This window comes from Hyperoodon ampullatus (genome assembly GCF_949752795.1).
Source record: "Hyperoodon ampullatus genome assembly, chromosome: 10".
NCBI lineage: Eukaryota > Metazoa > Chordata > Mammalia > Artiodactyla > Ziphiidae > Hyperoodon > Hyperoodon ampullatus.
The window spans coordinates 1,649,513-1,791,290 of record NC_136923.1 but is presented as its reverse complement, the minus strand read 5'-3'; the positions used below and the strand labels follow the sequence as shown (position 1 = coordinate 1,791,290).

The 141,778-nt window shown below is 52.2% G+C and overlaps 1 protein-coding gene across 1 annotated transcript; it reads left to right on the top strand.

Moving 5' to 3' along the window:
- Positions 1-35,580: 35,580 nt before the first annotated feature.
- MGLL (monoglyceride lipase) lies at positions 35,581-134,340 on the top strand. Its single transcript, XM_079713175.1, has 8 exons — positions 35,581-35,699; positions 36,886-37,030; positions 71,850-71,956; positions 111,923-112,059; positions 113,271-113,381; positions 120,615-120,704; positions 131,266-131,481; positions 133,568-134,340. Exons 2-8 carry the CDS (start codon positions 36,906-36,908, stop codon positions 133,691-133,693), a joined length of 912 nt encoding a protein of 303 aa, XP_079569301.1. The 5' UTR covers positions 35,581-35,699; positions 36,886-36,905; the 3' UTR covers positions 133,694-134,340.
- Positions 134,341-141,778: the final 7,438 nt, after the last annotated feature.

Genomic DNA, 141,778 nt, shown 5'->3' with positions numbered 1-141,778 from the left:
CACATGCCAACTATGGGACAGGGGTGGGGGCCTTTTCAGTATCTCTGGGAGCTCTGGTCTGGGCAGGAGTTGCCCCACCTGTGATTATAAAATGGTATGATCTCACCTTCCCACCTGGGCATCCTGTTTGCTTTTCTTGAGAACCCAGGTTCACCAAGAACATCTCTGAGTTTTTCTGTTTCCCAAGCAGCCTTCTCTGCTGGAAAGAAAACTTGGCAACCCACTGACATGAATCCTGCAGTGTACTTGGCACTTATATTTAGTTTTTTAAAAAAGAGTGCTGATTTTTTTTCAATTATAAAAATGATACATGCTTATAATAGAAAATTGGGAAGTATTAAAAAACTAGAAAGGAGGAAATAATTATCTGTGATTTCACTGCCTGGAACACCCACTGTTAGCATCTTAGTGGGTTTCCTTCCAGTCGTTTTCCATGAATATTTATGTAGCTGGATTCATTTTCTGGGTACACTCTTTTATATTGCACTTTTAACTTAAGTTGCAACACGAGTATTTGTCTTCTATGGATAACTATTCTAACTGTTTACTACCTAGGTCTTTACTTAAAGTCTTCATAAACATCAGTACAATTAAACGTATATGTATTTTTCTGTTAACCATAGCCATAGCTCCTGGTAAGAGAACAACCAGAGGTGACAAGAATGTGTAATTTGGAGAGAGAAAGCTCCATAGTTATAATCACGTCAGTTATAATCACCATCGTTGGCTGAGTTTTTCGGTGCCTGTGTTAACACTTGTTTATTTATACACACATACAGTTTTAAGATTTTTATTGCTTAATCAGAACACTGTGAAGTAATCAGAGGGTGGTGAGGATGCAGAATAAAATGCCCAGCCTCAGCCCCTTCCCCAGAGGTGATAACAGCTAGGACTTGGTGTTCCTCCAGCTCTTTCCCTGGGTGTCCTATGCGTGTGCTTGCGCGACAGGGCAGAGCTGAGTCCAGGTGACAGAGGCGGTGTGACTCCCAAAGCCCTGTGACCTTCCCTGTCTGGTGTTACCCACGACTGTGTTACTTCGCTTGGCATAGGGGCTTTGCAGATGTGATTAAGGTTGCTAATCAGTGGACCTTAAAACAAGGAAGTTCTCCTGGATCATCTGGGTGGGTCCTTAAAAGCAGAAGAGGGAGCTAGAGAGGTTGGAAGTGCATGAGACCTTGAGGATGGAGGGGCCATGTGGCAGGAATGGGGCCCTCGGTCCTATGAGCACCAGGACTTGGAAGCTGCCAGCACTGGCTGAGCTGGGGCAGCTCCTTCCCCAGAGACTCCAGGTAAGGGGAGCCTGCCAGCACCTTGATTTCAGGCATGTGAGCTGCGAGCAGAGAATCCAGCCACGCTGTGCCATGTTCTGACCTACAGAGCTGAGGGTTAATAAATGGTGTTGAGTCACCACATTTGTGACTGTTTGTGATGCAGCATAGAGAATGAATCTGTTGTAGATTTTACTGTCTGGCTCTTTGCAGAAAAGGTTTGCTGACCCTTACTAGACAGTCCCATTTCTCTTTCTCATCCACATTTCCCTTCGCCTTTACCTCTTCTGGACGATTGTTTTGGCTTGTGCTTACGGGCCCCTAAATAACATTCTCATATTGCTCCTTCTGGCTTTTTCAGTTCTTCTCCATATCTACTGATCCCCACTCAGACTTGCTTCCCAGCCCTGCTTCCCACTCTGGGCCACCCTCACCCTCCCATGGTTGCTTTACCTTGGTTTCGGTTGAACAGATGATCGATATTCACATTTTCATGGCTATGGAAATACTATTTGCAGCTATGAAACTGCCCAAAGTGGTAATGTATGATTAACTTTTCTTTTCCTGCACAGCTTTTGTTTTCCTTGGAGTAAATAGCTGTCTTTTATTTTCATATGCTTGGTTTTCCATGAACTTATTGTTAATTCTGTCCCAGACTGTTTACGCATTATCTGTATTTTCTCACAGTAAGGTCCCATGCATCAGATATACTCTCAGTTCATCTTCCCAAGGGAGTGTCTCCGGACTCTTCTAAACCGCTCAAGTCTGGACGGCCCACAGCTGTCCTTCTGCACTGTGTCTTCAGTACCATTTTGCTGATACCCTTTCCTTCCTCCCTGTATCTACTCTTTCCTGTAACCCCAGTGCCTTCTCTTTCTTAGTTGAGTCATTTGTCTGAGAACATCCTCCAGGAGTTTCTCGAGAGAGGATGTGTGGGACGTAAGTGTTTTGAGAATTTACTCTGGAAAATGTCTTTATTTTCCTCTCCCACTTGATTGATAGTTTGGCGGAGGAGAAGAAGCTTCCAGGCAGGAAGTGATTTCATGCAGAATGGAGAGGGGTGCTGAACTGCCAGCTGTGTTCCAGGGCTGCTCTTTAGAAGTCCAGTGCTGGGGTGGGGGGCACACTAATGCCCCCAACCCAAAGATGCACAGCTGTAACCCTGGAGCCTGTGAACATGGTGCTTCACATGACAGAAGGGACTCTGCAGGTGTGACTGCATTAAGGATGTTGAACGAGGGGAACTGTCCTCGTGGGTCAAATGGAATCACAGGGTCCTTATCAGAGGGAGGTGGAAGGGTCAGAATCCAAGGAGGAGATGTGAGAGTGGAAGCAGAGTTGGGGGTGGCTGGCAAGGGGAAGGAGGATAGAGAGAGAGGCTTGAGAATGCTGTGATGCCGGCTTTGACGATAGGGGGGCCACCAGCCAAAGAACACAGGTGACCCCTAGAAGCCAGAAAAGGCAGAGAATCGGACTCTCCCTCAGAGCCTCCATAAAGAGACAGCTGACCCTACATCCTGACTTCAGCCCAGTAAGATCCATGTGGGATTTCTGATCTCTATTTAGTATCAGATACTAAATGTGTGTTGTTATTAGCTATTAAATTTGTGGTTATTATTTATAGTAGCAATGGGAAACTAATACAATGCCAGCTTATCCAACCGATTCTTTTTTTTTTTTTTTTTTTTAATATTTACGTATTTATTTGGCTGCATCGGGTCTTAGTTGCAGCATGTGGGATCTAGTTCCCTGACCAGGGATCGGACCAGGGGCCCCTGGCTTTGGGAGCGTAGAGTCTTAGTCACTGGACTGCCAGGGAAGTCCCTATCCAGCTGATTTTTGAAAAAAATTATTTATTTATTTATTTTTGGCTGTGTTGGGTCTTCGTTGCTGCGCACAGGCTCTCCAGTTGCAGCGAGCGGGGGCTACTCTTTGTTGCCGTGCGCCCGCTTCTCATTGCAGTGGCTTCTCTTGTTGCGGAGCACGGGGTCTAAGCACGCGGACTTCAGTAGTTGTGGCACACGGGCTCTAGAGTGCAGGCTCAGTAGTTGTGGCGCACGGGCTTAGTTGCTCCGCGGCATGTGGGATCTTCCTGGACCGGGGCTCGAACCCGTGTCCCCTGCATTGGCAGGTGGATTCTTAACCAGTGAGCCACCAGGGAAACCCTCTGTCTGATTCTTGATCTTTCCTTCTCAGTCTTTTGCTGGAAGCTTGTGCGTCTTTTCTGTCTGCAGCGTCCTGAGGTTTCAGGACCATGTGCCTCAGTGGGCACTTGGTGGGTCTTTGCAATGTGGCAACGCATCTTCTGGGGAGGTTTTTAGACCCTTCCCCCATCTGTCCCCACCCACCCTCTATTTGATTCTCTTTTTTCTGAAACCGCGATTCTTTGAATCCTGAGCTTCTCAGGCCAGTCGTTAAATTTTCTCAACTTTTCTCCTTTATTTTCCAACTTTGGTCTTGTTGTCTACTTTCTGAACTTACTTTCATCTTCTAAACCTTCTACGGAGCTTTCCATTTTGGCAATCATGATTTTAATTACCAAAATTCTTTTTTGTTCTCTGAATGTTAGTTTTTATTACATCCTGTCTGTTTCATGTTTGCAATATCTCGTTTTATCTTTTTGAGGATACTAATGATTTTTTTTTTTAAAGCTTTCTTCTCTTGCAAAAATCCCTGTTTTCTCCAAATTGCTGTTCTTTTTTTCCATCTTGGTCCACCTCCATCTGCATTTTGGCCCCCATCTTTCAGGTTAGGGCCTTTCCTCTGATGTCTGATGACCTTTGCAGGTCTCCTCATATTCGGAAATGGGACACTAAATGCCGACTGGGAACCGAGGGCATGGGTGGGGCCTGACAACTTTGAGCTTCGCTGCAGGGTGGTGCGGCCGGGTCGTTTAGTTGGGATGTCCCAGTGTCACTCATCAGATTCCATCTGGATTCCATCTAGAAAGGTCCTCCAGGCTCCTGCCTCAAGGGCAAGATTTCTGGAGACTGAGTCGGGGAGAGGGCTGGGGATTTCACCATCCAGAATACACATATCTTTTTGTTTTCTCGGTATCACAACACTCAGTTGTCCCTCGTGTCCCCCAGACTCACTTTTATATCCCCCCAAATAAATTTCTTGTCTTCTGCTAGGCTGGGGGCGGGGCAGTCACCAGTGATGCAGCGTGGGGAGGGGCCTGGGTGCTGCCTGCTCCTCGTCACCCTGCCTGCCACAGGTGCCTGGCGCCCCAGCCCGGTGCTCCGGGACTCTGCAGCCTGAATCTGGCCATGCTCCCGCCCCCGCCCCGCCTGCCTCCTCTGATCACAGTTGATGGCTTTAAAGCAACGCTGTGTTCATCTAAAAGGGAGTTCAGAGCAAAAGAGATGCCTGGGCTCAATCTGCTACCTCCACCGGGCACGCCTGCAAGAGAATACTTTGTTAAACATCTCTCCTCTCATACAACAAAATTTTTTTCGGTAATCATCATGAAGTAATAAGAATGAAGAAGAAGACTGTCTGGAGGAGAAATGCTGCAGGCTGAACATCTTTTATTGAACTTTGTACATATAATCATGTCAGTGCATACAAACATGCACATGCACACGTGTGTACAAAAAGGAAGAGGCAACATTAAAATTTTAATTACATTAATTTTCAAGCGGGGAATTGATACTGTATTCATACTCAATTTCACTGTTTTAAATTTTCACCGGAAGTAGAAACTCGAAGTCATCAGTAAAAGATGAAGAACTGAAGTAACTCACGTTCCCTTTCTTCCTCTGTGAAATCACTGTGCTATCATTTTTTGTGTTGAATCTCCTGTTTAAAAGCAGGAACATGAGGTGTGCATACCATTGATAGGTTGGAGATAGGAGCCCAAAGAGAGGGAAAATGATTGCAAACTTACAATGAATGTGTGTGGCTGGGTCCTCCCGTGTTGGGGGCCAGCTGTGTGAGCGGGGGTTCTCCACATTCACTGGGCAAACTGCTCCCCCCACACTTCCCTGAGGACATATGTCACATTCTGGAAGTTTCTTAAATGAATGAATGAATTAATTAATGATTTTGGCTGCACCAGGTCTTAGTTGCGGCTCGTGGGATCTTTAGTTGCGGCATGTGGGATCTTTTAGTTGCAGCATGCGGACTCTTAGTTGTGGCATCAGACTCTTAGTTGCAGCATGTGAACTCTAGTTGCGGCATGCAGACTCTTAGTTGTGGCATGTGGGCTTCTTAGCTGCGGCACACAGGCAGTATCTAGGTCCCTGACCAGGGATCGAACCTGGGCCCCCTGCATTGGGAGCATGGAGTCTTACCCACTGGACCACCAGGGAAGTCCCCCTTAAATTATTTTTAATGTAAAATTTGTTGCCTACCTACTGCACTCCAGGAACTGCTAGGAGCTTTCACATGTGTTCTCCTGATTCTTAGTTGAGTCCTCTTCTGTGTCCTCTTGGCAGCATTCCCTGCTGCAGAGCCAGGCAATTCCCTGTCAGCTGAGCCATAGTTAATCACTGAAATGGAAAGTCCTCCTCTAATGAAATTGAGTTTCGTGTTACTCCACCATCCAGCTGCACGAGAGTAAACCACTTCTACACACGCACAGGAAAAAGAGGGAGGGATTTCAAATCCCCACACAGGCCTTTGCATTCCTTGGTTCTACCAATTGCCCCAGCAGCCAGAATTCCCAACTTTTGACAAGCCTCTGTCCTCAGGCTTAATCTGTCAGCGGCTGCTTGATGCTTTTTGATCTCATGTGGAAATTCACGTTTGTGTGAATATATTTTACAAGACAGTCACCCCTTTCCTGCCTCAGCTTGTGACATTATCTTACGTGTTGTTATCAGTGGCAAACCTGATGAGGTCCCAGAGGGAGGGGTGGAGCTGACGGCCATCTTGTCCATCCAGGTTCATCCACTGTGCACCGACAGTGCTGGGCCCACTGTGAGCCAGGGACCCCTGTGTTATGGACTGAACGTGTCCATAGTTGTGATAGTTGTGTCTCCCCAGAGCCATGTGTTGAAACCTAACCCTCAGTGTGACAGTACTAGGAGGTGGGGCCTTTGGGAGGTGATGAGCTGATGAGGGTGGAGCCTCGTGGGTGGGATTAGTGCCTTGGTAAGAGACCACAGAGGGCTAGCTCATGCTCTTGCCACACCGGTGAGGACACAAGAGGTCAGCTGTCTGCAACCCAGAAAAGGGCCCTCCCCAGGACCCGACCGTGGCAGCATCCTGACCTCAGACTTCCAGCCTCCAGACCTGTGAGCAGTAAATTTCTGTTGCTTATAAACCACCCAGCCTGTGGTACTTTGTTGTTTGTTGTAGCTTGAATGGACTAAGACATCTTGCTTTTTTCCTTTTTTAAAAAAATGTAAACATTTTATTATTTTTTACATTGTCACTGGTAGAAGCAGTAATAGGTCAGTAGAATCAGAATTTCTCTTGAACACATTGCCTCAGTTTAACCCTATTTTTTTAAATACATTTTATTTATTTATTTATGTCTGTGTCGGGTCTTCGTTGCGGCGAGCGGGGGCTACTCTTCATTGCGGTGTGCAGGCTTCTCACTGCGGTGGCTTCTCTCGTTGTGGAGTACGGGCTATAGACATGTGGGCTCAGTAGTTTTGGCACACGGGCTCAGTAGTTGTGGCTCACTGTCTCTAGAGCACAGGCTCAGTAGTTGTGGTGCACGGGCTTAGTTGTTCTGCAGCATGTGGGATCTTCCCGGACCAGGGCTTGAACCCGTGTCCCTTGCATTGGCAGGCGGATTCTTAACCACTGTGCCACCAGGGAAGTCCCTAACCCTCTTTTATATAACTCAAGTTCTTTCCCTTCAAAGCATCTTATTTTTCTTCTCCAACTTTTATTTGAAAAATTTCAAATCCACCCCCAAAGTTAAAAGAATAATACAGTGAAAAATTATACACCGTGTCCCAACTCACTGATTGTTAACATTTTGCCACATTTTATTTTACAGTCTCTTTCTTCACATATACTTACATACACACATTCACATTTAAAAAATCATTTGAAAGTAAATTTCAGTTATCATGATATTGCACCTCTAGATACATCAGCATGTATTTCCTAAGAGAAAGGGCATGAGTCTACTTAACCATCACGAGATTCTCTGTCAACGAATTTAACATTGACACACACTATTATTTAATGTGTAGTTTATATTCAATTTTTCCCAGTTGTTACAACAGTGTCTTTTACAGCTTTTCCTGATGGAAGATTTCAAATGTTTGTGTTCATTAGTTACACTTCTTCACATCCTTTAAGCAAGAATAGTTCCCTCTCCTTTGTGTGCACATGTGCATGTGTGCATGTGTGTGTTCCATGACATTGATATTTTTGAGTCCAGGCCAGTTGTTTTCTAAAATGTCCCTTGATATGAGTTTGTCTGCATTTCTTCATGATTAAATTCAGATCACGCATTTTTGGAAGGAACATCATAGAGGTGATGATTCTCTGTCCCCAGTGCAATGCAGTAGGTGGACATGATGTCACTTTGTCCCTTTATCACACCTGTTAGGATTGATCACCTGGCTAATGCATCATTAGAAACATGCCCATGTCTCTTTACAAGAAACTAGGTGTTTTTTTTTTGCGGTACGCAGGCCTCTCACTGTTGTGGCCTCTCCCGTTGCGGAGCACAGGCTCCGGACGCGCAGGCTCAGCGGCCATGGCTCACGGGCCCAGCCGCTCTGCGGCATGTGGGGTCTTCCTGGACCGGGGCGCGAACCCGTGTCCCCTGCATCGGCAGGCGGACTCTCAACCGCTGCGCCACCAGGGAAGCCCAGAAACTAGGTTTTTAAATCCTTTCTTGGGGTGTAGTTTCTATCTAAGTGTTCTGCACATAGTAACTGACAGCCGGTGTCCTCAGTTCGAAGGAAAGCAGACGTTTGTTGAGCTTCCTCTGTGGGTCAGTTCTAGTACCTCATTTAATTTGGCCACGGGGAGTCATTATTATCCCCATTCTACAGGTGATGTAGTTGAAGCCAAGCAAGGTGAGTCATTTGTCCCAAGTAGCACACTAAGTGATACACTGGGATTCCAACCCAAGACAGTGAAAGTTGACATCAGCGTCATTGCCCACCGCCACCCCCCCAGGTCTGTTCCTGTCTCCTTAGCCTGGGGACACGAGCTCCTGACTTCCTACTATAAACTTGGGCAGTGGATACACGCCAGAGGTTCAAAAGGGTCCTTTGAAACAGTGTCCGAATTTGTGCTTAGAAAGCACGTGAGTGGGTCAGCACTCATTCATTACTCACTGACATTGAATAACCGCTCACATCCTGAAAATTCTAGTTTTGAGGAATCGAAAAATCACTGTCGAGCCAGCATGTCAGAATAAGTCAAGCAGAAAATGCAAGGCTGTTGCATCAGTTTCTCCCCCAGAGCATTGCAGAGCTCCCTGGTACAGCGAGCACAGCAGCTGACGGCCCCTGCAGGCTCCACCCTCCCCTTCCTGCTCCTGGAAACAGGACCTCCACATTTAACTTGGCCCCCGGTTGCCTATACAGCCGCCCAGAGCAAGAACTACATTTCCCAGGCTTCCTCGCATCTGGGTTCTCCCTGCGAGCAATATGTGCAGTTTCCAGGTGCTCCCAGAGAGGGAAGTCCTTTGTCCTCCTCTTCCCCCTTCCAGCCAGAATGTAGAATGTGAGTATATAAAAGTGGTAGGGGTGAATTTAGGATGTGCTGTGAATATCGAAGTGGCAGGGGTGGATAGGGAGTGCCTGGAGGGTGTGCTGTCACTTCAGCCATGGAGAGGATAGAGTGCAGGAGTGGAGGGGGCGGGTACAGGGTGCAGGGGCTGAGCCTTGTTGGACCATGTGGACAAGGACCAGGTCTGGCGTGTGGAAGGAGCCTGGGTCTCTGACACAGAGAAGACTTGCCGCCAGCCCTGGACCTCTCATGCTCATATTATTTTATGAGAGAGAAAGTTTGTTTGTTTGATTGATTTTATTCAGTTTTTCATTTTAGAAAGTTTTAGATTTACAGGAAATTTGGGAAGATAGTTCAAAGAGTTCCCATATACTCCGCATCCTGTTTGCCCTCTTGCTAACATCTCACGTTAGAATAGTACGTTTGTTACGATGAATGAATGTTGATACACTTCTATTAGCTAAAGTGCATACTTTACTCAGATTGTCTTAGTGTTTCCCCAGTGTCCTTTTTCGGTCCTAGAGCCACGTCCACGACACCACATTACATTCAATCAAGTCTCCTTAGGTTCCTTGTGGCTGTGACAGTTTCTCAGACTTTCTTTTAAAACATTTTTATTTTTTTATTTTTTTTTGAGGTACGCGGGCCTCTCACTGTTGTGGCCTCTCCCGTTGCGGCGCACAGGCTCTGGACGTGCAGGCTCAGCGGCCACGGCTCACGGGCCCAGCCGCTCCGCGGCATGTGGGATCTTCCTGGACCTGGGCATGAACCCATGTCCCCTGCGTTGGCAGGCGGACTCTCAACCACTGCGCCACCAGGGAAGCCCCAAACATTTTTATTTTTAAAGCCATTTTTATCTGGGGACATATTTTTGAAGACAGGCTGAACCCACGTCCAACAGACTAACACCGAGGCCGCCGTCAACTTCATCTCCCCCCACTTTCCGTCCTCCTTTCGCCCTGCAGGTCTCTAAGGACGCACAAACTTCCCCACACATGCTTCTGCTTGTGTGTTTTGTACGTGGTCTTCCTCGGCTCTCATCTGCCTGGTAAACTCCTACTCACTCTACGGTACCCCACTCAGACATCCTCTCCTCCAGAAGCCTGCTTGTACCCCCATCTCTCGCCAGCCAGGCGTCATTATATCCCTTCTTTGAGCCCATAGTAAAGTGTCCAAACCTCTGTTATACTTAACCTCGTGGCACCATAATTATTTTCTCACATGTGGATCTCTAGAACTAGACTGTGGTTTTCTGGAAGTCAGGGACCATATTTTATTCATTTTTTGTGTCCCTAAAAACAAATTTGTAAGAGGCACATAAAGATCTTTGGTGAATGGATGAATGAGCTCAGATGATGTAATTACATGTATGCCCATAAATCCTCATCTTAAAATTGTTTCCTTTTTTAAAAAATTTATTTTTTTATACAGCAGGTTCTTATTAGTTATCTGTTTTATACATATTAGTGTATGCATGTCAATTCCAATCTCCCAATTCATCCCACCACCACCATGACCACCTTCCCCGCCGCTTTCCCCCCTTGGTGTCCATACATTTTTCTCTACATCTGTGTCTCTATTTCTGCCCTGCAGACTGGTTCATCTGTACCATTTTTCTAGGTTCCACATACATGCGTTAATATACGATATTTGTTTTTCTCTTTCTGACTTACTTCACTCTGTATGACAGTCTCTGTGTCCATCCATGTCTCTACAAGTGACCCAGTCTCATTCCTTTTTATGGCTGAGTAATAGTCCATTGTATATATGTACCACACCTCCTTTATCCATTTGTCTGTCGATGGACATTTAGGTTGCTTCCATGACCTGGCTATTGTAAATAGTGCTGCAATGAACATTGGGGTGCATGTGTCTTTTTCATTTATGGTTTTCTCTGGGTATATGCCCAGTAGTGGAATTGCTGGGTCATATGGTAATTCTGTTTTTAGTTTTTTAAGGAACCTCCATACGGTTCTGCATGGTGGCTGTATAAATTTAAATTCCCACCAACAGTGCAAGAGGGTTCCCTTTTCTCCACACCCTCTCTGGCATTTGTTGTTTGTAGATTTTCTGATCATGCCCATTCTAACTGGTGTGAGGTGATACTTCATGGTAGTTTTGGTTTGCCTTTCTCTAATAGTGACGTTGAGCAGCTTTGCATGTGCCTCTTGCCCATCTCTATGTCTTCTTTGGAGAAATGCCTATTTAGGTCTTCTGCCCTTTTTTTTTTTTTATTGGGTTGTTTGTTTTTTTTTAATATTGAGCTGGGCTTCCCTGGTGGCGCAGTGGTTAAGAATCCGCCTGCCAGTGCAGGGGCCACGGGTTCGAGCCCTGGTCCGGGAAGATCCCACATGCCACAGAGCCACTAAGCCCGTGTGCCACAACTACTGAGCCTGTGATCTAGAGCCCGCAAGCTACAGCTACTGAGCCCATGTGCCACAACTGCTGAAGCCCACGCACCTAGAGCCCGTGCTCTGCAGCAAGAGAAGCCACCGCAATGAGAAGCCCGCGCACTGCAACGAAGAATAGCCCCCACACGCCACAACTAGAGAAAGCCCACGCACAGAAACAAAGACTCAGTGCAGCCAAAAATAAATTAATTAATTAAAAATACATATTGAGCTATATGAGCTGTTTGTGTATTTTGGAGGTTAATCCTTTGTCCATTGATTCATTTGCAAATATTTTCTCCCATTCTGAGGGTTGTCTTTTTGTCTTGTTCATGGTTTCCTTTGCTGTGCAAAAGCTTTTAAGTTTCGTAAGGTCCCATTTGTTTATTTTTGTTTTCATTTCCATTACTCTATGAGGTGGATCAAAAAAGATCTTGCTGTGATTTATGTCAGAGTGTTCAACCTACGTTTTCCTCTAAGAATTTTATAATGTCCTGTCTTACATTTAGGTCTTTAATCCATTTTGAGTTTATTTTTGTGTATGGTGTTAGGGAGTGTTCTAATTTCATTCTTTTACGTGTAGCTGTCCAGTTTTCCCAGCACCACTTATTGAAGAGGCTGTCTTTTCTCCATTGTATATCCTTGCCTCCTTTGTCATAGATTAGTTGACCATAGGTGTCTGGGTTTATCTTTGGGCTTTCTATCCTGTTCCATTGATCTATATTTCTGTTTTTGTGCCAGTAACATATTGTCTTGATTACTGTAGCTTTGTAGTATAGTCTTAAGTCAGAGAGCCTGATTCCTCCAGTTCCGTTTTTTCCCCTCACGATTGCTTTGGCTATTCGGGGTCTTTTGTGTCTCCATACATATTTTAAGATTTTTTTGTTCTAGTTCTGTAAAAAATGCCATTGGTAATTTGATAGGGATTGCATTGAATCTGTAGATTGCTTTGGGTAGTATAGTCATTTTCACAGTATTAATTCTTCCAATCCAAGAATATGGTATATCTGTCCATCTGTTTGTGTCATCTTTGATTTCTTTCATCAGTGTCTTATAGTTTTCTGAGTACAGGTCTTTTACCTCTGTAGTAGGTTTATTCCTAGGTATTTTCTTCTTTTGTTCAGTGGTGAATGGGGTTGTTTCCTTAATTTCTCTTTCTGATCTTTCATTCTTAGTGTATAGGAATGCAAGAGATTTCTGTGCATTAATTTTGTATCCTGTGACTATACCAAATTCATTGATTAGTTCTAGCAGTTTTCTGGTGGCATTTTTAGGATTATCTATATATAGCCTCATGTCATCTGCAAACAGTGACTTTTTTATTTCTTCTTTTCCAATTTGTATTCCTTTTATTTCTTTTTTTTCTCTGATTGCCGTGGCTAGGACTTCCAAAACTATGTTGAATAATAGTGGTGAGAGTGGACATCCTTGTCTTGTTCCTGATCTTAGAGGAAATGCTTTCAGTTTTTCACCATTGAGGACGATGTTGGCTGTGGGTTTGTCATATATGGCCTTTATTATGTTGAGGTAGGTTCCCTCTATGCCCACTTTCTGGAGGGTTTTTATCATAAATGGGTGTTGAATTTTGTCAATAGCTTTTTCTGCATCTATTGAGATGATCATTTGATTTTTATCCTTCAGTTTGTTAATATGGTGTGTCACATTGATTGATTTGCCTATATTGAAGAATCCTTGCATCCCTGGGATAAATCCCACTTGATCATGGTGAATGATGCTTTTAATGTATTGTTGGATTTTGTTTGCTAGTATTTTGTTGAGGATTTTTGCATCTATATTCATCAGTGATATTGGTCTGTAATTTTCTTTTTTTGTAGTATCTTTTTCTGGTTTCTGGTTTTGGTATGAGTGTGATGGTGGCCTTGTAGAATGAGTTTGGGAGTGTTCCTTTCTCTGCAGTTTTTTGGAAGAGTTTGAGAAGGATGGGTGCTAGTTCTTCTCTAAATGTTTGATAGAATTCACCTGTGAAGCCATCTGGTCCTAGACTTTTGTTTGTTGGAAGATTTTTAATCACAGTTTCAATTTCATTACTTGTGATTGGTCTGTTCATATTTTCTATTCCTGGTTCAGTCTTGGAGCATTATATCTAAGAATTTGTCCACTTCTTCCAGGTTGTCCATTTTATTGGCATAGAGTTGCTTGTAGTAGTCTCTTACGATGCTTTGTGTTTCTGCAGTGTCCGTTGTAACTTCCTCCTTTTTCATTTCTAATTTTATTTTTATCTATTTATTTTTTATTTTATTTTTTATTTTTTGCGGCACGTGGGCTTCTCTCTGTTGTGGCCTCTCCCGTTTTTTGGAGCACAGGCTCCGGACGCGCAGGCTCAGTGGCCATAGCTCATGGGCCCAGCCGCTCCGCGGCATGTGGGATCTTCCCGGACCGGGGCACGAACCCGCATCCCCTGCATCGGCAGGCGGACTCTCAACCACTGCGCCACCAGGGAAGCCCTATCTATTTATTTTTAAAATAATTTTTTTTTATTTTTGGCTGCGTGGGGTCTTTCTTGCTGTGTGCGGGCTTTCTCTAGTTGTGGCGAGCGGGGGCTACTCTTCGTTGCAGCGCGCGGGCTTCTCATCATGGTGGCTTCTCTTGTTGCGGAGCACGGACTCTAGGTGCGCAGGCTTCAGTTGTTGTGGCAGGCGGGCTCAGTAGTTGTGGCTCGCAGACTCTACAGCGCCTGCTCAGTAGTTGCGTTGCACGGGCTTAGCTGCTCCATGGCATGTGGGATCTTCCCAGACCAGGGCTCGAACCTCTGTCCCCTGCATTGGCAGGCAGATTCTTAACCTCTGCACCACCAGGGAAACCTGTCTAATTTTATTGATTTGAGTCCTCTCCCTCTTTTTGTTGATGAGACTGGTTAAAGGTTTATCAATTATGTTTATCTTCTCAAAGAACCAGCTTTTAGTTTTATTGATCTTTGCTGTTGTTTTCTTTGTTTCTATTTCATTTATTTCTGCTCTGATCTTTATGATTCCTTTCCTTCTAGTAACTTTGGGTTTTGTTTGTTCTTCTTTCTCTAGTTCCTTTAGGTATACAGTTAGATTGCTTATTTCAGATTTTTCTTGTTTCTTGAGGTAGGATTGTATTGCTGTAAACTTCTGTCTTAGAAATGGTTTTGCTGAATCCCACAGATTTTGGATTTTCGTGTTTTCGTTGTCATTTGTCTTTAGGTATTTTTTTTTTTTTTTTTGGTGGTACGTGGGCCTCTCACTGCTGTGGCCTCTCCCGTTGCGGAGCACAGACTCCGGACGCGCAGGCCCAGCAGCCATGGCTCACGGGCCCAGCCGCTCCGCGGCACGTGGGATCCTCCCGGACCGGGGCACGAACCCGTGTCCCCTGCATCGGCAGGCGGACTCCCAACCACTGCGCCACCAGGGAAGCCCCTTTAGGTATTTTTTGAATCCCGCTTTGATTTCTTCAGTGATATATGTTGGTTATTTAGTAAAATATTGTTTAGTTTCTATGTGTTTGTGTTTTTTATGTTTCTTTCCCTGTAATTTATTTCTAATCTCATAGTGTTGTGGTCAGCAAAGATGCTTGATATGATTTCAGTTTTCTTAAATTTACCAAGGCTTGATTTGTAGCCCAAGATGTGATCTGTCCTGAAGAATGTTCCGTGTGCACTTGAGAAGAAAGTGTAATCTGCTGATTTCGGATGGAGTGTCCTATAAATATCAATTAAATCTATCTGGTCTGTTGTGTCACTTAAAGGTTGTGTTTCCTTATAAATTTTCTGTCTGGATGATCTGTCCATTGGTGTAATTGAGGTGTTAAAGTGCTGCACTATTAGTGAGTTATGTCGATTTCCTTTTTTTTTTTAATTTTATTTATTTTTGGCTGCGTTTTTTTGGATCTTTGTTGCTGCGTGCAGGCTTTTTCTAGTTGTGGCTAACGGGGGCTACTCTTCCTTTGGGTGTGCAGGCTTTTCATTGCAGTGGCTTCTCTTGTTGCAGAGCACAGGCTGTAGGTGCGTGAGCATCAGTAGTTGTGGCACACAGGCCCAGTTGCTCTGCGGCATGTGGGATCTTCCCAGACCAGAGATCAAACCCATGTCCCCTGCATTGGAAGGAGGATTCTTAACCACTGTGCCACAAGGGAAGTCCATCGATTTTCTCTTTTATAGCTGTTAGCATTTGCCTTATGTATTGAGGTGCTCCTATGTTGGGTGCATATATATTTATAATTGTTATATCTTCTTGGATTGATCCCTTGATGATTATGTAGTGTCCTTCCTTGTCTCTTGTAACAGTCTTTATTTTAAAGTCTATTTTATATGATACGAGTATTGCTACTCCAGCTTTCTTTGGATTCCCATTTGCATGGAATACCTCTTTCCATCCCCTCACTTTCAGTCTGAATGTGTCTCTAGGTCTGAAGTTGGTGTCTCGTAGACAGCGTATATATGGGTCTTGTTTTTGTACCCATTCAGCGAGCCTGTGTCTTTTGGTTGGAGCATTTAATCCATTCACATTTAAGGTAATTATTGATAAGTATGTTCCTGTTACCATTTTCTTAATTGTTTTGAGTTTGTTTTTGTAGGCCATTTTCTTTATTGTGTTTCCCACTTAGAGAAGTTCTTTTAGTAGTTGTTGTAGAGCTGTTGTGGTGGTGCTTAATTCACTTAGCTTTTGCTTGTCTATAAAACTTTTGATTTCTCCAGCGAATCTGAATGAGATCCCTGCCAGGTAGAGTAATCTTGGTTGTAGGTTCTTCCCTTTCATCACTTTAATTATATCGTGCCACTCCCTTCTGGCTTGTAGAGTTTCTGCTGAGAAATCAGCTGTTAACCTTATGGGAGTTCCCTTGTATGTTATTTCTCATTTCTCCCTTGTTGCTTTTAATAATTTTTCTTTGCGTTTAATTTTTGTCAGTTTGATTACTGTGTGTCTTGGTGTGTTTCTCCTTGGGTTTATCCTGCTTGGGACTTTCTGCACTTCCTGGACTTGGGTGGCTATTTCTTTTCCCATGTTAGGGAAGTTTTCAACTATAATCTCTTCACATATTTTCTTGGATTCTTTCTCTGTCTCTTCTCCTTCTGGGACCTCTATAACGCGAATGTTAGTGCGTTTAATGTTGTCCCAGAGGTCTCTTAGGCTGTCTTCATTTCTTTTCATTCTTTATTATGTTGTGTTGGCAGTGAATTCCACCATTCTGTCTTCCAGGTCACTTATCCATTCTTCTGCCTCATTTATTCTGCTATTGATTCCTTCTAGTGTATTTTTCATTTCAGTTACTGTATTATTCATCTCTGCTTGTTTGTTCTTTAATTCTTCTAGATGTTTGTTCCTTAATTCTTCTAGGTCTTTGTTAAACATTTCTTGCATCTTCTCGATCTTTGCCTCCATTCTTTTTCCGAGGTCCTGGATCATCTTCCCTATCATTATTCTGAATTCTTTTTCTGGAAGGTTGCCTATCTCTACTTCACTTAGTTGTTTTTCTGGGGTTTTATCTTGTTCCTTCATCTGGTACATAGTTCTCTGCCTTTTCATTTTGTCTGTCTTTCTGTGAATGTGGTTTTCGTTCCACAGGCTGCAGAATTGTCATTCTTCTTGCCTTTGCTGTCTGCCCTCTGGTGGATGAGGCTATCTAAGAGGCTTGTTCAAGCTTCCTGATGGGAGGGACTGGTGGTGGGTAGAGCTGGGTGTTGCTCTGGTGGGCAGAGCTCAGTAAAACTTTAATCCACTTGTCTGCTTGTGGGTGGGGCTGAGTTCCCTCCCAGTTGGTTGTTTGGCCTGAGGCGACCCAGCACTGGAGCCTGCAGGCCCTTTGGTGGGGCTAATGGCGGACTCTGGGAGGGCTCCTGCCAAGGAGTACTTCCAAGAATTTCTGCTGCCAGTGTCCTTGTCCCTGCAGTGAGCCAGAGCCACCCCTCGCTTCTGCAGGAGACCCTCCAACACTAGCAGGTAGGTCTGGTTCAGTCTTCTGTGGGGGTCAGTGCTCCTTCCCCCTGGGTCCTGATGTGCACACTCCTTTGTGTGTGCCCTCCAAGAGTGGAGTCTGTTTCCCCCAGTCCTGTCAGAGTCCTGCAATCAAATCCTGCTAGCCTTCAAAGTCTGATTCTCTGGGAATTCCTCCTCCCATTGCTGGACCCTCAGGTTGGGAAGCCTGATGTGGGGCTCAGAACCTTCATTACAGTGGGTGGACTTCTGTGGTATAATCGTTCTCCAGTTTGTGAGTCACCTACCCAGTGATTATGGGATTTGATTTTATGGTGATTGCACCCTTCCTACCGTCTCATTGTGGCTTCTCCTTTGTCTTTGGATGTGGAGTATCTTTTCTGGTGAGTTCCAGTGTCTTCCTGTCGATGATTGTGCAGTACTTAGTTGTGATTCTGGTGCTCTTGCAAGAGGGAGTGAATGCACGTCCTTCTGCTCCGCCAGCTTGAACCAATCTCAGTGTTTCCTTTTATGCTAAGACACCACTTGTGAATAGCACACCCATCCGTCCTGCAGAAGTTCATTGAGCATCAATGTAGTAGTACATAATTCATAAGCCAGGGACCGATTACATATTGCCCGAAAGCCTGCATTACTGTTCGCCAGGCCTCCTTTGCTGAGCCACCCTGCACGTGGGCTCCCTGCCCTGGTGCTGCGGTGACTGCAGAATGTTAAATCAATGCCCTTGTTCCCAGAGATCTGGGCTGCAGTGCTAGCAGTTTCCAGAAGGTGCTGGGGCGGCTCAGAGCATTTTCCTGCCCTGGAACCCTGCAGAGTTCAGGGCTTTTCAGGCAAGCGAGTTCTGTTCCAGTGGGTGTCATGTTTTGCTTTTCTTTCATTCTGTGCCAAATATCATAGCAACACGAGCAGCTCTGCAGGTGTGCTTTGTACTAATTTTGTACTAATGCTAATACTGGTGTTAAAATGATTTTTTCTTCTCTAGAAATGTAATTTTAGCATTTTCTAGGTTTCGACATGCGATGTGTGTGACAAGTCTTGGAGCTGTCCCACATTAATGGCACTCAGCTGGGACTGAATGCTTCTTTACACAGTGGCCTCTGTGTTCTCAAATCTAGCCTGCATTTTATTTCTGCAGAGATTTATCTTAGATATCCTTAGCTTGTAAAAGTCCTAAAATTATACTCAAACAGTTCTACTGCCCAACTTTATCCACCAAGCTGTGGATTTTAAAATTTATTTGAGAACATGGATTCCATTCTCTGAGTGTGCAGTAATAAAGCATATAGAATACATATGTATTTATGTGCTTGTGTGCTCATTTTCCGTCTCCTTCAGACAGAATATAAGCTCCAGTAAGAGACCTGGTCTGTTTTATTCTGGCTGTGTCCCCAGCACTGGCATATAGGAAGTGCTCAGTAATTCTGCAGAATGACTTTGAGTGGGTGGCATCTCTCCTCACGTAGATGTCTTTGCTGCCTCAGCAGCTGCTCCGAGTGGGGTGTGCCTGCCTGGGGCTGGGACGCAGAGGCTGGTTCTCAGTGCTTGTTCCCTCCTGTCCTCACTGCTGATCCTTCCTTTCCTGCCCAGGCATCTGGCGCCTTTCTGACCCCCAGGCCTTTGCTCTCTCAGCTGCTACCCCACACAGCTCCCTGTGATGAGATTGTTTGTTTTTCTTTCCCTTTCTTCCACCTGTCCTTTCAGGGTAATTAGATTAATTTTTCCATAAAATGGGCTCTTCCAAATGCAGTAACTATTTTGGAAAAGAATTAAGGTTATTTCCAAACACATTTTAAGATCTAACCAAGAAGGGAGCAAATCAGGACAGGAGATTAGTTAAGCAGGCAAGGAAGGGTGTTGGCATCCTATGTCAGGGGGCAAGGAATTGCGAGAGAGTGAGGACAGAGGGAGAGGATGCAGTGAACACAGGGTCCCGCCAACGAGTGCCTGAAGCCTGAACTGTGCACCAGGCGCTCTCCTAGACGCCAAAGTCCGCATTCTCACAGGATGTTCATCCTAGATCACTGCTGTCCAGTGGAAACAGGACAAAAATCACAAATGCAAGCCCCATGTGGAAGTTAAACTTGTCTGGTGGGCACATTGACAGAGTCAAAAGACGTAAATGAAATTGATTTCAATATCAAATTGTGGGTAACCCAGTACATTGAGTTAATCCAAAATGTATTGTTTCAACATGTAATCAATATAAAAATTACTGGTGAGATCCTTTACCTTCTCTCTTTATGCTGAGTCTTCAAAATCCAGTGTGTGTTTTACACTTGTAGCACTCCTCAGTTCAGACCCGCCGAACCCCAAGTGTGGCTAGAGGTTACCATGCTGGACGGTGGTGTCCTAGACAGTAAACAAGTAAAGACAGAAAGATATACTAAGTATTAATGCATTTATAAATAATATAATTTTAGTATTGAGTAGTGAGGGTGTTGTGAAGGAAGCAGAAGGAGGTCGGGCGATAGAGGATCAGGGGCTACTTGGTTGGGGGGGGGGCGGGGGGGCCTGTCTGGAGCTGACACCCGAGCAGAGCCTGAGAGAGTGAGGGACAGTCCTGCTAATAAGGTTGGACAGCACAGGGCTTCCGGGGTGGAGGACCCACAGGAGCAAAGGCCCTGAGTCAGGACCAGTGGGTGCGTTCAAGGTGGCGGGTGTGGAAGGGGGCAACAGAAGGGTTAGATTGGGGGGGTGGTGCTCAGAGCCGTCGGGGTAGGGCCGGACCCGTGGAACCTTGCAGGCCAGACAAGGAGCTTGTTTCTGGAGGATATGAATCCGTGCTCCTGTTTCCTAGGTGCTCCCATCTCTTCCACGTCAAAGGATGCTGTCTTAGGCCTTAACCCTTAAATGCAGCCGTGTGTCTGTCTTCTGTCAGTTTCCCTGAGGGTTTCTTTGTACAGCAACTGCCATGAATCCTCTGTGATTGGACACGGGGACACCTTGTCTGGGGTTTGAGAGCGTCACATGCCCACGCACCTGCTTAAAGGCATTTTCTCCCTGCAGGTGTCACAAGTCACCGACATGCCCGTTGAATGTATATTCCACACGTATCACAGTCCTGCTTTAAAGGGTTATAAATGTGCCTCGGCCTTTCTCTAGGATCAGATGTTTGCAGGGGTTTTCCTCTCCCTTAACAGAGGAGGGCAGCTCTTGTCTGTGCTGCTGACCAGCTCAAGTCCCTGCACCCTGAACACACACTGGTGTTTGCAGCGCTGCCTAAGGGCAGAGCCTCCCCGCTGCCACCACCACGCCCCCGCCCCCGCCTGTGCATCAGGGCTCTGAGGCTGCAGCACGCATCCCTGCAAGGCTGACTTTCTGCTGCAGCTCCTTCTGCTCTCCCTGTGGACCCCTCGGTGTTTACAGATGTGTTCCCCCTTCCCCAGCCCCTTCCCTTGCAGCGCCCTTCCGCACCAGCCCCGGAAGCTCTGAGCTTGCCTGCTGGCCTCTGGGGTTGGGAGGCGGGGGTGCTGTTGTCACTTCCTCTGCCGAGCAGGTTCTGACCCATGCTCAAGAGGCCGCCAAGTCATGCTTGTCACTCTCGGGAAGTGATTTCAGATCTTAACTGGGCCATGCGCTCCCCCATCTGGGTTCCTGTTACAACAGGTTTGGGGCTGCTGGCTATGTGAAAACAACTTCTTTTGACCCCAAAAAAGAAACTCTAAATGTTACCACCCCTGTAATAGCTTTGCCTGACCGGTGGCTCCCTTCTGACCCAGGCTGCCCTCTCCCCGATCTGACGTAGCGGTGCTCCTTCACCCCTGCGCCGGGTAAGGGCTGTGGTGATGCTGCCGACGGTTCTGGGTTAATCTCTAAATAAGCTCAGGAGAGTTTTAACTTAGAGAGAGAACCACACGTTGTTTTCAGCATTTTTGAACTTGGTCCTCGTGGTCGCTTCAGGTGCAAGGGTGTCTGGGAAATGTCTGGTGGTTGCCGTGAGCTGGCAGTCTTTGCACAAATGTGGGTATAAAACGTCCTGTGCGTCACAGGTGCACAGTGGGTGAGCCAGGTGGTCTGAAAACTGAAACAAGTGTATTGACTCGGCCAAAAGGTTCGTCGATTAGTGAATACGGTGTTCAATACAGTTATTGGTGAAACTGAAAAATCTTTTACTTTTACTTAAAACCAAATGAATTTTTTTTGCTAACCCAATACTTGTTCTCAGGGGGACACTCTGCCTTTTCAGTTACTTTGCCAAAGAGTTGAAATCCCAGCATCTGAGAGTCAGGAGGGACATGAGAGGTCCTGGCTTTCTGGTGGTTTCTTTTTTTACATCTAGATCTCTGACCCCTTTGTAATTTGTTCTTACGTATGGTGTGAGCTGCAGATCTGGTGTTATCTTTTTTCTAACAACTAATCAGTTTATTTGTTAAAAAGTCCTTCTTTGCCCCAATGACTTGAGACGCCACCTTTATCAAATGCCAGATTCCTACATGTGCCTGGCTCTATTTTTGGACTTTCTGTTCTTTTCCGCGGATCCTTCAGTCATTTGTGTGCCGACACCACACTGTCTGAAGAGCTTGCTTCAGTGTCTGGTCAGGCGTTCTCGCCTGTCAGGCATTAAATTCAATTCTTGCATTTTTAAGGTTAAGAGCTTTCGTATCAATTGTCTAACTTCACAAAGAAGCTTGTTGCTGTTTTTATTGGGATTGTTTAAACTTCATAAATTAATTTAAGGAAAACTTAATTTTACGATGATGCCATTCTATCTAAGAACAAGGAATGTCTTTTCATTTGTTCACATCTATTTTCCGTGTCTTTCGAAGGTGTTTAATGTAGGTTTTGCATATTTCTTATTAAGTTTATTCCTAAATATCTTATCTTCTTTGTTATTATTATAAAAGGGATTTTATCTTCCTAATGCCCTCTGAGATATATATTTAAGGCTGTTGATTTCTGTGTGCTAATTTTATCTTTTGTGCATTTGCTTTATTGCAGACTAGTGGTTATAATAAAATTAGTTCTATTCCACATTATTGGTTCATAATTAGAAATACATGAACAAAACAGATACAATCTCACCAAGTCTTCTATGGCTAAACAATTAAACTGTCTATGTGCTAATTTTAGAGCCTGTCTTACAGTTTTGTTTTGTTTTGTTTAAAAAAATCAGCATTTTTCAACCTAAGAGCCACCTAAGGAACATTTTCAAGTAGGGATGCTGAGGCTCCCTCCCCTGTCCGAGGTTGCAGAGAAGGTCAGGAAAGGAGGGGACTTCTGGTGGCACTGTGCTCCCCTGGTCAGAGCCCGCTGATTAAGACGCAGAATGTGAGGAGCTCAGATCCACGAGTCAGAGAGAGTGGGGCTGGGCCGAGTAGTGGGTTCACCCGCTGCGAGTGATTGCATTTCCCCAGGAGAAGGAGGGAAGAACCACCTCTCAGCAGTGGGTATCGGGGCGTCCACATGCAAGATGCAGAGACAGTTTGCATGGAAAGGGCAGCAGGCCCAGAGGCTGGGCAGAGCTGAGCACTAGCCGGGAGGCCAGGGCTCCCGAGGGTCGGAGAAGTGGGTACCTCGGAGTGAGCCCCAAAGGGGACGACGACGGTGACTGTAGACCCCCGTGGTTACTTATTTACTTATTTACAGGTCTGTGTTTGAACTTCAGGTGCAGAGGGCTGGGCCGAGAGTACCCTCATTTCCTGCTACTTACCACGCCTGGTTGTTTCTTCTTGCATTTTATGTACATCTTTCTTCTTCTTATTTTATTGTTTGCTCTTTGTTTATTATTTTTATTATTTCTTTCTCTCGTTTATCATTTTCTGTATCTCTGCATCCCTCTCCCGATTCGCCTTCCAAGCAGATACGACTTTTCTATTCTGCGTGTGTAGCTCATGACTGCAGGATGTGTTTGGGGTGCCTGTGTTTTTCAGTACATACACATGGACGTACGCTATAGATTTCTGTCTGGTTTTCACTTTCTGTACTAAGTGCTCTGCGGGCGCTTCTGTTCCTTTGGGTGTGTCTGGCCATTGCTTTGAATTCTGCATAATCTTCTGTGATTGGTCCACTGCCCCAGCAACGGCGCTCGGGGGCATGGACGGCTGCCCACAGAGGGTTGCGCTGCCCCCTCTGGAGCTGTGTGAGAATGGGACTGGGAGGTGCCGGCCGGGGGTGCGAGGCTGTCCCCTCCCACCAGCCGGGTGCAGCTCTCCTCCAGCCCCTTCCCGAGCCCAGCCTTCTCTCGTCGCCAGGCTGACCCAAGCTTGCACAGAGTGATGTGTCGATGTTATTTAGTTGTGCGTTTCTCTGATTACTGATGATTTTGAGCATCTCTTTGATACACTTATTAGCTTTTTGGTATTCTGTTTCTGTAAATCCCCTGTTCATATTCTCTGCCCACTGTTTCCCTCTTAGGTCAGTTGACTTTTTCTTGTTGATTTTCAAGAGTTCCTTGTGCCTTCTATAAATGAATCCCTAACTTGTCTTTGGTAAATCTCTCCACCTTTTCCTTGTCTTCCCCTATTTGTCCTTGGTGTCCTTGGTCGAAAGGAAATCAATCCTTCATTTTGATGTAATCAAATTCTTTTGTTTTTGTGTTATGGTTTGTATTTTTAAAATTTGCTTTAAGATGCCTTCCCTACACCTAGGGTAACAAAGACATTCTCTGGTATTTTCTTTTAAAGTCTGTCTTTCACTTTTGGGTCTATAATTCGTGTGGTATTAGGTAGAAATTCAGCTTTATTTTCCAGTACCATTTACTAAACCGTCTGCCACCTCTAGTTCTTGCTCTTTCGTGGAGAGAAATTGGTGATTCGACTACATTCATATCAGGGTTGAAAATATAATTAATTGTACTCAATGTCCCTTAATTTAAGCCACTCATTCGCTCTTTTGGTTCTTCTTAATGAACCCCTTTGTTTTTTGGGGTTTTTTTTTTTTTGTGGTACGCGAGCCTCTCACTGCTGTGGCCTCTCCCGTTGCAGAGCACAGGCTCCGGACGCGCAGGTTCAGCGGCCATGGCTCACGGTCCCAGCAGCTCTGCGGCATGTAAGATCCTCCCGGACCGGGGCATGAACCCGTGTCCCCTGCATCGGCAGGCGGACTCCCAACCACTGCGCCACCAGGGAAGCCCTGAATCCCTTTTTTTTAAAAGCTTCAAGCCCTTTTAGATGTTGAGAGGTTAACAACTGGATCCTGGTAGACTAGGGTTGCCAAATTTAGCAATTAAAAATACAGGATGCAAAACAATTCCATTTGAATTTCATATAAACAATGAGTAAAAACAGAAATTTTACTAAAAATTGAAAAATATTCCCTGGTGGTGCAGTGGTTAAGAATCCGCCTGCCAATGCAGGCAACATGGGTTTGAGCCCTAGTCTGGGAAGATCCCATTTGCCACGGAGCAGCTAAGCCTGTGCGGCACAACTACTGAGCCCGTGTGCCACAGCTCCTGAGCCTGCGTGTTTGTAAAATGGGGCTAATGATAAGAGCTCCTCGTTCCTAAGGTTATGGTGAGTGTTACATAGGCCTGTAGACACAAAATAGCAACCCAGAGCCTAAGTAGTGGGTGTCATCAGGTATTACCATCCCTATACATGACTTAATTTCCATCCCCTGGGTGATGAGGTCCTGGGGACTCAGGAGAAACACAAGATTATTTGCACAGTGTCTCCACAAAGTCTCCTGCAGGTGAAGAGGCTAGTCTTCTAGGCTCTGCATTTTATTTTATTTTATTGGCCGCACCACACAATTTGCGGGATCTCAGTTCCCTGACCAGGGATTGAACCCACGCCCTCGGCAGTGAAAGCGCGGAGTCCTAACCATTGGACTGCCAGGGAATTCCCTAGGATCTGCATGTTAGTCCTTCAAAAAAATAAGTGAATAAAATTCAACTAAATGCAGAGTTGGCTATCTCCATTTGCCATTAGACAATCTTATTAAGGGACAGGAATCCTAGGAATATGTCTGTATCTGTGTTTTGGAGATTATTTGGTGCCACAGACTAAATGTTTGTGCCCCCCACACCACCCCCCAAGTTTGTATGTTGCAATATATCCCCCAACGTGATGGTATTAGAAGCTGGGGCCAGGGACTTCCCTGGCTGTCCAGTGGTTAGGGCTCTGTGCTTCTACTGCAGGGCCCATGTGCCACAACTACTGAAGCCTGCACGCCTAGATCCCATGCTCCGCAGCAAAAGACCCACCGCAGTGAGAAGCCCACACACCGCAACGAAGAGTAGCCCCCGCTCGCCACAACTAGAGAAAGCCTGCGCTCAGCAACAAAGACCCAACACAGCCCCCCAAAAATAAATAAATAAATAAATGGGAGGGGGGGAAAAAGGTCTTTGATTGCAAGCAACGGAAATCAAATCTGGCAAACTTAAGCCAAAAGGGCCTTTATTGGAGCCCTGTTGGATCCACTCACAGGATGCACCAGAGCCTGGAAGCTTGGAAACCACAGATCAGGGCCCACGACGTGCACCAGGCATCCTGCAGCAGGAACCAACTCCTCCCCGCCCCCGCAGCTACCATGCCCAGAAAGCATGGGTGTGAGTGAGCTCTGCCTGTACCTTCCATCCCATGTCACTCTGTGCGAGGGTCAGGGAGCCTCCAGTGGCCTTCCTTGGGCCCTGGGCCAACCCTTGTCTGGAGGGAGGCACACACTTTGATTGACAGTGGCCCCAAGAATTTACACAGTGGTGGAGAATTCCTTAAAAGGAAATATAACTGTTGTTGGAAAGAGAAAGTGTTGCTTGGTGGTCAAAAAACAAATTAGAGAAAACAGATGTCCACAGAGACCTCTTGTGGATTTGAAGGAAATGAGTGGGGGAAGGTCTGACACTGCCTGTGGCAGCATGTGGGTGAGGGACCTCGAGCATCATAATCCCTGGTTTCCAATTGCTGTTCATACCTGAAACACTGAGAATCCACTGGGGATGAAAGCAGATGATGTAAGTTGTACCCAAGATGCAAAAGGAGCGGCCCGGGCCCTTGTTCTGTACTTGACCGCCAACTTGCTGTGCAACCTTGGGCAAGTCACCTCACCCCTCTGGTCTCAGTTTCATCTACAAAATGGTGGCTTTAGAATGGATGATGTCTAGGACAGCTTTCAGCTGTAAAATCCTTCCTCAAGCTCACCAGTTTTGCTTGACGTACAGGGAAGTGTACATTTAACATTGTATATGGTAACACGATTTCCTAAGACACAGGTTCTCAGGTGTGTGGTATTTACAAAGGCAATTTGGAGGGGAGAGTTGATGCTGTTTTACTACTACTACTACTAATGATAATAAAATAATACAGCGCACACATAAAGTATTTACTGTATGCCCAGCATTGTTCTCAGCATTTTAATGTGTCAGTTCATTTAGTCTTCACAGCCATTCTGTGAAGCAGATAATATTACCACATCCCTTTTACTGATGAGGACACTGAGGCACAGAGAGGCTAAGTAACTTGCTCAAGGGCACAGAGCCTGAAAGTCCAAGAGCTGATTAAGACCCCAGGGTCTATGCCCACAACAAGCCTCTCTGACCAAAATCAGCCAAATAAAAACAGACCAGAAAATATACTGTTGTTTAGAAATGCTGTACACCATGCCTTCCTCCAGACTTGCCTCTAGTGTCTGGAAATGTCCATACATCTGCAGCACTTTCTGCAGTTACTCAACCGTCGTTGGACTTTCCCTGCCTGAACATAACCATGACCTCATTTGCCTTCAGAGGCCAACCTTCAGCACTAGGGCAGTGGCATCTATTTCAAGAGAAGTTGAAAAAACATTTTTTAAATAAAAATAGATGTGTGTGACCCACCACTGTTACTTGCTAGCGGAGTCCGTTTTACTTGTACTTAGAGTGACCCTGACGGAATATTTTTCGGCGTGTGTAACTTTAACTGCTCCATTAACCAGATTAGTCAGTGGAAGCGTTTCTCCTTTACTGCTGAGTGCAAATCTCATTACAGTGATTGGGCCCGGTTACTAATTGCTGACATTCTGGACTTGCCAAATGCATTTAAAGGGGGTGGCATGTGGGTGGGAACCTGCGTTTTCATCTTTGTGCATTTGATTGGACTTAATGGCCTTTCCCAGTAGGCCTGGTCCTGGTGCTTAAATACATAGCAAAAATAGCCCTCCACAGATGACTTTCTGAGAATGACCTTGGAGACCCTCTGTGCCGACCGTTATTCTGACCCACAGGAGGCTGAAGCCTAGCAGCAAGGTCTCGGGCTGGCGTGGACGGAGCCTGAACCAGGATGTGGTGTCGGCAGGTGGAGGCAGAGTGCCTCCACCCCGGGGCTCCTCCCTGGGCGTCCCTGACTCACTCACGGCCACGCCACTGACATTGTAGCTTCTCCGTGTCTGTGGACCACGTGCTCTGTATTTACTTCACTGTCTTTCTTTACATCAACTGGTGTTAAATTTCATTTATTTTAAAGGTTTCTTTAAATAGAAAATGAACTCTTGCCAGAAATTTAAGGTAACCCTACAAATAAGTGAATGAAGACAAAGCCAAGTGGTTAACTTCTAGGGACGCGAAGTTGCCTTTATCAGAAAGGGAGATGAGTGAGCCTTTACGGATGCGTAAAAACCTAACGAAGAGTTTTCCTCAGGAAGATGCAGGAACTGAAGGGGATTTTCCCACGATGCAGCTGAGTGGCACTTAACCCCTGCCTGTGAGCACCTGCATCCATCCTCCCCAGAAACCTCGGCCCACGTGCCAGTCTGTAGGAGAGGAAAGGACAGGGGGTGTGGACAGATGGGGTTCAGGGGCTGCTTCTGCCTCCCCAGTGTGGGCCGTGGCCAAGGAAAGGCAGTGCAGTTTCCTCAGCTGTCAAATTCCCCCTGTTAATTTAACCCCCTGTTTTGATTCCAGTGGATTTAACTGCTGTGGGAACCACACTAAAAGGACTAAAATTCCACTGTCTGTCTTTCCTGCACAACTCTCAGTGGTCAAGGAAAGGCAGGGACGTGCCTTGAGCGCCATGCCGCCCTGCTGGTGTAACCACCCTTGGTGACGCCGACAGCCATGTCCTCGGGAAGAGTCAGTGGAGGCTGAGTTACCTCAGGAGTTTCTCTGCACTCACACACGTCTTAGGACTTCCACGTGCATTTAACACCCAGCAGCCCTTTCTCAACCATGGCCGTTAGTGGCCCCAAGTCTCCTATGCAGGAAGAATTGATGAAGAAGGAACTTAAGACTTTATTGGAAAAATAAAGAAAGGGGGCCAAGGCAGAAATGATGTTAGGAAATTTTTAAACACATTTCAATAAGACAGAACAACAGAATCAATATACACTGTCATAGCAACCCTAGGATTTTTTTTTTAATGACCTTTTTAGTTACAGCTTTGGGTACAGCCTATTAACCTATTAACCATCCTGTTCGTTCTGTCATCTGTAAATGCTTTTTTGTAGATAGCGTATACAGTACAGTGTTCCCTTTTCCTTCCTCCATCCAAATTTTCAGTGATTTTATGAAACGTTTAGACTTGGAACTGTTGAATCCCACCTCCCAGGTCCCGCAGTGATGCCGGAGAAAGGAACCTGTGAGTGTGGAGGAAGGCACATGTTATGGGGGACCTGCTGTATCACGAGTCACCCCAGGACTTAGGGCTTCAAACAGCCACCATCTATTCAGCTTATGATTCTGGGGGCTGGACTCAGCCAGTGGCGATGGATGTTGGTCCCGGCCAGGCTCCCTCAGGCACCGTGGGCAGCTGCAGGTGAGCAGGGCACAGCTGCTTCTGGACCGGCTGCTTGTGAGCTGCGGAGCCTCTGTTTTCTCCGCATGCTCATCCTCCCTGTGCCTTGATAGTGGCTCCATCGAGCTGTCCAGGCGGGTTGACACAGCAGAGGGAAGGGAGAGGAAGTATGGCAGGCCTCTTGCAGTGGCTTGGAACAGGCTTAGAATGAGCACAGCGTCATTTCCACCACATTCTATTGGCCAGAGCAAGTCGTGGAGCCAGTCCAGATTCAAGGCAGGGGAGCTGGACTCCATCTCTCCATGGGAAGAGCTGCACAGTCACCAGTGCAGATGGCGTGGGGACTGAGTGGCCCTTCACAGGGGCTGTTGATGCAACAAACCTCGACACCTGCTGAGCAGCAGTTTCACGGGCCCTGTCCTCAACACCCATGCCCAGCAGCTGGTCCTGCCTCTTTAAGGAACCACTAGAAATTCAGTTACTCTCACTCCCGTTTGGTGCCCTTGCATCTTAGCTCCTCCCTTCCTCCTCATAGATGTTTCCGGCATTTCCCACTCTCCTCAGACCTCAGAGTGGGTCTGGAAGATCACTCGAGAACCTGCAGGGCGGTTACCTCTGGGGACAGGAGTGGGAAGGAGACTCACCATTCACCGATAACTTTTTGGTTCTTGCTGGCATTTTTCACAAGCACGTATATTACCTTAACTTAGAAATCGTGAGGTTTTATTGTACCGGGTGCTGTGCTAAGTACTTGACCTGCGCTGTTCTATTCAGCCCTGTGAACTAGAAAGTAATCGTAATCATCCTCACTTTGTAGAGGCACAAAGAGGGTAAGCCACCCGCCCAACATCATGTCGCCGAAGTCAGCACAGCTGGGCTCTGCGTCCAGGCTGCCCGGCCCCCAAACCCATCGACTTCACCACTGTGCTCTTCTGACCTTCCTTCACAGAAAATATCCTGAGACGGTGGTCTCCACGTGCTGCCTCACGCCCTTTCACTCACTTCATAATGCAGTTCGGGCTGTGTTCTGCCCTGATAACCATGAACTGGGTTCTCTCCAAGGTCACAGGTGACCTCCTTGTCATCAAGTGTGTTGTGCTCACCACAGTCCTCTTGACTGACTTCTGGACAGTAGTATTAGACTCTGTTGGTCCTTTTTTCTTACCATATGCTCTACCTTTGGATTCTGAGATCACACCCTCCAGATCATCTTCCTCTGTCTCCATCACCTTTTCAAACTCTCCTCCCCCTCCCCTCCCCTCCCCCATCCTCCCCTCTCCTCCCCTCCCCTCCCCTCCCCCATCCTCCCCTCCCCCATCCTCCCCTCCCCCATCCTCCCCTCCCCATCCTCCCCTCCCCATCCTCCCCTCCCCCATCCTCCCCTCCCCTCCCCCATCCTCCCCTCCCCTCCCCTCCCCTCCCCCTCCCCTCCCCCTCCCCTCCCCTCCCCCATCCTCCCCTCCCCCCCATCCTCCCCTCCCCCTCCCCTCCCCTCCCCCTCCCCTCCCCTCCCCCATCCTCCCCTCCCCCCATCCTCCCCCCCATCCTCCCCTCCCCCATCCTCCCCTCCCCCTCCCCCTTGTCCACATTTCCTGGACAAGTTACTCCATTCTCATGACCTCAATTACCAATTATTTCCAAATGTCTGAGTCTCATTCTGCACCTGCTACTTCCCATCAGGCCTCTCCTTGGATGTCCCATAGAACTCAAAATGTCTAGAATTACATGTCACGCCACCATCAACACCTACTCCCCCTCCTTTATGTTCCAACCCAGTAAAATAGACCAGAAACCTTAGGATTGGAGTTTTGGGAGGTGGGCATGGCAGAGGGGCTGGCAGATGGGCACATACATGCACCACCTGAAATAAAAAGCCCAAGAGATGGGTTCAAAGGCAGAATGGAGGTGACAGAGGAAAGAATTAGTGAACTGGAGGATAGGACACTAGAAATTACCCAGTCTGGACAACAGAGAGGAAACAGACCAGAAAAAAGTGAGCAGATCCTCAGGGACCTATGGGAATATAATGAAAGATCTAACGTTCGTACCATCAGAGTCCCAAAGAGAGAGGAGAAAAGATGGTGGGGCTGAAAAAGGAACAGAAGAAATAATGGCCGAAAATGTCCTAGATTTGGCAAGAGACATAAAGCTATGAATCCAAGAAGATGAACAAACTTCAGATGGTATATACTCTAAGAAATCCATGCTAAGACACATCATCATCAAACTTCTGAGAACTAAAGTCAAAGAAAAATCTTGAAAGCAGCAAGAGAGAAATGACATGTTGCCTGTAAGAGAAAAACAATTTGAATGACAGTGGATATCTCTTCAGATTCCATGAGGCCAGAAGAGAGTGGCAAAACCTGTTTCAAGTGCTGAAGGAAAAGAACTATTAACCAGAATCCTATATCCAGCAAACATATCCTTCAGTAATGAAGGGGAAATCAAGACATTCTCAAATGAAGGAAAATAAAGAGAAGTTTTTTCCAGCAGACCTATCCTCAAAAAATGGCTAAAGTAAGTTCTCTAAACAGAAAGAAAATGATAAATTGATCCTTGGAATACCAGGAAGGAAAAAAGAACATGGTGAGCAAAACTACATGGAAATAAAATAGGTTTTACTTTTCCTCTTGAGTTTTCTAAATTATATCTGATGGTCAAAGCAAAAATTATAACACAGTCTGATGTGTTTCTCAAAGTACCTAGAGGAAATATTTGACAAATGTAGTATAAATGGGGGAGAGTGAAGGGACATAAGGAGATGGTAGGTTTTTATAGTTCTTTAGAACCGGTAAAATGACATCAGTGAACCATGATATATGTGTACATATATGTATATATATGTAATATACATGCAATATATATATTCTCTCTCTATATATTTGCAATACTAGAGCAACCACTAAAAGTCTATACAAAGAAATACACTCAAACACAGTACAGATAAATAAACATGTATAGAATTATAAAAAGATCCTGTTCCAGTAACCCACAGGAAGGCAAGAAAAAGAAAACAGAAAAAGGAAAAAGAAAAATAACAGAAAACAAATAAAATGGTGGACTTAAGCCCTCACTTAACAATCGTTACAGTAAATGTTCTAAGTATACCAATTAAAAGACAGAGATTGGCAGAATTAATTTTTTTAAATGAACCAACTATACGTTGCCTACAAGAAACTCACTCCAGATATGATAGTCTATATGGAAAATCCCAAGGAAGCTACAAAAACACACAACAACAACAAAACACCCTCCTACTAAGTGAGTTCAGCAAGGTCAGAGGATACAAGATGAACCTACAAAAATCAGTTGTCTTTCCGTGCACTGGAAGTGAATACATGGAAACCGAGATTTAAAATACACAACATTTGCAATTATTTGAAAAAAGAAAGATGTAAATCTGACAAAACATGTATAAAACGTGTATACTAAAAACTATTCGACACTGAGAGAACTCAAAGAAGACCTAAATAAATGGAGTGACATACCAAGAAGAATCAACATAGTAAAAATATGTCATCAGCAAATTGATGTACATGTTGAACACAATTCCTATCAAAATCCTACCAAGACTTTTTATAGATATAGACAAGATTATTCTAAAATTTATATTGAAAGGTGAAGGAACTAGAATAGCTAAAAAATGTATAAAAGAAGCATAAAGTGGGAGAAATCAGTTTATCCAATTTTAAGATTTATTAGATTGCTACAATAATGAAGACAGTGAGGTACTGATGAAGAAATAGACACAAAGATCAGTGAACAGAATATAGAATCCAGAAACAGACCTAACAAGTTGGGCAGACTGATTTTTTTGACAAAGGTGCAAAACAGTTCAGTGGGGGGGCAGGGGAAGCCTTTTCAGCAGAGCAATTGGACATCAACAGACAAAAAACACAAAAAACAAAACTGATCTAAGTCTCACACCTATACAACAGTTAACTTAGACTAGATCAGAGGCTGAAATGTAAAATATAAAGAGAAAAATATAGGAGAAAATCTTCAGATGTAGTACTAGGTAAAGAGTTCTTAGACTTGACGCCAAAAGCAAACTCCATAAGGTGAAAAATTGATAAATTGTATCATAAAAATTAAAAACTTCTGCTTTGCAAAAGACCACATTAACAAGATGAAAAGACAAGCTACAAATGGGAAAAAATATTTGCAAATCATATCCAACAAATGATTAATATCTAAAATATAGAAAGAACTCTCAGGACTCAACAGTAAAAACTAAAACTAAAACAAATAGAAACTAAAAAAAAAATCCAATTAGAAAATGGTCAAAAGCCATGAAGAGGCATCCAGTAAATTGGATATACAGATGGCAAATAAGTACATAAATGCTACTCAATGTGAGCCATTAGACAAATGAAAATTAAAATCACGAGATACCACTACATATCTAACAGGATGGCAAAACAAAGAAACAGTGACAACAGTAAATGCGGACAAGGATGATGAGAAACTGGATCTCTCATACATTTCTGGTGGGAATATGAAATGCGACAACCACTCTGAAATACATTTTGGCAGTCTCTTAAAAAACTAAACATGCAGTTTCCATAGGGCCCAGCAATTGTACTCCAGGGCATTGATGCCAGAGAAATGCAAAAACCTGCAGATGAATGTTTACAGAAGTTTTATTCATAGTAGCCAGACACTGAAAACAATCCAGACGTCCTTCACCTGGTGAACTGTTAAACCGTGTGCTACATCCATACCATAGGATACTACATGACAACCTGGAAATGCTGAAAGAAAAAAGCGAATCCTAAAAGGCTACACACTGTGCAATTCAACTTATAAAACTTCTTGAAATTAGAAAAGTTTAGAGATGGAGAACATCTTAGTGGTTACCAGGGGGTGTGGGGAGAGTGGGGATGGGAGAGCAGAGGGTGTGACTGAAAGAGGGCAACATGAGGGATCTTTGTGGGGTTGGAAGGTTCTGTCAACATCCACATCCCAGTTGTGACATGGCCCTATAATTTTGCAAGATGTTACCTCTGGATTAAAGGGTACACAGCATCTCTCTGTATTATTTCTGAATTGAATCTACATTTATATAATTGAATAATCGAGCCTACAATTTTCTCAAAAAGTTTAATTAAAAAAAAAAAAAGCCAGGTACGGAACAGCACAGTCCCACTCTCTGAACTCCCAGTGTGGGCGCTACCAACCCCCGTGCTCTTGTTTACGTCGGTAACCAAACTAGGAGAGACTCTTCAAGCTCTTAACCACCACGTCCACTGGGGTTCTGCTGAAAACTGTCCCCCAAACTTTCACAATGTGTATTCAAAATCATGAGATGCTGGAGCTGGGAAAATCTGAAACAAGTGCATACAGGGGACTTGGTGGGCTTTGGGTCCCCCACAATGTCCATTGGACCCCAGTGGCCACTCCTTGAATAAATTCTAATCCAGGGCTTCCCTGGTGGCGCAGTGGTTGGGAGTCCGCCTGCCGATGCAGGGGACACGGGTTCGTGCCCCGGTCTGGGAAGATCCCACATGCCGTGGAGTGGCTGGGCCTGTGAGCCGTGGCCGCTGAGCCTGCGTGTCCGGAGCCTGTGCTCTGCAGCGGGAGAGGCCGCAGCAGTGAGAGGCCCGTGTACCGCAAAAAACAAAAAATTTTCTAATCCAGGTGCTTGCAGTGTGACAGCCTCCACCTCCGGGCTCTCTGCTCTGAGACGGCTGCTCCAGACTTGCCGTGCCTGGGTCCTGTCACTTAGCCACCCCTCTCCGCAGCGCTTACGCCCAAGCGGCTTCTCAACGGCTTCTCTCGTTGTATTTCTTAATTTGGAGCACAGGCCTTAAGCAGCCTGGGTCTCCACCCTCAAGACGTGTGACCCTGAGATGGGAGTTTCTGGAGGACAGTGGTTCTTTTCAACACTGCTATAGTGTAAAGTTGTTTGTGAAAGAAGGAAGGACGCAAAGGCCTCCCGAGGTCAGTGTGAGCAGGGGCACCTGTCACTCAGGGACAGAGGTGTTGTCAGTCGTGGGTTGCAGGTGAGGAGATGAAGCCTCACAGGCAAATTGGAGGTGCTAACGCTGAGCCCAGGTGGTCTAGACTCTGATCCAGTGCTGTCCCTGTGCCCCAGCTGCACTGCCAGCTGCACTGGACGCTGCTCAGAATTCCCAGGGGTTTTGTTAGGATCCCAGGGAGGGTTTCTGGGGCAAGGCCTGCACTTGTCTGCCTCTACCCTACCTTTTGGGGATTAACACCCAGCTTTTTGTGTGTGTGTGTCTGTGTGGTGTGTGTGTGTGATGTGTGTGTGTCTCTGTCTGCATGGGGTGTCTGTGTCTGAGTGCTTCTCTGTTCCTTTTTATGTGTTATGTGGGTTTGTGTGTATCTGTGGATCGTGTGTCTGTCTTTGTGTATTGAGTGTGTGTCCGTGTGGTTTGTTGTTTGCATGCGTGGTGCCCACGTGTGTGTATCTGTGGGGAGGTCTGTGTGCATGTGTGTCCCTGAATGTGTCTCTGTGCGGGTGGGTGTGCGCGCGTGGTGTGTGCGCGCGTGGGTGTGGCGTGTCCTCCCGCGCGGAGGCTCCCGAGAGCCGTCTCCGTTCGGGGAGTGACAGCCCCCGGCGCGGCCACCCCGGGGCGCGGCCGGCGGGGAGGAGCGCCTGGCGGGTCCGCTGGCCGCACACGTGGGCCCGGCGCCGCCTCTCGCGTTCCCACCCCCTCCGGCCGCCCCCGGCCGAGAGCCGGGATAAGTGGCGGCGCGGACGCCGCGCCCTGTCTCCGCGGAGCCGGCGGCGCGCAGTTCTCCGGCCCTGGCCCGCCACAGACGAGGACCGCGCTCGGGGACGCGACAGCGGCGCTCGTGGCCCCGGTAACTGCCTCCCGTCCCCGCCTCCGGCTGCCGCGCCGTCCCAGGGTGGGGCAGCCCTGGGTCCCCGCGTCCCCGCGTCCGGGCTCGGCGTGGGCTCCCGCGCCCCTGCGCGCGTGTGCGCACGAGTGCGCGCGTGTCTGTGTGTGCATCGGTGCGCGCGCGCCCCGCTCCCCAGCAGCAGCCCCGAACCAACTTGGACCCGTCAACTCCGTGTCCCAGTGCCCGTCCGCGAGCAGAGCAGCTGGCGGCACCTCCAGAGACAGCGCGGGGCTGTGCTGCCTGCGCTGGTGGAGACGGGAGGGGAACAAAGTTTGTCGGGAGCCCGGGTGACTTTCCTCGGGGACCCGCATGTGTGCGTGTGCGGGGGCCCTGGGAGCGCGGACCTGGTTCTCTGGCTTCCCGGGCAGTGGGCGCCGGGCTCCCGGCCCCCCTTCACCCCGCCTCAGTGGTTTGTTTAGGAAAAGTGATGGTGAACTAGTAGTGGAGGCTCGCAGGCGCCCGGTGCCCGCCCCGCGGAGGGAGGGCGGCCCCGGAGGGCTGAGAGGGCGCCGCACCCTTCAAGCCTGGGCGGTATCTGTGAGCCAGGGCGCGAGGTGGGAAGCAGGGGCGTGGGGTGCCCTGCAGGCCGCCCTGTGACCGCCGAGATGAGGGAACAGCCCGTGTTTGCCTGGCTCTAACTGTCAAGGCTGTGTGGTTGTGAACCACAGAAGCCAGGACGTGATGGAAACAGGTTTGTCATGGCATCCTTGGAATTTCAGACAGGAGGAATTAATCGGAATATCATCCACCTCATTATCGCGCCCCTTTGAAACTTCCTTGGGGATTTTAAGATAGATGGGTCTTTTGCAGCTGGGTCTTTATACCCACAGAGCTGACTATGATTTCCACTTGATTACAGCTAAAATAGCCTTTAAGATGAAGTTTCCTGAAATGATTTAAAATAAACACAGATGGGAAGGGGGGAAAAGCTTAATGAGGCACTTAAAAAATAAAGTGAGCATTTTTCTTAAGAACAAATGGGATTTTTCAGTCTTAAGGAATATATATGTATTTTTAAAATCTTTGAAATGGAGGTTTTTTGTTTTTAACCTGCTTTAAAAAATTGTTACTCTGAACAAGGTTTCCCTCCTGATCTCTGTGTTTTGCCCTATCCCTGACTTTGGAATGTGTCCTTCTTCCTTCCCAGGACCTGAAGATCCTTTCAGAATGCCGGAGGAAAGTTCTCCCAGGCGGACCCCGCAGAGTGTTCCGTACCAGGACCTCCCTCACCTGGTCAACGCCGACGGACAGTACCTCTTCTGCCGGTACTGGAAACCCTCGGGCACACCCAGGTAAGTCTCCCCCGAGTGCTACCCGGATGTGCCCTGGGGGGTTCATGTCCCCTCTCCCCGTTTGTGTGCAGCTCCTGTGCGGCCACTTTCTCCATGACCATCTTTACGTGCCATTTTAACATCAGGCACAGCGGACTAACAGAACTGAGACTTATATATCATCTTTTTTTAAAATTAAGAAGCAGACGTTCTATTTTCATTATAACAACTAGGATACGGATTCTACCGTATGGCAGTTTTCAAAAATTCCACATGACTTTATTTTTTGTACTGGAGTTGATTTCCTGTTGTACAGGCATTCCTTTAGAATCCAACCCAACAATTATACAAAACCACCTAATCAGATAAGAAAATCAAAATAATGGATATATAGTAACTTTTGTTCTCTTTTCCTGTTTGAGTATGAGCTTCAGAAGGTGTCATACCTATGTAACAGAAAGAAAGGGGTCTGGGTGTTTCCTCCTGATTTCTTGCCAGCTCAATTACTTTGTACATTTTCCATCAAAGATTTGTCTTGCTATTAGAAGCAGGCGTTGGGACTGCACACAGTAAGACAGCTGGTCTCCTGCTTCCCTCCTCTTGTACGAAATAGGGAAAACCCTGCTTGTTTGTGTTGTTCAGGGAAAGAAATTATTTGCGGTAACCAATTGGCCTAGTGACAAGTGAACATTTTCTGTTCCATGGACATGTTACCTGTTTCACAGTCCTGTTGTCTCCTAGGGGACACGTATGGTGTGGTATGGATTATAGGATTATGTCTCCCTTTGTGTTTCAGTCATCACCCAACTCTAGTACAGATACAAAATTCTTCCTACATTTTCAACAAGGTTTGTATAATCCAGGTAGCTGCACATTAAAAAACAAAAACAAAAGCAGAGATATGGACTTTAAAGACCTGGTTTAAAATCATAGCTTCAGGGCAGCCATATAAACCGGCTATTGTAATGGGCAGTTAAGAACTCCTACAGGGCTTCCCTGGTGGCGCAGTGGTTGAGAGTCCGCCTGCCAATGCAGGGGACACGGGTTCGTGCCCCGGTCCGGGAAGATCCCACATGCCGCGGAGCGACTGGGCCCATGAGCCATGGCTGCTGAGCCTGCGCGTCTGGAGCCTGTGCTCCGCAACGGGAGAGGCCACAACAGTGAGAGGCCTGCGTACCGCAAAAAAAAAAAGAGTTCCTACAGGTCTGGCCATGTCCTTCTTAAAGATTTCCTCTAGAGGAGAGAGTGTGTGTGTGTGTGCATGTGTGTCAGATGGGGAGGTGGGGTTGTCAAGCATTATCATTAATTCTCCATTCTGACTTAACTGGCAGTACAAGTGCACACTCTTGGTTTAATTTCTAACAACTTCGTGGTATGTGGTGCATTATTTGATCAATATACAAAAAGAGGACAAAGATTGGGAGCTAAGTTTGTGATGTTTGAGTCTCAGACTTTGGGGACTTCCTGGTTAAGTGGGGAGGTTGTCCTCGCTCCAGGTCGATGGCAGGGAGACCCTGCGGTCCTCAGACGGGGCGAGGAGGAGCTGAATGGGTGGGCCGAGGCCGAATGGCTGCCCTTCCCTGGGCCGTGAGTGGCTTTCACGGTCTCCACCCTGAGTCACACTGTGGGGAGCTCTGTGCTCCCTCGCTTTTGCTCTAGTTAGAGATGGCAAACGCCACTCCCAGTTGTTTAAACCGAGTGTCTCTTGGGGTCAGTGTTTACCTTGCAGCGGACGCTGATGGGAATAAGAACGGGGGTGGGTGGTTGAGGTAGCTAGGCCCTGGGCTTTGGAAGAGAGGCCGCCTGCCTACCTGCTCGGCCTCCACCCCCTGAGATGATGCAGGTCGATAAACTCCCTCTGGGATTGGCCTCCCTCTGTCAGGGGGTCCGTAAAACATTTCACCACCAGCCTGACCAGTTGGAATGTCCTGGAGGCCCCTGCGGTGACAGATGCCGCATCCTGGCGTCCTGGGGGAGGGGTCAGGGCAGGCCGAGTGGTGAGGACGCAGCGGGGGCCTCAGGGCAGAGATCTGTGCCGGCTGGTGGGGGAGCGTGTCCCTGTTGGAGAAGCTGAGCCCAGCTGCTCTGGCAGATAGCAGTGTGGCAGCCCTGCCCTCTTGCTGCTCTGGGACAGCTCTGCTGCTTCTCGTCAGCACTGCTGCCTCTAGGAGCGGGAGGGGACCACTGGCCTCCGCCCTTCCCCTCCAGGGAGTGTCCTCCACGGTCTTTCCCCCAGTTAGCTCAGAGTCTTGTCTGCTCTAATCGGCGGGGAAAACACCAGCAAATGTCCCTTTTCTCTGCTCCTTTTAAAAAATCTTTCCCACAGAGGCCCTTGGGACCTCAGAAGCCACTGACTTACAGACAGTGTCCAACAGAGGGGTCGGTGCCTGTCTTTCTTACTGAGCACTGGGGTGGGTTGGATTTCTGGTCAAGTTGGGCCTGTTCAGAACACCTGCCAGAACACTCAGCCCCTGGAGCATTTGCTGGGTTCCCAGACCAGCTCTGCCGGTGGCCCAGAGCGACCCAGGGTCATGGCGTCAGCCACGCTGGGAAGCTGGCTTAACCTAATGATGCAAACAAATTGTGTCTCTACAAATACTGGCCTCCTCACACTGGGCCCTGGGAAAGAGGAAGGCGATTCCTGGGATCGCTGTTACCACATGTGCGTCCAGACTCAATGCTGTTTTTAACAGAGCCGGCCAGAGACTCAGTCTTTAATCATTATGAACCAGAGGCTTAAAGCCTACGCTTGGTTACGCCAAGGCAGATTCGTGCTCTTCTGGTAGTATTTACTGTAACAACAAACATCGTACTTAAGGTGTAGCAGAATTATCTCATATTAATCGAGTACCGAGTATCGTGTGTTCTGGAGTCCCGACTAGTCTCTTAGATGTGATCTCGTTTTATCTTCACATCAACCTGTGGGGCAGATGTTATCATTATTTTCCCTCTTTTAAAGCCGGTCCAACTGCATTTTGTCCACATTCCTCTGGTTCCAAGTCTCTTACTAAGGAAGACACACTTTTGTCTAAGTACTGTCTTCCTGATAAATTCTTATATTTTTTGTTAGGGTGAAGGTCACTTCTTATGGTAAAGAGTAATAGAATAATTAACCCTCCCTAATTGTTTCTTCATAGTATATTACAAGTGGGAAATAGATTAAAATATGATCCATTCTGAAACAAAATCTTCTGATGCCCTGGGGACTGGCTGCCTTATTGAGACTCGGTACTTTGGAATTGTAAAACACTGGTTCTTCAGCAAGTTTCCATGATGGTGTTTTCAGGGTGATGGAGACCAGCCCAGGTGAGGCTTGAGTTGCTCTGTGGGCTCTCGTGCCCTTGGATAGTATTTCACACCTTTGGATTCAGTCCACCATGGGGCCCTCAGTCCACTTAAAGGGCAACTTTGAATTACCTTCTGAATATTACTTAACCCTCCTGCCCCACAGGATGAATGACTGGGCCACATCGTTGGGGGGCCCGGGGTGGGGCTGGGGGTCTGAAACAATACTCAGTGTGATGACTTGGCTCCAAAGAAGTCCCCCCTTGGTTCTGCTGGACCAGGAGGGCTAGAGGGCTCGCTGTCATCGTGTGATTGCACGGCGCAGCCTTTTGGGCGGTTAGTTCCTGGCATGGACTGGTCATGCCCATCTGTCTGTCCACAAGGCCGGTGTGAAATAGACACTTGTGGGATAAATGCCCAGATGCTCCTTTGAGCAGGGGCTCCCCGTGTGCTGAGTGTGCTCTGTCTCTGGGGAGCACCCCACCCCGGCCCAACGCTGAGCAACTGACCAGGCTCTCCTTCTGCAGCTTCTTTGGTGGTAACAGCCAGTGTACCGAGGGGGCCGTTTCAAAGAGCAGTGGCCCTCCATGGGACAATGGCCTGATGCAGATGCCTGGGTGACTCCTCAGTGGAAGCTCCAGAGCCCCTACCTTGGCAGGGACCTCCCAACCTGAGCCCCGGAGCCCCTTCTCCAGTCTGCGTGGCTTTGCCTGCTTCTCCTTTCTTGCCTCCACTCAGGAGCTGGTCTTCCTCCAGTGACCCCGTGGCCACTGGTCGCCGTGGACGCCTCCTCTCCCCTCCCCGCCTCCGCCCGTCCAAGCTGCCCCCTCACAGTCTCAGCCAGTGTGGTTGTCAGGACTTTCCTCTTGGTGACAAGGTGCTGGGAGTGGGGCCCATGGCAGGGGCTGGACTAAGGAGGGTGGTGTGGCGTTGTTTCTGGAACCTCCCTGTGTTCTCAGAGCCATGGCTGTTGTCGGTGGATCTAGAATCAACAAGCCAAGGCCCCTCCTCCCCTCTATATTCCCATGCCCCAGAACAGGGCTCAGCTGACATCCCCTACCCCTGCCCTACCCTTTCCTGGGTCACTTTGCTCCCTTTCAGACACGAGGCCTTCGCAGTCTGTGTCTGGAGTTTCGGGCGATGCCGTCTTAGGGCACTTCCTCCCACCTTTGCACATTTACCTGGAGAAGAAGCCATTCCCTGAAGCTGGGATATATTTAAATACTAGAGAACATCATCCCTTCCTGCCACCCCTCATGATGTCCTTCCATCAGCCACCAACCACTTGGGTGTGGCATCTGTGACTCCAGGAGCTGGGCCCCTCCAGGCCAGCCTGGTCCAGACCACAGGGAGGCAGAGTGTCCATCATCTGGTTGGACTTGATCTCCACCGCCCGCCCTCCGGAAATTCTGTTCCCTTAGATCAGTTTGGCATCTGTCCGTCCTCCCCTCCGCCTTAGGCTTTCCAATCAGGTTGTGTGTCAGTTACTTGGTGCCTTTCTCCCCGCTGCTCACGGTGTGGGTTCAGTGTCCTGGGCAGCGTTGCCCGGCTTCTGTGTTTCTTGGAGTGTTTCTCCCTCCCTGTGGGCCCCTGCAGCTCTCATGACCCCACCCCCTGTGAACTCCTGCCGCCTGTGTGGCTAGGCGTCACCGAATCACTTACCTTTGGTTGGTACATCCCCAGGGCCAAGCAAATCACATCCTTTCACTGTCCCTAAAAGTAGACACTTTGAACTCCATTCTCTTGGTTTCCATGGTTATGAGGGCCACCACGGATCTATCTTCCAGCCCAGCTCCTTGGACCTTCCCCCGATTGTGGGGTCTGGGATAGCTCTTGGGCTCCCTAGAGCCTCTGCAGGAAGGCAGGCCGTGAGGGCTCAGCTCCGTGAGTATCCACTCTTCCCGCTTAGCCATAGCCATGCTGCCACCCAAGAAGTCAGTTAGCAGACCCTGGTTTATTGCAGCCTGCGTGTCCTGGACAGAGCTGGGCACCAGGGTGGGGAGAGAGGAGCAAAGGCCGCTGTGTTTCAGGAAGCGGTGGGCGTAGTTATTGTACGAGGGGCAGGGACCTGGAGACGTGACCACTGCTGGCCGCACAACACCTTGGTGCACGTTAGACAAAGGAGCCCATTCAGGTAGACGTGGGCTCACAGGTGTGAGGTTTGGTGAGCAGAGCGTGGGCTGGATTTCAGCGCCTACTCACCCTTCCAGCCAGCGCCCTTGAACGGTATTGCACCTGTGAGAAGGGCGCGCAGGGCAGGGAACCGAGTGAAGCTAGAAAGGTGGGCGGGTGGGGCCAGGCGCCCAGGGTCCTGAAGGCCGAGCTGCAGGCTTGAACTTGAGCCTCAAGGGGTGGGGAGCCATGGACAGGTGTTAGGCCAGGAAGTGGTGCAGTCAGGCGTGTGACTTGGACAGCCAGCTGGCTGGAGGTGTTTGCCATCATCCAGGTGGCAGGTGAAGGGTGCTGAGTCAGGCGTGGTAGTGGCACCTCAAGTTGCAGGGGACTGACCGTGTGTGGTGGTGATGGCAGCGGGGGGCGCTCCCAGGTGTCTCCCTGGGTGACAGCGCACAGGGAACACCTTTAGATTGCTCCGCTCTGAAGACCCGGGGCTGCTCTCTGCCTGTGACGACATGGGACGCTCCAGGTGTTGTGGGACACCTTGGTGGAGCCTCCCTCATAAGCCAGTAGGAGAAATGGAGGAGAGGTATCGGGGCCGCAAAACGAACCACACTGCGAGCGTCACCAGTAAAATACTAACGCGGGAGCGGTTGATTTCATGAATGTAAGAAAGGAATTCTTCCTGCCTTCCATCTTCTCCCCACGCTGAGGAATCAAAAACCACCTTTGACTTATATGTGTTGGCTCATGAAATTTCTACGTAGACACTGAGAAAATGGACCTTACTATGCATTTTATAGCAAGGACATTATTTTTAATCAGATCACTGCCTTGCAGTACTACTTCAGATTTCTCTTGCCTATTTTAAGAATTTCCAAAAGTTCCTTCCCCTTGTAAGGAGCCGCTGGTCCTCCTCCCGGTGCTTCTGCCGTTCTTACAGCACAGCAAACTGCCTTAGTTTTAAATAGGGCATCTCTCTGGGCTTTTTTTTTTTTTTTTTTTTTAAGATTCTTCAAACAGCAAAGATCTTTTGATGGCGAGAGGAAAGGCCGCTGCTATTCTTGCAGTTGATTTTTCCAACAGCTACGTTAAGGGATAATTTTTTCCAGTTGCTTTAAGAATGTTCTTCAGATACAAGTCTGTCTTTGTTTGCAGTGGAGTTGAAGGAAAAAAACAGCAAAATAAGCTGCTTCCTGAACGAGAGCCATGTTCACCATTGTCTGTCTCTTGGCACCTTTTAGGTAGAGATGCTGATCCCAGGCGCACTTTGTCCCCCAGTGCCAGGCAAACATCTGTTATTGTCTCAATGGGGAAACGGTCCTTAGTGGTGCGAATCTTTGCGGCTGAGATTACAGGATGACCCTTGTCCCATATTTAGGGTCAGCCAAGTCTCTTGTTGGAGGAGGTGCTTTCACTTCACACAGGCTTGTTCACTGGGGTGGGGGTGGGGAGGCAGTGGTGGCCATCGAGTGGGACTGGGGGTGACGTTTTCTCTGTATCGAGGGCCTGGTCCACTCCCAGAGGGGCGGGTGCAGGGAAGAGGGCCACCAGAGGAGCTTGCTCTGTGTCACGCTGTTGCGGCTCACGGCAGCAGGCGTCCCTCCCGCACTTCGCTGGGCATCAGTCTCCGCTCTGGCGTTGGGCAGGCTCTCTGGTACGCAGCAGTGGAAAGTTTCTCACCGTCCTCAGAAAGGTTCAAAGGAGCTCTTCTCATTAACCTTCTGGAAGGAAGGGGGGAGGAGGGAGGAAGAGGAGGGGCAGAACAGAAGGAGGGTTTGGGCAATGCGTCCTCCCTGGGGGCATCCCACGGCTGGTGGAGGGTTTGGGGGTGGAGTTTGCGGACCTGTCGACATCATGGTGTGCGAGTATATGCTGTTTCCCAGAAAGGACGGTGGATCACAGACTCCCCCAGACTGTCAAGGTCGGGGCGGCCCGCGACCCCAGCACTCTGTGCAGCCTCATCATGTGAGGGGAGGTGGCTCAGAGGGTGGGCATGGTCACCCGGGGGCTGGCGGGGCCAGAGGGCAACCCCGGAGTTCTTCCGCCCCACCCTGTCTCTCAGTAGCTGCTCCCACACCTTCCTCTTGTGGGTTTAAACCACAGATCAGCCCTTCCCAGTAAGCGTTTTAACAAATGTCTGGCTTGGGGCCCGGCTTAGAGAGGTCCTAATTGCCACCCTTCTCCCCGCCCCCTGCCCCCACCAAAGGAATCATTTCCCACGCCTCTGTCCTGGTGGTTGTGTTTTCAGTGCTGAAGAGTGCATGGGCACCTGTGCGGCGCCCAGGGGGCTGAGGAGCGGGGGTAGACGGGCCTCAGGAGGACGCAGGAGCCTGACTTAGACCCAGAGGTGGGAGGAGAAACCCAGGAGGCCTCCAGGAACAAAAGAAAAGACACAGAGGAGGTGGGGGCCCTGAGTGGAGTCGGGGGGAGGGTGGAAGGAAGAATGGCGAGAGAAGGAGCTGCAAGGCAGGGAGGAAGCTGCAGGCTGGGTCACCCCGGGCTCTGGTCAGGCTCTCCTGGTCAGAGCAGGCCACTTTTCCCCAGGCTGTCCACGGCGGCTGGATTAGAGATGAAAGGCCCCCGCTTAGGAAGCGCTGCCTTTAGACATTTTAGGAGCTCCGCTCTGTTCTTCCTGTTGAGTCACTCTTGTAGAGGTATGTGCACAGCCGGATGGTGCAGCAGAGAATGGCGAAGGCCGTGGAGCCAGGCCCCAGGACCAGCCTGAGTCCACACGGACGGCGTGGGGGCCGTCACTGGACCAGTGTGTCGGTCTTCTCACCTCTCCCCCAGGTGATTATACGGTTAGACATCAGTGGGTGGTCAGCGCCTGGCACCCACCGTCTGGCTGGTGAGCCCTGGGGACCGTGGGCTTGTCTGTTACTCGCCACCCTTCCTTACTCCCCTCCACCGTCCTGGCTGGCGTGAGTCGCAGAGACCCAGAGGCACAGAAGTAACCTTTATAAACTCCACCTTGACCTCTCTCCCCATGTTGCAGGCTGTGTGCTTTCCCCAGACCCCAGGTTTTTACTTTTTTTTTTTCCTTAACAGTTAAAACTCAGTTCCATTTCAGTGAGATTTCAAACTCCACAATAAACTTCTGTAGATGCTTAGTTTACAAAGTCATGGGGAAGCCGTTGGTGGTGAAATTCTTTTTGAGATAACACATAGGTAGCAAGTTAGATACTTTCTTTAATGTCACATGAGACCTCTGTGACTGTGTTTGAGGTGTCACTCTTGACTGGCTGGAGGACCAAATGACTCTTAGGGAGCGAGGCTGGGGGCCAGTGCAGACAGACCCACCCGCTTCTCAGAGTCCCATCTTCAGTGGCTTCAGTCCTTGCCGTGTGTGTCTCCTTTGGTCCCGATTGCGGGCCGGGGTGTGTGGAGATGCTTGTGCTACAGAATGAGCCTGTGCTACAAGGGCCATCCTGGCACCTGCCGCGTCTGCAGTGGCAGGGTGGTCGGTGCATCAGGAACTCTCTGGGTTGGCGCCCTGTGCTGGGCTCAGCCGGGCAGTCCTTGTGCTAGTCTTGGCTGGGCTCTCCATGTGTCTCTGTGCAGGACTGGCAGCTGGCGGGGGGCTGCTGGTCTCAAGTGTCTGGCCCTGGCAGGCTGTTGCTGGGAGCACGTCTGTCCTTCCCCACATCCCCTGTCCTCCTCTCCCAGGCTGTTAGGGTGGCATTGTGAGCAACAGCGTGCTTTCCAAGTCTCTGCTTGTGTCGAGTTTGCAGATGTCGAAGTCAGTCAGCCCGGAGGTGGTGGGGACGCATCCACGGAGCAAGGTGAGGGGAGGATAGTTTGTGGCCATTGTTGAATCTGTCACGTTCAACAATGGGAAAGATTTTTGTGCTGAGATGTGGGAAACCAGGGTTGAAATTTTATTTCTGCCTCTGAGTGACTCTGGACAAGGTTTCCTCATTTAGACCTTCCAGCAAGTTCCCAGAGGGTTTTGTATTTTATGTAACTCTGGTGTGTTTTGCATCTCATAGTGGTAGAACAACCTGTGAGCTTCTCCAGGGCAGAATTCATGCTTCCTTAGTGCGTGCCCCTTGTAGAGTTCCGTGCCTGGCACAAACTAAGGGATCTCAACATGTTTGTTGAATGAATGAATGAACTTCCCGTATTTAGAGTAAGATGATTGGGCTAGATGAGTCTCAAAAATCCCTTCTGGCATGGTTTTCGAGGAAAAGAACAGAACATTTCCATCAAGTATAGGTCAGAGGGGCTACCTGTTTGTGCAGGAAATGCAGCACCTAAATCCAGAAGCATGAGTGAACGAGTTAGTAACACCTAGGATGGGAACATTCCCTACAGTTGATCCCTTGGGATACTAGGTGGCTGGGTTTTGGCCAATTTAACTTTGAAGTAAAGGTCTGTGTGTGAAGACACCCCTGCAAGTGGGAACTGCAGGACGGCAGACAGTGTTTTCCGTGTTAGCACAGAAGTCAGTGTGGACACCAGAATCTGGAGTGGTGTCAGCTTCTTCTTGATGTGGGGGATGATTCAGTGGGCATTAACTGAGCTCCAGATGTAAACTCAGCGCTGTGGTAGACAGCGATGGGGGGTCCTCAAAGCGACATGGAGACCCAGGGTCTGCTTGACTGCAGACCTCCAATCCCATGAGTTCTTTCTGAACATCTTGTGTGTGCCGTGTCTCATTCTGGTTTGGAGATATGGAAATGAAACAGCCCCCTGTCTGCCTTTGAAGACATCTCCCCACATCTATCAGGGAGACAGTTCCAAGCACCGTGGGAGTTTGCTTGTGAGGGCAGTGCATTCGGGGGGAGGGGGTGTGGTTTCGGGGAAAAGTTGAGGTGACTTTAAGTCGGCCCTTGAATGTGGTTGGAGGAACCACTTTCACACAGGCATGGAGGTATGTTCTGAAAACGACAGGAAGTCTTTGGAAACTATAGTCTATGGTACATGGCAGAAGAAGAGTTTGGAATCGCTGGTTCAGGAGCCTGAATTTGAACGGTCCTTGTATTAGTCTGCTAGGGCTGCCATAACAAAATACGACAGGCCTGGTGGCTTAAACAACAGAAATTTATTTTTCTCACAGTCCTGAAGGCTGAAGGTCCAAGATCCAGGTGCTGGTTGGGTTGGTTTCTGGTGAGAGCTCTCTTCTGGCTTGTAGATGGCCACCTTCTCGCTGTGTCTTCACATGATCTTTCCTCTGTGAGTCTTTCCTCTAATTGGGTGAATCTTCCATGACTGAACTTGGATGAGGATCCTGACTTTTCACATTTTTGCTTCTCTGTGATTCCATGGTAGATGCCCCAGCCTGTCTGAAGTTGCCTTTGCCTTGATGTCTTGTGTCTAAGACCATCTGGTTTCAGCAAACCCTACTGGCCGGCTGGCAGGTTCAGACAGGTTCAGACACAAGAGTGGGAGATACCAGGGACAAACTCTTGTCAGTACTGTGTAGACCCCGTAGTTGCCTTCTCTCTAGCCATTCCTCCTCCTTTCTTACTGATTTTTGTCCCCGGGGTGGCAGGGGGGGTGGCTTTATGACTAATGATTGGAATATTTACACCTGATTAAAACCATTCTCACTTCCCAGTGTTATTTGTAGCTAGAGGTGGCTATAGGACCAGTCTGTCTCCTTAAGACACTAGAAAAAGAATAGTAAATTAAACCTAAAGCAAGCAGAAGGAAGGAAATAATAAAGATGAGATCAGAAATTAGTGAAGTAGAGAATAGAAAAACCATAGAGAAAATAAACGAATCCAAAAGTTGGCTGTTTGAAAAGATCAACAAAACTGACAAATCTCTAGACTGATCAAGAAGAAAAGGGAGAGGACTTAAATTACTAGAATCAGAAATGAAAGAGGAAACATTAGTACCAATCTTTCATAAATAAAAAGTTATAAAGGAATAGTATGAGCAATTGTACACCAATAAATTAGGTAACTTAGATAAAGTGAACACATTTCTAGAAAGATGCACACTAGCAAAACTGACCTAAGAAGAAATAAAAAAAAATCTGAATAGACTTATAACAAGTAATGAGATCGAATTAATAAGCAAAACAACTACCCACAAAGAGAAGCCCAGGCCCAGATGGCTTCACTATTGAAATCTACTAAACATGTAAAGAAGAATGAATACTAATTATTCACAGATTTTTCTTAGAAGAGGAAGCACTTCCCAACTCATTCTAAGTGGCCATTATTACCGGGATGCCAAAAGCAAACAAAGACGTGCAAGAAAAGAAAACTACAGGCTAATATTTCTTATAAACATTGATGCAGAAATCCTCAGTTAACTACTAACAAACTGAATCCAACAACAGAAAAAAGAATTATACAATATTACCAAGTGAGATTTATCCCCAGAATGCAAGGATGGTTTAATATCTGAAACTCAATTACTACAATACACTATATTAGTAAAATAAAAAAAACTCACATGATCATCTCAGTATATGCAGAAGAAGTGTTTGACAGAATCCAACACACTTTCATGATAAAAACATCCAACAAACTATGAATTGAGGGGACCTTCCTCAGCCTGATAAAGAACAATGACAAAAGTCTCAAGCTAATACCATACTTAATGATAAATGACTGTATGCTTTTTTCCTAAGGTAAGGAACAAGACAAGGATGTCCATCTTACCACTGCTATGCATCCCTGTACTGAGGGTCTAGTTATGGCAATTAGGCAAGAAAAAGAAAGAAAAGGCATCCAGATTGAAAAGGAAAAACTAAAACTATCTCTATTTGCAGATGACATGATCTTGTATGTAGTAAATCCTAAGGAATCCACTAAAAACTATTAGAACTAATAAATGAATTCAACAAGATTATAAAAATCGATTGTAGGGCTTCCCTGGTGGCGCAGTGGTTGAGAGTCCGGCTGCCATTGCAGGGGACATGGGTTCGTGCCCCGGTCCGGGAAGATCTCACATGCCACGGAGCGGCTGGGCCCGTGAGCCATGGCCGCTGAGCCTGCGTGTCCGGAGCCTGTGCTTCGCAACAGGAGAGGCCGTAACAGTGAGAGGCCCGTGTACTGCAAAAAAAAAAATAAAATAAAATAAATGAATAAATAAATAAATAAATCGATTGTATTTCTATATACATGCAGTGAACAATCTGAAAATGAAATTAAGACAATTTCATTTAAAAGAGCATCAGAGAGAATAGAAATGCTTAGAAATAAATTTAACAAAAGAAATGCAAAACTTGTATTCTGAAAACTGCAAAACACTGCTGAGAGAAGTTAAAGAAAATCCAAATGAGTGGAAAGACATTCCATAATCATGGATTGGAAGACTTAATATTGTTAACATGGCAGTACTCCCCAAATTGATCTGCAGATTTAATATAATCCCTATGAGAATCCCAGATGGCTTCTTTCTGGAAATTGATCAGCTGTTTCTAAAATTCATGTGGAAGCTCAAGGGGCCCAGAAAAGCCAAAACAATCTTGAAGAAGAAGAACAAAGTTGGAGGACTCACATTTTCTGATTTCAAAACTTACTATAAAACAACAATAAACAAACCAGTGTGCTGTTGGCATAAGGATGGAAAAGAATTGAGAGTCCAGGAAAACCCATATATCTATGATTAATTGATTTTTGACAAGAATGCCAAAAGAACTCAATAGGAAAATAATAGTGTTTTCAACAAATGTTGCTGGGACACTTGGATATCTACATGCAAAAGAAGGAAGTTGGACCTCTTCCTCACACCATATACAAAAATAAACTCAGAAACCTAAATGCAAGGGCTACAACTATAAAACTCTTAGAAGAAGACATAGGAGCAAATATTCATGACCTTGGATTTAACAGTGGTTTCGTAGAGGACACCAAAAGGACAAGTTACAAAAGAAAAAACTGATATATTGGACTTCATCAGAATTAAAAACTTTCGTGCTTCAAAGTAAACTGTCAAGAAAACTAAAAGACAGTTCACAAAATGGGAGAAAATACTTGGAAATCATCTATGTGGTAAGGGAATTGTATCTAGAATATAAAAAGAATGCTTGTAATTCAGTGATAGAAAGACAACCCAATCAAAAAAATGGGCAAAAGACCTGAGTAACATTTGCCCAAAGAAGATATACAAATGGCCAATGAGCATATAAAAAGATGCTCAGCATCAGTTGTCATCAGGGAAATGCAAATGAAAACCACAGTGAGGTACCACTTCCCATCCACCAGGGTGGCTGTAATAAAAAAGGCAGAAAATGACAAGTATTGGGGAGGATGTGGAGAAATCTGGACCCTCATGCACTACTGGTGGGAATTTAAAATGCTGCAGCCACTTTGGAAGATAGTCTGACAGTTACTCAGAAGTTAAACACTGTTAGCATATGACCCAGCAATTCCATTCCTAGGTATATAGCAAAAACAATTCGGGTTTAACAGATACACACTACTATATATAAAATAGATAAATAAGGACCTACTGTATATCACAGGAAACTATAATGTTTTGTAATAACCTGTAATGGAAAAGAATCTGAAAAAGAACATATATATATATATATATATATATATATATATATATATATATATATATATATATATATATATATATATTGATTTGCATCTCCCTGATGACAGTTGTACACAAATATTCATAGCAGCATTATTCATAATAGTCAAAATGTGGAAACAATCCAATGTCCATAACTGATGAATGGATAAATAAAATGTGGCATATCAATACAATGGAATATTATTTGGGCATAAAAAGGAATGAAGTACTTACACATTGGTGAACCAGAAACAATTATGCTAGGTGAAAGAAGCCAGTCACGAAAGGTGACATATTATATGACTCCGTTTACATGAAGTGTCCAGCATAGGCAAATCTGTGGAGACAGGAAGTAGATTAGCGGTTGCCAGGGGCTGGGGCAGAGGTTGGGAAAGTTGCGGGGTGATAGCTAAAGATACAAGGTTTCTTTTTGGGGTGATGAAAATGTTCTAAAACTGATTATGATGATGGTTGTACTACTCTGTAAACATACTAAAAACCACTGAGTTGTACACTTTAAAAGAGCAAATTATATGATCTGTGAATTATCTCATTAAAGCTGTTACCAAAAAATGCAAATACCTAAGGAAATGAGTTAAGGAATGTTATGCGAACATTTTTTGTGTGTGTGGTACGTGGGTCTCTCACTGCCGTGGCCTCTCCCGTTGCGGAGCACAGGCTCCGGACGCACAGGCTCAGCGGCCATGGCTCATGGGCCCAGCCGCTCCGCGGCATGTGGGATCTTCCCGGACCGGGGCACAAACCCGTGTCCCCTGCGTATCGGCAGGCGGACTCCCAACCACTACGCCACCAGGGAAGCCCTATGCGAACATTTTTAACGACGTTTACCAAAAAAACTAATGACACAAAGTTATTTAGGATATAATGGTACAGAGAAGTAATATAAATTTAAGTATAAAACTGTGATCTCTACCATATTAAAAAGATAATCATGGAAAAGAGGTTAGAAATTTGACAACAAAAATTGAATGCATGTCTTCAGGCCTTGCATCATCTTTGGAAAGGAAAGGAAACTAGTCTTCAGGAAGGCCCACACCCGAGTCTGACACCTTGCTAGGTACTTCTTTGGCTTCACCTCCCTGAATCTTACAACACACCAGCGGGTTGGCATCATTCTTCATATTTTATTGACGTAGAAACTGGTCCCAGAGAACCATGGGCTAATGAATGCAGAGCCAGGATTTGAACCCACATCTGTTTGCTTTAAAGGCACTGTTCTCTCTCCAGCACCGAGCTCTGCCATATCAAATGCTCACAGAGCCGCTCATAGAACCCAGCTCTGTGCACAGGCGCTGTTTATAATGCTCATGGCAGCTGGTGAAGGTAGGGATGACAGCCCCACCTTATGGATGAGACTGATGCTTGGAAGGGCACGGTGGCTCTGATGAGGGGCCCTGGTGCAGTGACAGGTCGTGGTGTGAGCCCATGGTCCGTGGTCCATCCACCTCCATTCGTGTCCAGCTCTACCGTCTGCTCTGATTAGGCCGTCCTGACTGTAGCTGCCCATCAGGGCAGTATATTTACAGAGTAGTACAACCATCATCATCATCCGTTTTAGAACATTTCATAGCAGAGCTCTGAGCTCCGTGCCCATACGACTGTGACCATTCCCCTTAAGTTCATCACTGTGTGCTCGTCTAACCTCTCCTGCATTCTCAGTAAAGTCCCGATTGTTTATTGCCATCCGTTTGGCATTTCACCACCCAGAAGAGCTTGGAGCCATCTGCAGACTTGGAAAGTTCATGCTGTTCTCCTTCCAGGAAAAAAAAAATTAATGTTACATAAGACGGGACCGAGCACATTCTTACAGGAAGGTTGGGAGCCAGTTCTCAGCCTGAAGAATCCCTTTTACCTCTGCCTGTTACTTCCTGTTTCATCCAGGTCCAAAATCACACTGCAGCTGTCTTTGCAAACACGGTTCCTTGCAAAACCTCTAAGAATAAGTGTTGCCTCCATGCCCACACAGAACTGCCCTGTCTTCAGGGTCTCCTCTGGGTCTGAGGAGAGGTTCCTCCTTGAGAACTCACGGGCCTTCCTCTGGGCAGTCTGTGCTGGCCCCATTGTCCTCCGTCCTTCAAGCAGGGATAGGAGTCATCTCTGGGGACGGAGGTCCCCAGGACCTTCGCCCACCTCCTCCTAGCGCTCCTCCAGCCGTGGCCATTTCTCCCTCATGGAACAGTCTCTTCCCGACTCGCTCATCTTGGGTCATTTAATTTTATCGTTGTAAATAAAATTTGCCCTCTTCTTCTGTGAACATATTCACGATAAGACATTGAGAAATTAAGGAACAGTGGAAAGCTAGGGCGACTGACCACCCCAGGACAATCCTTGTTAACATTCGTGGACTCTGAGAAACCGGAAAGCACCATAAAGATGATCAGCCCCTTGGCTCTGCAGGTGGGGAGCCAGAGGAGCTAGGACCGTTCAGTCCCCTGCAGAGGCCTGGTGCCTGTGGCAGGAATCAGGGGTCTGAGCCTAGTGAGCCGGGGGCCCACCTCCAGGAAGCCGGCAGTCAGCAGGCAAGCAAGAAAATGAGGGGCAGGTGACCAGTGAGCAGAGGGGATCGCCTGGCTGTGCTGGGGCAGCTTCGAGCTGAGGTGACCTTGACCTGGGTCTGGACGTGAACCTGCTATCCAGTGAGGAGGCGGCCCGGAGCTCTGTGTCCACCTGCCATCCAGCCCTCTGCTCGCTCTGGTGGTTGCCTCACTGGCAGTGGGGCTTTCTGCTTCCTCATCCTCCAGGACCCTTTGAAGGTTTGCCTAATAAATGTCCACCTCCTGTGCGGGTCATTTCTGTCTCCAGCCTCCTCCGTCTCTGCTCTCAGTGAGTCTTCCAGTGCCCGGTGCTGAGAGAGGGGCCTGGTGCGCCCCCCGCCTCCTGTCAGAGGGAGACCCTGCGTGTCCTCGTTGTCACAGGCCGCCGGCGCTGTGGTGGCTGCAGCTGTCTGCACTGAGTTATCATTTCCTCATTGTTCTCTTTGACTCAGCTTTCTTTTTCACTGGCAAGCTATTTTAAGAGGAGGGGTTATTCTAACTCGGGAAATGGAAAACCAGTATCAGGTGCAGTCAGTGGAAGGGTGACCACAGGACAAAAGAAATCCCCGGCGCTGAATCCCAGCTGTACCCCGGCTTGCCCCCAGCCTGGGCCTGTGGCTTCTCTGTGTCCTGGACACGGAGGCGGGTCGTGTTGGAGATGTCTTTGAGGCAGACCGGCACCTCGCCCGGGGCTCCCTGCATTCAGGGTGGAATGGGGGGAGGGATGAAGGAGTGGCCTGCCGCTCTCTTTTCTGTGGATCATGACACTGCAGCAGGAGCGTCCCGGATGGCATGGGGTGCCTGCATCACCGTTGCTGTGCATCTGGCTGGCCCCTGGGAGGATGCACGGGAGCAGCGGGAGGCCAGAGCACCCGTCGGTGCGGCCCCTCCTCATGGCCTGCGGGCGGCGGCTCACTGTTGGGAGCAAGGGCAAACACAGGCCCTTTTTTGTGCGGGGAGAAGGAGACCTGGGCTTGAAGGCAGAGCTCAGAGCTCTTCACGCAGAGACCAGGTCAGTCACACCAACATCTGGCCCTGGGCTTCCCTTTTCTGAAATCTCGGGACAGCTGTGGAGCTCTTCATTAATGGGCCATCCTAAAAGTCATGCCGTGTGCCTTCTGCAGACCATTAGTGATTTCCCAGAAGGCCAGTTCCAAATTGATCTCGACAGCGGCCCCTGAGGAGCCCTTTGGCACGAGAACCTTTTCAGAGCCGCGGGGCCACGGCTGCCAGAAGACGCCTCTGAAGAGATCACACATGTTAATGAAGGGTCTTAATCTCCTGGCCCCTTAGACTTCAGAACTGCTTTGCGATGGAAGATAAATCATTCCTGGAGGCTGCATTCCCCAAAGCGTAGGAAATTACTTTGAGGCAGGAGGAATAATAATTTCCATATCAGTTTCGAACTTGGTTTATGGAAGGCAATTATCCCACCTCGCTTCACTGGAACGGACGTATCTGCTGCACCTTTAGCAGATGCTAGGAGGAGGGGCTGAGTAATCTCCGTCAGGGCATCCGGATGCCACTTTGCTCACTGCATTTTGGGCCCTGGAGCTGTCAGCTGCTAAGTACCTCAGAGGGCCCCGTATTTGGTTGGTTCTGCATTTTATTGGCAGCAGTAAGGCGTGCAGCTGAGTTAGTGACACCCTCTCTGACCAAACTCTTTTTGTTGTCGCTGATGTTGCTTTCCAGTTTTATTGAGACGTGATTGACATACAGCACTGTATGAGCTTAAGGTGTGCAGCATCATGATTTGACTTAGTGGACTTAGAAATCATGATCACATTAGGTTGGTAAACATTGCTCATGTCATATAGATGGAAAAGAAAAGTGTTTTTTTTCTCTTTGTGATGAGAACTCTTGGGATCTGCTCTCTTAACAACTTTCCTGTACCATGTACAGCAGTGGTAACTGTGGTCACTGTGCTGTACATCACATCCCAGGACTTACTTATCTTATAGCTGGAAGTTTGTACCTTTTGACCCCCTTCTTCCAATTCCCCCTCCTCCCACCCCCATCTTTGGTAACCACAAATCTCATCTCTTGTTCTAAGGGTTTTCTTATTTTGCTGCTGTTGTTGTTGTTTCAGTTCCACGTATGAGTGACAGCACATGCTATTTGTCTTTCTCTGGCTTATTTCACTTAGCATAATGCCCTCAAGGTCCATCCATATTGTTGCAAATGGTAGAATTTCCTCACTTTTTATGGCTGAATTATATTCCACTGTATATATTGAGTTGGCCAAGAAGCCCGTTTGGGTTTTTCCATAACATCTTACGGCAACACCCAAACGAACTTTTTGGCCAACCCAGTATATGCCACATCTTTGTCCATTCATCTGTTGACGGACACTGAGGTTGTTTCCATAACTTGGCGACAGTAAACAATGCTGCTGTGAACATGAGGGTGCAGATATCTCTTGGACATAGTGTTTTCATTTCCTTTGGATATATTCTCAAGTGAAATTGCTGGATCATATGGTAGCTTTATTTTTAATTTCTGAGGAACCTCCATACTGTTTTCCACAGTGGCTGCACCAATCGACATTCCTACCAACAGTGCAGGAGGGTTCCCTTTTCTGCACACCCTCTCCAGCATTTGTTATTTGTAGACTTTTTAATGGTGGCCATTCTGACCAGTCTGAGGTGGTGCCTCATTGTGGTTTTGATTTGCATTTCTCTAATAATTAGCGATGTTGATCATCTTTTCATGTGCCTGTTGGCCATCCATGCATCTTCTTTGGAAAATGTCTGACCGCAGTCTTGGACCTGGTGTGTCTAGAGTGTCTGGTGCTGCAGGGAGCAATTCTGCACTGTGAGGGGTGCAGCACAGTGGCCCTTGGCCCCCTAACCCTGACTGTTCTCTCCATTGTGCTTTAATGTGACCTGGCGTATGTTTATTTGCTGATTATTCTGTCTCTGGCCCTGGACGGGAAGCTCCACCAGCGTAGGGAGGGACTTTATCTAATTCAGATGTGTCCTCAGAGCCTAAGCCAGAGCCTGGTCCAGAAGCCCAGCACTCAGTCAATCTCTGTTGCTGAAGAAATGGGCTGAGAGCCGGGCGGCCATTGGACTGTGCCCAGTGGTCCTGTTGCTCCTCCACCTGGTGTTACAGGTGGAGTCATCGCAGCCTTCCATCCCCTTTTATGGGTCTTCGTCTTCTCTAGGGAAAAATATGCCTATGTCTGTATCTATCTACATATAGATGGATGGATGGATGGATGGATGGATGGATGGATGGACCGACCCTTTCATGGGGCTTCATCTTCTCTAGGGAAAAATATGTCTATCTGCATATAGATGGATGGATAGATAGATAGATTTTTTTTTTAAGGAAATAGATGCTCTGGGAAACATGCTGGAGGAGCCTTGCAGCATTGGAACTTTGCTCTGCAGTTGTTACCACTGTGCTTGTTAGGATCTTACGTTAAAATGGATGTGAGGACAGTAATATCAATTGGGGCAGGAAGACAGTAGCTGACCACGTGGGACCCACATAAAACCTGCCTCCTCCAGCACAGGGTGACTGACAGGGGGCTGTTGGCAGGAGAACATTCCACTTCGCTGACAGTAGCCAGCTTTGTGGTGTGTGTGCTGTGTCATCTGCACTGCCGGTCCTGTGTTATCCTCGTTTCACAGGGGAGGAAGCAGAGAATTCAGCAACTTGCCCACTGTTGCAGTTAGGGAACAGCAGACTGGGTTTGAACCCACATCAGCTTGCACCTGCATGTGTGAGGGATCTCGTACACGAGGGTCTGCATTTGTTAAGGTTCAGCCTGAGTGTTGTGAAAAAGAAACGTGGTGCTCTTGTAAGATGGAGGTCTGTGTCTCTTTCCATCTCCAGTCCAGGCGTCCACACGGCCACTCAGGGCACAAGTCCCTCCCGCCTTGTTGCCCCACCCTCCGAGGGTGTGGTCCAGTGACCACGGCTGGGTCCTTGCCTCCTGGGCTCCAGACCATGGGAAGGAGAAAGCCAGTGTGTGTCGGGCAGATTGTCTTCAAGTGGCTGTTGTGGAAGCCGCATACATCAGTTCCCTTCACATCCTGCGGCGTGAGCTGGTCGTGTGGTCACATCTCGCTGCAAGGAGGGTGGGGACTGTGGTCTCTGTCTGGCAGCCATGTGTCCAGGTCAAACTTGGTTCGTCTGGGGGGGAGTGGAGTTTGGGGCGGTGGATCTGCGTCGGCCATGAAGACCTCTCCTCTTTTGTGGATGTCAGTGCCGGGCCAAGCAAGGGAAGTGCCCTCTGTTCATTATTATCATGCAGGCATGTGGTCATTTAGTCACTTAGTAACAATTATTAAGAGGTTTGGGGGCTTCCAGGAAGCCCAGTTCACTGTCTCTGCTGGTAGTGTAGCTGGGAGATGAGCCGTCGGCCACCAAACAGGGAAGAGTACAGAGGCTGAGCCACGATTACTCATCCTTCACTCCCCTTCGTTTGCCCGTCTCACCCTAAGAGAGGACTTGAGGCTGGTAGCTGGTCACATACAGCTGGCAAAATGCAGTCCGCACGCATAATCTCTTTCATCTTCTCGCCCCCCCGCAAAAGGGGCAGGTAGGTCCATGCTGGTGAGGGCTGGAGCCATGACCTGGGGCCCTTGGGGGTCCTGGTGGGATGGGCAGAGCACAGGTTCAAGGTCAGGTGGATCCAGATTCTACTTCTGACTCTTCTTTTTAAAAAAATTTTTGTTTAAATTATTTATTTATTTATTTATTTATTTATGGCTGTGTTGGGTCTTCGTTTCTGTGCGAGGGCCTTCTCTAGTTGCGGCAAGCGGGGGCCACTCTTCATCGCGGTGCGCGGGCCTCTCACTGTCGTGGCCTCTCTTGTTGCGGAGCACAAGCTCCAGACGCGCAGGCTCAGTAGTTGTGCACACGGGCCTAGTTGCTCCACGGTACGTGGGATCTTCCCAGACCAGGGCTCGAACCCGTGTCCCCTGTGTTGGCAGGCAGACTCTCAACCACTGCGCCACCAGGGAAGCCCAACTTCTGACGCTTCTGATTGCTAGTGCGTAACTTCAGCTCTTTGAGTCTCAGTTTTCTCATTTACAAAATTGGCTACTTATGTCACAGGGCTCCTGGGAAGAGTCTGCTGGGGTGAAGGGGACGGCTTTGGGTAAGTGGACGGTCCCAGGCGTATTTCCTTCCCTCTGGCTGCTTCGGAGCCCCTGGTCCCTGATGGTTTGCCCTGCGTGTTTGACGACGTCCCAGGTGGCCCTGCCTGTCCCTTCCATCGTGGGAGCTCTGCCAGCCCTTGTCCTGAGCCTTGTTACCTGTGGTCTTGTGACTCCTCCCACCGCCCGCTTGCTCTGCCTATGGTGTCTCTTGGCCACTCCCCAGCTGGGCCGCGTCGTCCGTGGCCTCAGTTCCCTGCGGCCGCCGTGACCACCCATGCCCTCCCCAGGCCCCTGTGGCCGGGGCACCCTGGGAGGGCCTGGAGCAGAGCCTCTTAGGACAGGCAGAGGTGCAGGGCCCGGGCAGGGGCCTGGCAGGGGGGAGGGCCCAGTGAAGACGCAGGTGTCAGCACGACAGGAAGCTGGGGTTTGTGTTGGCACAGATCGGAGTGGGAGGGCTGGGGGCAGGGTGTGGAGTTGGAGGCTGTTGTGATCCTCGATCTGGGGGAACGGGGGCCGGGGGTGGAGAGAGCGCACATGAGAGGCGAGGCCCATCTCGGGGCGTCAGGCCCGGGGCTCCATGTCCAGAGGCTGCAGGGGTGGCCGGCGCGGCCACAGAGGTGGGCCTGGGGCTCAGAGCAGAGGCCGAGCTGGAGGCCCGCTGCCTGTGATGCGCGCCCAGGATGCACCTCGAGCACCGGAGGCTCAGGGGGCCAGCGAGGAGTCCACACCTGTCTTTTCACCTAAATCGAACTTCCCACCTGAACACAAACTACTGTCTGCTGGAATGAGCAAGTTTTCCTTCAGAGCTGATGGAATCCATCAACATAGTGAGCGGCTTGCTCTGTGCCGGGCATGGTTTTTTTTTTTTAAATAAATTTATTTTTTATTTATATTTTGGCTGCATTGGGTCTTCGTTGCTGCGCACTGGCTTTCTCTAGTTGCGGCGAGCGGGGGCTACTCTCCGTTGTGGTGCGTGGGCTTCTCTTGTTGCGGAGCACGGGCTCTAGGCACGCGGGCTTCAGTAGTTGTGGCACACAGGCTCAGTAGTTGTGGCTCGTGGGCTCTAGAGTGCAGGCTCAGCAGCTGTGGTGCACGGGCTTTGTTGCTCTGCGGCATGTGGGATCTTCCTGGACCAGGGCTTGAGCCCACATGTCCTGCATCGGCAGGCGGCTTCTTAACCACCGCACCACCAGGGAAACCCCATTTTGTCTTGTTTTCAATTGTACACTGTTTTCCTAAGCTGGCATATTTTAGGATATTAGTGATATTCAGAATACATAAAATCGTAGGTATGTAAGTAAGGAGTTAGAGACAATTATAATAAAAGGATGGTGTCAGATCTCAGTCTTTTTGCCCCAGGGTTCTGCTTTCAGAGGAATTCCAGCTCAGAAAAAGGCTGTTTGCAGAGCAAGACTAGATCGAGTCTTGAAAGGCCAAGAGACATATCACTTAGGAGACGCGGTCGTCCTGTGCATCCTGGAGACACCGTTCTCTCCTGCAGACGTTAAGGCTGTGGGCTGGGAGGAAGCTCAGCCTTGCTCTGCCAGGCCCAGGTCTTCTCGGGGACAGGCACGCGGGGCGGAGGGCTGAGGCCCAGGAGTGCGTGCGCTGGAAGCAGAGTGGAGAGCAGTCTGGGGATAACGTCCTCTGCAGAGAGACGAGGACAGTGGGGCTGGGGGCGAGGCTGGTGGGGACCCCCCGTGCCTGGTGACGGAGTGACACCGCATGCTGCTCCCCGCTGGCCCTGACTGCAGGCACACCTGTCCGTCGCAGGAGCCCACGGGCTCTGCAGAGTAGGTGAGATATCACCTTAGTAGGCTAGGTAAGGCCGGCATCCGGGTGGCCTGGGGGGGGATGCGATAAGTGCCCAAAGAGAGATGTTAGCAGTGTGATAAATTACGGGTTAAAAATGCATCAGACTGTCCATCGCCCTCTCCTTCAAGCTGGTTGATGCTGGATTTGCTTTTGCACGTTTGTATGGAAACACACCTTTGGTGTGGCCTGTGATTTCCTAGTTGACTGACCTCAGGGCAGGCCAACTTTGGGATTTCATTATCCTTGCACAGAGAAGCCTTTGCTGAGTGGGGTCGTGCTGGAAGAGTGGCTGCTCCAGGCGTCCTGTGACCCCTCCCGGGGCACCATCAGCTTCCGTGTGTTGCTGTCTGGAGGGCTGTGTGACAGTGTTCCTTTGATGGCCCAGGAATCAAGGAGCCCTGGTCTCAAACTAAATCCAGCCCCGTCACTGTCGTGCTGCTGGGATGTCTCCCATCTACTGGATTCCTAGTGAGAGAATTGGAGGCCAGACCCCGATTTTGGAACCCACGTGCAGTGGTTTCACGGTACTCGTTCGTGAAGGCCGTGCTGAATGCAGAAGGACCAGCTGCAGGTCCACAGACTGTGAGAGCCTTGATGCTCCGGGTGGTGATGACATCATCCTGGGGGAATTCGGAATTGAAGCTGTTCAGAACCAGCCTTTTCAAAACCAGGGCCCGGTGTAGGAACACAGTATGTGTCCCGAGTGTGGAGGTGAAAGGCTCAAGGCTTCCTGGGTTCAGCAGAACAGGGAGCTGCGGTTGATTAGTGATGTCTGCTCTGGGAGCTGTGGTTGATTAGTGATGTCTGCTCTGGGGGGCAGGAGGGGTGCTTAACCTCTGGCCGTTTCCTGGGTGCTTCCCAGGTGCGGGCGCAGTGCCGGGGGGCCTTCTCAGGTGTTCTGTCCGTTCACTCACAGCAGCTCTGGAAGTAGGTGGTACCGCGCTTCCTGCAGGAAACTTCATGGAAAGACGTTGAGGAATCAAAAGAAGGGTCCAGAATGGAACATAAGTGTGATTACAATTATAAACCATAATTACAATTGTAAGTTGTAATTATAAATTTATAACTAACTTACAAATAATGAAAAACAAAATTTAATGTCTGTGGAGAGGGAGAACCTGGAAGGAAATATAATGTTCCTGACAGTATCACTGGATGGTGGGATTATGGATGGATTTGATTTTTCTTTATGCTTGTCTGTATTTTTCCATTTTTCAAAATGACCCATATTCCTTTTTCAGACTTACATAAATTATGTGTGTGGGTGTGGGTGTGTGTGCTTTTTCATATTATACTTGTGGAGATTTGGTGGCCTTTGTCCCTTCATAAATTCACCAGGAACATTAATTACTCCTCCTCCTGTGAGTCTTGGTGGCTCCCTAGGGGTAGTTCCGCACCTTTTGCTTCATCTGGACTAAAAGGTTTGGGCAGGACCCTCACAATTGCCCCTCAGTTCTTGATACTGGGCACATCTTGACCTTTTTCAAAAAGGATGAGCAAAAGATGAAAATCACCAGAAATCCAAAAGACTTTGCAGCTCCACAGAAGGGCTTCCTTCTGAGGACTTGAGGAAACATATTATCAGGTAGCTTTGCTACAAGAAATTTAGAAACTTTCCAATAACTTCCAACAGGATCCAGGAAGACTTGGCTATAAAACATTCTGTAAAATAAGAATGGGCACTTATGAAGAGCGAATAAACTGACATCTGAAAAGGCTCCAGGAGATCCAGAGCTTTTCCAGCCTGGGGGGGGATGAGATTGTGCATACAGCGTGCAGAGCCCAACACCTGGCACACAGGCACTCAAAATATGCCGTTCTTATCATTTTTAAGATAAAATCATATTTATGTTATAACGTACACACACACATTACCTATTTTTTTAGTGTTTTAGTAACGGCATATGAGGATTGAGGCTAAGTGGGGTTTTTGAAACCACCCCGTTGTGCAAATCTGCCAAACCTGGACCTTCTTCCCATGGACGTGCGTGGGTTGCAGTGAGCTGCTGAACCAGCCCGGGTCCCGGGCGGCTGTCGCCCTGCTGCGTGCCTGCTTCCACTCGGCTGCTTTACTTCTCTGGTGGGAGCCACTCTTGTTAGCGCGTTGGAGCCAGGAGACTTCTGTCTGGCTGGCAGCCGTGGGGAGTGGAGAGGTCCTGCAGACTTGGGTGGGCTGACAGTCATCAGCACTGCTCCCATGTCAAAGTGGCTCGAGTCGTGACCTCCTGTTGGGTTTAGGTCCATTTGGGGCACAGGTGGGCCTGCTTATGTGTAGAATACCCAGAGCGGAAGACCAGGAGGTGACCTGCCTGGTCACCAAATGGCTGTGTGGAGCAGTAGTTGCAAGTGCAAGCACCCTGGTGTGTTCTCAGGTGGCCCGGCTCACGCGGCGCTGCCGTGGGCTTAACAGGGAGAGGAAGCCGTGCGCCACGTGCTGGGCAGGCACCTTGAGGGCGTCGTCATTTACACCTCCGTGAGGCAGGGATTGCTTTTCCCTTTTTACGGGTACCTACCCGAGTGACTTTCTCAGATAGCGGAGGTGGGGTCCAAGCTCAGGGAGAGCTGATTTTTAAAGCTCACCCCTTTTTGGTGACTCTAGGTTTTCTCTGCGGCCTTCCCATCAGGTCTTACAGAAGGATGTTTGTGAACCACAGCTGTGTTTTTCTGCAATGTTACTGGTCTGTGAGATAAAAATAAAGTGAATGGATTGATTTAGCACGAGTATCTTAAAGCCAGGTCCGTAGCTGTCGGTCTCCATAGAGAGAGATGTGTGGACTTGGCCCCCTGAGTGGCCCCAGGCACAATGCACTCGAAAGGACAGGGACCCTGGCCCCTCCTTCGCACAAGGACGGAACATCAGCAGATGGAGCCAGTTGTAGCATGAAGAATTTCCATGAAAGTGAGGAAGAAACTCCTGGCCTCAGGAGTTCAGTGCTGGGGTAAGTGGACCACATGGTGTCCTGCGGGCGCAGTAAGCAGGGAGCTCATTCAGCAGGATGACTCGACCTCACTCAGCAGATAAGAATTTCTCTGCTTCTGTGTCTTGGGACAGCTAAGAGATGCAGAAGACACCTCCAGCCTAGAGACAAACGTAGCCAACTGCCACTGTGTGGAGTAACCAGGGCGTGGACATTAGCTCTGGCTGGGCAGTGGTCACCCTGGAGGCTGCAGGGTGCTTTGAACCGGGAGGGCACACAGACCAGAGGGGAAGGGAGGCGGGCGGCTCTGTCTGCAGGGCATGTGGGTGCGCAGGATGAGCTTTCAGCTCTCTAGATCTGGCCTTTCGGGCGACCCGGAAACAAGCTCACGATGAAGGGTACAGCTCAGAACGCAGGGATGTGGGGAAGCTCGGTGGTCTCTGCTCGGCTTGTCTTCTGTTTCTGGGAGCATCTTGGTATTGGGTGGGGGACATGTGCGTCATCGAAAGGAAGCGGAAGAGGACCTCACAGGGGCTCGCCGGCCACGCCTTACACGTGCACTCTGGGGACCCGGCCACGCTCTCCAGCGGGGAAGGCAGGAGCGGGCGGCCTGGAGGACCGGGGTCACATCAGAGCAGGAGGGAGGGGGGTGGGGAGTGGGGGCCCAGGCGGGAGGAGGAGTCACACGGGCAGTGGGCGGGCAGCCCAGGCGTCCACTCTGGAGGCTCTGGGAAGGCAGCACCACGGGTTACTCATGGCCTCCAGCCCCGCTTTGTGCTCGTAAGTCCAGTAAGGCAGGGGGAGCGAAGGGACTGCTGTGCTCATCTCTGGGTTATCGACTCAGAGCAGACCTTGCGTAGGTGGTCTGCAGTCTCCCACTACTGCCCAGCGCAAGGGCCTTCGGGATGCCACCTGACTGCACATCTGGACGTGGCCACGTGGTATCTTCCCCTTATCATGTGGTCCCACAGTGGCCCAGCGTGCAGGTTCAAAACCTAACAGCTCTGTGACCCCAGAAGAGCTGCTTAGCTTCTCGGGGCCCCACTTTTCTCATCTGTAAAATGGGGAATCTAGCGGGGCCCACCTCTGGGTTGTTGTGAACCCTGAGTGAGCTAGCGCCCAACACACTTAGACCAGTATCTGGCCAAAGTAAATACCAGCTGTCAGCACTGGCTGTTACGTAACGCCTGACTGCTCCCCGCATCCTGCTGGGTCATTTTCCATAAATTCTCTCAATCATTCCTCACAAGGCCCGGGAGATAGGCATTATCGATCTGTTTTACAAACGAGAGGTCTGTTTCTGGTTCTCTCTGTGAAGGTTTAGACCCCCTTCACTGGCTCTGTTCTATTTCTGTCCCCGCTTCACACTGTTCACGCTGTGGGAGCCCTGCCAGGGAGGAGGAACCAAGTCCTCCGGCAGCTGGGTTTGGACTCTGCAGAGCCCGGCGTGCTCCCGCTCTCGTTATGGGGAAGGGGTCCAAGCCAGCCTCACAGCCCCACCCGCAGGCCTGGTGACACATGCGCTGGGGTTTTTTTGTGTTTGTTTTTTTAAGGCTGCGTTGGGTCTTCGTTGCTGCGTGCAGGCTTTCTCTAGTTGAGTTGTGGTGAGCTGGGGCTACTCTTCACTGCAGTGCACTGGTTTCTCATTGCGGTGGCTTCTCTTGTTGCGGAGCACGGGCTCTAGGCACACGGGCTTCAGTAGTTGTGGCTCGTGGGCTCTAGAGCGCGGGCTCAGTAGTTGTGGCGTACGGGCTTAGTTGCTCCGCGGCATGTGGGATCTTCCCAGACCAGGGCTCGAACCTGTGTTCCCTGCATTGGCAGGCGGATTTTTAACCACTGTGCCACCAGGGAAGTCCCGGGGGAATTTTTTTAAGTCATAAAATTTGGCAGTAAAGAGCGTGGTGGATGTGGATGTTGCTGTGACCATCTAGTTTTCTGAGTGGGACGCCTTGGAAATAAGCAAGTACAGCCCCTGAAGAAGCAGGAGGATCTCCTCGCGCCCCCTGCATTGGGGGACGTTATGAGGGTCAGTGGGGCTGGTGCCCACAAAGCCTGACGCTTCTTGAGTCAGGTGACCCCACCTGAGCTGCTGCCTGCTGGTGCAAACATCTACTGTGTCCCTCCGACCAAAAATCTCCTCCAAGAAATCCTTGGTTTTCTGATTTTTTTCTCTAATAAAACGAGCAGAACATCTCTTCAGCTGGACAGTCAGTTCTTCCTTTGATGAGTCGGAATGTCTGGGAAAAGGGTGAGCAGGAAGGAGGCTGACGTTGTCTCCTTCAGCCAGGCCAGGCCGAGTGTTTTACGTTGGTCCCCTTACTTCTTCTGACGGCCATGTGCCCACCCTGCAGGTGTGCAGACGGAGGTGGGAGCAGGTCCCAGCCGAGGCCGAAGTCCTGTAGGAAACAGGTGGGGATGAGTTCTTTGCATCCCAGCACCGGCCTCTGTCTTCGAAGCACGTGAGGCTGCTGGCCCTTTTCCCGCCCTCCCTTCCAGGGGCCTCTGCACAGTGTGGGTCCATGGATGGGCTCGCTGTGCAGCGGGTGAGTGAGTCAGAGCCCATGACGGGGGCTGCGGAGCCCCTCAGCGTATTCTCACATACATTCTTTCATCTCATCTCCAACCCCATCGAGGAGGCGCCAGTGCCCCCGTTTCACAGGTGGAGAGACCGAGGCCCACAGAGGCGCAGGAGCCAGTTCACGGGGGCTGCAGCGTGAACCCGGCCTCCAGGCTGCAAGTAGGACCCCCTGTGCCGTCGGAGAAACATCCTCACTGAGGACAGTGCCAGGCAGGACCCAGAGCATTCCACACCTGTTTTCTTGTTTACCTTGCGATTCCTCTGTGGTCAGTGGTTTTAGGATTGTCCCCCTTTTACAGCTGAGAAAACTGAGCCCCAGAGAGGTCAGTCACTTAAACAGTGAACAAGCAGAGGAATAAAGAGAATCAGTTATTTGATGGAGGGCAAGTTCCGCTTTGTCAAACCCGGGCAGAGATAAACCGGCCCTGGCTTGTCCGTGCCGAGGAGCTCCGCGGTGTGTTCATCTCAGGGCAGCGTGTGCTTTATCGGGAGCTGCCCCACCCTCCAGGGCTGGATGCCACTGGCTCCCAACTGGCTGCGGCCGGTGAAGAAGTTCCAGGAAAAAGATCTTCGCCAGCGTCTTCTGGAGCCTCGTCCCTGCTGCGTGGGTGTTGCCTTGTCTGCATAAACGGCCTCGCTGAAGTTCTGCTGCTGCAAACATGAGGGGAGGAAGGAGGAAGGGGATCGCTTTCCCTGGCACCTGCTGGGGGCCTGGCCACACGGGTTCCTCGGCAGACGTCGTCCCCTGCCTCCCTGCTCTGTTGTCCACAGCAGCCCCGGGGGCTTCAGGAAGTCAGATCAGGTCACTGCCCTGCTAGGTCCCATCCTCTGCATGCAGACCCCCCGGGTCTTCGCAGCAGCGTCCGGATGGGAGGCCTTCTCTCTGGGCCTGCGGTGGGCAGGACCCTGCCAAGGACAGCTCTCGTTCCCACCACTCCTGTCTCTTTCTCAGCCTGCCTTCCCGGCCACTCCCTCCGGGGCAGATCAGGCTCCCTGCAGCCCCGCTCTGTGTTCACAGTGCTTCTCACAACACACACTGATGTGTGTTCTCTGCTGAGGTCTGTCTCTTCCACGAGACTGTCAGCTGTGTGAGGGCAGGGACAGTGCTGTTGGTCCATCTTGTATCCCTGGGGCCTGGCACGTGATCTCAGTCAAAGGACTGCCATGGCTGCCATCCTGTGCGTGGCTGGGGGCCTTGCCCGGAGTCACAAGTGGCAGTGCCGGGAATCAAACCAAGTTGTCCTGGCTTCAGACGTTGCTCCCTGTTCACAGCCTTGAGTGAGGCTGGTGTTTATTTACTTGGCATGCTGGTTCTACAGTGCTGTGTTTCCCGGAGCTGAAATGTAATCACGGGGTCTCGTGAAACCCCAAAGGAGCAATGCCAAATGACGGCCAGCATGCAGTGGTGAATGTGCTGGGGGGTTCCCTTTTCCCCAAAGACACAGCGTAAACACGCAGCTCAGGAAATGGCTGGATGTTCCTGTGGCAACGAGGTGGGGACCTGGGAGGGGCTGGGGCCCGACCTCAGGTTTACATCACAGGATGGGACAGTGAGCAGAGGCTCCACCTACAGCAGGCCTTGGGGGTGGGGGGAGGCAGGAAGGTCTGCCCAGGGGAGGGGGGGTGTCCTGACAGGTGGGTGGGGCGAAGCAGAGGGACACCTTGGGCGTGAGGTCTGAGCCTGTGGGATGCGGTGGGCAGAGGGATCCAGGCTCTAGGGGTCTTGGCAGCCTGTCAGCACATCCTTCCTAAGCTCCTGTGTGCGCCAGCATCTTCCTCAGCTGGGAACTTGGTCATAAATGAGACCTCTGCTCTGGAGAGTACGTGCCCGTGGGGGGTCAGGGGAGGCAAAGCAAGGCGTGGCCGTGGACCAGTCATTCAGACGGTGTGGCGTGCTGAAGGGACCCTTCACCTGAGGTGGTCAGAGAAGGCCTGAGACCCAAGCGACAGCCCAAGCACAGTCAGAAAACAGGGGTCCCCAGAGAGGCCTCGGTTGACGCAGGGGTTCCGTGCCCGCGCCCACGTGCCTGGCTCTCAGGAGTCGACTGTGTCCACCTCTCCCCAGCACCGTGTCCAGTGGTGTCATGTTAATAACTTGAAACCCACTGTCCTGAGAGCCTTTACACCATGTAAACTGGCAAACACTACACACGAGGACCACTCACTACGGTTACTAAACATTTAGCAATGCACCCCGATCTGCTTATCTGAGCGCTAGGAAGAAGGGTAGCCCTGGGCCGAGGGGAGAAGGGAGATGAGGGCGTGACCACGGGGCCAGTAGCTTCTGTCTGACGCAGCGAGAAGTCTCGTGGGACTGGATCTTCACTTTGCTAGACAGATTCTACAAAATAAAGGCTCAGGTCCGGGGAACAGGGAAGTGTGGGGAACAGGAGGGCAGACGGATGTTTCAGAATTGGGGTTCAGGTGGGAGCTGAGACCAGCAACTCAGGGGGGAACCCCACTCATGGCAGCAGCAGCTCAGGGCGAGAATGAGGCCGGTGCCGGAGGACGTGTCTGTGGAGCGGCCTGGCCTGGGTCTGGGGGAGGCGAGCGTGCAGGTGCTGACCATCTGTGGGGGGGGGCGTGGGCGGAGGCCTCTGCCGCCCGCAGTGGCTGGCCACGTCGGTCTGCTTGTTTCCAAAGGGCTGGCGGCAGCATGCCTCAGAAGCCTCTACAGCGATCCAGATAAGCCTCTGGTTTACCCAGCACGTCCCTCCGGGAGATAAGTGGCTCCAAAGTGGCTGGAAGTCTCCATGCCAGAAGGGCTGCTTTCTCGCCACTGGGGATCCCACGTGGCGTCTGAGCAGCATCGTTGGCCACGCTGCACATGGTGAGAGGTGCTTCTCTGTCTCGGCCCCACAGCGGAACCTCTGGGGCACTCTTCCACCCAGACCGGTTAACCAGAGCTGCTTCCAGGGGTGTGACACAGCCTTGGCACTTTGGAAAACTCTCCAGGTGATTTCAGGTTGTGACCCAAGTTGAGAACCGCTGGGGGAGAAGTTGTTCCTGTACAGTAAGAGCACCTGTTCTCCCACACGTGTGTCCAGGGTGGGTTCTCTTAACAGACAGTTCCAGGCGTGGTGGCAGTGATGCCATGTGCCACTCCTGTCGATGCAAATTGAGACCCTGAAGTCCTCCTCCACCCAGCGAGTCCTGACTGCAGGGAGAGGCTGGCTGTCACGTGGCCCGGCTTGTCTGTCCGCGTTAACTGTGGGCTGAATTAATCCAGCAGCTGCCACATTCCCCAAGGATATTAAAGTGCTTGAGCTGCCCCTTCTGGGAGCACAGCCCCTTGTGCCGATGGCAGATGATGGCTATTTAGAGGTTCCAGCCATGCTTCTGGGTAGCTGAGGGAAATCCCATCAGCCGACCCCAGAAGTGTCAGGTGGGCAGGTGTAATCTGCCCACATTGATGTCTGATCAAGCGGAGGTGGCTGGACATTCCATGGAGCAGTGACGAGGGTGTGAAATGTCTGTTGTGTTTCAGGAAAAGGGCCTGGAGGACAGATGCACAAGGAAAGTGAGGTTAGTGCTGGTGCTTTGTGCGCTGCTCAGAGAATAAGTGCGGGGTCCCTCAGCCCCTACCCACCCTGGCAGAGGGGAGCTGCAGAGAGAACACAGGAGTGTGCTTGCTCACCACATGTGTGCCAGTGCCACTAGGCCGGGGCAGCTCTGGGATTCTGCCAGCAGCAAGGTGGACAAGGCTCCTGGCCTCTTGAGCTGACCTCGAAGTGGAGGAGAGAGCCAGGAACCAAGCGAGCAAGTGAATAGCAAAGCAGTGGCTAACTGTGATGTGCAGTGTGGGCCCAGTGCAAACAAGGGCAAACTGTGACATGCAGTGTGGGCCCAGTGCAAACAAGGGCAAACTGTGAGGTGCAGTGAGGGCCCAATGCAAACAAGGGCAAACTGAGGTGTAGTGTGGACCCAGTGCAAACAAGGGCAAACAGTGAGGTGTAGTGAGGGCCCAGTGCAAACAAGGGCAAACTGTGATGTGCAGTGTGGACCCAATGCAAACAAGGGCAAACTGTGAGGTGTAGTGTGGACCCAGTGCAAACAAGGGCAAACTGTGATGTGTAGTGAGGGCCAAGTGCAAACAAGGGCAAACTGTGATGTGCAGTGTGGACCCAGTGCAAACAAGGGCAAACTGTGAGGTGCAGTGTGGACCCAGTGCAAACAAGGGCAAACTGTGAGGTGCAGTGTGGACCCAGTGCAAACAAGGGCAAACTGTGATGTGTAGTGAGGGCCCAGTGCAGGTCAGAAAGGCCTGAGGGACAGAGGCCGCTCTAGGAGACGTCTTCCATGAGCCCCAGGCACGAGGAGCGGCCCTGGGAGATCTGGGGGAGGGTGCTCCGGGCAGAGGCGCCAAAGACCCTGAGGTGGGAAGAGCTGGTGCTGCTGAGGAATGGCTGGAAGCTCCTCGTGAGGACGGGCGGTGAGCGGGAAGGGGTCGGGGAGTGGTGAGACAGGAAGGGATGGGACGACGTGTACCCTGAGCCTGCTGGTTGCCCGCTGGAGACCTGAAAGCCGGGTGGTGACATGCTCTGATCTACATTTTACCCACTTGTTGTGTGACCTCTCTGGGTTTCACTCTCAGCTGTAAAGAAGGTAAAGGTAGGATGATTATGAGGATTAGAAATCCTGTATGTGGACTTAGCAGAGCAACTGACACCTAGTAAACGCTCGGTGAAAGGGCAGCCGCTGTCCTCCCCGTCCTCCGCCCTCTCCCTCCCACCTCGTCTTTACCGGCGTGGCTCACAGGAGTTTCCCCCTTTCATGAAGGGGACTCTAGCCTCCCTGAGCCTCATGCTAAGAGTACTGGACTGGGCAGTTGTACGTACAAGAATCTGAGTGCCCTCCTGTGACCCTCCGCTGCTGGGTCACTCTGCGGCGAGCCGCGGCCTGATGGGGGCTGCTGTCTGTGTCTGCAGGTGGGCTCACCACATGGAAGGCTTCCGGCGGGGGGCGGGGGGGTACTGGGCGCCCAGCCAGGCTCTGCTTCCAATCCTGAGGCTTCCACTGCACAGACCTGGGGTGCGAGATACCGTGTTTATTTCAGAATGTCACAGCCCCTTCCTTCCTTCCTTCCTTCCTTCAGACCGCACTTGCAGAGTGCCAGCTGTAGCTCAAAACCGTGCCAGCCACAAAGAGGCAGCGAGAGAGAGAGAGTCAGTGTGTCCTCCAGAAGGTTACAGCCAGTGGGGAGGTCAGCGTGCCGCTTGGCCCCTGCTGCACAGAGGGTTTGGAGCCCAGAGGAAGCTGTGGAATCTCCCTCAGAGGAGGGGCCCTGAGCGGGGCCTGGAAGGGAGGGAGGAGGGAGCCAGGTGGGCAAAGGGGGGAAGAGAAGAAAAGGTGCGCACGGAGCACAGACTCGGGCAGCTGAGGGCGAGCCCGTGCGGAGTGGAGTTACCGCACGGCAGTCGGAAGGACTGTCTGTCGGCACAAGTGACAGAAAACCCGGTGCCTGCACGGCACAGCCGGGAGCAGGGCTGGGAGCGTGCTGGCTTCAGGTCTGGCTGGATTCAGGGCCCAGACAACACCGTTAGGGCTGGGTTCCCCCTCCGTGCCTCTCCTCTCTTGGGTTGACCTGTCCTCCAGGGTCGGCTCCTCCTGGACCCAACCGCTTGGCTGGAGCCACTTGAGCCAGTGACTGAGGCTGCGACCATGGTGCCCTGAGTGGCTCAGGTCTGGCCCCTTGGGTGGGGCCGATGGAGGACCCGCCGTACGCCAGCACCTGCAGAAGTGAGCTCCTGGGACTCCCTCAGCCGCCGGCTGCAGACACTGTTGTGGTGACTGTTCTATAGGAACCGGCTCCGTTCTGGGTGACCCTGAAGCCCACGTTGTAACAGCGTGCCCTCTCACTTACACCCGTCATTGAGCCTTTGACTCTCTGCTGATGTTGCGGGAGCCCTGCCCTGCCCTGGACACGGCCTCCATGGCCTGCGCCTTCCTAACGGCCATCTCTCATCCCTGCAGGGCCCTGGTGTTTGTGTCCCACGGAGCCGGGGAGCACTGCGGCCGCTACGACGAGCTGGCTCGGATGCTGGTGGGGCTGGAGCTGCTGGTGTTCGCCCACGACCACGGTGAGTAGCCCGGGGCTGAGCCCCCCGTCCGGGGCGCCCCCTTCCAGTCCCCCCTCCTCCTCAGTTTTCCACTTCTGATTCATGCACTGAAACTGGGAAAAGACGTTCTCCACGGGACGTTTGTAAGTAAAAGATGTGCAGTTATGTAAACAAAAAATGTGTCTGACCAGCAGTTTCTGTTGAGTCTGGGATTGAATGCAGGCTGATTAGAAACCTCCACTGAAAAGCCCCCGAGTCGGGATGTGTTTGTGTAAGAACTTGCCCCAGGCCACGTCACCCTCTCTCACGTTTATAGAGCGCTCTCTGCACAGAACGGGCCTGGGTTTCCCCCACAGGACTTCAGACAGTGCCATGCCCTCAGTGCACGTGCCGTACACAGCCCAGTGCGGCCTCAGGATGCTTCCAGAGCACTCAGACCAGGAGAACAGTAAGGGTCTCAAGGGCCGTGGGGTGATGAGAAAACCCCGAACACGGGCACATTCACAAGCACATACAGATGCACCCACACGTGTACACACGCATATGTCCCCAGGCCAAGTCTTTGATTCTCCGTCAGTAACAAAATCCATAGTAACCATTAGAATGCAGCACTTGTTGCCTAAATCAGTATGTAGTTCCTTAATCGTTTGGGTGACATTCTCCATGGCTGGGAAGGCTCCCAGTCGAGATCCTTCTGTGTCTAACAGTCTTAAGAAAGAAGATTTCCTTGTGACTGACCATGGTGATTTCTGCACTGCTTCAATGTAGAAATCCATCATCCTGGCCCAGATCCGGAAACGTTGCTTCCGTTTTATCTGATAGGGAAATGATTAAGTGAAAATAGGGGTAGGGGAGAAGTGACAGGCCTGGGAGTCCTTGTGACAGGAGGGAAAGCTTGCCTGGGGCGTTTTGTATATAAGGAACTGCAATTTGGTCTACCAAGGGCCCTTTTTCAGCCAGATAATGTGCAAGGGTCCTCATAACTGAGAATATTGACTAAATTCTTTCTTACTGTGGTCGTAATGTTCTGTAGTGCTTTGCAAACAGTCCCAGTGATGCTTGTGAGACTGTTTGAGAGAGAATATTCGAGGATTATCCTGATTTTGACTGTGGGACTGTCATTATTTACTTTGACACCTTCTACACTGTAAGGCCCATGATAGGAATGACTTTTTTCCTATCGCATTTGTCTCTGTTAACGGTTGTTGCAGTGAGCTGAACCACAGGGGGGCATTCTGAAAGAAAAGAATGTTTGTACTATGCCAACACGAAGCACCTCCAACGGAATTTTAAGTTACCTGCTTTTAATCTCGAGGTCAACTACTCTCTTATCCGCTGCCTTTGGCCAAATCTGCGTGGGGGGGGAGTAACTGTCGTGCCTTATTTATGTTGTCTGGCCGTAGAAGTTTGAAAAACAATTTGAAAAGCCTTCCTTTTTAGAGTAAAGAGAGAAAAGAAACAGCCTCCCTTTTGATGTTTCCAAATTAACATCCAAATCTGAGGCCTGGCTCTCTGTGACATTCTAAATATAGCTCAAAGCTGGTTGCTTGCGTTCACCTGTTTTAAGTTCCTTGATTGATCAGTTTCTTCCAAGGACTCACGGGAAATCTCTCTGGCAAGTGCCTGTGGGAGGTGTTTTATTCAAGAAATGAACCCAGTGTGACTTTGGTTGTCTAGAGATGAGTGTGGCTGTGGCTTCCTTAGTGGGAGAAGGTGGGTGCTGGGCCGCCTTTGTGGGGTCTTGTGCCGGCTGGGGAAGCAGACGCTGGTGGTTACGCCCTGTGCCTGGTTGCTTCTCGCAGAGGTGTGGAGGGACTTGAGCCCAGGCCTGCTGGTTCTGCAGCCCAGCCTCCCTTCATCACACCACACATGACTCGGTGTTCACACCGGCATGAGGCCTACAGATTGGTGCTTCATTCTTTCCCGCATAGCTTTTAAATTTAAATAAAGCCTCTGTGGGGAAAATGTCAGGGCATTTATGGGGCCAATTGGAGGGATACAAGGATTAAAAACACAGAGCAAAACACCTCTCAAGGCCCCGGGGCCTCGCCAGTGCCAGGCTGGCCTAAACCTCCCCGTTCCCAGTCATGCTGTCCGTTGTCATCTGCACTCCCGTGCTTCCGGGGGGACCTGCCCCCCCCCCAATGACAGAAGGGCCCCGATGCAGACACACCTGGGTCCCGGTGTCTACTGGACTGCAGTTGCAGCCGTGGGCCTTAGACGCCTAACCATTCCGAGCCTTAGTTTTTTCATCTACCAAATGGTCCAGACAGTGCGGTGATAGAATAAACTAAGGCACACGGGGGCCCAGGGGAGGTTGGTGTCTCTTCCCCTTCACTCTGCCAGCCCCAACGGGGGACACCGAGGCTGGGAGCAGGGGTGCCGGGTTCTTGGGTCCCCTGCCCGGCTGCAGAGGCTGCGGTGAAGATCGGCTGAAGGATAGATGGAAAGTCCTTCACAAAGTAAACAGATACCAAGGGCGGATTCATGGCTGGTTTCTATAACACAATTTGTAGAAACACGGGTTTCTACAAATCCTATGCCAACTTGATTTTAAGTTAAATCTCCTTGCTCAGCTGTGCTCCAGTAAGAAACCTGGAGGCGCTGGGTTGGGTGGTCTGGCTGGCAGCCTGGTGTGCACAGCACGCTGCTCAGTTAGCATCCCACTTACCTTTGTTTTCTGTTTGACCTTAGAATTGTATAGGATGACCTCCTGGGCCTGCAGGGCTTTGCCAGCAAGGAGAGTTACATTCCTGCCCTTTGCCGAGTGCCCGCTGCGTGCCAGGCGCTGGCCAAGGCCCTTCTCGTGCATTATTTCCTACCCCTTGTAACAGCTAATGACAGTTACCCGCTCAGGGGTGAGGGTCTGAGGCTCTCCTTGTCCACCAGAGCACATGTACCAGTCGGGGGCTGTTGGACTGCATCAGACCCCTGACCTCGGTAGCTTAACAAAGGTTTATTTTTCTCCCGTGACATGAGAAGGCCAAGGCGGCTTCGGGACACCGCCGTGCCATCCACGCCCAAGGCTCCCTCTGTAGCTTTGCTCAGCTGTTCTCATCATCGCGTGGCCTTCATGCCCACGGGTACCAGCTCCAGCTCCCGGGCTCAGCAGGAGGCAGTACAGAGCTCCCCGTTGTGTTGCAGCTACACCGCAGGTGCCAGGACAGCATCACACGGCCAAGGCCAGCCGCAAGGGAGGCAGGAGATCTAACTTGTTTGCTGCGTGTTTGCTGGTTCAGACAAAACAGGGCCCAGTTGCTAAGAAGGGCACACAGGATGGACGCTCAAGCACCGTCTCCTCTGCAGCCACGCTTCCAGGCGTGTTCTTTAGGAGAGCATTTCTCATCCGTTTCTGCTTTATATATTTTCTGAGCTATGTTTAGCTCACAGTGTCGCCTTTCTATGTGCTTTCAGAAGGTTTAGACGTGAAGGTTATTATTAGGATCATGAGTATGTAGCGGTGAAGGTTGCTAATCGTGCATTAACCTTGGGTCAGGGGCTGTACAAGGAGCAATGCATGGACACAGGCGCTGGCATCCTGATGGCCGAGGGACCTGTCCCCCCAGCCCCCTTAAGCAGCCCCGTGAAGCGCTCAGCTTTGTCCTAGTACTTTTACCCTGAGGGGTAGCTCTTCCTTTGGCTGGAGGCAACGGAAACTGACTTAGGTGTCGTGTGCTCACTTCTCCCTCAGTCCCACAGCCTTCTCCTTGCTGTGCAGCCCAGGCCTGAGCAGAGAGTAGAGGCATCACCAGTGTTTGCTGAATGAATGAAGGAGTGTATGACCCGGAATAGATCAGACCAGAGACGCGACGAATATCAGCAAACACTCACATGAAAGTATCTGCGTCAGCAGGGTGGAGAGGACCCAGCAGAGGGACCAGGGGACCAGGACTCGGTCTGGTGGCTAAGGCTGGGGCAGGGCTGCTGTCGACTGGAGCTGGGGCCGGGGAGCCTCGAGGCCTGTAACTCGGGTGCTCGAGGCAGGCTCAGCCACCCAGCGGCGCACGGCTTCCCAACGCCTGGCAGGTTGGCGAGGTGCTGGGTCTTGTCGGCTGAGTGGAGGAGCCTGAGGGGAGAAGACAGGGTGTAGAGGAGGGGCCCATAGCTGAGAGCCGTGGTCCTCTCCGGGGATGCCCCTGAAACACTGGGGGGGGGGGTCTTGAAAAATACTGATGCCGGGGCCCCTCACTCCACAGAGACTCTGATCCCTCGGGACTTTGGTGTGGCCGTGGTGTCAGGACCTTTGAAATCCCCCAGGTGAGTCTAACAAGTAGCTGAGGTTGAGAACCACTGTTCCAGGCAGAGGAGGCCGTACGGTACTGGCAAAACTCAGATGCATGGGGTCACGTGCTTACGTCCTGTTCAGGTGGGACCCCCGGCCCGAGGGTTCAGCTGGACCCTGGAGTCTAGCCCCAGGAACGGAGGGGGAGCCAGCCCCTGGCCTGCGAAGCTCAGGGCTCTGTCATGAGACCCTGTGGACGCTCGGGAAGGATGCTAAGCAGGGAGTAACCCCGCGGCGAGATGGGATCCAGGGCAGGGCCAGCGAGGGAGGGGGCGGCAGGCAGAGTTGGGGGACCCTCCGCGAGGTCTGAGCAGGTGGAGAACCAGGGGTGGGAGTTTCTGTGCTGCTCTAAATACAGCACCGAGGAAGCCGGGCCTCTCGTTCACTCCGTCCCTGGTCACCAGCTGCTCACGGTGACTCACTGGAAACCCCTTGGAGCAGTGGTATGAGCAGGAGAGAGGGGCCGGAGAGGCGGGCAGCCCCCAGTCCCACCTGCTGCTGGGGCGGCGGTGTTGGGAGGACGTGGGCGGCGGGAGCCCTTCCGTCTCCAGCTCAGCGGCTCCGGGCCCTTCCCGTGAGCAGCCTCCCGACTCCGCACCGCGGAGCATTCAGAGTTACATTGGTGGGGCCCGAGTTGCCCTCTCTTTATTTACGGAGTATAAAAGAACCATTCCTAACTGATTAACAGTGAATTAATCATCTGCAAATATTTGAGGGAAGGTGTTAAAGGCAGTTTGTATGTGTCTTATTTATTTTTTAACTTTTAAAAAAACTCAGGCGGGGCTGGGGTGTACGTGAGAAGAGGAGGCTCTGGGGAAGTGTCTGCGGGCGGCAGTTAAGCCTGACTCTTTGGTGCGAGCCCCGCCCAGTCAGAAGAAGAGTATTCCGGAAATTCAAGGGGAGAAGAGAGTACCTGTGTGTTTTCCACACAGGGAGAGTTTTGAGTCAGGGCCCCTGCGGGATCTAGTCTGTAATTGCTGTCAGCTACACTCATATGTTCTGTTTCCAGTGTGTGAAAGCTGTGTACATTTTCTTGCTGTAGCAAACACGAGAGTGACAGGGATGCCTGGAGGGTGCGCGGGGCCCCACCCGCAGTGGGTGCAGGCGCCAGACGCAGCAGGCAGGCCCCGGCCGCCTCTGGGTCCCTTCCAGGCCTTCGTGGCCCCTCCCCGTTGCCCTTCTGTATTCACGTTACACATCCCCAGACCTGCCAGCTTGGATGTCCGTCCCTGACGTGGGATTGTTTGGTCGCTTGCCTCTTTCTTGCGTAAAGCAAAAACCTCCACGAGCCTCCGTTTGCTCATCTATAAAATGAAGGTGATGGTGACGATAATACTGACAGCAGTGAAGTTACCTGTGGCTGCGACAAACCGAGAGAGGTCAGGTTCACACCTGGGGGCAGCCAGGGTCCCGGCAAGGCTGGTGGACACCCAGACGGCTGGGCCCAGCCCCCAGATTTTCCGCTTCAATTGGGCAGGTTCCAAGAAGTGGGCCAGGGTCACCACAGGTGTTTCTTGGGTAGAATTTACTTTAAATAAGGTGCAGCGTCAGGAATTCCCTGGCTGTCCAGTGGTTAGGACTCCGTGCCTCCACTGCCTGGTCAGGGAACTAAGATCCTGCATGCCATGTGGTGCGGCCAAAAAATAAAAATAAAAAGTAAAAAAAGTGCAACGGCAGTGTCGTTAAACTTGGAAGTATAATATCTGCAGTCAGCAGACTGGGCATCTCCTGCAGCAGATACAGCCCGGGGACCTCCCTTGTGCAGTCTGTGCTGGGCGTGGGCTGCAGAAATGACACAGACCCGGGTACCTACCTCCAGAGCCTCCCAGGGCAGGGAAGGTGGCAGATACCCTGGGCCTCTGGTGGAAGTGTCCCTGAGGGTAAAGGGAGACGGGTCTTCCTGGAGGGTGAGCATGGGGAGAAGCTTCAGAGTACACAACTCCGGTAGACTTGGACAGGACACTAAGCCTCCCCGAGCCTCCATTTCCCCACCTGTGACTTGAGTCATAGCATCTACCTGGTGAGGAAACATGATGTGGTAGCTGCCGGGCGCGTATCAATATCAGTAAATATCGGCGCTGCCCTCCGCCCACCCACAGACCCCTGCTCTCTTCATCCCCAGACGCAGTCTTCAAGAAGAGGACCTCATTGTCCATCTCCCACAAGACTAGGGGTGTACTTTCCATCTTCTCTGACTCAAGGGGCTCACACTCCCCATTTTATTTAAGTCGAACTCCATGTCACCCTCGACGGGACCTCTTGAAGGATGTCTGTCACCGAGCACCCTCTTTATCACCATCTGGGGGCTTCCCTTTATCATGTCCATTCTTTATGTGCTACTGATTCCATTTTTAAAGACATTTAGGGGACTTCCCTGAGGGTCCAGTGGTTAAGACTTCGCATTCCAATGCTGCGAGTGCGGGTTCAATCCCTGTTCAGGGAGCTAAGATCCCACATGCCTCACGGCCAAAAAACCAAAACAAAATAGAAGCAATATTCTAACAAATTCAATAAAGCCTTTAAAAATGGTCCACATCAAAAAAAAAACTTTAAAAAAATGAATAAAAATGACATTTAGACAGTGATTGCTGGGGAAGGTGCCCTGATCTATTCACATGTGAAGCAGGTGACAAAAACACGCAGCCCTTTTGAGGGTTAGAGGCAAGTTTTGGTCTGAATCCTGCATCAAGCTCAGCGTGAGGGGCTTTGAGAGCCACATGGATGCTTCTGGAAGCCCAGTGCCGTCTTTTCTCATCTCGGGGCAGGAAGTGCCTGATAACTTGTCACCCTGTTACCTTTCTAAAGGAATTTCCTCGAAGGGAGTGTTTGTTCATTCAAAACTACTCACCTGGCCCCGAGGTGGAAATATTTAAGGCTTTCTGGTAAGGAGAAAACAGACTCCACTCTCCGTCTCTGGAGGAAGCAGTTTCTGGAGTGTTCAGGTGTGTCACGTGTTGGAGGAGGAAAACAGTCGAATTACCTACACGTGGTGCTGTGCGAAAAAGGAAAAGTGGATAATTCTAGGGAAGGGAGTTCTCAGCACCACGGACACTCTGTGCACAGGTCAGGAACTGAGAGAAGATGGACCTCATTTTAACGTATATGTAGGTTATATTTGAAAGGAGAGCAAAACATGTACCTTGGTATCTGGAAGACTTGAGTTCAAGTCATTTCAACCACTTTCTTGCTGTGTGACCCTGGACAAGTTCCCCAAGCTCCCTGAACCTCAGTGTTCTCATCTACAGCAAGAGAAGGATCAAAGTCTCTACCTACCCCATAGGGTCAGTGAAGGGACCAGGTGAGGTAGTGCATGTACAGGGCCTGGCCCCGTGTGGGGACTGGACACCCGACACCCACACAGGCCCCGCCCCCTCCAAGTGCAGGTCACTAGGGTAGGAGAAGCAGGGAAGAATGACACAGCCAGGGCGGGGGGCACAGTCCCTGCAGAAATGGCTCCAGGTGAGCTGAGACTTGAATGACAGCTGGAACTCCATCCAGGCAGAGGCACAGAGGCCCAGGCAGGACGCGGGCACGGGCTTCCCCGTCACGAGCTAGGCACCATGAGTCAGAGGCGTGTCCTCCTGCATTAAAGGTGAGCATCCCAAGCTTCGGGGAGGCAGAGGCCAGGTCACGTAGTAGGAAGGGCATGCGGGTTCCCTTCGCCATCCAGGATGCGGATGGTTGAGGAGAGAAGCCATGATCGGGCTGGGTGACCAAAGCCTGGAGCTTGGGGACCATCAGCTGCTCGGGAGGAAGGGAACCTGCTGCTGCCAGAGCCTCACAGACGGCCTGGACCAGGGTGCTGAGCAGGGCTTGGCTGCTTCAAACGGATCAGCTCCTGGGTCTCTACAACCACCGTCAAGCAGCTTGGTGCTGCCCACGTGGCCAGGGGATTCTGGAGGCCTGGGTAACATCAGCCACCTCTTAACGCAGTGCTTTGTGTGGGCTCTGGACCAGCGTGTGCCCGCAGCTGCAGCCTACCCGGTGGCCCGGCCACCTCCAGCACCAGCTGAGGGCCTGCCACTGCCCACCCTCCCACCTGGTGTCCCTGCCCCGGGTCCCCTCAGTGCTCCTGCAACACCTTCCAGAAGAGGAAGGTTCTGCTCCACGGTGCCTTTTGGCTGTCTGTCCACGCGTTGGCCTCTTAGCTCCTCCAGCTTTGGAGCTGGGACTTCTCCTTGTCACTCCCTGAGGGGAGGTGTCATGACTGGGAAATAAGGAAGCTGAGTGGCCCCCTGAGGTCACTGCCATCCTCTCTGCAGTCGGGGCCCGTCTCTGGGGGGAGCGAGGTGGGGAGAGACGGGGTCGGGGGAAGGAGGATGCTGGAGGAGACCCCACGGAGGGCAGGGTTGTGGGCGCAGAGGTCAGAGCAGGAAATGGACACCAGCCCGGGCCTGCACTGGGTCAGCAGCAGGACATGTCTGGGGGCCTTGTGCTTGGACAGCAGAGGTCCCCACCTGGTTTGGGCAGGAAGGAGGGTGCCTGGTGGCCTTCAGTGTCCGGAGCCTCCCGTTACGGGCTGAGTCAGAGCTGTCCTTGACCCTTCAGAGCCTACAGCTGTGGACTGGCTGCTGGCCAGGTGGCTCGGGAGGCTGGTGCCTTTAGCTGTCGATTTATGACACCCTTGGTCATGGGCGTCTTAAAAACGAGCTTTGGAGATGTGCCCTCTGGGCCTTTTCTTCCCGGGCAGCTGCTCCCTGGCTGCTGGGTCCGTGTGCCGGCAGCCCTGGCGACCCCCGAGCACGCCAGCCCGAGCCCTGCATCGCGCTCCACGAGGCCAGCTTCTCCCCACCACGTGCCAGACGCCTTCTAGATTCAAACACTCTGCACCCGCTTAGGTAACGATTACTTTGGATTATTTTTTCCCATCTGCAAACACTGAGTCTTTTCCTGAAGACATTCAAGTCGGGTGGATTGGCACCTGTCCCCATTGTTAGGGACCCGCAGACTGTTCCAGCGCATGTGAGACCAGGGGCCGGGAGCGGCCGTGGTGAGAGGCAGGACCTTGGAGTGATCGCCTGGGTTCACACCACCAGGCAGGTGGTGTGGTCAGTGACACGACCCGGGGCCCCCCCTTCCTTGTGAGGTGGGGATGCTGGCGGTGGTGCCTGGATGCAGAGCTCCCATGGTCGCCACCCGGGAGGCCCAAGAGTGAGCAGGCCTGGCCCAGGGGAGCCCGGCAGGGGTGGCGCGGGTCATACACGCGGACTGGTGACTGAAGCGGAAATGGTGATTGTAGCTGCCGTCCTCTTTTGGTCCCCGACAAAGCCGCAGGCCGAAGCAAGCCCGCAGGGACGGCCCGTCTCCTCGATTCAGGCGCAGTGGGTGCGGGTTCAGGGTCCCACCCTGAACAGCAGGCTGGGGCCGGGACCCAGGTCCCCACACGTCTCCCCAGGCCTGGGAGCTGCCGCTGCCCTTCAGGACGTTAACATTAGGAATAACTCTGGCTGCAGGTGGACCAGGAAGAGGAGCCACCGAGAGAAATGTTACAACAGGTGGGGCCAGGGTCGGCTTCCCTGGGATGTGTGTCTGGGGAAGGCCACACCGACTGCCCCGTGGGGGGCTGCCTGGGGGAGGGGCCTCGTCTCTGTTCTGTGAGCTGGAGCCTTTCGGAAGTGGGAGCACAACAGCCTGGGACCAGGCCTGGCCGGCCCACCAAGAGCTAAAAATAACTGCCGAGATGCCGCCAAGGGCCAGGGCCTCTGGGAGAACGGGAGCAGCCGGCGGGTTCCCTCTCCCCTCCCTGGGAAAGGACCCCATGTGGCAGACGGGGCGCTTCACAAGTACCTGTTACCCACCTGCAAATAATAAAGGCCCAGCTGCGCTTGCTCCTTTCCCGAGGGTGTTTGTGGCCTTTGCTTAATTTCGCTGCACATGTTGCCTCCAAGGTAGCAAGAGGGATCTTCGCTCCATTTCCCAGGTGAGGCAGCGAGCCGGGCGGGCCAGGACCAGAACCAGAACTCCTGCTCACAGCTCTGGGAAGCACCCTCCGTGCCTTGATTTCTGTCCCGTTAGCGGTAAGAGGAAGAAGTCAAAGGCCACCGAGGACCCCAGCGGGATACTCAGACCAGGGGCATCTCATGGACAAGCACCCTGGGGGCACCTTGCGTATTCAGCACCTGCCTGGATATCCGAGAAGGAAGCTCTGCGTGTGAAACCTGGGCGAGTCGGAGCCGGAGAGCTGGGCTCCCAGGGGCCAGGCTGGAGAATTGAGTTTGCAGGACACGCTGGGACTGAGGTGGCCCGAGTGGCTGCACCCAGGCTCTGCCCCAGACGAGCTGTGTGCCGGGCCTCTCTGGGCCTCTGCCTCTACAAAAACGAGACGAGCGAAACCTGCGGCGTGAGCTGGACCTACGCAGAACATGCTCGGAACCGAGCGTGAAGTCGGGGTGCAGTCTCTGCCCGAGGCCACTGCACGGTAGCAGCTTCCCCAGGAGGACCGTGGGCTCCTGCCCTGATTCTGGAAGCAGAGGGTGGGCAGCAGGGGCCCTGCCTGCTGGAGCTGGAGAGACCCCACCCCGTCCCTTAGCATCTCACGCCCACCCAGATCCAAGCCAGCCAGCCCGACATAGCAGTGTGGAGGAAGGTGGTTGCCTGGTGAGCCCCAGAAAGCAGGCAGACTGGTCATCGCCTCCCGGGGGACGACCGCCACACTGCAGGCCCCTCTCAGCATGGTCAACCACAAGCACGCACCCAACTGTAAGCGCCAAGACAGCAACCCAGTGACCCGCTTCCTGGGTCCTGCCCGGAACCTCGTCTGTAACAGGGTCTCGGTGAGCGTCTGCTGAATTATGAGGCAGTTGACTAAAAACGATCGTTTCTCTGGGTTTGCCCAAGTTCAGACTCGTGAATCTGTGTGTGTGTGTGTGTGTGTGTGTGTGTGTGTATGAATTTGGACTAGAGGATGGGCCCTGTTTAAAGAAAATCAAATAACGCTTTCCCACTGGGGAACATCCGTCATCTCTGTGCTAGTATTTTTTTCCATGGATCACCCCTCATTTAACCCTTGCAGCAATGTGGTGAGACAGCCAACGTGCCCATGGAGGAAGCAAGCTGGCTCAGAGATGGAGAGTAACTTGCCCAAGGCAGCACAGCCAATGCGGGGAGGTGGGGGAGGAGCAAAGCTGGAGTCAAATCCCCGTACTCTTTGCCTTGCTAAGACCTTGACTTTTGGAAAACTGCTTTGGAGTGAGGCGTCGCAGGCCCTGTCCCACCGGCAATGGCTGTGAGCAGCCTGGCTTGGAGTGCAGTCCCCAGGCAAGCGGCCCTGGGGTTTCTGCACCTCCCGACAGAAGTGCCCGAGCAGCTCCAGGAACAGCTTATGACGCGCAGTCTGTCGGGGGAGGGGTGCCAGCTCCCCACCGAGCCCTCCGCCAGGGCTCTGATCCCCACGGGTGGCACCCAAGCTCAGCCAATGGACAGAGAGTGTTGGGCCGATACCAGGAGTGGAAACGCATTCCTTCTGCCCTGCCCCCCCCATTCCTCAGAGACAGCGTCGCCGCATTTCCCACACTGACTGCATCCTCTGAGCACCACAGGGGGGTGGGGCTCCCCGTTTTCAGAGAGAGCCCAGCCTGGGCGAGCTTCGCGTGATGCTCCAGAGGGCCGCAGCTCGGGACCTGGCCCCGTGTTTCTGGCTGTGTGGCTGGGACAGTCCAGTCTGTCTCTCAGAACCCCATTTTCCCCGTCTGTGTGATGGGCCTGAGGCTTCCCCTAGAGACCCTAAATCACTGCAGCCAACACAAACTCCATGTGCAGTAAATGCATGATTCTTCCCCTCCCCTCCGCTCTGCCCTCGCTAGGAGGTTTGAGACCGCCCTCCCTGCCACGCTTGCTTCCTTCCTTCAACACAGAAAACCAAGTTGGCTGGCAGGGGCCAGCTGTCTTCCCCAGAGTCATGGAGAAGGGCCGGATCATTTTGGCACCATAATAGTAATTATTTCTTTCCTCGGCTATTGTGCAGGTATCACCAGATCGGAAAACTCGCTTAGAGGGTTTATTCAGTGGAAACTTCCTCTTTTACCAAAAAAGGAGAGGAATCATCCGTGGTGCTTCATCTCAAGGCCCAGGAACAGAGTCCAAGGCCCCTGGGGGGCGGAGGGAGGGCTGGGCTGGGCTGCTCTGGAGCAGGTCAACCCCTCCTTTTGTCCACGGACCCGCCAACCAAGAGCCCCCGAGGTCATGCGGCTCCTGGGCTTGAAGCATCTCTGTAAAACGGCACCGTTTCTGTGAACTAAAGTTTCTCCAAGTGGGAGAAGCTGCTGTGAGATGTGAGGACAGGCCTGTGATGAGATTTCTAAATGACGCAGGTGGACACAGACGTCCCTCTCGAGCTCGAGACCCAGAACGGGGGTGAGCTGACCTCTACTGAACACGCTGTGCTGGGCACGACACTGAGGGCTCTCTCACATCTGTGTGGGGACAGGTCCGGACACAGTTGAGACGTTGGCTGGTCTCCCGGGACCCGCCTGACCCCGTGCGTTTCCCCTGCCGCTGTCACAGAATAGGGGACCATTTGAAGTAGCTGTAGGGAGCCTCCTAGACCATCCTCACCTGCAAGGACACCATTCACAGTTTGAAGCTAGTGTGTTTATACACATTTTCAAGCTTCCCCTTTAGCGATAGCTTGTCATCGTCATGGTACGTTGACTGGTTTACCCATAAAGTACGTCTGACTTTAAGGCCTTTTTGAAGAGTGATCGAGAAAAGAAAACCGTAAGTGACGTCCCCACTCTCCATGCTCCAACTGCAGAACTGCTGAGAGCACAGAGGATGCTTTGTCTCCCAGTGCCAGGCACGGGAGGGCGCCCGGGAGGAGGTGCTGCGGGTTGAACCTGCTGCGGGGCCAGGGTCGTGGGTCAGTTTGCACAGAGAACTCGTGCCATTTCCTCCACACCCGAGAGCCTCACTCCTTCATCTGTTCATTTCTTCATTCACTTGTTCATTCTGTGATTTACTGATCACCTGCCAGGGCCAGGCCGGCTTCACACCTGTGAAGGGGACGGCGCGGTCCCTGCCCTTGTCAGACACTAAGCGAAAATGAATGACTTCAGAGTGTTTAACTCAGAGATCGGTGTCAGGAGGAAGGTGAAACGGGGTGGGGTGGGCGGTGGAGCAGGAGACTGGCCTCACTGAGGTGGTGACAGCTGAGCCAGGACCAGAGGAGGGGAGGGAGGCCGTGAGTATCCGGGCCGCAGGGCGCCTGCAGAGGCCAGGCGGCAGGAGAGCCGGCGCCGTGGGGGGAGGGGGAGGTGACGCAGGTGCCAAGGGCAGGCCACGCAGGGCCCAGTGGACCCTGGGCCCCTCGCCTGTAAAATGGGGGTAAGAGACCTCACGCGCTGTGCTGCAGACCTGATGGCATCGCCGGCACCAGCACGTGTGGGAGGAGCTCAGTGAGCAAACACGCACCCCTTTCCTGTAGCACGGACGCAGGCTGGCAGCCTTCATCCCGGGGCGCTGATGCACCTGGCCAAAGGCAGCCAAGTTGGGGTGCCCTGAGCCTACTTCAGATGTCCCCCAGCTCACGACACCATCGCAGCTTCCTTCGTGTCCCCAGGGCTCTTCCGGGACTTTATCTTTCAGGAGTTCAGGGAGGAGTTTCTTCCTCGGGGGGAATCCACTCATCTGGGAATGGGGACACGTCTCCTGCCAGACTCACGGCTGGGCCTCGAGCTGTCTCACTGCTTTTGGGAAGTTGGAGGGTCCCAGAGCCAAGATGTAGAATCCTTGAGGACAGGAGCCGTGTTGCTAATTTTACATGTATGTGTGTATTATGTATTGTATATTGTATTTGTGTCTGTGCACTGGGATATTGCCTCATACAGGTTCTCACAAACAGTAAGAAATCAACAGGGACTTCCCTGGTGGTCCAGTGGTTAGGACTCAGCGTGAGGACCTGGGTTCAATCCCTGGTCGGGGAACTAAGATCCTGCATGGTGCAGCCAGGAAAAAAGAAAAGAAATCAAGAAATACTTGTAGATCACAGCTTTTCTGCCCGAATCAGTCAGCAGTTGCCACAGTAATATTGTGTAGCAAAGCCCCCCAGGCTCATGAGCATAAGACAACAATAGCTTTGTTTTTCTTGCGTATCTGTAGGTTGGCTGACTTGGGCCCGGCCTGGCTGCGCTCAGATTGGGTCCAGTCCTCTCCTTGAGCTCTCATCCTCCTTGGGCCAGTGGTCTAGCCAAATCCTGCTCCTCCCAGGGCGATGTCAGAAGCATGAGAGAATGGTGGGACCACGTGATGCTTTTTAAAGTCTTGGCTCAGACTGGCCCCACCATCACCTCTGCCCATAGTCCACTGGCCAAGCCCAACGTCGGGACATCATACATTCCTCACCTGGTGTGTGAGGACCTGCAGTGACTTGGGGCAGAGAGCTCAGGTGGGGGAGGCTTCCCTAGAAAAGAGCTGAGGCTCATCCCAGTGTTGACCTGGGCCCAGGTTATCAAGGATGGAACCCAAGGTGATTTTAAACAGTACGTAGGCAGTCACTTCTTAGTTTAAAAGATACATATTTATTGACCAGAGGGCAGACAGCAGAAGTAAGGAGAACTACAATCCTGCAGCCTGTGGAACAAAAACCACATTCACAGAAAGATAGACAAGATGAAAAGGCAGAGGACTGTGTACAAGATGAAGGAACAAGATAAAACACCAGAAAAACAACTAAATGAAGTGGAGATGGGCAACATTCCAGAAAAAGAATTCAGAATGATGATAGTGAAGATGATCCAGGACCTCGGAAAAAGAATGGAGGCAAAGGTCGAGAAGATGCAAGAAATGTTTAACAAAGACCTAGAAGAATTAAGGAACAAACAAACAGTGATGAACAATACAATAACTGAAATGAAAACTACACTAGAAGGAATCAATAGCAGAATAATTGAGGCAGAAGAACGGAGAAGTGACCTGGAAGACAGAATGGTGGAATTCACTGCTGCAAAACAGAATAAAGAAAAAAGAATGAAAAGAAATGGAGACAGCCTAGGAGACCTCTGGGACAACATTAAACACAGCAACATTCGCATTATAGGGGTCCTAGAAGGAGAAGAGAGAGAGAAAGGACCAGAGAAAATATTTGAAGAGATTATAGTTGAAAACTTCCCTAACATGGGAAAGGAAATAGTTAATCAAGTCCAGGAAGCACAGAGAGTCCCATACAGGATAAACCCAAGGAGAAACATGCCGAGACGCATAGTAATCAAATTGGCAAAAATTAAAGACAAAGAAAGATTCTTGAAGGCAGCAAGGGAAAAATGACAAATAACATACAAGGGAACTCCCATAAGGTTAACAGCTGATTTCTCAGCAGAAACTCTACAAGCCAGAAGGGAGTGGCATGATATACTTAAAGTGATGAAAGGGAAGAACCTACAGCCAAGATTACTCTACCCAGCAAGGATCTCATTCAGATTCGATGGAGAAATCAAAAGCTTTACAGACAAGCAAAAGCTAAGAGAATTCAGCACCACCAAACCAGCTCTACAGCAAATGCTAAAGGAACTTCTCTAGGTGGGAAATACAAGAGAAGAAAAGGACCTACACAAACAAACCCAAAACAATTAAGAAGATGGTCATAGGAACATACATATCAATAATTACCTTAAATGTGAATGGATTAAGTGCTCCAACCAAAAGACACAGGATTGCTGAGTGGATACAAAAACAAGACCCATATATATGCTGTCTACAAGAGACCCACTTCAGACCTAGGGACACATACAGACTGTAAGTGAGGGGATGGAAAAAGATATTCCATGCAAATGGAAATCCAAAGAAAGCTGGAATAGCAATACTCATATCAGATAAAATAGACTTTAAAATAAAGAATGTTACAAGAGACAAGGAAGGACACTACATAACGATCAAGGGATCAATCCAAGAAGAAGATGTAACAATTATAAATATATATGCACTCAACATAGGAGCAATTCAGTACCTAAGGCAACTGCTAACAGCTATAAAAGAGGAAATCAACAGTAACACAATAATAGTGGGGGACTTTAACACCTCACTTACATCACTGGACAGATCATCCAAACAGAAAATTAGTAAGGAAACACAAGCTTTAAATGACACAATAGACCAGACAGATTTAATTTATATTTATAGGACATTCTATCTATAAACAGCAAATTACACTTTCTTCTCAAGTGCACACGGAACATTCTCCAGGATAGATCACATCTTGGCTCACAAATCAAGCCTCAGTAAATTTAAGAAAATTGAAATCATATCAGGCATCTTTTCTGACCACAATGCTATGAGATTAGAAACCAATTAACAAGGAAAAAAACATAAACACAAACACATGGAGGCTAAACAATATGTTACGAAATAACCAAGAGATCACTGAAAAAATCAAAAGAGGAAATCAAAATACCTAGAGACAAATGACAACAAAAACACGACGATCCAAAGCCTGTGGGATGAAGCAAAAGCAGTTCTAAGAGGGAAGTTTATAGCTATAGAATCCTACCTCAAGAAACAACAAACATCTCAAATAAACAATCTAACCTTACATCTAAAGGAACTAGAGGAAGAAGAACAAACAAAACCCAAAGTTAGTAGAAGGAAAGAAATCGTAAAGATCAGAGCAGAAATAAATGAAATAGAAACAAAGAAAACAATAGCAAAGATCAATAAAACTAAAAGCTGGTTCTTTGAGAAGATAAACAAAATGGATAAACCATTAGCCAGACTCATCAAGAAAAAGAGGGAGAGGACTCAAACCAATAAAATTAGAAATGAAAAAGAAGTTACAACAGACACCACAGAAATGCAAAGCATCCTAAGAGACTACTACAAGCAACTCTATGCCAATAAAATGGACAACCTGGAAGAAATGGACAAATTCTCAGAAAGGGATAACCTTCCAAGACTGAACCAGGAAGAAATAGAAAATATGAACAGACCAATCACAAGTAATGAAATTGAAACTGTGATTAAAAATCTTCCAACAAACAAAAGTCCAGGACCGGATGGCTTCACAGGTGAATTCTATCAAACATTTAGAGAAGAGCTAACACCCATCCTTCTCAAACTTTTCCAAAAAACTGCAGAGGAAGGAACACTCCCAAACTCATTCCATGAGGCCAACATCATCCCGATACCAAAACCAGGCATAGATACTACAAAAAAAGAAAATTACCAATATCACTGATCAATATAGATGCAAAAATCCTCAACAAAATAGTAGCAAACAGTCCAAGAACACAGTAAAAGGATCATACACCATGATCAAGTGGGATTTACACTAGCCAGGTCACGGAAGCAACTTAAATGCCCACTGACAGATGAACGGATGAAGAAGATGTGGTACATATATACAATGGAATATTGCTCAGCCATAAGAAGGAACCAAACTGGGTCATTTGTAGAGATGTGGATGGATCTAGAGACTGTCAGACAGAGGGAAGTTAGTCAGAAAGAGACAAACGAATACGGTATATTAACGCATGTATGTGGAACCCAGAAAAATGGTACAGATGAACCGGTGTGCAGGGCAGAAATAGAGACACAGATGTAGAGAACAAACGTATGGACACCCAGGGGGGAAAGTGGCGGTGGGGGGGGGGGTGGTGGTGGGATAAACTGGGAGACTGGGATTGACATGTACACACTAATATGTCTAAAATGGATAACTAATAAGAACCTGCCGTATATTAACAAAAAAGAAATCGTAACAGAAATGATATATCAGTTAGGAATTAAGTTGTGTTGCTGGAATAAGGGTGGATCATAACAGTGGGTTAAACAAGAAACAGTTAATTTCTCTCTAACTGGAAAGATGTCTGGAGATATTCCAGGCTTGTGTTTTAAGATGTAGGTTTTATTATTACTCAGGTATGGTGAGATCAACAGATCAGGGACAGGAGACAACTGCCACTGAAAAGATAGTTGTAAGGAAAAAAAAAAAAAAGATAATTGTTACAGTCCCAGAAGTGGGGCATGCCACCCCCATGCAGGGCCACATGGGGAAGGACCAGGAGGGGCAGGGGGAGCAGGCTGAGGATTGGCTGCTTTGAATGATTTCAGTGGGCTCAGGGGAGTGGGGGCCCGTCTCTAGTTGTCTGGTACAGACCCTGGGGTGAATTACGGCAGGAGGGTATTGGCCTGAGTGTGAGAGCCAGACAGAGGAGAAGGGGGCGGGGTGAGTGGGCTCTGGATTGGTTAGTTTGCATACGAAAGGCACCCTGGAAGGCAGGTTGATATCCTGTGGGAATTGGATAGCCCTAGGAGGGCTTCCCCCTGGCTTCCCCAGGGTCCATAAGGCCCCAGGTGTCAAAATATTATAACAACAGTCACGTTTAATACACCCTGGGACGACAGCTCTATTGTGTTGTCAAGAAACCAGCTTTCTTCTATCTGTTCTGCCAGGTAGAAGAGCATCCAGCCTCAGGTGTCCCTCTTGGTCCAAAACGGCAGCCAGAGTACCACCCATCCCATCACACTTACATTTCAGACATGAGAAATGCTGCCTACCTTCCGTCTAGATAGTTTCATCCATCAGTTTCCTCGTATATCTTAATGACTAGAACTTAGTCATGTGGCCACACCTGATGACGAGGGAGGCCGGGAGATAGAGTGCTCTAGTTGGGTTTATTGCCCGTGTGGATAAAATCAGGGTTAGGTTAGTAAGAAGACGGGAGAGAACGGATGTCGGGTAGGCAAATAGCAGCCTGTGCCGGTTACTCTCTGTTTATGGGAAGCGACTCTGGTTCTCCTTTAACAGCAGTGTTAGAAAGTGTCTGACAAGTGTGTTGGTATAGGATACGAGTCCCCGTGTAAAGAAATATACTGGGTAAATGTTAACACATTTGGTGCCTGACCAGGACACAGTTGTGAAGGTGGTACCGGTGATGGACGCTGGGTGCCTGCCTCCTGTGGAAGAGGTCTGGGGCCTCAGAAGGCTTGGTGCATTTGCTGGGGCCCGCACGGGGTGCCCCTCGTTCTGCGTTCGGGACAGCAGTGACACATGTCCCACAAATCTGCCAGAGTCCAGTTGTGCTGAGTCACCGCCGGCTGGTGGCCGCCCTCCTGACCACGCGCCACGTCTGCATGCTCCCACCCACGTGTGCTCAGAAGCAGCCTTCTCTTGCAGCTGTTGTTAAAATGTCTTTTGATATACGCCTGACATTCGTGTCACTGCCATGTGTGGGGAGGGGGCTGAGACGTGGGAGGGCGGGCGGGGCAGGACAGCATCCTGTACTTCATGGAGCTGCGTGCAGATATTTAAACCTGTCGCAGAGACCAGAGCACAGCTCACGTGAACCCAGTTTTAACTTTGGATTTTCCCCTGTTCCCGGGTCCTGGTGGCTCACGAGAAGTGAAATTGAATTAAGGCTTGATCTTCTGCTTTTCTTTCTGAGGTTGAGCAACGTTGGGGCAGCCCCGTGCAGATGGGGCTGTGTCATCTGGGAGAGTGGCCGGGGTCTGATGGCCCTCCTGTAGCCAGCCCCTCCCCAAGGCTAAGGGTGCCGGGAGGCACGCGTAAAAACAAAACACCCGGTGCCTTGTCAGAGGTTGCATCCCTCCTACACAGTCCCCTCCCTTGGGCTCAGGGCGAATTTTGAAACAGAAAGCAGCATCGGGGGACATTCCTGTGTAAAGGGTGCAGGATACGTGAACGTGAGTGCACACGTTTGAAAGTACACCTCAGAAGATGCCTGCCTGGAAAACCCCTTTCTTTTCAACATTCCCCCCTCCCTCGCCGTGGTTGTGGTTGGTTTCCTCAGCTGCTGAGTGGGAGGGGGTATGGGGAGCCCAGCTGGGCGCCCTGCAGGGAGAGGCTGGGTGCAGGCACGAGCCTCTGGCCTCCCGGGACAAGGCCTTGGGGAATTCGGGCACGCCTCCCTCTCCCAGGCACCACTCAGGACCCTGCCTCCTAGCCTGTAGAGTGAACCTCCTGGGACTAACAGCCGAAGGTGGCCAGAGCGAAGGTGGCCAGAGTGAAGCCGGCCAGCTGTGGACCCGGGCGCTGGGGGTCTCTCCCTCCTGGGTCGGATGGGGGACCAGCAGCAGCGCCTGCCTAGTAGGGCTGCTTTGAGAAGTCGTCCAGGTGATGCACGCGGAGGCCCTGGGTGCACGTACAGTGTTTCCAGGTTTCCCAGTAGCCTTCTCTCCCTCAGCAGGATGTTTAAGAATTCTCATCTTATGGTTGAGGAAACTGGAGCAGAAGTGAAGTATTTCTTGCAATCTTGGAACATTTTGGTATGGCGCTTTTTATATATATTTTTTGTTTCTTCTTTATTTTGCCTTTTATGGTCGTGAGGGTGACAGCAGGACTGATTCCCTAAAATGGAGAAATTTTCTCACTTAGTCTGGGCGCCTCCTCCTTTCAAGGGGATCCCAGGAGCTCAGCGTGAACTGGGTGGGACTGTGTGGATGGTGAGCCTGGCGGGTCACAGGGTCGGAGGTTGCCACACGGGCTCTCGCAGGCCGGTGCTGAGTTTGCAGAGGGAAGCACCAACAGGAGAAGGAAGCTCAGAGAGACCAGGGAGGGGGTAAGTGCGGCCCCCTCCCCACCCCAACCGCTAAAATGGCCGCCAACCAGAAGCGACCGAAACAGGACACTGGTGTGTGGGAGGCAGGGCCTGCAGAACCAGGAAGCCAGCTGAGAAGTGCACGGCGGGGTAGAGCCCCAGAGACTGTGACATGGCTGTGACGGGAGTGCCACCCAAGGAAAGACGGGCTCGGCCGGTACTAGCTGGTTCAGACTGGTCCAGGCTGGCCCACCCTGCACACCACGCCAGAGGCAGGGGTGGAAGTGGAGACCTATCTGCGAGGACCGGATGCCTGCTGGGCATGGTGAGACCTGCATGTCCCGAGGACCAGGGTCCTCGTCATCCTGTAGCATGTGGCCCTCTGTCATCAGTGGCTTCCGAGCTTCCTTTTTTTTTTTGCAGAAGGAACTTTCCTCCCCGTGGACCACATGCTGCCCTTGTTACTGTCACCACTTCCAGCGAGGAGAGAGGTGACAGTGTTTGCACGGGGCTCCCAAATGGCAGAACCAAAACTCAGGCCCAAGAGTGTCTGATGCTGATTCAGTGCAGGCACAGACACCCAGCTCAGCAGCCGATCCATACACGCCCGGAGAATCTGTGGACCAGAGATCCGTGCCAGCTTGGAAAACCTTGGGTCCAGGGCCGTTGTGCGTGGGCTCAGGCCTGAGCCCTGAGGGCATTCCTGGGTCCTTCACCACCAGGGAGAGGGTGCGGAAGCGAACCTGCCTTCCCTGGGCCAGATGGCCCCCCTATCAGGCGGGGGCTCCGTGCTGCTTCACTGTTTGTTCTGCTGCTTCTCTTCCTTTTGTCTTTTTTCTTTTTTTAAATCTTTTTGGGTTCCTTTTGCACTTCTGTGAATGTTGTCTCCCATTTTCGTACTGATTCCTAGTGTTTCTCCCGTAAGAATCTGATGTTTATTTTACAATGCAAAAGTAGAAAGTCTTTTTAAAAAAGTTTTTTTAAATGCAAGGCTGTTGACTCAGAAAAATCAATCAAAGGTAATCAAAGAGCAAGTAAATGGAGGGCAGTTTTTTCCTCTCTTGGATAAATATAGCAACTTCAGCGGATATGCTTTTTTAGATTAAGGGAGGAAAGATTAAACTCTATTTGACAGTCCTGTGCTATGTGGGCTTGAGGCTTCAGGAGGGTTGGAAAGGGAGGGAGCCTGAGAGAGATGGGAGCGACAGAAACCAGAAGCACAGGGCCAGGGAAGCTCCGCTGGCTTTTCAGGACCCGTCAGTTCAGTGGTCTTTGGCTTTTGGCGTCTCCACCCACTGCTTTTTTTCTCTTTAAAATGCTTGCTTGACCATTGAGTCCACATTTCTCTTTCCACCCAGAGGGGCCCAGCGTGTATGCACAAACCTGTTCTAGTTGAAAAGTCGGGAACAGCCCTCGTGCCCACCCAGAGGGGTGGCTAGTCCAGACCAGGGCACACTGAGACCCCGCCTGCTGAAAGGAAAGAGAGGTATAATTTTGGCTATCGAAAGGCCTCTAAGACATATTGTTTTGTTTTTTTTTTTTTTTGCAGTACGCGGGCCTCTCACTGTTGTGGCCTCTCCCGTTGCGGAGCACAGGCTCCAGACGCGCAGGCTCAGCGGCCATGGCTCACGGGCCTAGCCGCTCCGCGGCGTGTGGGATCTTCCCAGACCGGGGCACGAACCCATGTCCCCTGCATCGGCAGGCGGACTCTCAACCACTGCGCCACCAGGGAAGCCCTAAGACATATTGTTAAGGAGAAAAATAGAGTGCCATTTATGGAAAGAAAAAGAAGAGCATAACACAAAATTATCCAGAGGCACAGACGTGCGTGTGGCTGTGGAAAAAGGTCTAGCAGACACACACCCAAGTTATAGGGTTAGCAGATGGGAGGCTGTGTTCATGTGCTTTGTCATTTAAAGTAAATAACAGCCTAAAAATCAACAGATGCAAAGCTTGTTGACTGAGGAATTACTTATGGCTCTTCACCTGCCACAGTGCTTGGCCTGGCCAGGCCCCGGGGGGCTGGGAGACCCAGATGCCCGTCACAGGAGAACGAGCCTCAACACGTAAAACAGCATTCTCTGAGGGCAGGTTCAGACTGTGCCAAGGTTTTCTCACCCAGGACAGTGTGACAGTTGTTGTGAGAAGCCACCTGCCTCGTGTCTAGCTTGTGGTCCTGTGAGTCCATGCGGTGGCCTGGGCTGTAGAGGTGCAGGGCTGGTTAGCAGGGCTTCTGGAAGCTGCGAGACCTCTGGAGCCTGGGCCCAGATCTGGCCGACGTCACCGGTGCTGCATGTGGTCAAAGCAAGTCCAAGCCGGGGTCAGGCCCGGCCGGGAGGAGCTGCGGGCCAACTGCAAAGGGCACTGCGGCGGGAGGTGCAGCTGTGTTCCCGCCAGCCCAGCAGGGGACCACGATGAGCCCACAGGTGTGTTTCCGAGAGGGCAGAGGTGGCAGAATGTAATGAAAAGAGTTTGTTGGAGCTATTTTTGATAGTCGCTTTTTTCTGTCTCGGTGGCGGTTAGGGAATTGTGTTGATGACGCTGATCCAGGCCAGCAGCCGCAGCATCGCTCATTAAAGGGCCCTTCAGACTGATTGTCGTTACCTCCTTACCCCCCACCCAGCTCCCTAGGCTCCAAGCCCGCGACACCTAGCTGAGTCCCGGCCTGTCACTTTCACACCTGAATGCGCTAACTCCAAGTACAGTCACTTCTCGAGAGCAGATAGGAGTGTAGGCTGGTTGCAGAGCTGGCTGATTTTATTTTCAGGCTTTATGTTTCTGTGCTTATGTACAAGTGTGATTTTTTTAAAAAATGATTAAAAAGCCTTAATTTTTCCCCCCTGATGGCAAAATACCTGTTCATCGTAGAAATTTTGGGAAATAAAAAAAAAAAAGAAAAAAAGAAAAGACCAAAAAACTAACCTTAATCTGATTACCCAGTGACAGTACCCCATTTTGTGATACATTCTTTCGGCTGTGTGCACGCATGTGTATGTGTTTGTGTGTGTGTGTGTTTGTAAATGAGACCAGAGTGAACAGATGTCCCCTTACAGGTCACTGGGCCGGCCTCCACCTGCTGTCTGGGGCATTCTCTGTCTCCTTTTTTTTTTTTTTTTTTTTTTTTTTTGCGCTACGCAGGCCTCTCACTGTTGTGGCCTCTCCCGTTGCGGAGCACAGGCTTCAGACGTGCAGGCTCAGCGGCCATGGCTCACGGGCCCAGCCGCTCCGCGGCATGTGGGATCTTCCCGGACCGGGGCGCGAACCTGTGTCCCCTGCATCGGCAGGCGGACTCTCAACTACTGTGCCACCAGGGAAGCCCTGTCTCATTCATTTTTGCACTTGCCTATGCTTTTTCTGAAATGGGAAAGTGGGAGCACAGCATCTTGAAGCTCGATGGTAGCAAATATGGAGGCTGTGTCCTTAACTGCACAGATGGAGAGGCAAGGCCCAGAGAGGGCAAGTATCTTGCTCAAGGCCACCCAGCAGGCTAGGGACAGGATTGTGACTTGACTCCTGGCCCAGGGTCCCAGACCACCTGTGTGGCCTCCTTGTCCCTCGGAGGCTTCATCTACAGCAAACCCCAAAGAAAGAAGGGGCCTGAGTTTCACCAGGAAGCTGTGACGGTCCCACTCGCTTGGGCTGGGCTGGACTTGATACCCGGTGGTCCGTTCCCATGGGCCTGTCGGTTGACCTGGGGAGGCTCTCTCGCTTGTGACCCGCAGCCTCTGGCGCTTGTTGCTCCTTGCATCCTTGAGAGTCTGCTGTGAGCCTGGAGATGCAGGGATGAGATGAGGTGTCCTTGCCCCAGGAGCACTGTCTCTGGGGGGTGTGGTTCTCCAAGTAGAGTGTGGTCACCCCATCATGTGCTGACACTGGAGCCAGGGACCCCAGAGGACAGTGAGAAATCAGGGAGTCTCCTGGGGGGGACAGGATGAGACAGGAGAGCTGAGCTCCACGAGAGGGGAGGGGAGTGTTCCAGAAGGAGCCCCGGAGCACGTGCAAGGCTGGACGTGCGTGGTGCCTGGGAAGAACAGACGGCAGAGGCCTGGGACGCACCCTCGGTACTGACCCCTCCTCTGAGCCCCAGGCCGTCGAAGGGCGGGAGCTAGAGAGGTGCCCAAGGAGCTCCCCGTTGTGCTGAGTAGGAGGGGCAGGACCTTCTCGCACCCCGTGGTCCACTCGCTCGCAGGGGCGTCCCTGTCAGGGTCTAGAACAGGGCCCATCAGATTAGCAGACCCCCTTCCTGGGAAAACTGAGGAGGGCGGGGGCGGGAGCATGTCCCCGCTGGGCCCGAAGACCGGGAGGGTTCTGCGGACAGTGCTGGGCCAGAGGAGGCCGGGCGCTGCAGAGCGTGGGGGTCGGGGAGAGTGTGGACCAGTGCGTCGGCAGGCAGGCTCCCCGGGAGGGGTGAGCGAGGGGACGGGCGGGCAGGGGAGGACCCTGTGGTTCTCCTACCAGCGCAGGTGAGGGACGCAGCACGAGAGGCCTGGGCTGGGGGGGGGGGCTGCGGGGAAACACGGCAGTGGGACCTGGGAGCCCAGAGAGATGGGGGATTGCCCGGGCTGGACCAGGGAGGGGAGGGGGTGGCTGCCGTCTGCACAGGGTGTGAGCGGCTTGGAGAGACTCGAGGCACATAGGGACATCAGACGCTCGGAGGACGTGGCCATGGGTATGTAGTTGTGGTTTTTCCCTGAAGGAGAAGGAAGAAGACTGTGCCCGTTGGAGCTGGACTCTGCTCTGTGTTGCCCCCCGCCGCAAGCCCCCTGGCTGTCTCCTGACCTTCTGGCTCCACCGCTCTCCCTCTTCCATTCCCCCTGATTTGTGCCCATCTGGGCCACCTCTGTCCCAGGCTCCTGGCCACTGAGTGTCCTGTTCTGGTTTTTTTTTAATAAATGTATTTTTTTTTTTATTTATTATTTTTGGCTGCATTGGGTCTTCGTTGCTGTGCGCAGGCTTTCTCTAGTTGCGGCGAGCGGGGGCTACTCTTCGTTGTGGTGCACGGGCTTCTCATTGCAGTGGCTTCTCTTGTTGTGGAGCACGGGCTCTAGGCACGTGGGCTTCGGTAGTCAAGGCACGGGGGCTCAGTAGTTACGGCTCATGGGCTCTAGAGCGCAGGCTCAGTAGTTGTGGCGCACGGGCTCAGTTGCTCTGCGGCATGTGGGATCTTCCCGGACCAGGGCTTGAACCCATGTCCCCTTCATTGGCTGGTGGATTCTTAACCACTGCGCCACCAGGGAAGCCCTCCTGTTCTGTTTAAACTCTGTTCTTTGCGTTTTCTGCAGAAAAGTCAAAGCCCCTTTGTTAGCAGGGTAGGTGAACGCAGGAGATTTCACAGCCGATCTCGTAGGAGCTGGTGCCCTGTGCAGCCACTCCTTCCATGCTCCACGGCCGGTCCCTACGACAGGCGCCAAGGGGGCTGCTCTGGGTGAGGCTCAGGCCTCCTCGGCCTCAGTGGGGGCCACGTCGTAGAGGGGGGCAGACCCCGTGCTGGGACTCAAGCGTCCCCGGACAGGCTTTCCCGTTCCTGGAGCTGCCACTGCAAGGACGAAAGGCAAAGCGTGGAAGAAGAGGAGCGACGTCTGCCGGTTGATGTTTGCTGCTTTCACCTGCTTCTCGTTTAACCCTCCAGCACCTGCCGGCTGGAATCAGGGCAGGTGCAACTGATGGGAGAAACAGGACCACAGCAGGGAAGCGGCTGCCCAAGCTCACAGCCAAAACGCAGCAGGATTTGAACCCACACCTGGTGCCGAAGCTGTGTTCTTTCTTCTTCCAGAAACTCTGCCAGTTGAGGGGTTTACGGGGTCGAGGAAAACATGCGAGTCAGAACGTGGTCTATTTAATCTGTCTTCTAACAAAACTAAAGATGACCTTAAGGACACGGAGAAAGTAGTTTAAAAAGGAAGTATCTGTACAAGCCAGGTCGGGTCGGGCATTTGCCTGATCCGGCATATTGTTGCCCATCCCTTTGACATTATATTAAATTTTTTTAACATTAAACCTTTTTCTGAACTTTCAAGCTCTTGGGATTGCTGATCTCCAGCATTATTTGGAATTGGCCGAGCATCCTGTTATTTTGTCACAGACTTTTATTCCTTGATCTCATCGCATCCTGGAGTTTCTGTTGTGAATGCCTCTCCCTGCCCCACAGCTGTTGCCTGTTTATAAGCCACGGGCACTTTATGTATGTATTCAACTTTCATCGAGAGATCTGGGTGAAAGGTCTGGCAGTTCTGGGTGATTCTGGCTCACCCAGAGGCGCCTAGAGCCCTGCTTGCTCAAGAAACAGGAAAGGAACGTGTTGTGTGGGAAGGGGTGGCTCATCCCACGGGGGAACCAGCCTCGCCCAGTCATCCTGCAGCTTGATACAAAAGGAGGATCATCTTGCTAGACACCACGAACCATAGTTATGACACTTTTTGTCATGCTGTTTCCTCTTATTTATGCAGTGGAGAGTAAGATGTTTTCAAATAAACCCTCTAAATATGAAATCCTGAGAATGCATTATTTCTGAAACGCTGCACCGTTAACAGCCTGTTAGCTGGTTATATTATAAAGCATGTTGTAACAGCTCAAAAAAAAAAAAAAAAATCTGAGCCGAAATGTGTTTCCATAGCCCATATGCTGAATTCTGGCATCTTTATACCTTTTTCAAGCTGTTGTCAATTAGTAGATAAATTAATTTCTGTCTTTGTGTCCTTCGTACAGTCGAGCTTTGCATGGATGCCGCAGGGAACTCCCTTTTGTCCTCCCATCGAGGGGAGCTCGTGCAGCAGGAGTTCAGGAGATGAAAGCGTGTTGGTCCAGGTGTCCATGATGGAAGGCTGGACCATCAGCAAACAGAAAAGGAGGAAATGGCTTTTGTTGAGGGAAACAAACTGTTTTCCAGGCCAGCAAGCTGTGATCTTGGACTTTCTGCCATATTGCACGTTTTTTTAAAGAGAGAGAGAGAGACAGAAGCAGAACCTCCGGGATCACACGGTATTCCCCGAGAGGCAGCACGAAGGTCCCGTCCAGCCTGCACCAAATCGCCTGTGACCGCTTCGCCCTCTGAGTGTCCTTTTGTCCCACACTGTCTGCTCTTGGAGCCTCACAAGGGCGTTTTTAGCATTGGCAGACTGTGTTGGCTGATGACTGAACGTGAGTTTTGGTGGCCTTTTAGCTGAAGGATGCAGCTCCTCTGTTTTTAACTTGTCTTTGGTCTCGTGTCCTTACACTTCAGTGTAGAATGCTGTTGCTCATGGGACTTCTGCAACATGAAATCCCATGACTGGGGACTGTCACAGGAGCGCAGAAAACAAGCCAGACCTTCGTTAGAAACGGGCTTTGAAACCCTGATGGCTAAACTTTAAGTAGCATGATCACGTTGCAGCCTAAGGTCGGGAGGGTCTATGGGGATTCTGGCATCCTCGTTCCAAAAGAACATTGAGGGGAACTCAGCGGAAGCAGAAACTCCAGAACAGTCTCAGGGAAGCCTGCTGGACCTGGAATGTGTGTGCTTTCTGTCACATCTCTTCTGGGGGCACCTGGTGTGGCCCAGGTAGTCACACAGCTGCTCCTGGCAGTGGGGGCTTCCAGCTGGCTCAGCCCAGAGCCCTGGTTATCTTACAAACCATTGTTTGGGTCACTGTGTGTTCTGTGGCTCTCTCCCTGCCACAGGTAGAGAAATGAACTGCCTTTAAAAAAGGAGAGAAAAACATTTGATTACAAGTTCTTCAGACCCAAACAGTAGCTTTCCATAGGGTTTTTACCTGGAAGCAAAGTACCGTAATGAGAAGAAAGTGGGTTTGCTACTTCCTCTAATAAACAAAGAGCTGTAGCTCCCGGTGTGAACAAGGATGTGAGGAAATTCAAATTTCTGTGCTTGGCTGGGGACAACGGAAATTCTCAAATTGGAATGCATTTTTCGTTCTATAAATGGGGACTCCCCAAAATATTCATATCTTTTGATCTAGAAATCCCATCTTGGCAAGTTGATCCTGACAGTTCTATAAATATCTGTGAAAAGATGTTCATCTCAGTGTTATTTAGAATAGCAAACATTGCTGGCAACCTCAATGCTCCACCATTGAAAGTAAAGTGAGTTTTGATTTTTATCCCCCTGACGGGACATCATGCAGTCAGTATAAATCACAAGTATAAATTATGTGTCAAAGTGGGGGAAATATTACAGTCTTATGTGTTAAGTTGAAAATCAACCCCCTGCCCCAGAGCCTAGCCAAGACCGGACACCCAACAGGTAATTGGGAAGCGTGTGTTCCAGTTGAAGTGGTCGGTTTTTACCTTCTTCCTGCAGCAGTCCCTACAGAGGACCCTGTCAACTGCAGGACTGACCTCCCCAACCCCATCCTGACGTGTACCGCCTGGATGGGAGATGAAGGTGTTGACTGAATGAGGAGTCCGGTTGTACTCCCGGCTGCTCTGGCTGGAAAGCACTCCTGGCCACCTCCACCAGGACCCTCTGCCCCACTGTGAGGCCCATGGGTGCCCCAGCGTGAGCCTCTCGCCCGGCAGAGGACACAGTGGCTTCATCTTGTCTGGGAGAACTCAGGCTGGCTGGGAAGAGCCAGGAGGCCATGCCAGCCGGCCCTGACCCTGCCGAGGTAGCACCCAGGGCCACAGGCAGGACAGGGAATAGACAGTATGGTTTTGTGGGTTGTTAAAAACATAAGTGGTGACAGTGGAGGCGTCCCTCACAATTTGAGTTTTTTTTTCTCCCAGTGATGTGTGCTGCAGGGTGTCCCAGATCAGTTGGTACAGTTCACTTTGGCCGCCACAGAAATGAGACCAGACTTTCGTTGTATTTACTTTTGCTTGGCGAGGGCATGACTGGTTTGTTGCTTAAAAAAATTTTTTTTAAATTAATTTATTTGTTTGTTTGGGTGTGCCGGGTCTTAGCTGTGGCGTGCGGGATCTTCAGTTGCCGCGTGTGGGCTCTTAGTTGCGGCATGTGGGCTCTAGTTCCCTAACCAGGGATCGAACCTGGACCCCCTGCATTGGGAGCGCAGAGTCTTAGCCACTGGACCGCCAGGGAAGTCCCTGTTGCTTTTTCTTGGTTAATTTTTCATTTCCACAACTAATATTCACCATCCACTTTGTGCCCAGCCCTGACCTGTGCACTTCACACAGGTGGTCTCGGTTCACGTTTCCCACAGTCTCAGGAGCGGGGGTAAGGAGACGGGCCCAGAGGAGCTGAAACCCTGCAGGAGGCTGCGCCTGCGGGGGCCGAGTTAGGTCCAAGGACGTCTGATCCCAGAGCCGTCCCGTGACCCGTACACGGGCTGCCCGACGCTCTCCTGGCTTTCCGCAGAAATCGGCCTTGAACGTGTGTTACTTCTGCAGTCAGAGGCGGGGTGCAGGGTTTTATTATTTAAGTGATATTTTAAATTCAGGCCAGCGGGCCCTGGTGATTTCCTCATTCCACATGGCGCCTCCGCAGTAGAAATTGTTTTCAACGCTGCCAAGCGGAACGTTCCACGATGGGGCTGGTGAGGCTGAGGACCTGCGTTTTGACGGTTTGCACTTTAGTGAATTTAGATTTGCCCCCCGTGACTGTGGCTGCCGCCCCTCCAGAGTTGCTGCCCCATGGCGTCCGGGGCCCCGCTGCCACCCTCCTACCTGCTACCCCCGGGACCGAGCTCCACCCTCCACAGGGAGCCAAGCCTCGCGCCCAGGCGGCCCATCTCTAACCCCTTAAAGGGCAGGCCCGAGATGGGGGGTGGTCGGGGCCAGCAGGACGCCCACGGTCCAGCCGATGGCCTTGGCACAAGGCCTCCTGCTGCCTTGTCTGTTGCTCTGACAACACCGGAGGGTGGAGGATGCCTGAGGCCGGACTCCAGGCCCACAGCCTCCACCCCGCGCGGTGATCCCACGGGACCCCCATTGGCTCCTTAAGAAGCAGAGACCTGGGGTATATTTGCTCCTGCGTCTGCTTGAGGAATCAACAGGAAAGGTCCAGACTTCCCGGGACCACCAGCACGCTGACCTCATCCTCATGTCCTAACTTCATAGCCTCGTGTGCAGTAGTGATGCTGATGCATAATTAATGCCGGTTTTGAGGATCGAGGATGCTTTCACTGTGTCCTGGGGGTAGTTGGTGTGTCCTGGAGTTGAAAGCGGCAGGGAACACTGCTCAGAGAACACAGGGCTGCTCTGGGTCCCCACCCGCGTCCTCACCCTGACCAGCAATGCGGTGAGCGTTCACTGAGCGCTTGCTGCGTGCTGCACTCAGGGCCGACCACCGTGCCTCGCTCTCCCTGACTCCCCATGCACCCCGCGGAGTGGGGTCCACGAGCGCCCCTTTGTGCAGGCGGGGAGGCTGAGCCGGCCGAGGTGAAGTCACCTGCCCAAGCTCACAGGGAGGTGAGGTGGAGCTGGCTCCTGACCTCCACCCTCAGCTCTGTTCTCCGTATCTCGTCCTTCCCTGGTTCTCCTGGTCCTTAAATGGGGTGGTGACTCTTCCTCTAGATTTGCGCTGCTGTCCTCAGCCAGGAGGGACCCACAGGTCCACGGGCTGGCACGGGCCGGGAGCTAGTAAGTGCGCCTCTTCTCGCCTTTGTTACCTCTTAGCTGAATTTGAACTTGCAGTAGTGTTGGTTCAGTACCCGGGTGTGTGAGGGCGTGCCCCCTGCCGGGCCCTGCCTGGGCCTCAGTGTGCAGAGCTGGCCCTTTGTCAGGGGCAGAAGGGGCTGTTTCTCCTGCCCGCTTGCTCTGTGGTCACTTCCACTGACTCTCTGTGGTTGAGAAACGCTGACCACCTTCTGTCTTTTCTGAAAGCTCTGGGGTCCTGACTTCAGCTGGTTTTAGTTGCTGGCATCTCCAAGGCTTTCAGAAAGTTCTGCTTCCTAAATATTAACAATACAACGTCTCCCATCCTGGAGAAAGGGATCTGTGCTTCTTTCTAAAGCAGTTCACTTCACCATGGGTGATCTCCTTTGCTTTTTAAAAGTAGCATTTGTTACAGTTTCAACAGAGGTTCAACTTGGGTTGCCTAGTTTTCATGTTTTTCTGTGCGTTACAGAAGCTCCAAACAACTGTCAGCCGCCACATGGGAGCTTCTGTCATCTGGTGGGGACTGAACAGACCTACCTTAATGTTTTGAGGAGAAAAGTTCTGTTAGATGTTACATTTATTTTTAGTTAGAAGGAAACCAAGGCGAAAGCAAGCCATGATTATGCAGAGGAGAAATACAGGTTAGACATGCAGAAGAATCTCTGATGGGGAAGAGCGCTAAACACCACGACAACTTATGGGTTTTCTCCTCTGAGACTGTGTGGGGATGCAAGTGAGTGTTTGGTGAAGACCTACTACCTGCCGGGTGTGCTGTGCTGGTCCATTTATTCCAACAGCTTTATGATGAGGTCAGGAGATGTCTCCTAGTTTTACAGACGGGCAAGTGACTAGTGGTAACTACCATCTTAAAATTTGTGTTTCATTCCCTTGCTTTTTTATTCTATGCTTTTATCACATAGGCTTGGCTCTCTAAAAATAGATACAGTTTGCTTTTGCTTGTTTTTTCGTTTTCTTTTTTGTTTTTTTTTAGATTTCTATAAAATGGCTAAACTTGAATACCTTTCTTTTTTTCACTCTGTGTTTTGTTTCTAAGGTTCCTACATGTAGCTTTCGTTTATTCGTTTTTTTCACTACTGTAGAATAATCCCTTTAGCTACAATGTGTCCATTCTCCAGCTGTGACAACAGGCTGTAGCGAAGGATGTTACCCATAGGAGACTGTGGTGCCTGCACCGGAATTTCTCTTGGGTGTATGAATGCCTGGGGGTGGGTTGTAAAGTATGCAATTCCAACTTGGCGAGGTGCCAGATAGGCTTCTCTCTGTGTAACGTATACAGGCTAGTGACGCCCTTTAAGTTCGGACACAGGAGCTCAATCAGGTTTCCTCCCGGCCCCTCACGGTGCTCTGTTACACCGGCCCTCGTCCAGGTGGCTTTATTCTCCCTCTGGGTCTGTGTGGCCGTGATTCCCACCCGTGGCTCCTGCCCGTCCAGTCCTGTGGTTCTTGAGGCCAGAGGCGCCACAGTGACCGTCTGTCTCGCTGGCCTGAACCACACGTCCTGCAGGAGTCCCCCTCCTGCTTCGTGCTGGCCTGTGCGCCGGCCAGGAATGCAGGGCCAGCCCCCACGGGATGGAAGTCCGTCCTCTGACTGGCCAGATTTTCCCAGGGAGACAAAGCCGTGTCCCTAGAACCCGGGTCAGGGAAATGCTGTCTGCTTGGAGCCTCCAGAGGAGCAGGGGCGAGAAATGAGAAATCTCTGTGCAGACCCCCCCACCCCCGAGTGGGGAGCGTGTGGTCCGCAGTGAGGGCCCTGCTGTGGACCCATCACCAGACAGGGCTTTTGCTGTGAAAATGGCAAACTTGGGAGCCTGGTACCCCAGCGTCTGGAGGAAACCATCTCATCGTTTAGACTTGTGGGCCTGGTGTGAATGCCTGCCTGTGTTTTCAGTCACACACGGCCATCTCTTCTGATTAAAACAGGAAGAACGTTGGAGGTGGATTTAGGGGTAGAATAGAAGAGCACAGAGGCAGCGTGTTGAGTCACCACCGTGTAGGGGGCGGGCTCTGGAATCAGACTTTCCTGGGTCAGATCCAGCCGTGCCGCAAGGCCCTGGTCTACTCGTTGGCAAGGGAAATGGCAGTAAAAGCACCAGATTTGGGGTCTGAAATCAGTGCTTGAGCCCTTGCTCGGCCTGTAACTCACTGGGAGGCTGAGCTCCATCCAGTCTGTCCGAGGGTCAGTTTTCTCTGCTAGAAAATGGGGGAAAGACTCTCTAACTCATGGGGTTGTGAGGATCAAGTGAAATAACCCTGGGAAAAGGGCTGTGCAAATTACAACCTGCTGCGTAAATATCGGGTGTTGTCATTACTGGTTTTTTAATGCTTTGTCTGTCTTTCCTTACTCAAGGCTACATTTCACCAGATTTTTCTTCTCTAAGAAAATGAGTACTAAGTAGAACTGGTTCCCTAAGAAAAGGGAAGTCAGATGCTCATTTCTTCCTATTCCAGCTTTAACAGGATCATCAGCTTTCTGGATACTTCCTCGTCATCTCTTTTTAGCACACGGTGGTGCCGTGGAAAGTTATTTTCAGGTGGAAATATTTTGTGTGAGACAAAGAGACAGGGATTATTTCATCATTCAACAAAGAATTATTAACTACTTAACTGTGCACGGAATACGACGCTCGAGTGTTTTAAGGGTCCTTGGGATTGGTTTTAATCAGATGTGGTGAGACACACAGACACGGAAATGGCTGTCATGAGGGAGAATTTATTATATTCACAATTCCCTGGAAAGGGGGCAGGGCACCCCACACAGGGCCACTCAGGGAAGCACCAGGGCTGGTCAGGAGGCAGGGGGAGTGGGGGGAATGTAGACGGGAGCCTTTACTGCATTTTCCACGAGCATGAATGGTGAGGCGGGCTGAGCAGTCTGAGGATTGGCTGGTTTGAATAATTTCAGTGAGCTCGCACGTGGGCTTAGGGGCTGCCCTGGTTGTCCGGTACCTGGCCCTGGGTGACAAGGACATCAGGAGAAAGTGAGAGGTGGGATGTGGGCTCTGGCCGGGTTGGGTTGCCTGTGAAAGGCCAGCTCACGGGGCAGTTCTGTCCTGTCTCTAGAAATTCGCTAACCCCGGGAGCAGCCGTCCCTCCAGGGTCAGCTTTAACCAGACGCTAAAGCATCAAAATACAGAAAATAAAAAACACACAGTACATAGCAGAATCAGGGCAAACAAAACAAAAAATATGCTGGATCAAGGCCTGTGGTGCAGGGTTCTTTCTTTTAAAAAATATGAGGAAAAGAATTTTCATTGCAAATGCAGAACTGTCGCTCAGTGTACGTGACGGAAAGGAAATGCATCGATCAGTGAGGCCCGGGTAGTGGAGGTGAATCTCTGGCGAGTGGCCGTTATGGAAATACTGGCCGCAGTTCATTTCATCAGGTGTATAGCAGGCCCCCACCCCCTGCCAGGCCGTTGCGAGGAGCCCTGAGGAATAATGCAGAAGAACAGAATGGGATCCTTGATCCCGAGCTCAGCCCTGGCAGGTGTGGGGCACGTGTGGGCCCAGCCTCCTCCCCGAGCCCGCGGCAGACCTCACCTGTCGCCCACAGCACAGTGCCGTGGGGGCCGCCGGCCACCCATCAGAGCTGCTTGTCAGCCGGGCTCTAGGGCCCCTCGGTCCATGGGGGAGGAGTGGTGCTGGAGGCGGGAAGTTGGGGGAGCTCCAGTCAGCTCCCCTGTGATAGAGACAAGACCTGGTTGGGGGGGAAGGGGAAACGTGCACCTGTGTGGAGGGGATTGACTCCGTGGAAGTGTTAGGAGTGGCGATGGGCCTTCAAGGTTTGCTCCTGGCCTGGTGCAGGGCCGAGGGCCCCGCAGCAGGGGGCTGCTGTACGAGAGGCGCAGCGGGAAAGCGTGGATGCGCTGTGGGGGACAGCGGGCGGGGCGGTGTGAGTGTGGCTCGAGCGTGCTTCCTAGTGAGGGAGCAGGGCCCGTGGAGGAGCCGTCACCAGAGGCGCCAACAGCCGGGCTGGCGCACGTGCACCGAGCTCTGAAACGGGGGCGACTCTGACCCCTCCAAGGTCAGAGCAGCTTCCAGAGGGGCGCCGAGGGGGTTAGGGCAGGCGGGGGGCTGGGTGGGGAGCTGTCGCCAGGTAAAAGGCGATGAGCGTCTCGCCCCCTGCAAGTGGCGTAGGCGTGCAAAGGAGCAGCCGATCCAGGAGGCTGAGGACCTAGAAACCTGGAAGGGTTTGGGGACCAGCTCGACACAGGGTAGAATGAAGGTCACAGACAGCAGGCCTGTTTGGAGCCTGAATGATTCAGAAGGTGAGTGGGGCCCGGGGGCAGAGCCGCTGTGGAAGGCGCTTGAGGATCCACAGGACCGTCAGGGATTCTTCTGACCAGGGGTTCACGAGGCGGATCTGCAGCTCCGGGAGGGGCGTGAAGAGCGGGCGGGCGCGGGCGGGGCGCACCGCGGGCGTCGTGGGGAGAGGAAGCCTCGGGACAGTGGAGGGGAGCACGGAAGGGCCTGCGGGGCGGCTGGGGCGGGTAGCACTGCGGCGCCCTCGTCACGGGGCTGACTTGTGAGCAGGCAGACCAGCAGAACCGAGCAGCCCTCCAGAAACAGGCCAGACTCAAGTCAAAGGGGAACCTTCACATGGCATCGGGGGACACCCCAGTTCAGTGAGGTGATGAAGGACTCCTTCGTAAATTCTGCTAGAACAATTCAGAACCATTTAGGAACTTGATAGAGGTGGTTGAACAACATTGTGAATATACAAAATGCCACCGAATCGGCACATTTGACAGCGGTTAACGTTATGGTATGTGAACTTCACCTCGATTTTAAGAAGAAAAGAACCATCAGGAAAGAGATCCTTTATACCCCTGGAGTAGAGAAGGCTTTTATAACTAAGAATCAAAACTCAGAAGCCGGGGCTTCCCCGGTGGCGCAGTGGTTGAGAGTCCGCCTGTGGATGCAGGGGACACGGGTTCGTGCCCCGGTCCGGGAAGATCCCACATGCCGCGGAGCGGCTGGGCCCGTGAGCCATGGCCGCTGAGCCTGCGCGTCCAGAGCCTGTGCTCCGCAACGGGAGAGGCCACAACAGCGAGAGGCCCGTATACCGCAAAAAAACAAAAACAAAAACTCAGAAGCCATAAAAAGAAAAGATTGATAATTTTTTAAGGTTTTTTTTTTTAAAGCAACTAGTGCTCAAGCTGGAGTTTTTTTAAATGAATTTATTTTTTATTTATTTTTGGCTGCGTTGGGTCTTCATTGCTGCACCCAGGCTTTCTCTAGTTGCGGCGAGCGGGGGCTACTCTTCGTTGTGGTGCGCGGGCTTCTCATTGCGGCATCTTCTCTTGCTGCGGAACACGGGCCCTAGGCACACGGGCTTCAGTAGTTGTGGCTCACGGGCTCTAGAGCACAGGCTCAGTAGTTGTGATGCACGGGCTTAGTTGTTCCACAGCATGTGGGATCCTCACGGACCAGGGATCAAACCCGTGTCCCCTACATTGGCAGGCAGATTCTTAACCAATGCACCACAAGGGAAGTCCCAAGATTGATAAGTTTTTCAAATAAAAATCTTCTGTAGCTTAAACACAACATCAAGTCAAAGGACAAATGACCAACTCATATACAAAGAGCTCTTAAATACCAAGAAATGCAAAACCCTGCAAGGAAAGACAGAAATTCTCAGTTTACCAGAAAAGAAATACAAGAGACTCTTGAAATATAAGGAGATGTTCGACCTATACTTTCTCCTCTGTCTTAAGAGCAAGAATACAAACACTGAACGACGTGCTTTGTTGGGAGGCTGATAGGTTCAACCCAGCCCATCCCACGTGGACGGGAAGTGGGCAACTTCTACTGAAATGGCACCTGCATGCACCTTTCAACCAAACAGCCTTGCCACCTAGACATAAACCCTGAAGGCGCACCTTCACAAAGATGGAATAAAACATTCCCAGTGATTCATTACAGTCAGATGTTTAATAAACGAGAGATTGGATGTCACACAAATGGTTTTTGATGAGGGATGGCCAGAATAAGCTGTACTTCACCCACACAGAGGACCCCTGCATAGCCCTAAGACAGGGGAAGAACTCTTGGCCTGTTTGTGATAATGAAATAATCTCCAGAATACGTTAAAAGTGAAAAAAACTGGCATAGAATAGGGTGGGTCTGTAGCATGCTACCTTCTATGTAAAAAAAAAAAAAAAAAAAGATAATTTTCTTATTTTTGCAAAAACAATTGCTTTGAAAGAAAAAACAGAATAGTTAAAATGATTAGCCATAGGGAGCAAGAGGGGAGAGGTAGAGGAGACAGGAATAGAAGCAAGATGTCACTGGATGAATCTTTTTTTATTTTTCTAACTTTTGAACCAGGTAAATGTTTACGTAGTCACAAAAGAAAATGAAATTGAAAAGTAAAACAGCAAAATCTATAGTTGGGAACAAATTTATTTTGAAACTAATGAATCTAATCATATATCAAATTAGTAACAAACACACAGAGAAAATAATGGTCACATATTTGTAATAATTTGAACTTTAAACATAATACTCTGGGGATTCCCAGGTGGTACAGTGGTTAAGAATCTGCCTGCCAGTGCAGGGGACATGGGTTTGAGCCCTGGTCGGGGAAGATCCCCATGCCGCGGAGCAGCTAAGCCCACGTGCCACAACTACTGAGCCTGTGCTCTGGATCCTGTGAGCCACAACTGCTGAAGCCCACATGCCTAGAGCCCATGCTCCGCAACGAGAGAAGCCACCGCCATGAGAAGCCCGTGCACCGCAACGAAGAGTAGACCCTGCTCGCCGCAACTAGAGAAAGCCCACATGCAGCAACAAAGACCCAATGCAGCCAAAAATAAAATTAAATAAATAAATAAATAAAGTTTTTTAAATGGCAGTATTAAACATAATACTCTGGCCATATCATTACTGAACTATCTTCCAAGGATGGGGGGTGGGGTGGGGGAGTACTGTTTAGTGGGTGTATCAGTCAGCTGGGGCTGCCATAACAAAGTACCCCAGACTGAGTGACGTAAACGATAGCAATTTATTTTCTGAAAGTTCTGGAGGCCGGAAGTCCAAATGGAGGTGTGGACAGGGCTGGTTCCTCCTGAGGCCTCTCCCCTGGGCTTGCAGGCGGGCGTCCCTCCATGTGTGTCTGTGTCCTGATCTTCTCTTACAAGGACCCCAGTCAGATCGGGTTGGGGGCAAGCCCAGCGCCCTCATTTTCACTTAATCACCTCTTCAAAGACCTGTCTCCAGATGCAGTCATGCTCTGAGCCGTGGGGATGGGGACTTCAGCATGTGCAGCGAGTGGGGGAGGGCGTGCAGTTCAGCCTGCGCCCGGAGCAGGAGGTCGTAGTTGGAGGAAGGTGGGAAGGTTCTGGGGGTGCATGGTGGCGACGGTTGCACAGCAGTGTGAATGTGCTCGATGCTACTGAGCTGGCACTGAAAGATGGTGAAGGTGCTATGTTTTACCACAATAAAAACTAAAAATGAATTTAAGGGGACTGAGGGTGCCGCTGAGAGGGTGACAGAAGGGGGCCCCAGGCTGTGTACAGTGGGCACTCGGGGGGACGGACAGTAGGAGACAGGAGTTCGCGGTCTGACCACACAGGGGTTTCCGAGTTTGAGGTCTGGGCGGCCAGCCGACCCAGCCGCTGTGAGCGCCCCCTCCACTCTCCATCCGTGAAGCAGGCGGCATGGTCCCTGCAGCTCTGGGCAGGTCCGCTTGCTGTGCTTCCTTGTGCTCTGGGAGCTCCTTCTAGTTTGCAGTTTTCAAACCCTCACATTGCACGGTTTCTATGGTTTCTATGGCAACTGATGTCCCTCCGCGAGGGGAGCGTGGAGGGACCCTCAGAAAGGACGCAGGGAAGTGAACAGCACGGATATGGGGCAGGCAGTACAATCCAGGAGGGAGGGAGCATGACCTAGTTTTACGGCTTGCTTCGCTGAGAAGATTCTGGCAGGCGCAGTTGACTGTCTTATGTCTGTCGCACTGTCTTCACCAAGAGCTGTCAAGGGAGGTGACAGGATGCAGCACGTTACCTGGTGAAAAGCTAACGCTTGGAAACACACCTGTGAGGGTCGAGGACTTGGGAAAGCCCAGGAAATTCCAAGCCTCATCTGTCTTGTTTCTGGCCACTTGGCGAGAAACGAGGCCTAGTGAGACCCCACGGGCCTGTCCTTTCTTTTTTCCTGGGATACGGCCACAAGGCAGGCATCCTGGCTGCGTGGACAGGCTTTGTGACGTTCACATCCTGGCTCATGACTTCTGGCTGTGTGATCTTCGGCACGTTCCTTAACCTCTCTGTGCTTCAACTTCCGAGTCTGTAAAATGCGGGGAGAACAGTTCCCACGGTCAAGAGTCCTTGGAAGGCCTTGGTGGGTCCTCCCTAAAGAGTGGCTGGTAGGGCTTCCCTGGTGGCGCAGTGGTTGAGAGTCCGCCTGCCGATGCAGGGGACACGGGTTCGTGCCTCGGTCCGGGAAGATCCCACATGCCGCGAAGTGGCTGGGCCCGGCGTCTGGAGCCTGTGCTCCGCAACGGGAGAGGCCACAACAGTGAGAGGCCCGCGTAGCGCAAAAAAAAAAAAAAAAAAAAAAAAAAGAGTGGCTGGTAATTCCATGCGGAGACCCCTGGGCTTGGCAGGAGTCAGCCTCCGGTAACTGGTTCTGCTTCCTGTTCTCTTCCAGTCGGCCACGGGCAGAGCGAGGGGGAGAGGATGGTGGTGTCTGACTTCCAGGTGTTCATCAGGGACGTGTTGCAGCACGTGGACGTTGTGCAGAAGGACCACCCGGGGCTTCCCATCTTCCTCCTGGGCCACTCCATGGTGAGTAGACCCCGGAAGAGCCCTCTAAGTCAAGCCGGGCCCCGGCCCCAGCCCTGCGGTGGGTGGAGGGTGAGCCTCCCGGGATGCAGGGGGCCGCCCTGCCTCTGGCCCCATCGCGCTCTGCCTGGCCAGCATGGCCCCCTCTGGGAGTTTCCAGACAATTTATGCTCAGGAAACGAGGGCCAGCATCTTGGAGGCAGCCCCAGAGAAGCTCACCTCTGCCCTTTCCTTCCTGCCAGGGCCCAAGGCGCCAGGAAGGTGCCACTTCACGGTGGGGCCCCAAGGGCACTTCTCCCTGCATGGCCGCATCTCAGGGCAGGAGGGCCCCTCAGTCAGCCTGTGGAGAAACACAGGTCCTGTGCCTCCTGCCCGTTTCAGAGTCACACAGTACACATGGGAATTAGGACGGGGTTCCAGAGGAAACAAGTCCTTAAAGGTCATTCCAAATCCCTTTCACCTTCTAAATACATTAAACCCCCTAAGAATCAGCCAACTATAATCTTTAAATCAGGGCTTCTCAGACTGGCAGCATCCAGGCCGAACCTGCCTCTAGACCCCCTGCCCCAGGGGCTGGCAAAGAACCTTTTGAGCTGCTTGATTTTGAAATCTGGGTGACTTTTCACTCCCTTCCTCCCCGGTCACTGTTGGGCTCTGTTCCTATGCGTCTGTTACCTGCCTGGCCCTTGTAAGGGTGTGTGATTTCAGCCCTTGGTTCAGGTTACCTTCAGCTTTAGCAAATAGCCAAGGCCACATGCCTTCAGCACCACCCACGTTCACTAACTATTTTTCTTGGAACCTAAATTTCTGGGACCTTTACTGAACCAGGAAAACAAAAAAAGTGTGGCAACCTCTTATTATCATCAGATTTTTTTCAGATCTCATATTAAGGCTGACGGAATGGGTGAATTGGGGGTCTGCCAGCTTTTGGCTTGAAATGAAATAGAAATATGTTATTGTTTAACTTGCAGCCCACAAGCAGGAACCTTATTTAGATCTCTCTGAAATGTTTGCTGTTGGAAAACCCGGCGAAAAAAACATGTGAAAGCAAGTAATTGCAGGTCTAGTTTATCCAACATTTGAGGGTGTCTCTTCCAAGGTACCGTCCTTGGGGCTCTGGGCCGGGACTGCGGCCCAGCAGGAGACCCGCGATGGGGTGGTTAAGAGCCCACGCTGGCGACGCCCACACCACGTGCCGCCCGTTCTCATTGCAGGGAGGCGCCATCAGCATCCTCACGGCCGCGGAGAGGCCTGGCCACTTCTCCGGCATGGTTCTCATCTCCCCGCTGGTTCTTGCCAATCCTGAGTCTGCCACGACTTTCAAGGTAAACAGACTTCCGGTTCCATGAGACTCCTGCAGCTTCCCTGGCCCCGGGGCGTCCATTCACGGCTGGAGTCTGGGGGAAAGGGCTTCTCCCACGATTGTGCTAAGGTTTGGACACGTAGCAAGTATTGTTGTCCCTGGAATTCTGTAGTTTCTCAAGTCAGGTACTTTTTTTCCCCAAAGACAGAAGAAAAATGACTTCCTGCTTTTGTGCATGTTTCGTTGGTGAACGTTAGAAGGAGGAAAGGTTACGTGGGTTAGGAATCCAGCGGAGGGGCCTCTGTCAACAAGCCACGTGCTGGGCTGGAGCTCATTTCCGGGGACCGTTGGCCAGCATCGGCCGCGGCATGCGCACAGTGTAGCTGAAGGCAGTTAGTAACGTGACAGCGCCGGCTGCCTTGGCCATAGTGCTCTCCGTCCCTGAGCACTTTCACCTCTGACCTGTCGGATTCTCCATTCTGTTTTTCTGGCTGTAATGTTTGTTCCACGCGGCGCAACCAGTGGTTCCTGCGTTGAGCTGGGCCTCCTCCCCCTGAGGAAGGAGATGGGACTCGTGGCCTCAGCAGGGCTGCTGGGTTGTTGACACATTATGGACCTGAGGTTTCAGAGACAGGCAACCGGTGAGGGTGGGGAGTCCCAGCCCCGAGGCTCCCCGAGTAACAGTCAGTCTCTCCTGGACGCTGGGGGACACTGCTGCCCCCGAGCCAGTTCTCAGGACTCTCAGCGGAGCGCGAGGAGTGAGTGAGGCAGTGAGTGGGTCAGGATCATTCAAGGGTCCTGGTCCGAGTAGAATAAGCAAGACCAGGATTGCAAAAAGAGGGGGTCCCCACGGCGCGCCGCATGCTTTGATGCGTGATTTGTTCTGCCCGGTGAGTGTCGGGCACGTGCTGGGCTTACACGTGAATCATCTCCCTTGGCTCCCACCCTCACCCCCAGGAGAGGTCGAGGCCTGCGTTTTACGGTCGGGACGGCTGAGGCTTGGAAGGGACGAGCGACTCTCCAGATCCACACCCCAGCGTGGTGGATTGGGATCTGGGGCTGTCCTCTCCTCTCCCCGTCAAGGGTGTTTCCTCAGAGAAGAAAGTGGATGCTTTCTGCAGCAGATGTTTTCCCTTTGGGAAGAGTCCAGGACCATGGGGATTTTTGGATGAAGTGCACCAGGGGATCAGGGCAGCTGGGCCCCAAAGTGGAGCCCACAAGCTTTCCCCCGAGTCACTGGCAAAGGGGGAACTTCTGGGCAAGGCCACCAGCATGACCTTCCGAGCCCGCCGTTAATAGATCACCTTGTCAAATCAGGAGCCAGCTGTCCCCGGGGGGATGCAAGTCTCCTCTCATTAACCAAGACAAATGAGATTGCCCGTTGCCCCCAGACTAGAGGACACATCCTCCCCACCGTGAAATCTGTTGCTGCTCCAGGCTTCGCCAGTTCTGACTGACATTCTGTGACTCGTCTGCCACCCCCGGACCACGGGGTGACCCTCCACGTCCTGCCTGACAGCCTTCTGAAGGAGTCTCACAGAATCTTTGTTTAAAATTTAATTGACACCTTCTTATAATAATAAATCTGTACGGTTCAAAATGTGAGAGAGGGAAAGGGCCTGAGTGGAGTCTCCTCCTGGTTGCAGGCGGGCAGCCCATTAGCAGAGTTTGTGCATCTCTGTGGGTGCGCACACCACAGAGGGTCCCTGTGTTTTACACACGTGGGAACACGCTCTCTGTGCTTCCTGTTTTGTTCTTTTGGTGGCCTGTTTTTGTGGGTGGGGTTTAGTTTGGTCTTTTCCTTGGTGATACCTCTTGGTGCATAGGCCTAGGAAAGGCCTCGCTGCAGGCCTTGGGTCAGCTGAGGCGCCCTGCAGGGATGGGCCGGGGTCAGGTGAGGCCCCACTGACTGGCCTTTGGGTCTTCCCAGTGGTTCACTCTTACAGACTCCAAAGACAGATAGCCTCCTGGAGACCACCCTGGCTGAGGGGGAGGAGGGGACCCTTCCCTGGCTGGAGTCACACTGTCAGCGCAGATCACAGGACAGTGTCCTGTTCTGTGACTCTTCTCCCAGAGCGAGGCTCCTTGACTGGTCAGAGGTTTGTTTCATGGCAGCCAGTTCCTGATGGAGAGATTTTGAAAATCATTATAGCCAGCCAGCATGAGATGCCCAAGGCTTGGAGCGCAGACGGGCTTGTGGAAGATGACAGCTCCCCGCTCCAAACGTGAGAAGCCAGGCCACCCCCCACCCCGCATCCCACACATCTGGTTCTTACTCCATTCTCAGCAAGCTGGGGTATATTTAGCCTGGGGAAGAGACAAGGAGGGCAGAGTCTCCTGGGCCCAAATGCTGTCTGTGTTCAGATCGTGCTGGAAGCAGGAGAGATTTAGAAACAGAAGTCCTGTGCATCAGAACAGGTCTCAGTGGTTAATGGGGGGTTTCATGGGGATTGCCTCACACCCCTGGGCATGCTCTAGGCACGGCAGCACTGCAGCCAGCCCTGGGCACAGAGGGGGACCCTTGGGAACAGTTGTCACACCCTGAGCTCTCCAGGCCTTGTCCCGGGGCGACACGCAGGAGTGGCTACAGGTTAACCCAGTCCTTTCTCTGGGGAAAAACCCCAACATCCCCCTGGATTTCTGCCCGGAGTCAGGGCGGGGACTCAGCCTGCTCAGAGGGTAATCCTCTAAATGACCTTCTCTGCCTGTTGCCTGGAGGTTGTCCCCTGGGGTCAGGTCTGAGATGCGGGAGCCATCCCAGTGCTTCCGGATGCTTCTCCACCACCCCACAACCCCGCCCGCCAACCAGGGCACCTGGCCAGGTGGGGCTTGAGTGGCCGCTGTGTACCCAGCACTCATGCCAGACACGTACCATCTTATTTCCCCTCCGTCACCACCCCGTTCCCATTTACACACGAGGAAATGAGGCTGATTGTCTTGCTCAAGGTCAGCGTGAGCTCTGGCTCAGGCGGCAGGCGTGGCAGGATGCTCCCTTCACCCCGAAACTGCCCTGGATCAACTCTAGCCCACTTCCCATCTGAATGTCACTCTTCTGCTTTTAGTCACCGGCGTCCGGAAGGCCCTGGAGCAGGGGGGTGGAGAAGGGACACGGAAGGGGTCTGGGGAGTGGCCACTCATTCAAACTTCAGGTGAAGTTAGACTCAGGAGTCAGGGCTTAGCTAGGTCATAAACTGGCCCCTGAATCTGGCAACAGTGATGCACCGGGCGTGTTGTTACGTCTGTAAGGCATGCGGGCTTCCTGTTGTCTGCCGGGAGGTGCACTCTCCCCCACCCCAGAAACTCTGGGCTGTGTCCCGGCCATGCACTCCTGCGCCCACGGAGGCCTGCACCTCTGACCTTCTGTGCGCGGGTCAGCCTGTTGAGCTGCTGTATAAAAGTGAGTGTAATTACTTCCCTCGTGTCAAGTCTTTTAGTGGCAGAAGCTTAAAAATGATCTCCGGGAGCCATTAAAACCTTTTGGATCAATAAAGGCATTTGTGCAGGTCACTAGCACTTAAAGTGATGGGGCTGCAGTTAACCCAGGGGCGCCCCAAGGGCAGGCCACGGACACATGACCGTCCGCCTGCTTGCTTGTCACGGGTGGACCCCACTTCCGGGAGGGTCATCCTCTTTTGTAGCTGAGGTAGTTTGGGGCTCCAGCTGTCCCCTGGTTCTGCAGGTCACCTCCTTCCTGGGGTCCCCACCCTGAATGACAGCGGCATTTGTTCAGTCAACCAAGGAGTGTTGGTGGAGCTTCTCCTTGGGGCCAGAAAGCAGAGGGCAGTTAGGGACGCGCGCTGGAGGAATTGGGTGTCACGCAACTCCTAGCAGCCCTTCCAACTTCGCTTCATTTGCTCCATTTTAGAAGGGGAGACACTGAGGATCGTAGCCCTTCTCCAGATTCAGAACCAGAGTTCGAATCCCGCTTTGCCCAGCTCTGAGTCTCCAGGATTCCCCCACTTCATTACCTTCCCTTTCCAGGGCTGGGGTCCAGTGACTGTGTGTCAGTCATCATGGGTCTCGGCCCCCAAATTGTCCTCAGGCGATGTGCCCCGGGGCCCCGTTGAGCCGGGGTCACTGGGACCTCTGTGGTGGCACAGACCTGACTTAGCCTGTTGGAGTCACGATGAGGGTGGGGTCTCTTCTCCAGGGGGCCTGGCAGGGGTCGCCCCTCTCCTGAGCTGGATCCGGGGCTCTCTCCCCGCCCCTGCAGGGTTGTCCGAAGAGTTCCGAACACTTGCTCAAAATGGCATCAAAATCCATAATATCTTGCATTCCACTTCCTTTTCGGTGAGCCACCGCCCCCCACTCCTCCTCTTCCCGTGGACACAGGCGCAGGGCTCTCGCGGTGGATGGCGCTGGGGGACCTGCTGTCAGGAAGCAGCAGCAACCTGGACAAATTGCTCTTTCGGGCGTGGGGTCTGCTGGGTTCCTCCGATCCCCCGCTTCCTCACCACGTGACCTCAGCACCCCTCCTGAACCTCGTCTTCCTTGATCGACCGCTCCCGCTGCTCAGTTTTCTAATATAAAAGCTAATGAAATAGACAAACCCTAAAAGAGCAGCAGGGCCAGTGAGTGTCTCGAGCAGCCGTTCAAAGCATCCTTCCCCGCGGGCCGCCTCTTTTCCTTCTCTGGTCTTTGTGGGGAAAAGGCTAAGAAACACCTGGTTGTTTAGCTGTGACATTATTGCCATCAAAGGTTTGTCTCTGCCCAGTGAGTCTTGTTGGAAATGTGGCCAGAATTTACTCTGCTGGTTTAGAGCAAGAGCTGAGGGTCAGGGTGGTGCGAAGATCTCTCACTGTGGCTCCTTTGAAAGCGAGGCTTACACGTCAGGTGTGTCCGTGTCCCTGGTCCTGCGCTGTGCGGGTCGGGGACATTGCATCACCTGGGCCACAGCTCAGACCAGGTCAGGCAGCACCTCTCCGGGTGGTGCTTCTCTGACTCAGGCTGCGTGCCCCTCCACCTTCAGGGCACACACGAACGCCGGGGGGTCCCGTGAAAATGCAGAGCCTGATCCCTGGCAGCTGCTGCTCTGAGGACCACACGTAGAGCAGGGGTCATGGAACATCAGGAGGGGACAGGGCCTGATGGGGGCCACGCCCGCTGCCAGTGCCCCAGCGGGGTGCAGGGAACAGGACTTCAAAAGCGTGTTCCTGTGGAGAGCGGGGGCTCAGGGCTGTAGGCTGTCGGAGCTGCAGTCCCCGCCGGAACTCGGCGGTTGCACTGGGACGGGACGGTGGGGGGCAGGTGAGGTGCTGGGCGCTGTCTGGCCCCTCCAGGGACCACGCCCTGGCACTGTTCCTTTCGTAAAGCAAATGCTTGTCCAGAAACGGCTCTCTTCCTCTTTTTTTCCTGTGAGGCTCTTCTTGAAGCTTCCCATGGCTGCACAGAGTTCCTGTTAGTGATGCAGGGAAGACCGCTTGCTCAGGGCCAGAGGGCAGGGCAGGTTTCCCTGTGGCCCTCTCCTGGAGGCAGCGTCTCCCCTGGCTGCCTCGTGCCCACACCTACCCCGGGAAACTAGAATGAGGACGGCATGAGCCTCCGCCCGCCTGGCCTGATTCTCGTGGAGCCTGAGCTGTCAGTGTCTCTTCCTGGGGGTAGAGGCCTTGGCACTTTGGGGTGTGAATGTTTGGGTTGAGAGGTGCCCATGGTGGGAGCAGAGACCGCAAGGGTGAAGGTGAGTCTGACCCTACCCTCCACGAACAGCTGGCAGCGTGCCCGCATCCACGCAGAAACGGTGCCCGGCTTGGACAGTGGACTGGACCCTGTACAGTCTCTGCCTTCACGCCTGCCGCGGGGCAGGTGCCCAGGCGGTGTGTTCCTGGGCCTTGTCCTGCTGTCAGCTCTCTGATCGGGGAGCGGGTAGGAAGCTACTTGCCGAGAAAGAGCCGTATCCTTGAGGAGGCCGTGCTGGACGAGGCAGGCAGACGGGCCAAAGTGGGCAGCAGGGTCTGGTTGCATCACACGCGGCCTCCCCAGACTCCTGGGCCTGGCAGGGTCGCACGTGGAGTCAGCTGAGAGGCTGCGTGTCCTTCAGGAGGCCGTGGCAGGGCGTCGAGGACAGTGGGAAGTCCAGGATCAGCTTTACAAGCTTTGGGATCCGCGTCGTTCTCCCTCATGACGTTGCCCTTGGGCCGCTGTTGCCGGAAGGGAAAGGGCAGCTGCGTCCCAGGCCTCTGCCCGCTTCCGGCTGGCCGTGTGCAGTGGCACTGAGCCTCAGCGTCCTTGTCTGTTACACGAGGGTAAACCCTCACCTCGCAGCATTTGTGTCAAGATTAAAAGACTGGGCGCCTGGGACTGTGCCCGGCACACCCAGGGGTTGTCACTGAGTGGATGTGTGTGCCCTCCCCCGATGCAGGGTGCCAAGAGGCAGCACCTGTCGGCTCTGTGACACGTGCCCTCCGCGCAGACCGAGGATTCACTGCTCGCCACCTTCCATGCAATTCTAATTTCAGTGTTTCTCAGCTCGCTTTTGAAATAGCATCTTTCATCCCCGGGTGTCTGCACAGCCCAGAAACGGGAACAGCCCCCCTCTGCAGGCAGACGTGTGAGATCCAGGTTCACGCTTTTCCTGGGTAAACACCAGATCCAGCAGGAGGGGGTGGGAAGGCCTGGACCTGAGCCAGGACCGTGTTCAAGGAGCATGCGTTAAGCACCTACCGTGTGCCGGTGCCATTGCACACAGTGGTCCCGTGGGGAGCTAAGGGAACAGGCTCAGTGACGTGCAGCTCTGCACCCACACAAATGGGGCCACACAACCAGCAGTCAGATTGATGTCTCCCTCGGCGCCGTGTCTGATCAGCCCAGTGACTGTTTGTGCCCCAAGACAATCAGCAGGTGCTTCCCGATCAGAGCGTGTCCTGCCTCATCTCGGGTGACTGGGTGCTTCTGCTCCTGCTGTGTTTTTTTAAGGTCCTCTGAGAGGTGCTTGTGCGCACGCACTCAGCTAGGAGCTCCTGCACATCATTCAAAATCATGACCCATGAGGGATCTGGGGGAGGGTAACTGCACAGAATCGGGAGCAAAAACCGGATGTGTCCTGCTGTCACCACACGGCCTCCCCTCGCTTGGCTCACCCACGGTGGCCCAGAGCAGGACCAGTGAGGCCATCTGGTCGGAGAGAGGAGGGCCCTTGGGTGCCCAGCCCGGGGCCAGGCCTGGCTGAGGTCCACTCTGGGTGTCCCTCTCCTGGGCTGGGCCTGAGGGCAGCTGGGTGGGGGTCGCGCTGCGCTCACCTGGCTTCCCTCCCACCTAGGTCCTTGCTGCGAAAGTCCTCAACCTCGTCCTGCCAAACGCATCCCTGGGCCGGATCGACAGCAGCACCCTCTCACGGAACAAGACGGAGGTGAGTCTTCCTGCAGACCTGGGGCAGCCGGGGCAGCCGGGGCAGCGGGGGCAGCTGGGGTGAGAAGGCACCAGCCCCGGGGTGGGGGAATCCGGGTTTTAGCTCCGCCTTGGCCGTTTACCGCTCTTCAGCCGAGGCTCTGTGCGAGGTGACGGGGACTTGAAGACCTGTGAGGTGCTGTCTGGCTTCAGGACTGGGTGGGAAAGAGTGGGTGGCGGTGCTGCCGGGCCGTACCCACGTGTGCGGAGGAGCTGACCAGATGGAACTCTGTGCGTATCAGCCAGGTGTCTCTCTCTTTTTTTTTTTTTTAATAGGATTTACTCTTTTTTCCCCCCTTTATTTATTTATTTATTTTTGCTGTGTTGGGTCTTCGTTTCTGTGCGAGGGCTTTCTCTAGTTGCGGCGAGCGGGGGCCACTCTTCATCGCGGTACACGGGCCTCTCACTATCGCGACCTCTCTTGTTGCGGAGCACAGGCTCCAGACGCGCAGGCTCAGTAGTTGTGGCTCACGGGCCTAGTTGCTCCGCAGCATGTGGGATCCTCCCAGACGAGGGCTCGAACCCGTGTCCCCTGCATTAACAGGCAGATTCTCAACCACTGCGCCACCAGGGAAGGCCCAGCCAGGTCTCTTTTGGTTGTAAGTGACAGAAACCCAGCTCAAAGTGGTGTGAGCAAAAAGAGGGATTTACCGGTGAGTGTAACTGAAGGCTTCAGGCACGGCTGGGTCCAGGGGCTCAGAGTCTTGTTCACCCTCTCTCTCCCCACCTCTCGTATCCCCTGGATTGGCCTCATTCCCAGCCAAACTTTCCCCAAGTGGAGGCAAAGCTGGCCACCAGCAGCTTTCATGAGCACCTGCAGTGGAAAGGCAGCACCTCTTCCCAACAGAAGTCTCAGGGCTGGTTCTTACTGGCTGACAGTCTGGTTATTGGTCCAGGAAAGCGGGCGGCGTCAGCCCTACCCAACCTCATGGCCTGAGAGCAGAGAAGGGCAGGTCTGTTGGGGGGCGGGCTGGATAGGATCGAGGATGGAAGGACGGATTCAGGCCAGGCCACCCGTCCACTGGGCTGGGAGCTGGAGGGGGGTCAGAGGAAGGGGGTTCGTGGCAGAGGGAACAGCACGGGGGTGAAGATCTCGGCATGAAGAGCCTGTTTGCAGAAGAGTCGGTAGTTGGCTTCGGCCACAGTGTAGAGGTGAGTGGCAAGGGGTACACTGAGGGCAGGTCCGGAGGCACCGCTGTGCCAGGGGTGGGCTACTGCCCTCAAGCAGAGCTCGCTGCCCTCTGTAGAAGCAAAAGCAGCCCAGGAGGCGTAGCAAGCAGGGTGAGGCGGCCTCAGGGCAGATACGCTGGGGGTTGTGCGATGTCACCGTCACCGCCTCTGGGACCAGGCGCCAGGGTTCAGCATGAACGACGCTGCACCTTGACGCCAGGTCCACGCAGAGCCCGGGGTTGGCCTGCGAAGGTGCTGCTCGGTGAACCAAGCCCCTCCCCCTTAGTGAAGGGCCAGCACCTCGTCCCCTGCCTGTGACGGGACCCTTATGCTCCGTGCCAGGCTTGGGTCACGTGCTCACCCGTGCACAGCTCCCGTATCGCAGGGGAGCGGACTGAGGCTCGGCCGTATGCAGGCCCATGCCTGGGTCACCCGCTGATGGGACTGGCCTCAGAGCTTAGGTCAGTGGGTCCCTGGCCCGCTCTGTCTGGGGGGCAACAACCCAGTGGACAGGCGGCGCCCTGGGCACGGGGAAGGGGGGGTGGTCCTCGGGGTTGAGCACATCACGCTGCTGCTCTCCTGCCTCAGCCGCCCATCTTGTGTCAGCAGTTTGAAACCAGGGAGTCACTGCCTGCCCACGGACCCTGGAAAGTGGAGCGGGTGCCCGGCATCCCAGTGGCCTCCCCCGCTTCCTTGGGGCATGAGCCGTCGGACTCTGGCTTCATTATAAAATTTGGCCTCCTGGCCCTTTGAGCCACTCAGAGAGCAAGCAACTAAATGGGAATCATCCCTAACGTGTAGGAAGGGACATTCACAATCTGGGGTCAAAACCCAGGCCTCTGAGGGCCAGCTATTTATGAATCTGGCTTGTGTGGGCCCTGTGCGGGGAGCCTGAGGTGGGCCAGTCCGCCCAGTCGTCCACATTCCATTTGAATTTTAATTTAATCTATTTTTAAAAATATTTATTGGGCTTCCCTGGTGGCGCAGTGGTCGAGAGTCTGTCTGCCAATGTAGGGCACACGGGTTCGTGCCCCGGTCCGGGAGGATCCCGCGTGCCGCGGAGCGGCTGGGCCCGTGGGCCATGGCCGCTGGGCCTGCGCGTCCGGAGCCTGTGCTCCGCAGCGGGAGAGGCCACAACAGTGAGAGGCCCGCGTACCGCAAAAAAAAAAAAAAAAAAAGAAAAGAAAAAAAAATTTATTTATTTGGCTGTGCCAGGTCTTAGTTGCAGCATGCAGGATCTTTAGTTGCGGCATCCGGGATCTAGTTCCCTGACCAGGGATCGAACCTGCACCCCCTCCTGCACTGGGAGTGCAGAGTCTTAGCCGCTGGACCGCCGGGGAAGTCCCCAGTCTAATTTTAAAAGCAGTAACTCCCAAACCTATGTCCTGGGGCCAAATTTGACCCACCAGGGTCAAGAATATTTGAGTAAAGGAAGAAGATTTTCATTCCAAAAGGCAGATCTGTGTGGTGAGAAGGCACAGTGTTAGGACCCAGAAAGACCGAAGCCAGTCATGACATGAGTGAGATCAACATTAACCCCATTTCAGAGGTGAGGAAACCGAAGCTCGGAGGTTAAATAATGTGTCCGAGGTTACACAGCCAGTCAGGGGCAGAGCTGGGATCCGAAGCCTTTGCTCGGACGCCTCCCCCCAGCGAGTATTTACAAGCGTGAAGCTCTTTCTCCTGCTTTGTAATTACTGGTCCACACAGCCCGCGGCTGGAGACCGACGCTCTGCGTGCAGGATCGCTTGTGAGGCAAGTCGTGTGGGCAGGGCCTCCTCCACCTGCCGCAGCCAATAATGGCTCTGGCTGAAACGTGCAGTTTCCAGAAAAACCACTGATCTGTGTGGCAGCTGTGCTAGGACAGCAGTGGGCTGGAGGAGGGACCTCCCTTTGAGAGGAAACATCGAGGTGCAAATCCAAATTGTTTATCTCACCACCTGAAACTACTGCGGGCAAAAAGGAAGGAAAGAGAAAGGTAATGAAATGATTCCGAACCCTCATAGTTTGAAAGTAGCAAATTTCAGAGCTTTTATCTCCTTTTTGAAATAATGGAAATTTTCATTGAAGACCTTACAAAAAGCAGAAGAGTCTGGGTGAATATCCAGCACGCAGGCTCCCCTTGTGTGCTCATCCCCCCCGGCCCCGCCGCCCATCCATGGTGGCACACCATCCTGTATCAGGTTTCTGACGGGTTGGTTAAGCGCGATGATTCTTTAGAAGCACTAATAAATTTCCCTGCTGGGAAGACTCGGAGGGTGGGCTCCGGCTAGAACAAACAGGAAGCAGGAGCCTCCAGTCCTCGGCATCGAGAATTAGCCCCTCTCCTGCCTTCTCTCTGAGTCGCCCTTTCAACATTCTGCTGAGCTTTAAAAATAGCAATGCCGAGGGGGAAAATGTGTTCAGAAAAGGCACCTCCCAGATCCAACACCGGGTGTCTTAAGGCCCATCTTTAGCTGAGACATTTCCCCTGGAGTCCTGCAGCTATAAAAGCCTCAGGAAGAAAAGAACCATTTGCTTCACAAGCTTCCTGAAGTAGGGCCTGGGGGAAGGGGCTGCAGGCTGGGATGCGGGGGGCCTGGCGGGCTCCCGGGAGGATTCAGGCATCGGCTGTGTCTCTGGGGAAGCAGGACGTTTGTTTGGGGCCTGATACTGCCAGCATGACACCCTCACTTCCCAGAAGTGAACCCTCAGAGGCGCAGGCTCCCAGCATGCAGGAGTAAAGGCAGAAATGCCTGGCGTTGGCTTAACCCCACCCAGTGCACCGTGTCGCGGCCCTCCGTCTGCCTGTCCACAGCTCCGGGAAGTCAGTCTTAACATCAGTATTTGCATTTGTGGAAACTTAGGCCCAGAGAGGGCAAGTCACTTATCCAGGGACACACAGCTACTAAGTAAGGATTTGAGCCTAGGTCTCTCATGTTTGAGCCTTAGTTCTGAAGTGCTCCTGGAACTGAAATCCTGGGAACAAGCAAGTGGTTGCTCGGCCTTTGTTGTGTTTGTCTACACAGAGTCCCCAGTCAGCACATTGGCTTACTGTACTGACATACTAATCATTCCACCCTCAACCACGGGTTTTTCGGAATGTGATGAATCCCTCCCACTCTGAAAAGCCTTGAATGTTCTAAATAGTTCTCCGGCCAAGGCCGCCGGAGGGGGAGGTGTGAGGCGGAGGTGCTGAGGAGCTCCTGACGCCCCCTGCACACCATCGGTGACCGTCCGACCGCTCACAGACAGGTGCCCTGCTTCCCTTCCAGGCCCCATCCTCTGGCCCCGTGTCCAGGTCTTCTGCTGGGAACGTCCACTGTTTATATATTGGGGCAGTTTGTCTTCTAGAACCGAGTCTCTGTTCTCTGTAACTGTGCTGGGACGCCCTCCAGGCATCTCCTGGCTGGCGTACATCATGCCTGCCGGCCATCTGGTGCGTTCCGGGCACCCAGCGAGCTGAGAAGGGGCCAGCTCTGCACCCTCTCACGTCTGTGGTGGGTTCCACTCCGGACCCCCACCCAGTATTTGCGGTGTGCCTGCCTCAGGGGTCAGGCCACTGTTCCCCTGTTGGCCTGCGTGTCTTCTGCCCACACGGCTGGGAGGCCACCTGCCCGTGGCCCTGGGAAGCTCCTGCCAGCTCTGGGAAGGCTCGGCCATGCTGGGGCGTTTGACTCATTGTAACCAAGGCTAAAGATAGGCTGAGCGTCCCATGCTGCCCCAGGACACGGCCTCCCACGAGCCCCTCTCCAGTAGAACCTGCTCGCTTAGCTGATCTTATTCTGTGACTCGCCGTCATTCATCGCTCATATCGCCACAGAAGACTTGTCTATTTCGGGCAGCTGATAATTTACCAACGCCTTAAAAAAAAAAAAGGAGCCATGGGAACATCTCTTTGCGTGGGCCTCCGTCTGGGGTGGCCGGTGGGGGAGCGTGTGAGCGGGCCGAGCTCAGGCCGGCGCCCTGCATAGGGGTCCGTTGATCTACGCCTGCCTCCCAGCCCTCCTTCCACCGGGACTCTGGCAGAAACAGCTCCGAGCTCGAGAGAGGCGGGTCCCTGAGGTCAGTGGCTGTAATGGCAGCAGAAAAGCCAGGGCCTCTGTGGGAGAAACTGTCAGGGGCGGTTCCAGCTGCCAGCCAGGCCCCAGACAAAACGAGGCCCCCCTGCCCTGCAGGCCCTGCTCAGCCTGTCTCCCAGGTACCTTCACGGGTCCAGCAAGAAAGCAGCTGCGAGCCGGGCAGGGCTCACCCACCACAGTCTCAGAGGTACCACCGGTGACCTTGCAGCAGGCCGGGAGATGACGGTTGGAGGCCCATGTGCGTGAGGATAGGATGCAACTGACTTGCCAAGGCTTGGGATACTGGCCAAGCCCGATACGAGCCCCAGACAGGGCAGTCTGACCACGGGGGTCTCCTGCCCCAAACCTGCCCAGGGGATGCGTGGCTTCTCCTGACAAGGGGATAAAAATGACATGAAAACCAAGACTGCGGGGAGAGGAGAGGTTAATTTCCATAATTCAAATTGGAGCTTTCCCTCCAATTTTACTTGTGGGAAATTTCAAATCTACAGAAAAGTGGACATAGTAGTATAGCATACACCCGTATTCTCCTCCCCGTAATTCACCAATTGGAAGTACTCAGCCATGCTTTCTTTATCTTTGCTTAGAGATGAAATATCAATATGGACATATATTTTAAATATTTTAAGATGTATTGTGGTAAAATATACAGAATGTAAAATTTGCCATCTTAACCAGTTTTAAGTGTACAGCTCAGTGGGATTAAATGCATTCACATCGTTTGTCCGTCACCACCGTCGTCTTCAGAACTTCCTCATCTTCCCAAACGGAGACTGTTCCCCACTGAACGCCAGCTCCCCAGCCCTGCCCACCCCCGCCCCGTGAACCTGACTCCTCGAGGGACCTCACAGTGTTTGTCCTTTCATGACCGGCTTATCCTCAGGGCTTACCCGTGTGGCAGCAGGTGTCAGAATCTCCTTCCTCTTTAAGGCTGAACAGTACCCCGTGGTCTGTGTGACCACGTTCTGTTAACTCATCCTCTGGACGCTGGCTGCTCCCGCTCCTCGGCTCTTGTGAATAACACTGCCGTGAACGGGGCTGCGCAAGTATCTTTTCAAAACCCTGCTTTCAATTCTTTCGGGTTTATACTTAGAAGAGGGGTTGCCAGATGGTTTTGATGTGCATTTCCCTAATGATTAGTGATATTGTGCATCTTTTCACATGCTTTATTGGCCGTTTGTATTGATATATCTTCTTTGGAGAAATGTCTATTCAAGTACTTTGTCCATTTTTTAATCAGGTTTGCTGTTGAGTTGTAGGAGTTCTTTATATAGTCTGGATAATAACCCCTTATCCAGGTATATTGTTTGTACAATATCCTCTGTCTCCAGAGGATACTTGGGTAGAGTTGTCCTGCTCTCTCCAGTATGCCGGGGAAGGCTCTCTGATTTCCCTGGGGTGAAAATGGATGAATGAAGAGAGATGGAAACAGTGGAGGAAGGAGATGGGAATCCCAGGTGGCCCTGAAGCAGGTGGAAGATGAGGTTGCCGTAGACAGAGGGAGTGGATGGGCTGGAAGGAGGGTCAGGAAGACCATCTGCAGACATGTCTGTAGGTGTCTGGGAGGGAACGCAGGAGGTTAGGCCTGCTGGGTTGGGCCTCTCGAGGAAGTGTGAAATCACGTGGGCAGGACACTCACCTGTGCTCAGAGGCCCCCCACCCCGTGGCAGGCCGTGAGGGTGGCAGCACGCTACAGTCCTCACCAGGGATGCACCCGTTTCTCTTCTGGGGCGTGCTGGTTCCCTGCACCCACGCCCCCTGGCCGCTTGAGCCCGCAGGACTCACCTTGACTTCCCCCTGTCTAAACATGTAGCACAGCGTGGTGAGAGGGTGGGAGTGCTGATGGTGGGGCCCGACTGCCTCCTTCTGATCCTGGCTCCGTCCCTCACTTGCTGTGTGACATTGGGTGAGTCACCCAGCCTTTCTGAGCCTCAGTCTCCTCATGTGTAAAATGGATAATAATGACAGTCCCTGCGTAGGGGTCCTGCGGAGACTCAAGGAGCAAGTACATGTAAAGCACTCAGCACGGCACCTGGCACAGAGGTGAGGGCTCAGGGCTAGTTATTTCTAATACTGTTCTAATTAAAAATCTCATTTTGAGTCCATCCCAGAACAGCTTTTCAAAAAAGAGGTCAAGAGATCTGGCTGGGTGGGGGTGGGGGGTGATTCCTGGATTTTGCTCAACCAGAAGTTTAAGAACGCTCCCCACTGTGGGTTGCTTCCCGTGCTTCAGGGCAAAGCTTTTTCAAAAGGCAGGCGTGGGGCTTTCCTGGTGGCGCAGTGGTTGAGAGTCCGCCTGCCGATGCAGGGGACGCGGGTTCGTGCCCCGGTCCGGGAGGATCCCACGTGCCGCGGAGCGGCTGGGCCCGTGAGCCATGGCCGCTGAGCCTGCGCATCCGGAGCCTGTGCTCCGCAACGGGAGAGGCCACAGCAGTGAGAGGCCCGCGTACTGCAAAAAAAAAAAAAGGCAGGTGCCCCAGTTGGCTTGTTCCCAGCTGTCAAGTCAACCTTGCCGAGAGCCCTCAGACCCCTCGACAGGGAAGGTGCCAGAAGAGGCTGGTGCTCAGAAGAGAACCCTTCCTCGATGGGAAACCCAGGCCGAGGAGCCTGACACCCCACCTCACTGCCCCGCGCTGGGGTCAGGCAGCCGCACGGCATTAGACTTGCTGTGGGGCAGACCCAGCCTGGGCCCCAGGGTGCACATCCCATCCAGACGCCCGGCGTCCTCCGGGGCATGACCACCGTCACTCCCATTTCACAGATCAACAAATGGCATTCCAGAGAGAAGAGCCTTGCCCACATCACACAGCTGGGAAACGTCGGGGCTGGGTGGTCTTCCTCACAGGGTTTCCCCCCAAGAGAAAAGACTTCACGTCTCAGTCAGTGGACACACCCCCAGAGGTTGGTCACCTGGAGCAAAGATGCCCTGGCTTGGACCCGGGTCCACAGCCTCCAGCTGACGTGTTCGTGGCTGTGCTCCAGAAATGGGGGGCAGGGGGCAAGAGAGATCGCCAGAGACCGAGTCCTTGTTGTGCTTTTAACTGAACTTGTGCTTTGAGACTTCTGATTCATGTGCAGTTGTGAGAAATAACTCAGAGGGGCTGTGTGCCTTGCCCAGTTTGCCCCAGAGCTGACATCTTGCAAAACCACAGGGTTATGGCGGCCAGGATACCCTCAGGGGTGAGTCAGCCCGTCCCCACAAAGACCCCATGTTGCCATCTTGTAGCCCCATGCCCTCAAGCCTGACCACCACTAGTCTGGTCTACATTTCTCTAATTTGTCCTTTTTTTAAAATATAAATTAATTTATTTTATTTTTGGCTGTGTTGGGTCTTCGTTGCTGTGCGTGGGCTTTCTCTAGTTGTGGTGAGCGGGGGCTACTCTTTGTTGTGGTGCGCGGGCTTCTCACTGCGCTGGCTTCTCTTGTGGAGCACGGGCTCTAGGCTTGCGGGCTTCAATAGTTGTGATGCACAGGCTCAGCGGCCGTGGCACACAGGCTTGGTTGCTCCGCGGCATGTGGGATCTTCCCAGACCGGGGCACGAACCCGTGTCCCCTGCACTGGCAGGCAGATTCTCAACCACTGCGCCACCAGGGAAGCCCCCGATTTGTCCTTTTAAGAATGTCATGGAGATGGAATCCCACAGTAAGTGATCTTTGGGCACCGACTGTTTGGTCTTTGGTTTTGAATGGGTTCAGGCCGCTGATGGGTGTTCTGGGCCTGGCCTGGGCTGGGAGGGAGAAGGCTGTCTGTCTCCTGCCTGGGGGACAGGACGCGAGCCTCCCCCACTAGGAGAACTTTTGGCGGATTTAGGTCTTAGGCCCTCAGAAAGCAAAGGCCCTGGGGTTGGGCCGGGCCGGTTCCCTGAGAGGAGGCAGTCCCTGCCCTGCCTTCCGGCAGCCCCTCTGCCCCCATGCGGTGCCCTTTCCCCGACACAGCTGGCGGCTCCTCCCAGGTCTAGAATGAACCATTGTGTGCACAGCGCCTACGTGCTCCAGACATGGAAAAAGAGCCAAGAGTGGGAAGCCACCTGGGCCGTCAGAGCAGTTAACCCAGAGCCAGTTCCCTGAGGGGCTTCACGGCCGGTCAGCAGCACAGGCGCCAAGCCGCTCAGGAAGGAGGTGGCCTCGTGGGCCCGGGCCCTGGGCGTTCGTTCACAGGGACACCCAGAAACCAGGGCTCTCTGGCCCCGCCGCCTCTTCCTAAGCAGCCCTCCTTGCAGACCCTGAAGGAGCCCCTGCCGCTCCCGTGTTCTTGGCCCCCAGACTGGTGGCCCGGCCCCAAGGGAGGCCCGCCATCTCCGCTGCAGGCAGGGGCTCATTCATCTCGCGTGGCTTTTCCCAAGTGGTCTGGCTTGCCTGCTCCAGAAGAATCGGGGTGGTGGGGGGACCTGGGACAGCCTGTCCCTCTCCAAGTGGATCCGGGACCCTGGATGAGGCCCTGCGGGGGGTCGTCACAGGGAGACGCGGCCCCCGCCTGAGAGTCAGATGGAGGCACAGTGGACACTCAGGCCTCCTCGCGGGCAGCTGACCCTCCGTTCCCTCACCCCTCCTGACGCCACGCAGCTCCTGAAAAGAGAGGTGAGGGAAGAGGTGTCATGGCCCCGACCTGGTCCAGAGAGTTCTGTGGGCATGTGTCCCGTCTCAGCTCACAGCAAGCAGGCCACTCACTGTCCCCTTGGGGCAAGAGGAGTGAAGCCAGAAAGCCAAGGATGGGGCCCGGGAGCCCCACAAAGGCCATGGTCAGATTCTCAGCGGCAGGCTGATGGCTGAGGAGGGCGGGCCCGGCCGCTGCGCACGTCCGGCAGAGGGGCAGTCCCGTCCACAGGCGCAGGGGGATGGCAGGCAGCCTGCTGGAGCCACGCCCTGACGCCCGCAGGGGTGTCCTGCCCAAGCCTTTCCCTGCCTCGTTCCTGCGCAGACAGCCCTGCGCCCCGGCAGTCGTGGGTGCTCCTCACCCTCTTCAACCAGGGGACACTGTGTCGGGACAGACAGACGTAGAGAAAACAGAATCCGCTCAGACTGACACCAAAACATCTTCCGAGCTATTCCTGTGTGAACTCATCAAAGCGAACATATGATGCTGCTCACGTGAAAAAACCCACAGATTGATGCTGAAACCGTCCCAGGGCACAGGCGTGGATGGGGGGTCACAGAGCAGGCTGGAAGCAGGGGCAGCATGGCCGGACTGACCGGGGGTCCCCATGCCAGGCCCACTGCCGGGGTCGGCTCTTCAGAGCCAGAGCAGGAGGGACCGGGAGGGACTGACGGACTCCGGCCTCTCTCCTCCCGCAGGTGGACATCTACAACACGGACCCCCTCATCTGCCGGGCGGGGCTGAAAGTGTGCTTCGGCATCCAGCTGCTCAACGCCGTCTCGAGGGTGGAGCGGGCGCTGCCCAAGCTGACCCTGCCCTTCCTGCTGCTGCAGGGCTCTGCCGACCGCCTGTGTGACAGCAGGGGCGCCTACCTGCTCATGGAGTCCGCCAAGAGCCAGGACAAGACGCTCAAGGTGAGCAGCCGCCCCCCGTCCCTGGGGCGGGGAGGGCGGTGTCCCTCTAGGGCACCTGCCCGGACCCTTGGTTTAGGGCTGGCCTGGACCCCGGGGAGGCACGTCCCAGGAGCACGAGGTGTCTGTTGATTCCGTGGGAGCTTGACAGTCATTAGCTGATGGTTCATCCGGTCAAGGAAAGAACCGCAACTGGCCTCCGGGCAGAAGAGGTCTTCTTCCTCAGAGGGCGTCAGGCGTGTCAGGCACAACAGGACGGAAAAGGCTGTTTCAGGTGGTGCTGTTCCCGGGTGTCTGGCTGAACCGGGAAGACCCCTGGCTGGAGGGTGGGGAGAGAGCAGGGGCACCGGCTGTGTCCCTGCCAAGTGGCAGTGGAGCCTGAAGGTGGCTCTGTGTGGTTGGCTGGGCAGACCGCCGCCCCAGGGCACAGGTGCGAACAGACGTGTCCCCTGGACAGTGCCACCCCAGCTTGGGCACGGCCGCGTGGCCACCCCGGGCGAGGGCCACCTCCCGCTAGGCGAGCAGCTCCCCGCAGGTGCCACACCTGCCGCATGGGTGCTGGCACCCCCGAGCCCGCTGCACTGCTTGCCCCAGCGTGCTGTGCTACAGAGGCTCTCACGCGTCTGCACTGTCCAGCGCCCCGCCCGTCGCGGCTAAGAGTGGCAGCCCCTGGCCCAACACCCCTGCCAGCGGGAGGCCCGGGCAAGCAGCAGGAGGAAGGCGGGGAAGGACAGCCGCTCCCATCACGGCGGGAGGCGGTCCCGGCCGCAAGTCCCACGTTGGCACACCCGAGAGGGAGTTGAAATTCAGAAAAAGAATTGAAATTAGGGTCTCGAAGAGAGATTTCCACCCCATGTTCACAGCGGCCAAGAGGTGGATGCAGCCCCAGTGCCCGCTGAGGGGAGGTGGTCCTTCCAGGCAAGGGGGTGTTTTCCAACCTCGAAAAGGGGGATGTTCTGACACCTGCTGCCACACGGATGAGCCTGGAGGAGGCTGTGCTCAGCGAAATGAGCCGTTCACAGAAGGCCAAATAGTGCGTGATTCCACGCACACGACATACGCAAAGCATTCAAAGCGCATAGAAAGTAGGGGGACTTCCCCGGCGGTCCAATGGTTAGGGCTCCGCACTTTCACTGCCGGGGCCCTGGGCAGGGAACTAAGATCTCAGAAGCCGAGTGGCGCAGCCGGAAAAGGAAAAAAAAAAGAAAGTAGGGTGGTGTTTCCAAGGGCTGGGAGGAGGGCGCTGTAACGGGGACAGGGTTCAGTTGTGCAGGATGAGGATATGGCACCGCATGCACAGGTACTTAGCACCCCTGAGCCGGACACTCAAGACGTGGTTAAGGTGGTAAATTTCATGTTACATGATTTGTACTACAGCTTAAAAAGCAAACCAACAAACTTGGAGATAGCTGTTAGAAATGGCTGAAATGGCAGGTAGGCAGGTGGTTACACACATGGGAAGTTCAGGGGAGGTCTGGCTGGAGATGCAGATTCTGAGTCATCAGCACACGGGTGGCTTTTACAGCCAGGGGCCTGACGGGGCTCCTGGGGAGGTGGGGGAAAGAGGCCCGACCCCGCCTCGGCCGCACCAGCCTGCAGCTCAGGAGGGCGGCATGCTGCAGCCTTGACCGAGAGGCGGGAAGAAGACCAGGAGGGTCGAGGGCTGTGGGAACCACGGAGGAAGGTGTTTCTAGAAGGTTACCCTGGTCAGCTTTTGAATGATGCTGAGAAGCCAAATCCTACGAGAGTGAAAGTGATCCCCGGCCACCGCGATGTGAGGGCTGTGGAGCTGGTGTCAGGACCACCGCCGTGGGTGGGTGGGAGTGAGGGTCAGCCGGGCAGGCTGGGGTCCCACGGGAGGAGAGGGGGCACAGGTGGGGCAAGGCTGGAGGGGGAGTGGCGTGGAGGGGGGACAGTGGTCCAAGAAAGGACCTGACGGACATGTTGGGACCTTTCCAGCTGTTTGCAGCACCACCTGCTGACCAGGCGTGGGTGTGTGGAGAGGGTGTCCTCCCCATCCACTGCCCGGCCGCCTTGCCCGCACGTGTCACTCGCGGTAGCCGTGACTTCCTGTCTTTCCTAATTGCAGATTTACGAAGGTGCCTACCACGTCCTCCACAAAGAGCTTCCTGAAGTGACCAGCTCCGTCTTCCGTGAGATAAACACGTGGGTCTCTCAAAGGACTGCGGCGGCAGGAACGGGGTCCCCGCCCTGAGTGCCTGGCCAGCCGTCGGGCCACAGTCGGGGAAGCAGGCAGAGGAAGGGCGGGAGCTGGCTTCTTAGATGTGGCTTTGCTAACAAACAAACAAAAACCACAAATTGGAGGAATCCCTAGCACAATTTACTAAAAAAAAAAGAAAAAAGTCAGTCTTGTCGCACATCAGGCCATCCGCCACTGGATCTGCCTTAAGTGGTGGACACCATGCAAAAATAGGAGGTCACAATGCTTCCCAGAGAATGTGCTGGAAGGCCTCAGGCCGCAGAGCCCTGCCCTGCCTCTCCCGCTCCGCAGGGTCCCAGGACCCCCACTGCAATACCTGGAGGGGTCCCCTCCTGCCACCCCGCACTCCGCCCTCACTGCCTCGGCTGGGGCCCCCCTCTGGCCGCCGGATGCGGGGCGGCATCCACTTCCCCGGCAGACTCTTGTGCCGCCGCGGCCCAGAACATGCCTGCACTTCCTCAGCACGTGTCCACCCGTGACCCGCGTCAGCTCCCTGTCCACCGGGAGCCCGGGGTGGGCTGTGGGGCAGGTGGCGCTTGGCCAAGAAGAGGCATCCTCACCCCCTTCCCACCGCGGGGCACGTCAGGGCGGCTGTTCGTCGCTGACTAGTGTTACCTGGGGCTCGGGGGACGGTTGTGTTGGAGATGGAGTGCCTTGTGTGTACAGCGTCTGCTCTGAAGCAGAGCCGGGTGGGGGGTGGGAGCCAGGGGGCTTGAAGGCACGGGTGCCCCACGGCCCTGTGCAGCCCCGGGGGGCGGGCCTAGGAGCCCCGTGCGGGACAGGCCTGTCCCAGTTCCCGCCTGCCAGGCCACAGCCGCCCTGGGAGCCTCGGTGCTGGCAGCACAGCTACCTCTGGTGGCCGGAGAAGCTCCCCACGCAGTGGCCCTGCCCATGGCTGCAGGCCTGAGGCCACAGCAGCCCCGCTGCCTTTCTCGGTGCCAGACCCACGGCCCCCCACCCCTTGGCCCTCAGTTGTGACAGAAGTAAACAGGGTCACCACCCACCCAGGGCGTACTTTGACTTTGAAATGGGACTCGCTGTCAGGTCTTGAGGCCCCACCTGCACATGTGGCCGTGGTGGGGATGGAGCCACCGGGGCGGGGAACCCTGGGGGAGGTGCGGTCCCGCCACCCCAAGGCTTCCCTGCCTGACGCAGAGGCTGGGGCCTAGGGCTCCCCACTCCCCCTCCTCCTCCTCGAGCGGTGGGAGCTGATGCCCCACGTGTGCCCTGTTCTTCCAGGTCTGGTTCTGGGTCCACCTCCAAGGGCCCCCGAGCTGCTCACCCCCAGCGACGGTCAGCTGGCGGGGGCCTTGGTGCGTGTCCTGCTGCTCCTGCCCCTTGCGGGGGAGAGGCGCCCAGGCACCCACCCCCGAGGGACGGCGCCTGGGTCCCCACAGAGAGCGGCTTCATCGCCACATCTTATTTCTCTGGCTTCTCTATGGAGGAGAAAAACATGTAGAAAATGCAAAGAGAGGTCGGCCCCACCTGCCCAGCTGGGCAACCGTGAGGAAGTTCCTGCTCTTGGGCTAAGGAACGGCAGAAACTCCACCCACAAACCCCAGCCGTCCTGCCCGCAGGTCACAGGTCACAGCCCCCGCCCCCCGAAGCATGCCATGGCAAGGCCACATCCCAAACGAAATACCAGACACGTGGTTTGACCAGTAATCTTTCGATGCATGAATTTATTTATTTGAAAGCTCTCATAGAGGCATATTCAGTCACCTTTACAGATCTGGTTAAAGAATCGCCCATATTTAAAAGAAAAAAGTTATTTGAAACCAGGACTGTTTCCTCATCTGGGAGGGGGCACAGGGTGCGTCCACCTGCTGAGTCAGGGGTGCAGGTAGCAGCGTCTGGAGGCCCCCGGGGAGCACCCTCCCGTCCTCGCTGCACCAAGCAAGTCTTGAACTGGGGTCACCCTCCGTGTTGGCGGCTCCGTGCCGATACCTGGAGCGCCACCGCCATGCCATCGCCGTGGTGCGGGGGAGCTGGGTTTGGAAAGGAAGCGAGGTCACACGCGGCCTGCCCTCGAGGTGACAGGACAGAGGCCACAGAGGGGCCCTGGACATGCAGCCTGTCCAGACCATGCCCGGGAGGACGGACATACTGCTCGGGACATGGGGCGCAAGCACGCCTGTGAACTCGGGGCCGCCCCGTAACTCAGAGGCCGTGCTGGGCCACACGAAGTGTGGTGCTCCACAGCTGAAAAAATCTCTAGGGAAAGATGCCACCTGCAGCCACCGGAGGTCCCAACCCCACCAAGGCCCGTTCCTTTGCCGGGATGGGGGTGGTGACCCCAGCTTCCCCTTGGCTCTTGGGGGCCCTGGGGCTTGTGACGAGAGCTCTGAAAGATGCTCTGGAAACCCCCTGCAGGGCCCCACCTCCTGCTCTTTCCTTCCCCAGCTGCTGACATCCACCTGTTAGGATCACAGTGATTTTTCTAAGCAATTTACTGGTTATTGTCATCGCTGCCGCTCAGCCACCTCCCTCCACGTAAGCTGTTAGTGGGGACCCGTGTATCAGTTTAGAACTATTGAAGCACCACCGTCTGCCACAGCTAACCCTAATAAACCACGTTTTCTGATGGTGTCGTCTGTCTGTGTGATCTGACTGCAGCGTCCCTTGTGGAGAGACCAGCGGCCCTTTGCGAGGCTGCACTGGGGGTCTGGGCCGGTTCCCCGATACCAGTTCTGGGCTTCTCGGCTGACCCTCCGCCCCCGTGGCTGCACCTCTGCCTCGCCCACCTGAGCGCCGGAGACCCCAGCTCGGGCAGGTGCCTGCACCCCTCCCTCCCTCCGTCCCCCCTGCGCCTGACCCAGAAGCAGAGGCTGTCGGCTGCCTGTCTGTCCAGGCAGACCATCTCCCTCTGGCCGCACTGGCCCCAGGGCAGTCACTGTCCCCTCCTGCCGGGGGCCACAGCAGCCTCCGCGCCCCACCTCCCCACTGGTGTCCCATTGGTCTTTTCCCACATAGCGACCAGAGCGCGTGTTCAGTGAGTCGTGCGGTGGCCCTTCCCACTCCAACCCTCGTGGTCCCATCTCACGCAGAGGCGGCCACGGCCCTCCCAAGCCTGCAGGCCCTGGGCCCGTGGCCACACGCCAGCCTCTCTCTGGAGCCTTCCCACCACCCTGTGTGGAGCTACCCACTCCCTGGCCCCCGCCACCCCTCCTGCAGCACAGCCACTGCTGTCTGACTCGACCGTGTTCTGTGGACCCTCGGTAGTAGCCCTGCCCCCCGACCGGAGCTGAGCTGCGGGAGCTGGGTCCTCGCGTCAGACCTCTGTGTGGTTTCCAGGGGTCCCTGGTAAATATCTGTCCAGGGAGGGAGGGGGTGGGGGACCAGTGCTCTCTCTGGGCCAGGCTGGAGCCTGGAACTGGGGTTATAGGCGCAGGGCCCACTTCTTGGTGGGCGCCCGTGCCCTCATCCAGGCTGCACCTCCAAGGGCCCCCTTGGGTTTATTGTTCTGCTGTTGCTGGCTTGAAATCCTCACTCTTTCTGGGCATCGTTCTCCTCCCGGGTTCTTGGACCATCCTGAGGATCACTGCTCTGGCCTCTTCCCTGGGCAGGTCGCCCATCTCCACGTCACTTAGTTCTCCTTCTGGGCTTTTATCTTTTCCTTCGTCTGGAACATGTTCCTCTGCCGCCTCGGTGTGTCGGAGTTGCTGTTTGTATTTTATGTCTCTTAGTTACGTTTCTCCACCTTGGACAGGGGGCCTCTGTAGGAGAAGTCCAGTGTGTCCCAGCGGTGCTCTCTCCTCTTGTCCCCCAAGCTACGTGCTCTAGGGGTGCCCCCAAGAGGGCTGCGTGAGCCCTTCTGTGGCAGGGGGCTGACTCCGTGGGCGTCTGATGGGCCTGGTCAGCCCCTGGCCTGGCTGGTTGCCAGGCCTTGCCTGGTGTGGATGCCGCTGGCTGCTGGTTAGCGGGGTCTGGTCACGAGGCGGCGGGTTGTGGAATCCTAGGGGACCCCAGGCTAGTGCTGGCTCACTGGTGGGCAGAGTCGGGGTCCAGAAGACCCTGGGATGTTGCCCACCCACGGGCGGGTGAAGCCAGGTCCTGGGGTTAGTGCCGGTCTACTGGCAGGCGGAGCCGGGTCCTGGAGTCTGGCTGCAGGGCTCAGGGGTCCCAGAGCTGGTGTTGGATGGCTGGTGGGGGGGGGCGGTTCCTGACACAGTTGGGTCTGGGGTTCAGGGTGTCCTGAAGCTTGCGGTGACCTGCTAGTGGGCCGGGCCGGGGCCCAGCTGGTCCCAGGGCGGATCTGGCTTGTTCTGGGCGTGCTGGGTCCACAAGCTGCAGGACTGTGGTTTTCTTTTTTTTTTTTTAATTTAATTTTTATTTTATATTGGAGTGTAGTTGATTTATAATGTGTTAGTTTCAGGTGTACAGCTAAGTGATTCAGTTATACATATACATATATACACTGTTTCTCAGATTCTTTGCCCACATAGGTTATTAAAGAATATTGAGTAGAGTTCCCTGTGCTATACAGTAGGTCCTTGTTGATTATCTATTTTATATATATAGTTGTGTGTACATGTTCATCCCAAACTCTTAATTTATCTCTCCTCTGCCCCCACGCTTCCCCTTTGGTAACCATAAGTTTGTTTTCTAATTCTGTGTGTCTGTTTTGTAAATAAGTTCATTTGTATCTCTTTTTCTTTTAGATTTCACACATAAGTGATATTATATGGTATTTGTCTTTCTCTGTCTGATTTACTTAGTATGATAATCTCTGGGTCCATCCATGTTGCTGCAGATGGCACTATTTCATTCTTTTTTATGGCTGAGCAATATTCCATGGCATGTATGTACCACATCTTCTTTATCCATTCCTCTGTCGATGGACATTTAGGTTGTTTCCATGTCCTGGCTATTGTAAACAGTGCTGCAGTGAACACTGGGGTGCATGTATCTTTTCAAATTATGGTTTTCTCCGGATATATGCCCAAGAGTGGGATTGCTGGGTCATATGGTAGTTCTATTTAGTTTTTTAAGGAACCTCCATACTGTTCTCCATAGTGGCTGTATCAATTCACATTCCCACCAGCAGTGCAGGAGGGTTCCCTGTCTCCACACCCTCTCCAGCATTTGTTATTCCTACTTTTTGATGGTGGCCATTCTGACGGGTGTGAAGTGATACCTCATTGTAGTTCTGATTTGCATTTCTCTAATAATTAGCGATGTTGAGCATCTTTTCACGTGTTTGTTGGCCATCTGTATGTCTTCTTTGGAGAAATAACTATCTAGATCATTTGCCCATTTTTTGATGGGGTTGTTTGGTTTTTTGATATTGAATTGCATGAACTGATATGTTTTGGAGATTAATCCCTTGTCGGTTGCTGTGTTTGCCAGTATTTTCTCACATTCTGTGGGTTGTCTTTTCATTTTGTTTATGGTTTCCTTTGCTGTGCAAAAGCTTTTATTTAGGTCCCATTTGTTTACTTTCGTTTTTATTTCTATTACTCTAGGAGACGGATTGCGAGAGATCTTGCTGCGATTTATGTCATAGGGTTCTGCCTATGTTTTCCTGTAAGAGTTTCATAGTATCCAGCTTTACATTTAGGTCTTTAATCCATTTTGAGTTTATTTTGTGTATTTTTGTGTATGGTGTTAGAGGATGTTCTAAAGTAAGTCCCCTACATAGGAATGAGTTCTGTTCCGAGAGTGTGTTCGTCAGTCCAGTTTGTTTGTAAGTCCAACAAAGTTAGCCTAGGTACCAGCTAACACAGTGGGCTATGTAGTACTGTACTGTAATAGGGTTATAATGCTTTTCACACAAATAATACATAAACACAAAAAATAAAACGTTTTTAATCTTACAGTACAGTACCTTGAAAAGTACAGTAGTACAACACCTGGGATACAAGGGCTGGCATCGAGTGAACAGGCAGGAAGAGTTACTGACTGAGAAGGGAGAGGAGGTGGGAGACGGTAGAGCTGAAGGATCGTCAGCAATAGGAGACGGAGGGCGAGCTGCCATTTCACTCACGCCTGACGTTGATGGAACGCGTATTTCGTTCGCAACTTGAAGGTTTGTATGTAGGGGACTTACTGTAATTTCATTGTTTTACATAACAGTCGTCCAGTTTTAGCGCTGTGGTTTTCTTGGTCTGGTGTCTGCCCCCTGCTGGGCAAGGCTGGTCTAGCGGCCTGAGCAGGCTCCCTGGAGGGCAGGGCTGCTGCCTGCCCACTGGTGGGTGGAGCTGCGCCGTGTCCCAGGTGGCTGTGAGCTCAGCAGGTCCTGAGGCAGCCTGTCAGCTGACGGGTGGGGCTCTGTCCCCCAGGGGGCTGTTTGGCCCAAGGCTCCCAGCACTGGGCCTGCAGGCTGTTGGGTGGTGCTTGGTCTTGGTGCTCACAGGCCAAGATGTCAGCCCAGCAGCAGCAGCTGTGTTCATGGGCCGAATGTCCCCCAGTGTATCTGCCACCGGCGTCTGTGTCCCCAGGGTGAGCCTCAGCCGCCCCCCACCTCTGCAGGAGACCCTCCAAGAACAGCAGGCAGGTCTGGCCCAGGCTCCCATCGAATACTGCTTCTGCCCTGGGTCCTGGTGCATGTGAGGTTTTGTGCGGCCCTTTAGGAGTGGGGTCTCTGCTCCCCGGTCCTGTGGGGCCCCTGCAGTCAAACCCCGCTGTGTTCACAGCCAGATGCTCTGGGGGCTCCCGCTGCCAGACCCCCAGGCTGGGGAGCCCGACGTGGGCTCAGGGTTCTCACCCCTCGGGGGGGAACCTCTGCAGGGTCGTCTTTCTCCAGTGTGTGGGTCGCCCACCTGGGGGTGAGGGACTCCTGCTGTCGCGTCGTCGTGGTTCCTTCTTTACGTCTTCAGCTGTAGAAGACCTTTTCTGGTAGGGTTTGGTCTTCTCCGTGGATGGTTGTTCTGCAGGTGGTTGTGGTGTTGGTGTGCTCGTGAGAGGTGAGCTGCTCCCGAGATGACTTCTGATGAAATGTTCCGTCATTTTGGGGTAGGTCCCATGGGGTGGCCAGAGCTGGCCGTCCCCTATGCAGAGGCCCCCTGGGGGGCATGTAGACCTGAAGGGTGGCCCCCTCCCGGAGGCCCGCACTCCTCCTACAGCCCGAGCCTCAAGGGGTTGACTGCGGGCAGTGTCCTCTCTGGGCTGTTCCTGCCTCCTGGGAGCTCCCATGGAGCACGGACTCCTGCTGAGGGCCATCACGTGGCAGGTGCCCGACGGGGTGACACAGCTTGCCTCCTCTTGGTGGGGCAGGAGGAGGGACGATGGAGCACCAGGCTGGCCCAGCGCGGGGGGAGAGCACGAGGTGAGCAGGAGAGGGGGCGTGTCCGAGGGGCTCGGGGTAGATGGGAAGGGAGCACAGGCTGGTCCCAGAACTGGGACTCTGAGGGACAGAAATCTCCTGCAGCAGCAGCACCCCGCCCAGGATGGTGCATGGGGGGAGCCTGCGGTGGGGGTGCAGTGCTGGGACCAGCCACAGCGGGGAGGCAACCGCCCTGGCCGGAGGGTGTCTGGAGCCTGGGGTAGAGGACGTGGCCGTGACCAGGTGGAGGCTGGTGGAAGCGGCAGCTGCTCTCCCACTCGCTGCCCTGAGTGTGTGGCTTCCAGCCTGTGGACCATGGTGGCTGCTCCTGCCACAGCATCCTCATCCCAGGCCACTGGGAGGGAGGAAAGGAGAGGGGCAGGGTGAGCTTTTCAAGGACGAAACCAGAGACCTCATCTGCCGTTTCTGCTCACATCTAGGACCTGGTGGCATGGCCACGGTAAATGCAGGGAAGCTGGGAAATGAGCCCGGTGCCCACAGCAAAGGAAGGGCACAGAGGTGAGAGAGACAGCAGGCTGTGCCCAGGAACCAGGCGTGCACCCCAGGCTTTCCAGGAGGGGAGACTTGGGCTCAGTATCCAGCTGGAAGATGCCAGCAGGGCGGGTGAGAGTGAGCTAGAGGTGAGGCAGGGCCCCAGCTGGGGCCGAGGTGGCAGGAGGGGTCCCGGAGACCGACCCGCGGCTGCCGTGGAGGCTGGGCGACAACTACCTCGAGGGCCGAGGAATCAGAACACGGGTGTCCATCTCCAAGACTCCACAGGTAAGAAGGGGCTACAGCGTGTGCCCAGAATTGCT

Excerpts from the sequence above, each read along its gene's own strand:
- MGLL (XM_079713175.1), top strand. The coding sequence starts at position 36,906 with ATGCCGGAGGAAAGTTCTCCCAGGCGGACCCCGCAGAGTGTTCCGTAC. Across the intron at positions 37,031-71,849 it reads AAACCCTCGGGCACACCCAG|GGCCCTGGTGTTTGTGTCCC; the intron begins GTAAGTCTCCCC and ends TCATCCCTGCAG. Across the intron at positions 112,060-113,270 it reads TCCTCCTGGGCCACTCCATG|GGAGGCGCCATCAGCATCCT; the intron begins GTGAGTAGACCC and ends TTCTCATTGCAG.